The following is a 144,179-nucleotide window of genomic DNA, read 5'->3' on the forward strand; positions in this document are numbered from 1 at the left end:
CAAGAGGTGGTATAAAGTTTTGTAACTGAAGTTGTGCACAGCGGCAGTGTCTACGTGACAAAAGTAGCTGTGGTCAGCAGTAGCCGTCCGGCCTCTCTGGTCACCTGACCTCTCGGGTCACCGGCCTGGCTCTGAGCTACTGGACTTCCCACCGGTGCTCTAAGACTTAGCATGAAATGACTTCGTTTTTTCAACAAAGCTCTTACCTCTTAAATTTTACTCTTTACATACATCTAACTACCTTTTAACATAACTACCTCAATACCACACAAGAATATGTTAATAGCTAACTATACCCGAACGACTTATAAGTTACTTTGTATGCATTGACAAGCTAATACTTGATTATTTTTATTCCCCAATTTACAAACAAATTACAAAAGCAATTACTTATTTCTTAACATTGGTTAGCATAACCATATACAACATTTGGTTTCGTATACAGTGTTACAATCTTAGAAACTAACTTGTCAACGCTTAATTCATAATTACGTTAATGACAACTGGAAGAACAACATAAATTATTATTAACTGTTTTACATCAGTGTTATAATACAATAGGCAATTATATTTTACTAACAAATTATTATGTCATTGCGACGTACCAATCCTCTTAAACATTAAGTCTTAACCAAGTCTAGGAATTCTAAAACTATTTCAAGGGTCCCCTGTATTTACAGAATAATTATGAGTTTACAATTTAATTATTATTAGTTAAAATCAACTTCTAACCATTCCACGCTGATATTGGCGTATGTATACGTACCGCTGAAAACAGAACATGTATTTCACCTAGTCAATCATAATAAACAGTTTTGAAATATAAACTCTTATATTAGCTAATACTCATATTCACTCACATTCACTCTGAGTGGCCACTCGGTTTTTTTTTCATTCAAACTTTCACACTCCCCACATTTTCATTCACACACTGGACTTATATGTTTACGAATTCATGATAACAATAATCTCCTGAAATAATATATTTTATACATTTTATTAATCATACACTATAACGTTCACAGTTATACAGTTTACCTCGAAGTTTACCTATGGTTACAACGATTACCTGGTATCCTTTATACCTGATCACGAACTTGGTCCCACCATTCAAGAGTGATTCTCAGCTCCTTCCCATCGACCTCCGTGATAGGTAAGTTCTTTGGCAAGCCATCGTCTCTGACGTCACGTTTGGCGGTCATCGCTATGTCGTCGCCTTTTCGTCTCGATACCTTGGATCTCCAGTTTACCCATAATCCCACGACGTACCGACAACCAATCAGAACCAATATTATTATAATGCCACAAAATAAATCCACAATAAATTGTTCCTGATTCGGGGAAAATATTTCATTTTCTGCTCTCACAAATGCTCCTATACCTAAGCCTACTAGATGGGGATTTCTCACAACAATTATGGTTAGTAAACAAAAATAAATGGAGTGCAGCACGGCTGACAGTGATGTATACATGTCCCTCTCCACTGACAAAACCTTAAGCGTCGGGCTCTCTAACTTTCTATGTTCTGAAAAAGATAAATTCCAGTGCGGCAGCTGACTAGGCCATTCGTTGTCTAAGCATTCGTCTAGTGTCTCGAAAGTGCTGGAAACATGATTAATTTTAGAGGTGATTTTCAAAGTTTTTAATTTTGACCACGAAGCTGGAAGTATGTGTGCCACAGCTAACTTATCCGCTTCCGGTCTACACGGATAGCTTTCTGAAACCAAAATGTGGGAGTCAGCGACTAAGCTACAATCACACGGCACTCTCACGTGTAGTGCACCCAGGCTCTTACGCTCTGTTATCTTAACTGTAGTGTTCGAAGTGTATCTGCACACAAACTCTAAATGCTCAACAATATGGGTTAGTACATAGGTGAATTCGTCTATCTGGGTGATAAGTGGCACGTCACCTGACACACATGAAAATACACATAGTGAGCTCAGCTCTTGTATGGTCGCACCCATAAATGTTTTTCTAGGGCAACGTGATCCGGACACAGCATCACCGGCGTATCTAGGGACATAGCATAGTGGATTAATATTCGGCTGACAGTGCTGCAAGGCTGCTCCCTGTATCACTACCATACTGTCTTCACTGTTAACCAAAAATGACGTTTCCTGCTTAATGGTACAAGTCTGGTTATTCCATGCAAAAGGTATTATTAAAGGGGTATACGATCTCCATTGGGACGTAAGTTTCTTGATTGGAATCTGCAAATTTATTAAGATTGAGTTACCAGAAATTACACAATCAGCTATTTCTAACTTAAGGTATTTAGACACTTCCTCCACTGGTATCGCTAGGTCATAGCTGTCCGCTTTTAATGCAACTGTCAATTTTGTTAAATCCTCTCTTAGCTTATCTACAGTTATTATAGAATTCGGGATCTTCCCCTCTCGACATTGACTCAATATCTCTAGGCGTGTAACAAGTTGTAACAATTGTAACTGACGTACTGTATGGTGCGCGCTCACCTGTAACAAACTAAAACTCTTGTGATCATTTCTCTGTTCGTTTGTGAATTCCTGCTTCTGAAATCGATCGATTAATTTGGTTATGTTAACGCCAACATCCACGACACGTGCGAAGGTCCTCTCTACTTCTGCACTGTAATTCTTCATACCTAAATTGACATTCTCTATTTCTGAAAAGGCTTCGGTTACTTGCTCACTTAAGCTATTTTCAAATTTTGACATTAAATATTGATTAGTGAATAAAGGTTTTAACTGTCGTTTAGTCGTTACTCCACAGCACCAATGGGCGAAATCTCCTATCACACTTAAACTCCTCTGGACTCTAGCAGACATACTATTAGACTTTACATATACATCGGATTTCCCACTGAGGCTCGAGTTCAGCCATTTCACTTGCTGTCCTATTCTTTTATTCCAGGCAAAGCGGTCTCTAAACTCTGTCAGCAGTTTAAGTAGGGCTTTTCTTTTCTCTGGGGATAATTGCGGATTAATATCTATGTTCGCCTCCTCAAGCTCGCTCTTTTCTTGTCTTGCTCCCTCGACTTCGCTGGTCGGTTCTTCTCGCAGTTCACAGATTTCATATACCTCCGCTAACACTTCGCCTCTTTGTAGGCACCTTTTATCATCTGCCAGATTCATCACCAATACTTGGTTAGGTGGCTCGGCGTGAGTCAATCCGTAGGGCACTAGAACAGATTTTTCTCTAAATATTCCTTCCTTTGGTTCCATAACTCCTAAAGTGGGCAACAAACCTTCGTACTTAATTTTCAGGAGTCTCTGACTTCTTGGAGGGAGTTCAGTAGAATCATCACATATTACTCTCGCCTGTATCTGTTGCCTTTCTTCAAACTGTATGTGCTTCAACCACGAGGGGTCTGGAGGTGGACGCAAATACTTGGCGTCTTTTTCCGCGCTGAGGAAATCTACTGAGATTTTTCTTCCGTTGGCGATTATAAATTGGGCTCTTCTCCTCGAGAAATCTATTGTTGTACCAAACTTCAGGTGGAAATCGTTACCCAGGATACAACAGTCACCCACTCCTTTGGCCACAAACACTGGGAACAATATCACACAGTGGCTAATTTCTAAGATAATTTCTATTCTACCCAAAATCTGTACCGGCTCATCGGTGGCTGTCTTAACATTCATTCCTTGTACTGCTTTAATCCTGTTTCTCACGTTGGCTACCAGATTCTCATCAACACAACTCACACAGGCCCCAGTATCTAATATTATTGGCATTGTCCTCTGATTTAATTTTCCTTTTATTTCCAATACTCCCACGGTTCTAACAGTACTGGCCTCGGGACGAGGGAATTCCTTGGGTATAGCGTGGGTAAAATCTCCACGGCGATACTCATGGCGTGGATTACGGTTGTATCTCCTCCATGTGTCATACCATTCTCGGCGCTCATGTTCTTGGCACAAGACGCTCATCCTCTGTTGTTGGGAGCTCATTCTAGCGGAACCACTCGCTCCCTGATTTAGTGGTTCCCTCTGTCGTTTCCCTGATTTCCTGAGCGACAGGCAACAGCATAATGACCGGGTCTATTGCACTGGTAGCATATCACTCGACCGTCACTAGTTCTTCCACGATTCGAGGTGGAGTAGGCTCCTCTTGCTCTCCCTCGGTTCCACCTTCCATACTGTTCACCATCTTGTGCTCTTCTTTCCCTCGGAACTTCGAACTGAACCCTTGGCTGTTGCTTATTGTTCTCAGTCATGCGGCCTCGTGTATCTCGATTCTTCTCCTGCTGTTCTAGAAGACGCATGCTTAACTTGGCAAATTCAGATGTTAAGTTTTCTAGTTTGCTTTCTAGCTCCTGTGTTCTTTCCGTCTTTGATGGCTGACTGGCGTTCCCTGTAGTTGTCGCCTTTGATGAGACTTCCCCCAGTAGGTGGTCTACCCGCTGTCCAGCCATGAAACGTGCGGTCTGGATCTTCCTTACGTTAGCCAGTAGGCTTCCTAGAGTGTCATTGGTCATCACCATCACTTTCTCCAATAGAGATGGCCTTAATCCTCTTAAAACATGTTTGATCTTAGTTCTCTCGTTCATTCCGGGGTCCACTTTTGAACATAAATTTAACACATCTTGTACATACGATTCTACGGGCTCCTCCTCCCCTTGCATCCGCATCCGCAGTCGGAACTCCATCTGTTCATCCCAAGCGATTGCTTGAAACGTATCCTTCATTCCATTCCTTACCCGCTCCCAGGTGATATTGGCTCCTAAAGATTGCTCTAGGTTCTCGTACCATTTCAGAGCTGCCCCTTCCAGGTAACAGGGGAGAATAACCAACATCTTATCCTCGTTCCAGCCATTGGCCTTTGCCACTCTTCCAAATTGGGCTAGATACTCCTCCACGTTGTCCTCCATTCCGCCCCTGAACTTTCCTGGAGTAATAACAGGCCCCCTGGCTTCAGCCATAGCTTCTACTTCCTCTTCACCGTCAGGACCACTACCAGGTAGGGGAATTAAATCGACTTCAGCTACGGTTCTTACTTCCTCAAGATGTCTTTGGGGTTGTCCTGGGTCTTCGGGAACCTCACTAACTGATGTCAGCCTTGACTGACTTCTTGTTTTTACACTAAACCTGATGTTTGGGGACGACATACGATTGCTCCACCCTATCACGAATTAAGATTTAAATAAAAACCAAATCAGAACAAAATTAAATCAAAACAAAATCAAAATCACAATCACAATCCAAATCAAATCAACAATTTAAATATACATATTCCCCTGAACACAAGGGTTATTCAAAACACCACAACATTTCAATGCCGCGACAGTCGTCGTACCAATTGGGTTTGACCTGGCCTACCCATGGACAAGCTCTCTTTTTTTTAACTACTTTATAAAAACAAAAACTATTTTTCAAAATTATTCTATTCACCAATAAAAAGAAACAGCTTTGTTTACATCACGGGTAGGTTGCCTCCCTTACCGGTACCTTGGTTCGACGCACTGTGGCTGCTAAGTAGGCTACTCTTACAACAACTACAAAATTATGTTCGGCTTACAAGCTACGAGAAAACAAATAAAATTATTTACTCCAAATTACACTTTGCTTTCAAAAGGTAACTACAATTATTTGGATCAAAAACTAACTTACTCTCTTGTTCTTTCAATCTACATTTTTATTTTTTTTCAACTTAATCAATTTACTTAAAAAACAATCCGAATTTTAAAAAGAAATATTCACTATTATATTATATTACTATTAAATATTATATTACTAACCTGGGATCGTTAATCCGTCTTTGGTTCTGGATCACCTCAGGATACCCGGCTGCCTCCACCAATTTGTCACGCCTCCTGCTCAGCTGGGGCGAAGGGGGTGTACTCAGGAATCAAACGCAGCTCAGATTACAGCAACTTTATTTAAACGACAACACTTCCGAACCCACGGACACCACGCGTCACGAGCATCACTAGGCTAAGCCCTACACTAGATCGGCCCTCAGGGAGCTCGGACGTCCGCTCGCGCCGGAGTCCTCTCACGTACACACCGCCTCGGGCGCTCACCTTGCTGACCTCCCCCCTCCAGTACTTCCAGACGGCGGGAACATGGGCCCCGACGTCACAATATGCAACTACAACATGAATAATGGATAATGTGTAACTTCAATACTGTGTTTGTATTTCTGTCACAGGAAAACACATAAAATGTCTGTCGGGCGAACTCACCAGTTGATATGCAACTACAACATGAATAATGGATAATGTGTAACTTAAATACTGTGTTTGTATTTCTGTCTCAGGAAAACAAATAAAATGTCTGTCGGGGGAACTCACCAGTTGATATGCAACTACAACATGAATAATGGATAATGTGTAACTTCAATACTGTGTTTGTATTTCTGTCTCAGGAAAACACATAAAATGTCTGTCGGGGGAACTCACCAGTTGATATGCAACTACAACATGAATAATGGATAATGTGTAACTTCAATACCGTGTTTGTATTTCTGTCTCAGGAAAACAGATAAAATGTCTGTCAGGGGAACTCACCAGTTGATATGCAACTACAACATGAATAATGGATAATGTGTAACTTCAATACTGTGTTTGTATTTCTGTCACAGGAAAACACATAAAATGTCTGTCGGGCGAACTCACCAGTTGATATGCAACTACAACATGAATAATGGATAATGTGTAACTTAAATACTGTGTTTGTATTTCTGTCTCAGGAAAACAAATAAAATGTCTGTCGGGGGAACTCACCAGTTGATATGCAACTACAACATGAATAATGGATAATGTGAAACTTCAATACTGTGTTTGTATTTCTGTCTCAGGAAAACACATAAAATGCCTGTCATGGAAACTCACCAGTTGATATGCAACTACAACATGAATAATGGATAATGTGTAACTTCAATACTGTGTTTGTATTTCTGTCTCAGGAAAACACATAAAATGTCTGTCGGGGGAACTCACCAGTTGATATGCAACTACAACATGAATAATGGATAATGTGTAACTTCAATACTGTGTTTGTATTTCTGTCTCAGGAAAACAGATAAAATGTCTGTCAGGGGAACTCACCAGTTGATATGCAACTACAACATGAATAATGGATAATGTGTAACTTAAATACTGTGTTTGTATTTCTGTCTCAGGAAAACACGTACCATGTCTGTTGGCGGGAACTCACCAGTTGATATGCAACTACAACATGAATAATGGATAATTTGTAACTTCAATACTGTGTTTGTATTTCTGTCTCAGGAAAACACATAAAATGTCTGTCGGGGGAACTCACCAGTTGATATGCAACTACAACATGAATAATGGATAATGTGTAACTTCAAATACTGTGTTTGTATTTCTGTCTCAGGAAAACAAATAAAATATCTGTCGGGGGAACTCACCAGTTGATATGCAACTACAACATGAATAATGGATAATGTGTAACTTCAATACTGTGTTTGTATTTCTGTCTCAGGAAAACACATAAAATGTCTGTCGGGGGAACTCACCAGTTGATATGCAACTACAACATGAATAATGGATAATGTGTAACTTCAATACTGTGTTTGTATTTCTGTCTCAGGAAAACACATAAAATGTCTGTCGGGGAACTCACCAGTTGATATGCAACTACAACATGAATAATGGATAATGTGAAACTTCAATACTGTGTTTGTATTTCTGTCTCAGGAAAACACATAAAATGCCTGTCATGGAAACTCACCAGTTGATATGCAACTACAACATGAATAATGGATAATGTGTAACTTCAATACTGTGTTTGTATTTCTGTCTCAGGAAAACACATAAAATGTCTGTCGGGGGAACTCACCAGTTGATATGCAACTACAACATGAATAATGGATAATGTGTAAATTCAATACTGTGTTTGTATTTCTGTCTCAGGAAAACACATAAAATGTCTGTCGGGGGAACTCACCAGTTGATATGCAACTGCAACATGAATAATGGATAATGTGTAACTTCAATACTGTGTTTGTATTTCTGTCTCAGGAAAACACATAAAATGTCTGTCGGGGGAACTCACCAGTTGATATGCAACTACAACATGAATAATGGATAATGTGTAACTTCAATACTGTGTTTGTATTTCTGTCTCAGGAAAACAGATAAAATGTCTGTCAGGGGAACTCACCAGTTGATATGCAACTACAACATGAATAATGGATAATGTGTAACTTAAATACTGTGTTTGTATTTCTGTCTCAGGAAAACACGTACCATGTCTGTTGGCGGGAACTCACCAGTTGATATGCAACTACAACATGAATAATGGATAATTTGTAACTTCAATACTGTGTTTGTATTTCTGTCTCAGGAAAACACATAAAATGTCTGTCGGGGGAACTCACCAGTTGATATGCAACTACAACATGAATAATGGATAATGTGTAAACTTCAAATACTGTGTTTGTATTTCTGTCTCAGGAAAACAAATAAAATATCTGTCGGGGGAACTCACCAGTTGATATGCAACTACAACATGAATAATGGATAATGTGTAACTTCAATACTGTGTTTGTATTTCTGTCTCAGGAAAACACATAAAATGTCTGTCGGGAGAACTCACCAGTTGATATGCCACTACAACATAAATAATGGATAATGTGTAACTTCAATACTGTGTTTGTATTTCTGTCTCAGGAAAACACATAAAATGTCTGTCGGGGGAACTCACCAGTTGATATGCAACTACAACATGAATAATGGATAATTTGTAACTTCAATACTGTGTTTGTATTTCTGTCTCAGGAAAACACATAAAATGTCTGTCAGGGGAACTCACCAGTTGATATGCAACTACATCATGAATAATGGATAATGTGTAACTTTATAACTGTGTTTGTATTTCTGTCTCAGGAAAACACATAAAATGTCTGTCGGGGGAAGTCACCAGTTTATATGCAACTACAACATGAATAATGGATAATGTGTAACTTCAATACTGTGTTTGTTCTGTCTCAGGAAAACACATAAAATGTCTGTCGGGGGAACTCACCAGTTGATATGCAACTACAACATGAATAATGGATAATGTGTAAATTCAATACTGTGTTTGTATTTCTGTCTCAGGAAAACACATAAAATGTCTGTCGGGGGAACTCACCAGTTGATATGCAACTGCAACATGAATAATGGATAATGTGTAACTTCAATACTGTGTTTGTATTTCTGTCTCAGGAAAACACATAAAATGTCTGTCGGGGGAACTCACCAGTTGATATGCAACTACAACATGAATAATGGATAATGTGTAACTTAAATACTGTGTTTGTATTTCTGTCTCAGGAAAACACATAAAATGTCTGTCGGGGGAACTTACCAGTTGATATGTTACTACAACATGAATAATGGAGGATGTGTACCTTCTATACTGTGTTTGTATTTCTGTCTCAGAAAAACACGTACCATGTCTGTCGGGGGAACTCACCAGTTGATATGCAACTACAACATGAATAATGGAGGATGTGTACCTTCTATACTGTGTTTGCATTTCCAGTGAATAATAGATTTATCTTCTTTCAGTTTCAGCAGCCAATTTCCTAGAGTAAAACGAGTCTTAGCACTTTATAAGAAACTGTTGTCTAGTACTTTGCAAAATCTATGAATATTATTTATGATGGAATATCTTATGAAAATATATCAAGTTCTCTATCTTTATTAAATTAATAAACTAGAAATTAGCCTACAACGTTCGATTATGAAACTAGTTTATAAAAAATATTTCGCTCTCTCATTGAGGTAAAAAGAAACTAAACGATCATTTAATTTTCTTGTAAATGAGCTAATCTCCTGGGACAAAACTGCAGATCAGATTACTGTAAAAGGTTCTTGCCTTTAATAATTTACATGCAAATGAATCTTTGAACCAGAGTTAAATGACGTTGCAAATGACATTGCTTGATTAAAAAGTTCAAAACACAAATGTTTATGAACTATTTCCATTTATGTATTGTTCTAGTAGTATGACGAGGTACATAATGTACAATCATATTGAGTGCTAAAATTAACATTCCGGTAATTAAATTATACAGGAATAGAGCTTGGGTTATTTTTTTGGCGTTCATTTCAGTATATTGACTGAATGTTTGAGATATACGAGTATCTAACAACAGCCCTTCTGAAGGTTTTGATTTATAATTTGATTGATTTGGCACTGATAAGCTCGCGGAGGTAACACGCACGATCTATTTTTTACGTCATGGCAACACCAGTTTGAATTTCGAGTTTATTACAATGTTACAATATTAAATTTAAGAAATAAGTTGAAATTCAGTTAAAATGTCAAAAACAATAATCTTATACAACTGTGTATCAAAGAATCCCACACAAATCAACGAATGGTCTATCACTAAGATAGACAGACGGATGGACGGCCCTTTCACCTTATGACCATAAAAATATTTAGTTCTTCATTGGATAAAGTTGAAAAATCTTCTAAATGGATTTGCCACAGACAAACAGACGGCTCTTTCACCTTAGGATCCGAAAACAATATAGTTCTTCGTTTGATCAAGTTTAAAAACCTTCTAAATGGATTTTTTCATAGACGGACGGACGGTTCTTCCACCTAAGGACCCGAAACACAATATAGTTCTTCAGTGGATCAAGTTTAAAAACCTTCTAAATGGATTTTTTCATACACGGACGGACGGTTCTTTCACTTTAGGACCCGAAACACAATATAGTTTTTTGTTGGATCCAGTTTAAACAGTTTCTAAATGGATTTTTTCACAGACAGATGGGCGGTTCTTTTACCTTAGGACCCGAAACATAATATAGTTCTTCAGTGGATTAAGTTTAAACAGTTTCTAAATGGATTTTTTCATACGCAGACGGACGGTTCTTCCACCTAAGGACCCGAAACACAATATAGTTCTTCGTTGGATCAAATTTAAAAATCTTCCAAATGGATTTTTTCATACATAGACGGACAGTTCTTTCACTTTAGGACCCGAAACAAAATATAGTTCTTCATTGGATCAAGTTTAAAAACCTTCTAAATGGATTTTTTCATACATATACGGACGGTTCTATTCTTTAGGACCCGAAACACAATATAGTTCTTCAGTGGATCAGGTTTAAACAGTTTCTAAATGGATTTTTTCATACACAGACTGACGGTTCTTTCACTTTAGAACCCGAAACACAATATAGTTCTTCGTTGGATCAAGTTTAAAAATCTTCTAAATGGATTTTTTCATACATAGACGGACGGTTCTTTCACTTTAGAACCCGAAACACAATATAGTTCTTCGTTGGATCAAGTTTAAACAGTTTCTAAATGGATTTTTTTATACACAGACGGACGGTTCATTCACTTTAGGACCCGAAACACAATATAGTTCTTCATTGGATCAAGTTAAAAAACCTTCTAAATAGATTTTTCATACACAGAAGGACGGTTCTTTCACTTTAGGCCCCGAAAACACAATATAGTTCTTTGTTGGATCCAGTTTAAAAACCTTCTAAATAGACTTTTTTATACACAGACAGACCTCTTTCACCTTAGGACCCGAAACACAATATAGTTCTTCGTTGGATGAAGTTTAAAAACTTTCTAAATTGATTTTTCCACAGACAGGTATACAGGCAGATGGACGGATCTTTTACCTCATGACTCCAAAAACAGTATTGTTATTTTTGGACCAAGTTTAAAGACTTCTAAAAAGAATTTTTCCACAGTCAGACATACAGAATGCGTCTCTTTCACCTTATGACGCCAAAATCAATATACTTGTTCATTTAAATAAGTGTCAAGTCTTTATGATCTTTCTGTAAAGAATTATTACACAAACGTGAGAAAACAACATTTGAAAAAGCTGAGTTGGATCGTTAATTAATGTTTATTATAAATAGTAGAATGTTGAATTATGATAAATAGTTAAACTATTTTACTGTGAAAAGCATACAATCAAAATTTTAATCAATTTAAATTTGAGAGTTAGCGAAGTTTGGTCAAGTAGGTAATGGTTACTATATCGCATACAGTTTGCTGCGTAATCATAGTCGGCGTGCGTTGCCGTAAAATGATTATCACGCTAGAAAAAGTGCAATCTGTAATTTCCTTACTAAACTGTATATATGTAAACACAAAACACTTGTATACAGGATTGTTTTACTATTCAAATAATATGATTTTACATGTAGAAATACGCATAAGTGTTAAATAATGTGTATCTTTCTATATTGCTCAAGTTTTTGTTGTCTGGCAATATGCTTAAAACATATTCCGTTTTAATATATATATATATATATATATATATATATATATAATCTTACATACATAAAATATATATATATATAAGATATTTGCAGATGCCCTTTTAGACTCTCGTTCATACTAGAACGTTGATATGAAAGATAATAAATAATTATAAGACATATAATACCGTTCTAAATTCAACTAACAACTAAGTTGTTTTTTTTAATCTCGTTGAGGAAATACTAAGATTTAATATGAATATTTATTTTTAAATTATCAACCTAATTTAAATTTCATGAATATTATTGCACAAAGATACTAAAAATACATGTCGTCCGTGACTTATATATATATATATATATATATATATATATATATATATATATATATATATATTATAGTATTCCACTTATTAAAATGAAAAACATAGACATAAAGCTTATATATATTTCGTGGACTTTGATACCCACATCTTCAAGAAGCAAAATATAAATATCAAGAGAACACGATACACAACAAATAAAAAGGAAATAACCAAAAATGTATATACGCACCTAAAACATTTAAAACCCCAGCTGTTATATCATTAATGGCACAAAAGGAAATTTGGAAAAGTTAATTTAATCTTAAATTTAAACTATTTGGGTATTTAGATTTTAAAAGTAACTGATGGGTATGTTCGAGTTTTTTTAAGTTTTAATCTATTTAGATTTTCTTCAGGACAAGGTCATAACACTATTCAGTTTTGTCTTTCTTGTGCTCAGCAGCATGTTTGTCCAATGGCTTCTCCTTGTCTTTATGAAAAATATCAAATCTGTGCCATGTTATTCTGACTAATATATATATATATATATATATATATATATATATATATATATATATATATATATATATACACACACACACACACACACACACACATATATATATATATATATATATTTAAAAAGCAAAAACCATATTATACAAATTTCCAATAGTTTAAAATTTTGAGAAATAAGATTTATTTATCTAAGTTTAACTTTTGTCTCTCTAGATTATCGGTCTACCTTTGATTGTATTAGTTACACACGAGATAATGAGATAAATTGAGGCATGAAAAATGTGATCGCTCAAGTAGGAAATATTTCAATGTTACATCGAACCTTAGAACTAACTGAAATAATCCCAGACCTCAGCAAACCAGGATGATTTACCTCCTTCATAAATAATACAATCAAAGATGATACTCAGTCCCAGCTTACTTGGCAAGTCAAGTTTGCCTACATTGTTTCAGAAAATTTAAAAATATTGTGGAAACAGTCACCGATGCCATTTAATTATCGAATCTCATACTTCAAAGAGTACGTGATGGAGCCATTAATACACATTCGCTATGGATGAGAGAATCGTGTGGAGCTGAAACGCGATTGGCTGGAACTCAAACAGTCAGCGATGAATATGACCAATAAGCAAAAAGAATTTTAGTTACAATCAGTTAGTCTTTTTATCGTGGAATTTCCAAAGCATTAGTAAACATGTCAAATCAAATATTAAAAATACATATTTTTCTTCCAAACTTTTACTCAAATTTCAGTTCCTCAGGAAATTCACTACAATCTATCCCATTTAATTAATCTCATTTATTGAGAATATTGTTATTTATCTTCTCCTCGGTTCTTAGCTCTTCAATTATGCATAGTATAAACAAGGTTAGTTTGCCAATTACGCAGAGCAAACTAATTAACCACGCTGCAATTAAGCTAAGCACGGCCCCACTATCGATTACATTAACAACCGAATGAATTATTGGCCGTTATGGTTCCTTTCTTTAAATATTATCTACAACAATGAAATAAATGTAGTGAGAGTCTTATTTAAAAGTCCCATTATGAATTAGCAGGGACGTTACAAATTGTAATTGATATTAGTAAGCGGGCACCTTTGAGATAACAATTGTTATGCCGATGTGTTCCATAATAATCAATTATTATGCAAACGAGTTATTCAACGAAGTTCTATAGCTCTCCTAGTCCTGTCTACTATAGCTCAAAATTATGACGACTTAATTAGCTAGCAGCAATTAAAACTGATATAATACTTCTATATTATTGAATGAATGTCTCAAATTTTTACGGTTATTTAAGAAATCTAAAACTTGGCAGAAGCCAAATACTGTTACACCCTGCCTTTTGTGCATTTGAACACATTATATTGTAGGGCATATGTATAAAAGGAAAAATAGGTGTAGGACTTTTTTCATGGACTTCCTAAGTTTTAATTTTATTCCTATGACAGTATTTCATAGTGATAATTCGCAATAAGCCAAATAGTAACATCCTCTAACCTAATATCGGCTTATTTTTTACGATCAGTTACATTCGTTATAACACTGATTGTTACATTTAAGACAAAATCTAAACCTTAACTTACCTAATATCGGCTTGTTGTTTATGATGGGATACGCTTGTTCTAATATTGTTGTAAGTTATATTTAAGAACAAAAATAAACAAAAACTAATATCGGCTTATTTTTGTGATGCGTTACACTCGTTGTAACATTTTTAAAGGTATAAGAACAAAATTTGTTCCAAAATAACAATATCTTCTTATTTTGTACGATGGGTCACACTTGTTATAATATTTTAAAGTTATATTTAAGAACAAAATTAGACTCAAATTCCTTAGCATAATTCCCTAAAAACAACGTATATTTGATATTGAGAATTTATTGACTATTTGTAAAAGAGGTGGGAACTGCAATATACTGCATTGGCATTAGTCTCTGGTATATAAGCGATATTCAGAGTTATGATGTAAGATTATCGTTTGAGGAGGTTGAGGTAGCAAAATCACCATAGAATTTCATACGGTTCGTACCTCTAGGATGACAGGCACCAAATAATTTAAAATAACTCAAATATTATAATAGGGAAAATTTATACAAATGTGTGAAATTTCAAAATTCCCTTAATGCCTTATTGCCTTTATTTCAGCATATCTTATAATGTTATTTCAACTAAAACGATTTTCTAAGGGAATTGAAAAAACAATTAATTATTAAGACTATTCCAGTATAAAGAACTAGCATAAAAACCCCTAGTGGATTAGGTATCTAACCAGGTATTGTTAATTTAACGTTATTTTACTAGTATCAAAAGCGGGAATGTAAACATTGCTGTTTTGGTATACCTACATGATAAAATCAACGTCTCGCTATACTCTAGACACTTGTTTTTACTACTGAAATTTTTAGTTTCATGAATTTTCACATGATTACATATCTACAGAGTTAGTCTTCTACTGTAACATTCTGTAGCCCATCTAAGAGTACGTAGTGTACCTAAGTTCTTTAAAAGAAGAGTGAGACAAATTATTTAGTCAGTTAAGGACGAGGATTGGGAGGAGCGCCTCTTAAGTTGCTGATTGAGTTAAGGCTCTGTTTGAGACAGTCTATAATGAAGCCAATTTCAGCTTCGGAACAACTGAGTTACGTCATCTTAAACATGATCGATTTTATTGGTTCGTGATTTATTTAAAACTATTCGATTACGTTCATTTTGTCGATTTACTTTGTACAAGTCTTTTTGCTCATATAATGTATTAATTTAAGGGAATTTTAAATATTTATCTCATAGCATACGCTCATCTTTAATTTAGTAAGAAAGATAATTAATTGAGCTTACTGCAGCTGTTTATTTGTTTTAAAATACTTCGGTGTTATTTCACATTGATGAGTTCACAAGGCTTTGTGATTAATCCAAAGTCTCAGATCAGTCCGAGTCTAAGACCCTGAAACACTCAGAATTCTACTTTTTAACCAGCCTTTCAAGTTCAGAGTATTATAAACTCAGGCTTTTATACCTTCCATGCAGAAAGAATTACAGGAAAGTGATCAAACCTGCGAAAGCATACGATGTCTCCAAATATATTCTTTATTCCAAAAATATTTTAAAAACAACTTGGTATATCATTAAAAATAAAAAACCTGGGAATTTAATTGTGGGGGATGGAACTGAGGTTGCCAAATTTTAACGAATTTTTCGCATCCGTTGCTGTTGGGCAAGGTCCTAGGCCATCTGAACCGCAAATATGACCCTCGCGAAGACAGAGTCCAGCAGCCTCAATGTTGTTGGCGCCTGTCACTGAGGATGGGCTTCGCAGAATTATTCAGCAGCTCCCAGGCAAAAAGTGAAACGATCTTAATCTAGTGTTCACATGGCTCATCAAACAATGCTGGAAGCACTTGGTTAGACCCTTACCTAAATTGGTAAATTCTTCATTCCAAACAGGAGTTTTCTCCTCCCTCCTGAAAATTCAAAAAATTGTTCTAATTAAAAAAGGACGATCACTTTTCAATCAATAACATTGGCCTGTCTCAATTTTGCCAGTATTGGCCAAGTATTTGAAAAGCTTTTCCTCATAGGAATGTTTCACTTTTTGGACAAATACAGTCAGCTATCAAAAGAAAACTTTGGATTCAGAAAGGGCAAATCGATGACATACGCAGTAGTGAGTCTTTTCGATATTATTGTAGAGGGAATAGAATGTCGGAACCACAAAGTGAGTATGTTATTATACTTGTCCAAAGCATTCGACTGCGTTTACCATAGCATACTGCTCGACAGACTTGGATCCCATGGCATCAGAGGCGTGCTCCGTAAATGGCTTAGCTCATTTCTAAGTCATAGATCCCAAGTTGTCCAAATATCAAATCAATCTTCAAAACTAATAGAAATGAGTTACGGTGTTCCCTAGGGATCCATTCTCAGTCCTATGCTTTTCCTCCTTCGTCAACGACATAGGATAATCATTTCTGCATGGAGGACTAGTGCAGTGTGCTTATGACACGACTCTCTGTTTTGGTGCAATATCAAGTGAAGTGTTGGAAAGGCAGGCCTTTTTTGACATCAATAACTGTGTACAATACTTCTAAAGCCTCAATCTCATAACAGACATCTCAAAATCCAACGTTTTAAATTTTGCTTTGCACGATGTAGGCAACCTTGTCTTGTTAGCCAATTCCCCAATCATGTTTGCGCAAAAGTTTCCTCAATTATTTATGTCTTGAGATCATTAGCAAAATACTGCCAAAATCAAGTGCTGATAACGGCGTATTATGGCTTAATTTACCCCATTTTTACTACGGAGGGTCCTGTGGGGAGCGTGCGCAAGCTCTCAGTTTCAGAGAGCACTCAAACTAAAAAAAATCTATTCGAATAATCGCAAAAATAAAATTCAGAGAGTTGTGCAGGCAAGCTTTTTAAGAATTGCAGCTGTTAACTCTTCCGAGTCTGTGCATTTTGGAAACCACTTTGTTTTGTCTGTATAAGTGTGCCTTAACCACAGGCCGGGACATACATATATGTATGAGACAAGAGGTAGAGAACCAATACCAACTGCGAAAACAGAACAGTGGTTTTTGAACACATGCCCTCGCAGGCAGGTGTTAATTTTATAAATAGACTGTCAAATTTAATTAAAAATTCCCCATCGCCCATGGCGTTCAAAATGCGCCTTAAAAACCTTTTGGTGTCACAAGCATTTTATAATGCAGGGGAGCTTTTAACATTTAACTTGGAGACCGCCTAACTACACGACTGAATCTGCTGTTTGAAGTTATATTGGCGAAGGATGAAAAGTGCATAAGTGTAAAATTGTATGTGTGAATGAGAATTTTGTGGTATGAATGTAAGAAATTTTAGATTAAAATCTGTGACGTTTGCTATGCTACGTACTATTATCGCTGTAATAAAACTGATTTGATTCTAAGTGACCTAACAATCAATTTTTGGTGTGAAACATTTCCTCATAAAATGTAACTCTTCCAGAGGTCATTTCCACTCAATACAATATCCCCTTTAAAGAGAGAAAATAATAGATTCAAGCGTTTTATTGTATTCTTCTGTTTAAAATAAGCACAGATAAAATCTTTAATTAAAATTTGCAATACTAGGTTATCTGATTTTAAATCAATAAAAATGAAATATAATAAATAAGGAGCATATATAATGAAAATAATAGCACTCTCATAAGATTAAAACTGGGGGTGGAAAATCGTGAGGAACAGATTATACTCAGGAACGTGTAATAGAGATATTTGAAATATTCAGTATTTGTAGAGTAAAAGTGCTTTAGATTGGCTCCAATTAGAAATATTAGTTTTAAATACCTAACTTTGTTACATTAAAATATAGAAATCTTATACATTAAATATATATATATATATATGCTATAATTTATGATGGCAGTGTTAGTTACGTCTACGTAAAAATTACTTACAGCAAAATTTATTTTAAAGTGGTAGTAGTTTTAAATGTATAAGTCTCAATTAAAACAGATATTCCTGTTGAGAATCTCAAGAAATATATAAGATACTCACGTACCGTTATGTACCATTTTGGCTACAATGTGAAAAAAATCACCGACGAAATGTATTTTTAGTGTACTTGTGCTATAATGTTTATAAAATTAACATTAGGATATGTTGATTTAAAAAATGTGTATGATAAATGTTGATATGTTCTCAACAAATTACAAAAAGACTTAGCTGTTATATATAAGAAATCACGTTATGAAATAAAATCTTCAGAAGACCTGTTGTTAGCTACTCTTGTATTTGAAACATTCCGTCCATATATTTCAATACACACCTACAAAATAACCTAAGATCTACTGCTGTATAATATAAGTACCGGAATATTATTTTAGCACTCAATACGTTTGAACTTTATGTAACACGTCATACTACTAGAACAATACATAAAATGAAATAGTTCATAAACATTTGTGTTTTGAACCTTTTAATCAAGCAACGTCATTTATAACGTCATTTAACACTGTTTCAAAGATTCATTTGCATGTAAATTAATCAATTCAAGAACCTTTTACAGTGTTCTGAACTGCAGTTTACCCGCGGGAGATTAGCTCATTTACAAGAAAATTAAAAGTTCTTTCGCTTTCTTTTAATTCGACACGAGAGAACGAAATATTTTTACAGTATTATTTATATAATGGAACGCTGGAGATTATTTTATATGTGTATTAACTTGATAAAGATATTCAATTTCATATATTAAATTTTCTTAGTCATCCATGTTATAACTATTCCTAGAAATATGAGACTCGTTTTACTCTGCTAAATTGGCTGCTGACACCCAAAGAAGAAAAATCTGTTTTTGTTGCTGGAAACACAAACACAGTATAGCAGGTACATCCTCCATTATTCATGTTTCAGATGCATATCAAATGGTGAGTTTCCCCGACAGACTGTTGTGTGTTTTCCTGAGACAGAAATACAAACAAAGCATAGAAGGTACACATCCTCCTTTATTCATGTTCTAGTTGGATATCAACTGGTGAGTTCCCCCGACAGACTGTTGTGTGTTTTCCTGAGACAGAAACACAAACACAGTATAGCAGGTACATCCTCCATTATTCATGTTTCAGATGCATATCAAATGGTGAGTTTCCCCGACAGACTGTTGTGTGTTTTCCTGAGACAGAAATACAAACAAAGCATAGAAGGTACACATCCTCCATTATCCATGTTCTAGTTGCATATCAACTGGGGAGTTCCCCCGACAGACTGTTGTGTGTTTTCCTGAGACAGAAATAAAAACACCGTATAGAAGGTACACGTACTCCATTGTTCATGTTGTAGTTGCATATCAACAGGTGAGTTCCCCCGACAGACTTTTGTGTGTTTTCCTGAGACAAAAATACAAACAAAGTATAGAAGGTACACATCCTCCATTATTCATGTTGCAGATGAATATCAAATGGTGAGTTTCCCCGACAGACTGTTGTGTGTTTTCCAGAGACAGAAATACAAACACCGTATAGAAGGTACACATCCTCCTTTATTCATGTTTCAGATGCATATCAAATGGTGAGTTTCCCCGACAGACTGTTGTGTGTTTTCCTGAGACAGAAATACAAACAAAGTATAGAAGGTACACATCCTCCATTATTCATGTTGCAGATGAATATCAAATGGTGAGTTTCCCCGACAGACTGTTGTGTGTTTTCCAGAGACAGAAATACAAACACCGTATAGAAGGTACACATCCTCCTTTATTCATGTTTCAGATGAATATCAAATGGTGAGTTTCCCCGACAGACTGTTGTGTGTTTTCCAGAGACAGAAATACAAACACCGTATAGAAGGTACACATCCTCCTTTATTCATGTTTCAGATGCATATCAAATGGTGAGTTTCCCCGACAGACTTTTGTGTGTTTTCCTGAGACAAAAATACAAACAAAGTATAGAAGGTACACATCCTCCATTATTCATGTTGCAGATGAATATCAAATGGTGAGTTTCCCCGACAGACTGTTGTGTGTTTTCCAGAGACAGAAATACAAACACCGTATAGAAGGTACACATTCTCCTTTATTCATGTTCTAGTTGGATATCAACTGGTGACTTCCCCCGACAGACTGTTGTGTGTTTTCCTGAGACAGAAATACAAACACAGTATAGCAGGTACACATATTCCATTATTCATGTTGTAGTTACTTATCAACTGGTGAGTTCCCCCGACAGACTGTTGTGTGGTTTCCTGTGACAGAAAAATAAACCAAGGAAAACACTTTTGTCACATTACATGCCATCTTCTTGTGTCGGATTAAGCACAGAATATATTGGATAAGATATTTCATCTAGCATGGTTCTTTATAAGCGTGTCTTTAAAGAGAAATTCTGATAATAGTTTTAAGACACTTTCTAGTGTAGATAACTTCTTACCAATTTGCTCTGATCTAAAAATGGCGTGGGCAATAATGGTTACTCATTAAAGAATGTACATACTATAAATGTAAAAAAATTAAAATAGTCGTCAAATTATTTAAAAATATGGTTGTACTGTCATAAAACGATGTGTACACAAAACACATATTATATTTGCCAATGCTCATATAATTAATATTTCACAGCTTTTAAGGCTAAGATGGAATTTATCACTGATTAAACACAAGTGAGGCATAAGCCTGAATGTATTTTCAATATAAGAATAGGCCTATATTTATCCTACGGGACCTAAGAATGTACATGTAAATTTGAGTACAATTAGTTGAGTATTTTACGCGTTGAAAAGAATTGTCACAGAGACACCAGATTACAATTAAAATTAATTACTGTAATAAAACATATATTATTTGTTAAAATGCTGAGTTAAAGAGGAGATAATTGACTTCATTCCATTCCTGGGGATGTTTCGTTGTTGAAGTATTGTTTTGAGATACTTAGATCTTCACTTGTTACAAGCTAAACAAACAGCGACCCTACCTGTAGTTAGTAATAAAATTTTCCTTTAGATCAAGGGTTTTAAAGTTATAAGATTTTTTCTACTTAAATCTAAGTTGATTGCAATGTTTATAAAATATCAAATAAAATATAAGCAGCAACTTATGGAATATTTACAATTTCCCTAACAACTTTTAATAACATGATTTTTCAATGAACTGTTTTTTTTAACTTTACCCAATTTATGACAGTTTTTACTTATAAAATAATATATAGCTATCTAAATAAAAGTTTTACAGGTAGGTGTCAACCTGTTATTAATTCCTTTATATTCAATCAATTCCTTCAATTATAAGTGCACTTTATTGTTTACGAGCACATTACTATCTATAATTACTGTAAAAAACATGAACCCCATCTTGGAAATCTGAGACAAATGATCTTCTATGTCACATTTTATCTTCAAATCACTGTAAAGTCTAATTATTTTAAACACAAGTTCACATTGCATATTTTTATTTAGGAAGAATCGTAGTAAGGGCTCTTAAATCAATTTGGCGTTTTAAATGATTATTATTTATGAATAAGGAGAATGTAATAAGATAAAGGTATGTACTGTATGTAGGTGTGTAGCGTGTATGTTACCATCGCACAGTAGTCAGGACACCTGCCGTCTCCCACAAACATGAATAATGTACATTAGGTGAAGCTATGTAGCTGTATGTAGGTGTGTAGCGTGTATGTTACCATCGCACAGTAGTCAGGACACCTGCCGTCTCCCACACACATGAATAATGTACATGAGGTGAAGCTATGTAGCTGTATGTAGGTGTGTAGCGTGTATGTTACCACCGCACCGTAGTCAGGACACCTGCCGTCTCCCACACACATGAATAATGTACATGAGGTGCTCGCTGCTATCTCACGCTCAGATGAATTGATGCTCTTAATCATCGCAAGGATAGATCCCACGGCAGTAAAACTAGTTAACACAAATGTGCCGTAAATCATTATAGTGAGCTTAGCAGTAGCTCGACACAGTGCTGTGAATCGGTGCATGGTATCTAAGGCAATCCTAGGCTATTATCAAGTAAATGGTCTCAAATGCGAACTCTGGAAATTTCACCTAACATACATCTCACCCCTAAATAGTATTTTTAAGAAATTCACTTATTTACTTGTTCAGTCCATAAATATTCAATACAGCTTATTTAAATATTTTACTAAGCATTCGTTTTAGCCATATACCTAAGATAAAACTGCAATAAAGAATACACAGTGGAGACATTATATCGCAATCTATCCTGTCTCATAGTACCTGTTGGCTTCAACATCCTTGTTCTTCACACTTTCAAGCTGGAGTGTTACTACACTTTAACACAATAGACAAAATCAAAATACTGAAATTCTTTGTCAGTCTTATAACACATATCAGCTTCCATACTCGTGAATAATTTAGAGGAGGTCTGAGTACTAACTCGACCATAAATGTTATTTCCTAAGACAATATCTTACGCGTTATAATACGTCAACATAGTAGGCTCAGTGGAGTTATTTTGTCTCATTAACTGTTGTTTAACATTTATTAAGTAAAATGTAAATATTAAGCCCAATGGTGGACGTATTTAATATTTACCGATAGTCTTCTAGCACTTGTCAGATCCACAACTATGAATCGTTTAGTAAAGCTTTACACCAGATTTACACTTCACGATTATCTTTGCTGAATGTTTAAGTCTAGCACACAGTAATATATAAGTTTCAGTGTAGATATTGTGTATAAATATCTCCAGTCTCATAGCACCTGTTGGCTCCCAGACCCGTGAATAATGTACAAGAGACCGATAACCTGACAAGGAGTCCGCCCTTGTTCTTCATACTCTAGTTGCGCTGAAATTCACTCGTGTTATAACACCTCACAACAGTTAACAATGAGGATGTAAATTATTTTACTATTTAACTGTTGTTTGTTTTTAGTTTTTTGAACCGTTCTCGATTTGAATTGTGGTATATTAACGTGAAAATTAATCATTGATCAGAGGGAACGATATATTCTAGTTTTATTTTGTAACCAAACAACTTAGTTCAAATTTTACTTTTTCTCATGGTATAACGATAATATATAGGCCGATAATTGTGATTGTCACCTTTACAATGCAGTAGTAGTGGCTCGGCTGGTAACAAAATTAGCAGTTCAAGTAAATCTTATACACGAGGATGGAGTGCTTTATATATATACAGTTAGTGAGAGGAAGCGAAGAATGGCGTTGGTCCAATGGATTGACAACTGAGGTTAACTTTATTTCTTTTACAGACAGAAGAAATTACATGTCCATTGCTTTGAAGTTCTGCATCACTAGTATCACTTTGTACAACTACCTATTAGTACAACACAGTTTGTATCTGTGGGGTATGGACATTGCCTCTACTAAGTTCTCTTAGAACTCTCCCTAGCAATTAGACCACATAACGCTGTTACTACATTCTTTTTCTTTTAATCTCTTGACTTCAGCATATTCTGTGCTCAAGCACAGACGCTGATCGTAGTCTGCTGGCTAGAAGACTTGTTGTAATTCCCACCTTCTGAAGAAGAACAGTGGAAATCGTGATCGTGTTCCCAATCACCATTACAACACTCTGAGTTTACTAACTTGCCATTCATGTGTGACGACCCCAGCATATAGTTCTGAGACCAGACCGGTAACATCGTATGCGGTCTTAATCAGCCAATTTAAAATATTAAATCATCAGTAATATATTTTATTTTTATTCAGCATAACATTTAATTGTAGTAACGAGTAATGAATATATGCAGCCAGACTTATTAGGTTAAGCAGTGCAGGTGGAGAAGATATATATTTTAATTCAGCACATGAATTGTAAGTCCAAGTCTGTCAGCAGTAAGCCTGGTAATTTTCCATACCCAGAGCAGCTGCGCAGTTACTGGGTGGTAAACAGGCAGGAATTTGCTGAGGTAGCGTCTGGAACAACGCTGCTCCCTGGAGTTCGTTGTTCTGAGTCGCAGTCGTGCCAGGGTTTTGAACGCGTCAAGCTCGCGTGAAATCGCTCTCTCGCTCTCTCTCCCGTTCTAAATTTGTAATTGTTCAACTGATTCTAAATTAAGCAATAAAATTCAAATTGTTTTCGCAATAAACTAAATTGTTTTATTTGGCCAACCGAGGAGAGAATTTTTATTACAGGAACCTGGGCTAGTTTCCATCACCGTGTCCGAATTAGAACCCGAGAACTTCTAAATTAAATTACGTGTGGTCGTCACGCCACATATTTGGTGTCAGGTGTGGGGTTGTGTCAGTTGGTTCTGTCGGTCGGTTCGTCTTTCTAAAAATAAATTAGTGTTTCTTTGTTTCGTTGAAGAAATCGAAAAGTTGGTGCAAGAAGCCGGGACAAGGATGATGGGTAAGTAATTTTTGTTCTGCCAATAGAATAATGCTAGCCCAGAAACTGTTTATAAAACCTAATATTTGAAATTGTTGAAATCACGAGGTGACTAAGTCAAAGATAATTTAATGTTTTAAATTTAAAACTAATTAAAAACTTGTTTTGATTAATTTTTATAATTTTTACTGAATTTTAAAGTAATACTTGTAATAGAGACGCCATATTGGCTGAGAACAATAGACGCTAATAGTCCGCCATACTTGTTGTAAGCTCCCACAATTCCATTCGACATTACTAACTAGTTATATTCTTTGTTAGGCATTCGGTTGTCGATTACTTGAATCTCGACAATCGTTATTTCGGTAGTTGTGAATAATTGAGTAGTTATTCGGTAGTACTTTGTTTTGATTGGACTAGTCCCTCAGTAATTTAATTTTTATACGTAATATTTATCAATAATAAACGTACACTCTAAGGTTTTAATGTACTGATTTAACTGGTAGTTAAAACCTGATTAACCTAAATTAACTGCTTCTAAAACTAACTTAATTATACAAATTAGTTGATAACCTAACCTTTCTGACTTGGTTAGGCTAACTCAAAGGTACCGGTACAGGGCAGGAGGCTAACCACGTTGTGAGAGAAGGAAGATAAGGGGTAGTAGTCATTAAAGGAAAGTGAAATAAATTATAAATTTAAATATTTTTGAAAAATTAACGTTGGACTTGGTTATATTTTATTGAAACTTTGGGAACTTGTTCATCTGATGATAGTTAAATTGTAATTAAACTTTAAACTTTTGGTTAACTTTAAAGTTTTGACTTTTGATTTTTTATTATGTTTTAAATTCTTCCTCTCGTCCGTGGTGGAACCAGCAAACCCTGATTGAGTTAGTTTGCTAAGTTTATTTACAGGCACGAAGAAAGAAGATTAAATTTTGTGGAATAGGTTTCGACATTCGTGATGAATTGTATGATGAATTGAGTGATAGTTAAAAGGTATTTTAAATATTTTTGGGTAATTTGAAGGAAAAGTAAATATTGAAATATTGGAATTATTCTTTGCTCAGACATAGTAGGTTGTCTTGACTTAGAATAAATCGTGGTGTAACTTCGTATTTGATTAGTGTTCAGGACTTAGACAAAAAGTGGATTGATTAGAGCTGAATTGAAAGTTGATTGATTAATTGCAAGTCGATAAATTAAAATTATTTCTTGATTTTAATTACTTTTCACAAACGGGAGAGAGCACATAATTATTTAATTGAAAATTTAATTGAGAAAAATCTTTTAAAATTATTTTTGGAAAACTAAGTTGGGACTTGTCCACTTTTTGAAAGTAAGTGTGCCTGAACTGATTGACAATGGCTGGTCGCGTTAGTATTGGAGGGCAAGAAATGGACCTCCAGGAAGCCATTGATGCGGTAACTGAACGGTTGGAGACTCTTGGTCATGCTAGGTTGGATCGAAGTGACCACCTGAACACCATGTTGGAGGAAACTTTGCGAGGTCATACAGAACGACCTACGTTCGACATGGTAGGCTCGATCACTCCCTTTGATGGAGGAAAGCCGGAGGCTGTTCTCCACTTCTTTGAGAGTATCGACAATGTCGGTGAACTAAGTCATTGGGGAAACGACGAAAAATTAAGGGTTGCTAAATTGAGATTGGCTGGAACCGCCTTGAGTTTTATTCGATCGGAGGATCAAGGCCGGTTGAGTACTTATGCGGGATTTAAAGAAGTTTTGACACAACGGTTTAGTGACAAAGCTCCGAAAGATTGTTACTTCCAGCAGTTGTCTGTAATACAGCAACGGAGGGGTGAAACGATTGAAGCTTTTGCTGATCGAGTGCGGACATTAAATGAAAAGACAGTGCGAGTCACTGCAAATCCAGAAGTTAATGCTGCACTAAGGGAAGAAGCCGATCGTAGAGCTTTGGATGCTTTTACCCGAGGTCTTATTGGACACGTTGGTGATCAGACGAGACTAAAATTCCCTACTAACATCCGAGAAGCCGTCACTACAGCGGTGGCAATTGATCACATTTTGAAGCAATCGAAAGATCCGTCTCGCGCTACAGATGAACGGAAGGTTTTTCAAACTGACCTTGTTTGTTATCGGTGCCATAATCCGGGGCACACGTCTCGTGAGTGTCGGGACAATAGGGGATTTAGTAGACCCAGTAATGACTTGAGGTGCTGGCGATGTAATAAGCCAGGGCACAGACAAAAGGATTGTCGCGTAAAACTTCCAAACAGCACTCCTAGTGCTAGTCAGTCGGGAAACGGGGCAGGGGCCAGTGGAGTCGCCGCCACCCGTCCCCGACAGTAACTGAGCCACAACCGCAGGCCAAGGCGACGAAAAGAAATGTAACAACTGGAAAGAACACTTGTGAACCTAGAGTAGGAGCCTTAGTTAAGAGTCGTGAAACCGCACGAGTAGATAAAGAAATACGAATAGTTCCGGTTGTGAAAGATTTAGCCGAGGAACTAGTTGCCATGGGGCGTGTGGATAATGCCGAGGGGAAGATATTAATTGATACCGGTGCTCAGGTGTCGCTCATTAAACGTGGAGCCGCTGTAGCTCCGATGACAAAGCCTGACTTGATTATCCGGGGAATTTCAGGACGAACTCTGAAGATTTACGGCAGACAAAAAGTGACTTTGATGTTAAAGCCGGGTGTGCCGGTGAAAGGGAACTTTGTTGTGAGTAACCTACCCCGTGGGTATTTAGCCGTGTTAGGTTGTGATATTCTGAAAGAGGGAAGTGCATCGATAGACATCACGGAAGGTGTTCTCCGTATGTCTGGAAATGACATTTGGTTAAATCGGTTGCACAGGGGTGAGAGTGTCCCCGATTCAGGTAGGCAAGTAGTTGCGCCGCGCCACAAAAAGGCACAGGCCCCTACTACGAAACCTGAGGTTGTCCGAGTGGCTGAACGCCAGGACAGTTGTATAGAGAATTACGTGTATAACGCAAAAGATGTCACAATACCCGCGCGGAGTGAGAAACTGGTTCAGTTGAAGTTAAGCAAATTTGGATCTACGACTAATGATAATCTGGAGGGTTCGGATGTAGTGGTCGAACCAGTGGGTCTTACCATACAGGGCGTGTATTTGGCACGAGTATTAACGAAAATAGTGAACAATAAATGTTGGGCGAAGGCTGTGAATGTAAGTGGAGAAGAAGTATCCCTTACGGTAAATTCTAAATTTGGAATAGTGGAATCAGTTAGTAACGATACGATAGATAAGGTCAAACGTAAGATAGTCTTGATAGCGGATAGTCACGGTCGCGGAATTCAGCAGTTATTGGAAGAGAGGTTGCCAGGGAACTTTGAGCTCAGTTCGTGGTTTGTACCTAATGGTAAGCTTAAAGATGCGATGAGTAATCTTAAAAGAGAGATTGCACAGCTGACTCAGGGTGATACGGTACTGGTGATGGCAGGAACCAACGACGTGGATAGAGGTGCTCCTTACTCGCGCACCCTACAACAAGCCTTTCAAGCAATACCTAATAAGTGGGATGCTCGCATTGTAGTTATGGGAATTCCTGATAGGTTCGACAAGAATGTAATAGGAGATCTGAAGAGAGCGAATGATCTACTTAGATCCTTCGTAAAAGGAACCAATTCGGAGGGACGGGGAAGGATGTCCTTCTGTGAGATGCGAGGAAGGTTTGCTAGGCGCTTGTATACCAAGCATGGGCTACACCTCAATGAAGAGGGAAATCTGAAACTCGCAGAGTTGATGCGGAAGACCATCTTGGATGATGTAGATGCGACAACGAAGCGAGTAGGACTAGCTATCAAAGAAGACGAATCGTTTGATAAATGTGTAGATGAAAAACTTAGCCATTTGAGACTACCCGAGCGACAAGAGGTTAAAAGAGTACTAGAGGAATACAGGGACGTGTTTGCGCATAGTGAGTCCCAGCCTCTGCAATGCACATCGGCCGTAAAACACGTTATCCATACGGGAAATGCTGCGCCCATTTATAAGAAAGCTTATCGGGTTCCATTTCATCAGAAACCCATAGTGGATGAGTTGATTAAAGACCAACTGGACAAGGGAATAATAACTCCTAGTCATAGCCCGTGGGCGTCGCCTGTAGTCATCGTCCCGAAGAAATCTGTGGATGGCAGTAAGAAATATCGTTTCTGCGTAGACTTTAGAGCAGTCAACGCTGTGACTGTACCTGATGTATATCCTCTACCCAACATCGCTGAGACACTTGACTCGCTGGGAGGTTGTACCATGTATACTACACTTGACTTGAGAAGTGGTTATCATCAGATTATGGTAGATGAGGAAAGTCGACCGAAAACTGCCTTTAATGTGCCAGGAGGTCACTATGAGTATCTACGTATGCCCTTTGGACTGTCTACGGCGCCTGCAACATTTCAGCGCCTGATGGATTCAGTTCTTATGGGATTAAAAGGGGAAAAGTGTTTAGTGTATCTGGACGATATTATCTTGTTCTTGAAAGATTTGGCTTCGCATTTGTCGCATTTGAGTGAAGTGTTGAGTAAGCTACGTGATGTGAATTTGAGCGTGCAACTCAGTAAATGTAAATTTGCAGTAGGTGAGGTTAACTACCTGGGTCATGTAATAACTGGCCATGGTGTAGAACCCGACCCAGGAAAGATTAAGGCTGTAGAGGGATTCCCTGTACCTAAGACTGTAAAAGATGTACGGTCCTTTTTAGGTTTGGCCGGATATTACCGCCGGTTCATAGAAGGCTTTGCTGCCATTGGGAAACCTCTTTTTGACTTGACCAAGCAAGGGAAGGAGTTCGATTGGGATCAAGCGTGCCAAACTGCGTTTGAGACACTTAAGCAGAAGCTAGTCTCATCACCAGTGTTGGTCTTCCCCGATTTCAGTAAGCCGTTCACCTTGGCTACTGATGCCAGTATCGACGCTCTAGGGGCTGTATTGTCCCAAGAAGTAGATGGAGAAGAACATCCAGTCGCGTACGCTTCTCGCACTCTTTTTCCTGCTGAAAGGAATTATTCTACGACCGAAAGAGAACTGCTAGGTTTAGTATGGGCTACAAAGTATTTTAGATGTTATTTGTTAGGCCGTGAATTTAAGGCTGTGACAGATCACGCAGCACTAAAGTGGATGTTATCTTTGAAAGATCCAAGTAGTAGACTAATGAGGTGGGCGTTGAGGCTTGCTGAGTTCACTTACACCGTGGAACACAAGCCGGGAAAGAGACATACCAACGCTGATGCTCTCAGTAGAGCTATGTGCGCAGCTACTCGCAGGGACGAGCTCCCTGTGGTTGACCTTGCCACACTGCGTGAGCATCAAAAGAATGATCCTCATTGTCAAGAGTTAAGGAAGGCCAAGTGTTTTAAGTTGAGCCCAGAAAAGATCCTGTACAGAGTGAGCGGAGGTGACAAGAAGATTGTGGTCCCCTCATCTCTTACTCGTGAGGTAATCAGGTTGAACCATGACCTGCCAACGACGGGACATGCAGCGGTGGCTAAGACGTTAGATCGTATTAAGGCAAAATTCTGGTGGAAGGGCATGGATAAGGACGTATTAGACTATGTGCGTTCGTGCCACAGTTGTAGTCAACGAACCAACTATGGAAAGGCAAAGGCCCCCCTTGGAACGTTGTTTAACGAGCCCAAGGTTCCTTTCGAAGTAGTGGCAGCCGACATAGTAGGGCCCTTGCCCATCAGTGAGTCGAGAAACGTGTACATCTTGAGTGTGATGGATCATTTCACACGGTATTGTGAATTTATACCACTGCCTGACCAAACAGCAGACCAGGTGGCTCGAGCCCTAGTGCAGAGAGTGATTACTAAGTTTGGTGTTCCCAAGGCTTTGATTACAGATCAAGGGGCGAACTTTACCTCTGACCTGATCAAACAGTTGTGCAAATTCTTGCACATCAGGAAAATCCAGACTACAGGGTTTCACCCACAGAGTAATGGTCGGCTAGAGTGAGTACACGCGACTATTGCCAAAATGCTTAGTCACTTTGTGAACCGTCATCAGACTGATTGGGATGAATATCTCCCATATATAACTATGGCTTATAACAGTCAAAGCCATGAGGCTACGGGATTTTCGCCGTACGAAATGTTGTTTGGGCGAAAAATGGAAGCTCCTATGGAGGGTGACTTGACTATCACGGAAGATAACGAGGTATTTGGTGATCATGTAGAGACTCTGCGCGCGAAGTTAAAGGAAACCCATGAAGTTGCTGCGCGACGTAAGGCATTGGCCAGGGCCAAGTATGAAAGGCAGTACAACAAGAAAGTGAAGGATTCGTTGTACGAGGAAGGCCAGTACGTTCTGTTGCACGTGCCGAGTATCGGACGTCACAGAGTGAAGAAACTGTCAAAACTATGGAAGGGTCCCTACAGGATAGTCAAGGTGTTATCGTCGTTGAATTTAGTTTTGAAAGTGATAAATAGAGAAATCGTGGTTCACGTGAATCGAGTAAAGCCGTACGTGAGTAGAACCAAGGTGAACCAGGTGCCGGAAGTGCACGTTGACGACAATGTTGGCGATATCGAGATTCCAGACTCGAATATCTGTATTGGTGAGGGAACACCATCAGCAGATGATGGTATCCCTGTACCAAGTGTTGGCACACCTCGTACGGGAAATAGGTTGCCACGTGTAAAAAGGAGGCCAGCACGCCTCGAAGACTATGTGCCATAGTTGGGAATTATATCGGTGGTGCTTTGACAAGTGGGAAGTGCTTGACATGCTTATGGGACTGGTGTTTCGTGTTGTAAAGGTAAAACTCGATATAAATTTGAAGTTCTGTTTTAGGATTGATTTTTCTAATCCTGGGAGTAGTAAGCTGCTTCCAGCAAGGGGTCATATTTGAAGGAGGCAGAGATGTGCTGCTGACGGACAGCCATTGGAGGGTCACGTTGCAGTACAACTTGACGCAGATTGAAGAGGAATCCCGAAATCTAAGTATCTTGGTAACTGAGGTAAAGAATCATTTTAATAAATTTTTCGAAGATCTACTTAATGAAAATATGAGTTCACACTCTCCATTAATTCAATTGGAAGCCGGATTTCGTTACGAATTTGTGCTATTACAGCAGTCAGTTAGTGAATACCTAAATGAAATTGATGATCTAATAAAACTGTTACCACAAAGACGTGGAAAACGAGGTTTAGTAGATGCAGGAGGTCATGTGTTAAAGTTTCTGTTTGGTACACTTGAGAATAGCGATTTAGAAATTATTGACGGAAAAATGGATTATTTGTACAACACCAACGAGAAAATAGTGCATCAAGCTAAGGAGCAGGTGACTGTTCTAGCAAATATGCAGGCGGAAATAGTATCACATGCAAAAACAATAAATAACGTAATTTCTATATTGAAAGAATATCATTCTAATATGCATGAACAAATGGTTAAAATTTTCACACAAGCAAATGCTGCTCATTATCAGTTAAAAGCTCTTTTTGAATATTTGAAGTTAAGTTCTGCGCTTTCGGATACTAAAGAAACAGTAAGTAGTGCAAGACAAAAGATAACTAAATTCCATCAAGCAATTGAGAGCTTAGCAGCTGGGAAGGTTGACAGTAACTTGCTAACACCTCATGAGTATCTGAGAATTTTGAAGGAAATTGAAAAGGTTATACCTCCAACGACTAAATTGTATTCACCTGTTAAATTAGAAAATATTCATCAATTTTATTCTGCTGTAGTTGTTCATAGTTATACAACGATTCACACCTTAAGGGTAGTGATGAGGTTGCCTCTTTCAAACGATAATAAGATGTTCCAATTATATGATATTATTACCTATCCGGTGTATGATGCCTCTCTCAAAGTATGGACCCAGTGGGAAGTTGGTACCCAGAAATTATTGATCAGTAAGGATCGGTTGATGTACTCGATGTACAATCAATTGGAGTTCGACCGAGAGTGTCGAGGGGAACAACTGATTGTTTGCCCGTTATCGAATGTCCTGTTAAGCGTAAGCAAGAGACCAAATTGTGCGGTTGAGATGTTTCATTACGAGCAAGTGAGGCTCTGTGGTAGAAAATTAATATCGGGATTAAGGTCCCCGGTACTTGTCAAAACTCCAAACCGATGGATATACAGTGCCTCAGAGGAGCACAGATTGACTTTGAACTGTCTAACTAGTGACGGGACCCTGAATATAACTTCCGCGGTAGTGAAGGGGGTCGGTGAATTTAGAGGAATTGATATGTGTGATGTTGTCTCTGAAGAATTCAAGGTGCCTGCCCGTATTCACGGCAGCTCTGTGTTCTCAGAACAGATAAGTGAAATTGTGTTTCCAAATGTGGAAGAAATTTATACAAGCGAGGAGAAGGAGCTGTTTAGCTCTGAGCAGGAGACGGCTGTGAAAGTCCTGCAGGGACTGAATGAACGGCTGGGCACATTAGGTGTTAAGGAGTACCGTCCGGAGGACGTAGTCCGCCATCTGAAGTCCCACATTCTGTTTGGTCGAAGGTTTTATGCTGCAAAAGTGGCAGCTGCTGGTAGTTTTGGGTTAGTGTCAATCCTGATGCTTGTGTACATGTGTTATAGATTTGTTATGTCTGTGATGGCATGGTGGTCGAGTCGCCGGAACCGTCGCCGACAGCGTCGCTCCGCCACTCTGACCGAGGTCTTCGCAAAAGTGAGAGGCCTGACGTCACTAGACAGTCCTGAAGGAGACCAAGAGAGTGTGAACCCTGGAGAGATAAACGATGTTGAACAGAACGTGGAGGCAGTCGAAGTTGTTAATCTCGAGCGACTGCGGGACGTGATACAAGCTTTGTAACTGTGAGTAATGACACTCTGAATAAGTGTGAGTCCCTCAACTCACTGTGGTATGGTGAGGAAGTTTTGCTTGGCAAACTCCATACCGATTGCTCCAGACATTCGTGTTAATGCTGTGACAGAATAATCTTTCAAAGAACTTGAGTAAGGAAGGATCAATTTGTGTTAATTGTGGTTGACTAGTCAAGTTGTGTTGAGAGATGTGTGCACACGGGACAGTTGTTAAAGGAGACACTGGAAGATGTATTAAGGAATATACTCGTAGTTATGTTAGATTGGTGATTGTTGATGTAACCATGTTTTTAGATGTAACATTTTAATTTGTTAAATTGTAGTGTTGTGGAATGTGTAACTGCTACTTATTGACTGTGCATATTATAATGGTTTTGTGTTATAGTCAACGTACAAGTGAACTAACTCAGGATAACTCCATTATAATCCATAGTAGGGGTGACTGAGGAAACCGGCCCCGAGTGAAAACCCACGAGGCTTAACCAGGAATGGGGGAGTAGCGTTCAAAATTCACAAAGAAGACTACCACTTTATAATTATTTTAAATTTAATTAGGCTCTGCAAAATGTGGTATGTTATCAACTAATATTTTTAATTATTAAAATTAAACCCATCAAACCATAGTTATCCTGGAGTGCTCAACCAGAATAATTAAATGTAGTTGTGTTGTAGTTCAACTTGAAATGTTTAAGTATTTTAGATTAAGTTTAGAAGCACTGGTTAGTTCCCTTGTACTACGTATTGTTTTAAATGTGTTACTGGTTAGGTAGTCGTATTTGGGTCATTAGAGATAATGGTTATCTGATGTTAATGACTGGTCTTGAATTAGTATTGTAGTATACCATGATATATGTGTTGTAAGCCTGGAATCTTTTGTGTTCAATCATTGAGAAGAGAGCGAGCGATCGGATCGAATTAAAGAATTACGTATCGCGTTTGCATACTTTTTTTTATTAAAAGAAATTTTGCCTTTTTAGGGAACTCAATTGTTTATTTAAATTTCATTTAGTTGAGGCTACTGAGTGACAGCTGGCATGGTAATTAATGAACATATACTAAGGGTTTCTTGCTAAAGGATAGGACAGAGATCCTCCCCTGCAGATTAGAGACTTTTCTTCTGGCTGCTGGCTGATGGTTCCTCATACTTGGGGACAAGTATGGTTTTAAGGTGGGGGGAGTGTGACGACCCCAGCATATAGTTCTGAGACCAGACCGGTAACATCGTATGCGGTCTTAATCAGCCAATTTAAAATATTAAATCATCAGTAATATATTTTATTTTTATTCAGCATAACATTTAATTGTAGTAACGAGTAATGAATATATGCAGCCAGACTTATTAGGTTAAGCAGTGCAGGTGGAGAAGATATATATTTTAATTCAGCACATGAATTGTAAGTCCAAGTCTGTCAGCAGTAAGCCTGGTAATTTTCCATACCCAGAGCAGCTGCGCAGTTACTGGGTGGTAAACAGGCAGGAATTTGCTGAGGTAGCGTCTGGAACAACGCTGCTCCCTGGAGTTCGTTGTTCTGAGTCGCAGTCGTGCCAGGGTTTTGAACGCGTCAAGCTCGCGTGAAATCGCTCTCTCGCTCTCTCTCCCGTTCTAAATTTGTAATTGTTCAACTGATTCTAAATTAAGCAATAAAATTCAAATTGTTTTCGCAATAAACTAAATTGTTTTATTTGGCCAACCGAGGAGAGAATTTTTATTACAGCAACCTGGGCTAGTTTCCATCACCGTGTCCGAATTAGAACCCGAGAACTTCTAAATTAAATTACGTGTGGTCGTCACGCCACACATGAACCGACTGTGAGAAATTACCCAGAGTCAATAAAAGTTACATCCCAATATTCCTATTCCACTCACGGTCGACAGATTTCTTGTTGACTTACATAAAAATTGGACGATTATGGAATGCCACCATCTTTATTTACAGCCCTAAATGTTTCATATTGCAGTCAGGGACGAGTCAGCACATCGGTGTCTTGAACGAACAGATCAATAGAAACCACCGAATAATCGCAAGGATAGATGCTGGGGTTCTCCTTGGTCTAAAACATATCCGGAAACCAACGCACACACATAATACCGACATTGTGTAGCGGTCGTGTCACATTTAAAACATCCATAGCCACAACATAATTAAAGCTCGCAGTGAGTAACAGAAATTACTTGATACCACTTTGCTTTTATACGCTCCTCCAATGTTTCCCAGACTCGGTGGTGATTCCCGCCACTTGTTTAGCCACACCGGAAATTAGCTTCCTTAAACCAAACCCTGACATATTTTCCAGTACTTTTTTCTTGATGTGTGGTTGGTATAAATATCTTCACGCTTATCAGAATTTTAATCGCTACAAGGTCTTTTAATCTAACTATCTTCTATTAGCTCTCATACAATTCCGTTACATAAATTCTGGAACAAGGAATCACACTTAGTTGCACTAAAATTTGTGAACTTGTTTAAACGTGTCAATAGTGCAAACACAGTCAATATATGATATATTGTCAATAGTTGTGTAGCACCTGTAGCTTCCTAGACCATTGAATAATAATTTTTAGTTCTAAATTGAGTATATAGGTTTCCAGATACTTTAATTATCCTTCGCAACCAATTCCACTAAAGTTTGCTCGTATTACAGTAAATTAACGCAGTAAACAAAATGAAAGATTTGTACTGCTAGCCCAGCACCCATGATTCAGTACAGAAGTCCTGAGGTCTTACTCGAATTTCAAATCTATTAAAAAAACGCTCAAGTGATATTGCGCGTTAATATAGAAGACACAGTGGAAGTATTGTATTGCTAACTCGTCAGTGTTCTATCACCTGTTAGTTCTCACACTCATGAATAATTTACAATGCCCCTGCAGCCTTACTTTCATATACACTAGAACTCGCTCACGTGTCATAACACAACACAGAGGAGAAACTTTAGCTATTGTGTTTGTGCTTCATTAGATTTTCAGTATCTGAAAGCTCTCACGAACAATGTTAAATAACACTGAATTCCACGTTTCCATTTTACTTAGCTGCAAACTTGTTCAATTGTAATTTGTCAGTACAGTGAAAGTAATGTACGTATACCTCTCCAATTTTATACCATCTGTTACCTCCAACATCCTTGAATTATATAAAATTGTCCGGAATATTTATTTCCTTCACTGTTTCACACACTGGAGTTCTATTAAGAATCGAATAACACATCAATTCCGTTAACACAGTAGAAGTATTGTATTTCTATCTGTCTTATAGTGAATCCAAACCATTGAACAATGTATTTTTCTCCACCTCCTTGTATTTTATGGAGATAAAGAGAATCCATGTGATTGGGGAAACATTATTCTTATGCAACTTGCAATACGGTTTAATAATAAAGTAGAAAAGTATCCTACACCACGTGTAGTTAGAGACTAAAGTAGAATGCAAATTTTCAAATCTATATCTGTGTCGAAATGAACTCATTCTAGAGATGTACAATAATGGACGGATAGACCAAAAGGCAATCACACAAAAAATTTGACAGGATATTACACACTACAGAACTCATTTTTAAAGTTTCATGCACAATTTAATGTATACATATATCTTTTTCAACATATCTTACCACATGATACATTCGTATTTTTATTAATTACATCTGTTTTTATATTAGTGTTAAAATAATAAAACAATACACACCAAGTCCTAATAAAATGATATTGTACGAGTTGGAATAGTTAGGCTACATGTGGTAATATGTCTTATGTTTAAAACTTATGGGTGAATTGAGTTTGCTTAAAAATTTACGTACTCTATTATTTCCTTGTTGCCATCATAGTTACCCATGAATAATTTTAAAATATTCACCAATGCTCAGCCAACACACTTTTACGGAGTGAAATTCACCATCATCAAACTCAGTGTTGTTTTCTTGAAAAAAGTCTGTAGGTTAAATCGTTTTCGAGATATCGTGTGGACAGGCAGAGATGAATGAATTATTTTCCAGCTATACGATTAATGGGTTTCGCTAAATACAATTTAAGGAACAACTGATTTATGTATCTACTGTTCCACCTTAGCCGGTTAGTGAGAATTATGTGTAATAATAACAGAGTTAATCAAACTAAACGATATCCGTACCACTGTGCCAAGTAAATAATGGATGCCTTTAAAAACAAATCTTGTCCTAGAATTTTCACATGATCAAAATTATTACATTAAAGAAGGTAGCTCTAATTGTATTCCTGAGATGTAATTATTATTACTGCTTGTTCTCTCCATATATCCCACGGTATGGCTGAGCATATCTCACATTTCTCTTCAAAACCTTTTCAGAAATTAAGAAATAACTCTTGGCATGGAGTATGGAGTATTGAGACGGTATAAGATGCCGATGCGACGCTTACGTTTCCCCATAGGTTCCCGGAAGTTTCATACCCATTCCGACCGACGTTCAAACTTAGGCTTATGGTTGGATGCTGGACGCTAATTGGTAACGCCGCTGTTGGACACCAATGCTTCCTGCATTCGGCATAAGAACTATGGTGCAGAAAATATGATTTGGCTTGAGGTAAAATACTATACTACTACTCTACGCTAGAGAAGAAAACAAATCTATCTTAATCATTCATTCAGGATAGTATATTGCAAGAATCACTTTTTTGTTAGTATTTAAATATACAATGGACATGTGATAAATTAGGATGAACTGCAAACAGGATATGAGTAAAACCAATAAAACATAAAATACCTATTTAACATACGCGGCTTGAGACCTATAACAAAGTATGATGGTTGTAGGGTAACAAGAAGAAAGAGAACACTCTTTATAATTCACTTGGAATGTGTGGTCAAGTGACATCTGCACGATATGAAGTAATTAATTATGAAGCAAGTACATACGTAGTAAAATAAGTAATGTGTTTTGGTCAGAGCAACAAGATATTACTATTCAAAGATGACAGCATCTCAGTAGATTCATTTCATGAGATATACTCTTGTATAGAACATTGAAATGACCGAACCTTCACCAACGGTTCTACTGGACAAATCTGTGGTTGCACGTATCTTATCTATGAAGTAGTGATAAAATTAGTATAGAAATTAATATCATTATAATTTTAATACTATAATATTGCAACTAACCTAAACTGTTTCCTTGTGTTGTAACGGAAATCAGTAGATGTATTAAAAAAATATAACAGAAGCACACAAAAAAATCTATTAATTAAGGAAATACTTAGCTGAAAATGTTCTTTCTGTTGTAACAAAAGATTTATGAGATTGGCCAAAATAATATTTTGCACCTAGCTAGTGTATATTCTATAATTTGAGAAAGATCAATGTTCTTTGCACTTCCTTTGACATCAATGAAATAATTAGGAAAGGCAATACAACAATTAATTAGCGAGTTGCAAAGCTCTTTTGTATTTAATTTTGAAGTTTTGGAACTTGCAAAGTTCGACAAAGTTGGCTGTTTGCGCAACACAGAACTTCTGTTACTGGAGAGCTTTAATCCCTCTCCGCCTTGTCGTGTTTCGTCCAGGTAATACCAGAGATTGGTATGAAATAATAAGCGCTTGAAAGCTATGTCAAGGTCAAATATAAGAAGTAACACATTATCAATTGAAATCTTATGAAGTATTTCTAGAGATTCATAGACTTAAACATGGAATCTTATACATAAAACAACAAAGTAGAAGTACGTCGCATCCCCGTAACAGGCTACGCTGAGGATGTGTAACAGAAAATAGTCTAGTTGCAAGCAGAATGACAGGCAGTGACACCGACAGTACATTTCATTTCTTTCTGTATGCCTGACCACAAGATAACTATAAGAGAATAATGACAAATAGAATATAAGATGAACGTTTCTAATAAGACCTTGAGACACTTGAAACCACTGCACACTTCTATGTCAACGTATGGTACGGATAGGCAGTAGAAGTAATGAATAATGAACTTGTCCAAGGCGTGTGTACCTTCTATCTCTATACTATGTTTGGTCTGAGTAGACTATAGATTATTTATGAGATAAGTCTTTGTTTAAGTTGATTGCTGCCAGCAGGTTTCCAATAAAAGTCAGTGAAAATTTGAATTAAATAATTTCTTACTTGATTGCATTTAAAAATTTTCAGGATCACTAATGTTAAAACCAGAATACTCTATAGTTCTTTGTCAAAATTATAGATTGATATGTCTGTAAAACTTTAATATTGCTCTAGCTACCTTATAGATTAGAAGACACTATAGGTCTATTAATTACCATTTTATGAATTTTTACAGAATTTTTTTAAATTTAGTAATGACGGAGTTAAGGGAAATAAATTTGATTAAAGATAATTAAAGAAATTTGTGCGTCATGAGCACAACACTGTTTACATAACAGTTCAGGGAAGACGTTGCCGCTGTGAAAGAGGGTTTGGAATAAATTGAATAGAATTTCTGTTAGAAATTATAAACATAATAGTAACAAATTAGTAATTCCAATTATGAGCATCAAAAACTAATTCAACCACAACCATTTCACTCCTTACTTTATTTCTCTCTTTAACTTGATTATTAAATGTATAAAAACACTAGTGTTCGGTTGAAAGTTCAGACCTGGGCTAAATGAAATCTGGACTATATGAAACCTTCCCATAAAATACACTACAGTACTTATTAACGACAAGCCATTAGTTGCTCATGACTTGAAGACAGTAGATCACCTATCTGTAGGATGCACTGTTGTTGGTGAAATATTTAATTAAGTACGATTGATTATTGTCAGTCAGTAACAATAGAAGTTTAACCACGACAACTTGGAAACTTGGGCCCGCTAACTTGGAGATGTCAGACTTTCTGATGGAACACAACATCCTGCTGGTGATCGTTAGTTAACTCTCTCTCTGCGTGGGCAATATGGATAAATATAACTACTTAACTACGGTTTAAACCGGTAATATTAATGTGTTACTGCAATCTAAAGACCAAATATTTCTTGTATTCACACATTTATCTTGAAACTTTATCGACAAACTCATGTAATTAATTTTAATCGAGTTGTATCACTTTTTCTATCAATTGAATCACTTAGTATCTCATTAGTTAGTCATTACTACAGACACAATCGATTCGACAGTTCTGTGTGTCGTTGTAATCGTTCACCTTGCTGTCCCGTAGCTAACCGTTTCAATATTGTTGGTTTTAGGTTGCTTTGCTTTGCTTATATGGAATGCGAATGTGTTCTTTTAACAAATACAAAGAAATTGTTCCATAAATACGTCTATAAGTCTAGAATTTCTAACGACTAAAAACTTTTCAGGTACAACTCGTCCTAACTATTTATTTTTCTTTATTTTTGGTGGTATACGAAGAGAAGTATGATGACAATAATCTTTGAAATAAATAGTAAAAGAAATACAATAAAAAGTATTAACAGTCATTTGTAAAATCCTTGAAATACGTATCAGGTAGCAGTCTTACTACTCTATTAAAACTAGTAAAAGAGGTGATTCTATTGTAGGTCAATTGTTTAACTGATAATCCTAATTCTTTTACTATATTAGGAAAAAATTGTGAAGTTTTCAATAAGTAAATAGAAAAATAAGGGTGAATAATCAAGAAAATCATATCATTTTGATTTAAAATTACTGGAAATATTTAGTTTCTTATAATTTTTGAAATACAGGCGACGTATCTCATTTTCAGGAATTCGAAACTTTCTTCCATACTTGACTGTAGCCGTCAAATAATAAGCAAATGCTAAATAATAATATAAATATTTAAAGAATTTTTTAATTTCTTAAAATGTTTTACAATCTCTTTTAAAACAATTACACAGCATTTGTGACTTTATAAAAAAAGTGGAAAACAAAATAACATTTTGGTGATTGATTAGTTCAATCGACCTAAGAAAACCTTTAAATACGTTGTAGCTTTGAATTCCAAACACTTCCCTAAAGACAATACAATTCTTTTTGGGGCAATAACATTACGAGAGTGAGAGAGAGGGAGAGAGGGTAGTGAGAGACGATAATCGCTACAGGAAATGAAAAGGCTTGGAGCCTCTCTTAATTATTTTTCCTCCACTCTCGGATTTATCATTCTCCTAGAACTAATTCACTTTGAACCAACATTCCTTAAATATTTATTTCTATTATCAGTTTATTATACTAATTCATTGTAGTATATCTGTATGCGCTCATTATTTCCGTAAAGCTATAAACGTTATATGGCAAGAATTCCGTAATGCAGTTGACAGATACCCGCCTACTATGTCTTCCTGAGCATAATTATACTATATACTGCTAGGCCATTCTATATAAAAAATATATATAGGACTACCACACTATCAGACTCTAAAAACTAGGTACAGATAATGGCAGTCGCCACTTTCATAATTTAATAATATTATCTTCAGAATTTCATAATTAAACTAATGTTTTATGCAAGATGTTACCGTTAATTGTAACTTTATCGATCTATTTTTCTTGACTTTGTATATAGTAGAAGGTCTACGATCACTCTTTAATTGAAAATATTGCGTCATAGTTTTAATGGGAGAATACTTATCCAGCAATGTTCACACATTTAATTGTTAAGCTTATAATGGCCTAACCAGTATCATAGCTACCATCTAAGTTTTCCGTAAGACATCTCTTCACTGTAAGGCTAAAATAATTCAATATTTTAATTCTGTTAGAAATTTTTAATTGAGTCGTGAAGCAGAAATGTTTTTTGATAATTTTCCACGAAAAACAAAGTAAATTAATACAACCGATAATAAATTACCTTATTATATGCTATAATAGAAAGTCTCATGGATACATTTCCGTAGTTCTAGATATTTGCATTTATGATTCAGTTCCAGAAACAACAATAGCCTCCTCAATTATAATAATATTTAACAATAGTTTAACAATCTGATAGTAAAAAATCACAACGACAGCGACTAGATCTGAAATAATTTTGTTATGTTGTGTTATGACTCGCTTCAGGCAACCGTAGAGCTCTCTGGTCGCAATGGAATGCTTTAGAATGTAAAGCACGGTAGGTTATCCCGCATGAGCCAACTCGGTTGTTTCATAGTTCCACCTCTTCTATCTTTATATCGTCTGTTGGAAACGCCGTATCCTTAGCTCGTATATTTTTTATATAAAATTCTCTATTTTGACATAAAGAACATAATAATTTTCATACCCTTTTTAAATTGCATCCGTTAAAGAGTACAAAAGAAAGAAATTTACTTATATTTACATAAATAATGTGCACAGCATATGATTATTATTGCAGTTTCTGCATAAATGGACCGTACCTAGCACTCAGAGCATAAACCATTCCTGTATCATAATTTAAAATGTACACGCTATATCAACTCGCCTGATAAAACGACAACTGTCCAAAAAACTTAAACAAGTTGAAATTTTATTCAATAATTTATCTTATAAATAGCTTGGCTAATAAGTTGACCATCTTGTTGCATTGTTTCGTTCCAACGTATTTGACGTTCAAACTTAAAAAAAACTTTAAATTGCGTTTTTTAAGAATCTATAGATAAAAAATTTTTATAAACTTTTTTTGTAATAAACTATATTTTTGTGTCTCAAGCGATTTTTGATATATTGAGAACTTAAACCCAACAACAGTTTTTCAATCACCTAGAACTGGCCAAAGAAATGCATGTCAAAACTTGGTACAAAAATTATTCTCATAAATAACTTGTCTTAGAATATAAATATGAATATCAAACTAAAAAAACTAACTTTGTCGTTCATAAAAATATATAAAATTGAAAATTATTGTTAAGTGCATATAAAGTTTAAAATAACTCCTTATAAAAAATATTTAGAACACCGAATGGTTATCGAGATATTTATACCGTGTAAATTCACAAGAAATATATTAATAATATTTCTCTTCTATAAACTCTTAATAATTCTTTCCACTAAGCCTAGCCAAAGTGGGCTTGAATAAAAACGTTAGTCACATAGTACATTACGATAGCCTTGATGGTAGCAGATTGCGAGGATTATAATCTGGGTTCTAGAATGTCCGAAAGACGTTCCCAGCTCATGTATTATCCTCATCATTCTATCAGTAGAAAACTCTGGTTGTTTACTTCACAAGATGGTAGATATCCTCGTCCACTGAAGTGATCTTTACAGTTTGATCGACTTCTGCAATCTTTTAGTGGGATTTACGCTTCCTTTCGAGGTATTTCTCTTCTAGTGATATTCATTGTTCTGAAGATCCAAACATTGTAGTAGGAGAACATAGCAACAGAATTTTAACGAACAAATAGGTAAGTCAGTTAGTTCAACTGCTGTTTATTAAAAATCCACATATTTTATATAACAATAAAACTGTAAAGAGAACAAAAAGAGTCAGTGATTGACATTTTAAATACCTGTGATGAACGCCAATGATTGGTTTTACTCTAATCTTAATTTGATGTGAATTGCAAATAAACTTCTGACGGATCCATTACCAATATCGGAATAAACGATATTTATTAATTCCAGTCTTCACTTGCAACATTTAAATTCATAACGGCCACGGTTCTTTTTGGAATTAAACTGTTTTACAGCTATTAAATATAGATCCAAATGTGTTACCTTTTCCAATATAAAGGTTTATGTAGGCCTCGTATTAGCGAAGAGATGAAATTAATTAATACCTTAAAGTGCTTAAAATAACCATTTGTCTCACGTTATGAATGGTTCTAACATATTCGATGTGAATAAATGTTAATAATCAATGTTATATAAAATATTGTTGAATTCAGATTTTAGTAAGTATAATTAATTGACCTTAGACATTTTTGAAGATTTATCCACGAGAGAAAATGCTTTCGAATCAGTTAGTGCCAAAGGACGAAGCAAGATGAAGAAGTAAGCCAAAGCTCCTAAATATCTATGAAGCCTTCTATGGCATTTGGCTGAGTATTTTCTAAGTTTTTAGTAGTTATTGCTGAATTAAGTAAGTTCATCGGGTAAGGGCCCTAAAGTTTCACAGTAGCGATTTCTTATAGGATTTTCTGAGATGAAATTGTGCGAAACGTTTTACGATTTCTATATAAATATTGTATGATAAGTAATTATTTTATGACTGTAAATGCCATTATAATGTAGCTTAACACAGTAAACACCAACCTTCTGTTGTTGGAGCACTACGATGGTTATAACTATAGCTACTAGCAATATGATGAAACATGAAATAAAGCAAAACACCATAGAATATAGTAGTATATTATTATGAGAAATTCAATGTATAAGTAGATGAAATTTTAAATTCGTAAATTGTAGCATCTTTTGCTAAATAGTTTATTAGCTGTGTTTTAACTAACTTAAATATACAAGTAGTGTCCAAAAATAATAATTATGCTCAGAAAGACAAGTTAAAATTAAAAATTCGACCCCGATAATACTAAGTTCTTTAAAAATTGTAAATAGTAACTAACAGCGGTTTGAAGTAATGTTCTCAAGTAGGTGTGGCAAAACTCCAATTTAGTATATGCAGATGTGACCATGTTTAATAATGTAATCTGATCATCTAGGATCACCCGAAGGGTATATACGAAGGAATTTTTCTCTTCCAGTTGAAGCATGACTTAGAGCCGGTCCATGTTGGCATCCACTTCTCGATCGACGCGCCGAATATATGTGATCGTTTTTAATCGTCCCAGTCAAAAATTCCAGTAAAATATTTGGGGCTTAGATTTTTGAAAATTTCTGATTCCTAATTGAATTTTTCCCTAATGCACGCGTCCACTACCGGTTTAAAGGTTGCAGTCACCCCCTCCCACAATGGGGGTTCTAACGCAAACGGCAGATATTGGAAAAGTCTACAAACTACTGATTGATCTACCATTTAGTAGACTGTGTTTCTAAATAGCCATTTTAATCCTTTAGAAGTTGAAATACCTTTATATTCCTAGCCTATCCCAGTTAACAAATATATTTCCTTCAGCTTGTCCTATACCAATTAGCGTTATAAATATTACATTGGTAGTTAGAAAAGATAGTAGGCTTTTGGACATTTTCCATCATTATGTTACTATAACTGAATACCATGTTGTAACGATTAAAGTTTATTCTCTTACCCATGTGTTAAAAATCCCATAAGGTCCAATAAACAGAAAATTAAAAGAGAATAGGTATTGTGGTGGACTTACCACAAACCAAACCTCATACAACGTAATTTGACAACAGAAAATGCTGCACATTACAAAATTAAGCATAAAAAACAAAAATATAACTTCCATGATAGTGAGTATGAACCAAAAGAGTCACAACACAACACATAGCGTATGCAGCAGGAAAGGGTGAAGACTGGGGAGAAAATCAATGTTGACACTTCCTGGGGTATCGCGGCGAGTCATCTAAATTCGAGAGAACAAGAAGGTGATTTTCGGGAGGGAAAGGGGTTAAATACATACGGTTTGACCTTAAATTTTTGTTACAGCACTCAAATTAATAGTTGGTGTACGAATTTTATTGGATAAGGGTTTTTTATAAAAATCTGTTGTTTCCTAGTTTTTTTTTTTTTTCTTAATATTCGTAGTCAAAGTTGGCAGACTACAACATATAACCATTGATTTCGTAGTAGATATGCTAACTTTATTGATTTATACGACTTAATATTTCCATGAGTTTCTAATTATAGAGCTTTGTTAACCTAATATGTAACGTTACATCCATTTGAAATTTCTCTGTAAGCCAAACACTTTGGTCCAAATCTATTTCATATTTTCCGTTTTAAATTGTAGAAAACTGTAAAGTATATGATTTTATGACATATAACGTATCTGAGGATATAAATTATTTGTAAAAACTTATTAAAAAGATTTTCATTACAAAAATAAGTCTAATAAAACAAATATGGATGTAATCTTTTTAATATAATATTACATTTTTTTTATCCAATCATTAAAATTTATGTTTGCAAGAAACGAGTAACTAAGGGATTAATTTAGTTCCAAGGAAAAATAATAGATTTAAATTAACGATAAAAATAAACTGAAATAGGAAATTGAACAAGGTTGTACAAAAGTAAGATTCTTCAAGATGTATTTGTGATAAGGAATAATGTACAAGAAAGGGAACCATTAGTTTAATCCATGAACTGAGAAGATTTTCTGAGTTGATTATCACGTGCATTTCTTTACTCGGTTTTATTTTAACTCTTCGGTTAAATATTCAATCACTGTACTTTCCAGAAAAGCAGTAATGACAGTCTATTTATACTGTCTTACATTTCTTCCACTTTCTCTATTTGATTTTGAACAATAGAGTATTAAATAAATTCGATATTAAAACACCTGATGTTTAAATGCATAACTATATGAAGAACCAAAAGAATATGTTTAACAGTTACTATTTTTGAACTTAGTTTATTGAGATAAAAATAAACGAAGTTAGCAATTACAATATTAAAACAGTTATTTAAATGGCTAGGTATCAGTAAAAGGGACTGTCTGTAGACTTACTAAACGACAGTTGCGCACCCAGAAATCTTCTGTGGGGAGTGTCTGGAACACCATATATTTGTGTTTTAAAACAACCACCCAGATTAGTAGGGGGTTCTGGGCCTCTCTCCTTGATATTTTTTGAACTATTAGAATCTAAAATTATTTTATAGTACTTCAGAACTAATAAAACAAAAACAAAAAGCAGGTCAGAGTTTATAAAGTTTACAGTAAATCCTCTCTGTCACCAATGATTAGGAAGCTTATACAACGATAATTCAAATCGTCTGCAACAATTATTACGGTTCATATGTAGTTATTGAGTATGTAGTTTTATAACAGTATGAAAATATATTTGTTATTAAATTATCATTTTCACTTTATTCTTGACTGGGTGGTCCACAAATTCGACATTGGTCACGTTATGCAACTCTCAGTCATTATCTTGTGTGTGTAATTATATAAAACAATTAGGATTCAATTCAGCGGGATTTTTAATTTAACTGAATCGGCGCCTGCTCGATTTAACGTGTAAATTGCCAGACTGCCCAGGGCCTCGTAGTGATAACGATTGACAACAAACACAGTACAGAACTGCTCAGAGCTCGGCAACTCACTACGTGACAACTGATCACGTCGGGACTACTGTAACAGATACTCTGTACCGAATAGTCGTCTGTCCGGAAACCGAGAGTACCCCGTACAGGTTAGCCTACTTTTACAGGTACAGTTACGGTACGTTTACCACCGCAGTTCCTGTTACGGAGTATCCAGGCTTGTTTAGGTTTAGAACTAAACTCACTTTAGTAGTTGCTGCGTGACGGTGAAATTCAAATATGTATAATTTTGAAAAATTTTTATATTTGTATTGCCGTGTATTTCGTAAATTAAACAAGTTATAACATTTGAATCTTTTTATTTGATTATGATTCATTTCACAGTTTCAACACTACTGTTATAATTATTCGAAAATAGACTATTTTAGGCGATTGATTATTTTAAAATAAAGTGCACTTGGGAAAAAGACAGGTATCTTTCGTCAACCCCCCCCCCTGTCAGTGCTTCCTTGCTAGACGATTCCTTTACTAATTATCGTCATATTTTATTAACTCTTAAACCAATTTTAAAAATTTTAGAACTCCTATTCTCCATAATAAAACTTCCTTACTTGCATTTATGTAATAACATATGAATAATTAGCCCTAGTTTTATAAATCAGTATTATAATATACATCTTAGACAATAAAACAAGTTATTTTACGAAATAACTCGATATTTTTTTGACTTATATGTATAGGACTTATGAACTAGTACAATAATTAATACTTAAGTAGAAACTAGTACAAGTAATAAAATATATATTTTGTGTTTTTCATTTATGATATATTGGACAGTAGACGAGGTCACACTATTGTACCACAAGGCACCGCCCACATAATGCCGCTGTGTGCAGCTGCATTAACTTATTAAGACACTTAACTAAACTAATTAGACACTAAGTACGGATATGCACTATCTAATTAGATCACATCCTTTTAAATTTAGATCACATGTCTTCTAAACAGAGCGTCGTTAGAAGTCTTGCCTAGCTGAAATATGTATTGGAGCCTGTATAGAATAATATGAACGTTATTGTCAATTTCTATTTTGATACCGTTACATACCAGTTACAAGTATCTATCACTGAGATCATCACCTATCCTGATACGTTACATACCAGTTACTATTATCTGTGTTCGGAGTAAATCCTATCCTGATACGTTACATACCAGTTACTATTATCTGTCTTCGGGAGTAAATCCTATCCTGATACGTTACATACCAGTTACTATTATCTGTCTTCGGGAGTAAATCCTATCCTGATACGTTACATACCAGTTACTATTATCTGTCTTCGGGAGTAAATCCTATCCTGATACGTTACATACCAGTTACTATTATCTGTCTTCGGGAGTAAATTCTATCCTGATACGTTACATACCAGTTACTATTATCTGTCTTCGGGAGTAAATCCTATTCCTGATACGTTACATACCAGTTACTATTATCTGTGTTCGGAGTAAATCCTATCCTGATACGTTACATACCAGTTACTATTATCTGTCTTCGGGAGTAAATCCTATTCCTGATACGTTACGTACCAGTTACTACTATCTGTATTCGGGAGTAAATCCTATCCTGATACGTTACATACCAGTTACTATTATCTGTCTTCGGGAGTAAATCCTATCCTGATACGTTACATACCAGTTACTATTATCTGCCATCGGGAGTAAATCATATCTTAATACAGTTACATACCAGTTACTACTATCCATCACCGGGAGTTTTACGTTCACAGAAAGAGCGACAAATAAAAATTCAGTGTAAACATTTCATCTGGAGATTGAAGGAAGGGTCAGTATAGATGACTATGCAACATGCTATGCTATAAGCACTGTGTAAACCTTCAGATTTATATCAAGTTCATAAATTATAACTGAGATTATTGTGGATTTTGTTTCTTTACGAATTATTATGTAACCACTGAGGAACCGATAACAGATTCATCTTTGTAATTTCAAACTAAGAAATACTGATTCACATTGATGTAAAAATCGTTGCAGAAATAAAATCAATGTATATTTATTAATTTAGTATACTGATTAGTAACTATTATATCGAGAAGGATTATTCTAATATCACTTAATTAACATAGGCACGCAAGCCGGAAACTAAGCACTATCCTTATTGTTCAGAACTTGAAATAAAAAAAATAAAAAGAATTAAAATTTGATAATATTTATAAGATTTTGTTATAATAGAGTTTAACCAGTTTCCAAATTGCTAGAATTATAGGATCGACCTTTTCGTAAAATGGTAACCGGTCTATATTTGTTAAAAAAACTCTCCATCCTGTATCGCTGCACCAGAATCGAGAGCTCCCAGGAGAATCGGCAGGCATTTTCTTCGATGTAGCACCGAAGTGAAACCAGTTTTAAAAGTTAATAATCATCTACTATATCTAGGCCATTTATATTCTCAGGTTTCTACGAACGACTGTAGATTTTGATTAAACTTCGATGATTATTTTCCATCATTATTAATTGGAAGTAGTTCCTTGTTTGTAGCTGGACTGAAGGCATTATTCTCCAGAATGGTTGCGTTATTTATAGATATATGTTCATAACACTGGCAGGATTAAAGATGCATGTGTACTAAATCTGATTACAGTAGTTCATCCAGTTCTAGACATATCGTGCTGAGAGACATGAAGTATTCGATCGCCTAGGTTGTTTACTTCCCTTACCCTCAACCAAGTTTATCTGGATAATTTTATTGTTTACTGATATATAATATTAAGTTAAGTATCTAAAATCACACCACTTTCACGAAATCTATCTGCAGGAACGTCACTGTCAAATGCAACCCAAATTAATTATCAGCCTGAACTCAGAGACTGCTAATACTGTTATGCGTGGGTTGTAAGCAGATTTAAGGCAGGAAAGCACGTAATGGACCTGTCTCGACAAGTAGCCAATGTTGAGGCGAAGCTCCGAACTTCGTGATAAACTTGGCTATTTATTAAACTCCGATTAGCCCTAAAGTTTAAAGCCTAAAAGTTGTGAAGCATTATCACAAACGTTTTGTTATTCCTTTTTAGATCATAGATGAACCGAGCAGTGAAATTCTTAGTCTAATGAGACAGTAAACCTATGACACATCGTGTCAATGATGTACACCTTCGACAAAGTTTTTATAAATGAGGGTATTGATCATTGGTATAAATTAACATTGTACTGTAATTAATTAGGATTACGTTTTGGTGCTAGATATATCCTATACACCATAAAACCTCATCACAAAATTATAAAATCAATTAGAGACTTTGTAAATTTCAATTTCACTGCGGACAACAATGTTCCGTAAACAAACGGTGTACAAAAGGCGGGACTTGTAATGGAAAACCACAGGTGATTAAAGACGGCGGAATTTATCGTGATTGGTCTCAGATTATTTATTGTAAACAATCACAGATTAATCTTCAGTCAGTGATAGTCAATAGTCTTCCTTATCAGAAGTTGCTACAATGTTGATAATATGACGTTATCTATTTTTGAAGTTATTTTCCTTCTTAATTATTACGAATGCTTGAAGAGCATAGCGATGGTCTGTGATTTGGAGTTGAAGGGGGAAGCCAGGATTTTCCATCTTGTTTATGATATTTCGTGAACTAAATAATCAATTTTAGATTACTCTAGTTTTGATTAGGCCTACACCAATCATCAAATTCTAAACAGCTATGCGATTCCTTCAGCAAATAAAATAAAATAAACAATAATTTATTAGAAAATTACATAATATCCAAATACCTAAGACTTAATTAACAAAATAATCATAATTTTATTTATACAGTAATAGGATCTTTTATTTACAGAAAAATAAATAACTCGAAAAATATAAATATTTTAAATTTCAATGTTTATTACGTTAATCTATTTGTTCAGTGCGTATTCGTGTTACACAAAATAGTTTTACATGTAGCCTCGCAGTAGCTAATGTTGCTCCACACTACAGAACTCCGGCATTCATATTGATAATGGAATCAAACTCGTCAGAACAACAATGTCGCTCACGTATACCTGACATGTCTCGTAGTTCCTATTGTTGTTCAGTGACATCTTGTGTACGACATGGTGTTATTGTATTTAGATCACAAGTACTCATGTCATTACTACTCTATCTAATATGTCAGAACAACAATGTCGCTCACGTATACCTGACATGTCTCGTAGTTCCTATTGTTGTTCAGTGACATCTTGTGTACGACATGGTGTTATTGTATTTAGATCACAAGTACTCATGTCATTACTACTCTATCTAATATGTCAGAACAACAATGTCGCTCACGTATACCTGACATGTCTCGTAGTTCCTATTGTTGTTCAGTGACATCTTGTGTACGACATGGTGTTATTGTATTTAGATCACAAGTACTCATGTCATTACTACTCTATCTAATATGTCAGAACAACAATGTCGCTCACGTATACCTGACATGTCTCGTAGTTCCTATTGTTGTTCAGTGACATCTTGTGTACGACATGGTGTTATTGTATTTAGATCACAAGTACTCATGTCATTACTACTCTATCTAATATGTCAGAACAACAATGTCGCTCACGTATACCTGACATGTCTCGTAGTTCCTATTGTTGTTCAGTGACATCTTGTGTACGACATGGTGTTATTGTGTGTAGATCACAAGTACCCATGTCTCTACAGCTCACTACAATATGACAGAACAATGTCATTAGCTCATACCTGGCATGTTTCGTAGTTCCGATTGTTTTTAATGACATCTTGTGTACGACATGCTATTATTGTGTGTAGATCACAAGTACCCATATCTCTAAAGCTCACTACAATATGTCAGAACAACAATGTTATTCGCTCATATCTGATATGTTTCGTATGTCCGATTGTTCTTCAGACTTTTACACATGATTTTATTGTGTTTAGATCACCATCAATCAATTCAATATGTCAGAATAGCAGCGACTTTTACATATAGATAGTATGTCAGTTTATTGTTCACAGGTACATTATTATACACATTATCCTCACAAAACGCAATTTAATGTACCACAACAACTTTGTTAACATATAATAATATCTCATAGCTGTTTGAAGTATTGGTAACTTAATGTAATTAAGTAATGTAATTAGTTCATATGATTATTTCCACCGAATGTAGCCGCAACACCAGGAAAACGCTTTATCAGATGCTGTTTGTACTGGTGTCTAAGGGCAGTTGCTAGACACCGACTAAGGATAACGTCTATAATAAATTAAAACACATAATCGTAGAATGAACCAATCGAAACCGGACGCTTACAATGTACTGTATTTGGGTGCTGAACACCTATTTCCTGTATAAGTGTAGTGAATTTTGTTAGACAAATAACAACATTTCACAAGCTCTGTCCTTAAGTATTAATTTTAGCGTCTCATAATAGTCCTTAAGCCGAGAATGTATAGTAAATATTAATTTTATATATTTTACACTAAATGCTCAAATATGTTTTGTTCTTACCATTTTATTTTGGATTGTTGAATCCAGTAGTGAAGGGTTGGCGGAGTTTAGGATTCGTAGTCATCAACACTCTTAAAGCTAAGATGGTGCTCTAATTAAGGGGAAGTATTGTAATTGGGAAAAAGTATTGGGGAAGTTTACGGTGTCGGAGAGGAAATGATCCGGACTAGGACTGCGTTTTCTATATAAGACTATTTATGTAAGTCTATTATATTCTATCCAAGCAAAGTATCAATAATACAGATCAGAGTGTTGTAATAAATAATTTTTTATCATTCGTAAATGGCTAAGAATAGCTAATCATAGTGAAAGTCTCTTTATAGTACAGAAGAAAATGGGTACTGTCAGAAAATGTGAAGACACGCAAAACGTTTATTATCGTTGATGGAGGATTTTATATTATAATAGTTTTTATATTTGCCATCGTTAAGGTTACAAAAATATAACAATACGATAATTTTTAATATTTAAAAACGTAAGGCGTAGATGATTACCAAATAAGATTTGATGTAGTATCTTAGTTCTTTCTCGAAACAATGTGCGGATAGATAGATAGAAACGGAATTAATTGTTCAGCTCCTCGAATGTGAGGTAACGATTAGCATATGAACAATGCAATTTTAAAAAACATTACCACCTTGAAAACATAAAAACATTACTACATAATTAGTTTTTAATATGGAGAAACGGAATATAAAAACTATAGCATCACTATAGGCGAGTTTAAGGAAAATACAATTACGACATGAAACTAATATTTATTACATTTCATTAAACTTGCCCGCTTTTATGTGCTTATAAAACCACTCGATTATTGTAATCCCTAAAGGTTAACGGACTGATAATAATAAGAGGGGTTTAATAAAAATAGGCTAAGATTTCAACAAAAACTGTTTATAAAACATAAGAATAGTTTAATACTTAACTTTTGTTAGAATTGTTAGAAATAATTGATTTTTTTACTAAAAATAAAAATTTTATCTAACTACATGCCCAGTTACGGTCCGCTGCTGGTACGTGACAATAATTATAATGGAGTACTCGTAGCAATAGTGTTATTTCGGTACTTAATCGAGTTGCTCTTGGCTTCGCCTAATACGTAAAACTTGACATCGAAATAGCCTAGTCTACGAGCATAGGTCTAACTAAGTGTACTTCTGTATGTTAGTAAACTTTTCAATGTTATAAAGGCCTTAGGTAACAATAAATTAAATTTAGTGGTGGGTGTTAATTTTACATAATGTTCTGGTTGATAACATTCGTGTCCAAATAAAGGCTGATGAGATGTAGTTCTTTAGTTTAATCTGACAAGTGAAAGGAAATGAAAGCAAAATAATCACAGTTTTAATCGTTTCTTTATTTTACGAATCTAGTGAAATAAATTTAAAAAATAGCATTTGTATTCGTTTGCCGATTTTCCAAGTCGCAACATTCCGAATTTAGGTGAACCTCAGAGTTTAGTAATGAGTCCTATATTTGTGGCTATTTGTTTATATTCAAACAATCTGTATGTGATTCAGGTTGATCACGATTTTTATGAACATTTTGAATCCATTGGGTTTATGAGAGTAATATCAAAGGTAATACTGCAATGACCAAATTAATGAAACTACTGTACAATAAATTAGAATAACTCTAGAGTCTGGAGAAATTTAATTTCTGTCTGACTGTCACCAAGATATCTCGAAAACGAACTCACTTATAGATTATAAATATTGCACGAAGCTTAACTTCTGTATAATAAACACTGAGTTTGATGGTGCATGCAACTCCATAGCAGTTGCCTGAGCGTTTGCGAACGTTTTTCATTAATATTGTGGGTAGAAATGATGGATACGAGAGAATACCGGAAGTCATTTAATTGCAAGAAATCTGAAAAGCTAATGGATATTAAAACCACTGGTTTCTACCAAAATACTTGGTGTTTTTATTCTTTTTCTAGAGAGTGAACGAGTATCGTTAAGGGAACAAGTATCGTATTCATAGAAATAGTTAGGCATATCTTTGTCGTCCTACTGACTGATTGACGTATGTGGAGGAACAGGATAGTGATATTCAACAATTATTTTAGGCAATTCAGGTTTAGGACATTTCATCTTTTTCAAACCAAACAATAAGTCTATGTCAGTTTTTTATGTGCATTTTGACTCCATGGGTTTTATGAGAGTGCTCTCAAAGGAAATACTGGAAAGGCTAAAATAATTAATATTACAGTACAATAAATTAGAATCACTCTAGGGTCTGGACAAGTATAATTTCTGTCTGTCAGTCTGTTACCAACATATTTGGAAAACGAAATCACCTACAGCATAGAAATATGCATAGAAGTCACTCTGCTGTATAAGAAACACTGAGTTTGATGATACTGCATGTCACTCCATAGCAGTTGGCTGAGCGTTAGCGAAAATTTTTACATTAGTCCTATGTGTAACAAAGATGGATACGAGAGAATCCCGGAATAAATTTATTTTTGTCATTTTTATGCAAGAAATCTGAAAAGTTTATGAATACTAAAACCATTGGTTTTTATCAAACTACTTGATGTTCTTAATCTGTTTCTAGAAAGAGAAGGAGTATCATTAAGTGAGTTTCAATTTGGGAATATTAAGATATAAAGTACTCCACGCTAAGTGTTGATCTCCATTCACATAGTATTCAAATAATCCTTTATTTATAGATATTGTTAGGCATATTTTATGTCATCCTACAGATTGATTGACGCTTGTCAATCTATGTGGACGAACAGGATAAATGAAGTCAGTTAAGAAGAGAGAGAGCGCGCGCGAATCAACCTCACTCCAATATCAAATACAAGTGGTATTATATGAAAGGAATCGCATCGCTTCAAGGTATTGATTGAATATACAAAAGCCCGGGAAAGGAACTTGTTGCGTTGAACACCGAGATCTCGGAATCCTTTCAGTCCAGCAAAATGAGTTCCGAGTGAAAGACAACGAGGGAAAATCCTTTTCACCCAGTAGTATTTACACACGAGTATTTTTTATTGTTCTTGAAATTATAATATTATCACACCCACTTGGTCGTTATCTCTTTTAGTAATGACATCACGAACCATTACTTAGTTAGTTGAGTTATTATAAACGGTCAAACAGTAAAGATTTTTCAAACTGTTAATAATGCATCAGTAATCTAAAATTATCTAAACTTAAGCATCGTTTACTAGTCAAATCATTAAACTTTATTTTGTTCGCAATATATTTCAAAAGTAATACTGTAGATGACGCATTGTTACATTACTATTAGGAGATTGATTAGATATTATATTGTCCCCGTTATTTATAACTAAAGAGTTGTGTATAAACAAGTAACTGATATTACAAAGTTGAGTTAATATTGAGTTAATAACCCCTTGATTTTTAAGGTTCATGAAATGATTGGATGCAGATATTTTTTGCACAGCACCGTCTCTTACCTAGGTTACCTCTCGATGAAATAAGAATGATCATATGAAAGTAATCACAGTACACAAAATATGAATAGTTCTTGAAACATTTTTAATTTTTAAAGACAATTTTAAATGTGAACTACACGTCTTATGGGTATTGCCCTCTAGGAAACGCTTACATACAATTTGTAGCAATTGTAAATTGCAAAGGTCGTCCGAGGATAATATATCGTATTAATATGAAACGTTAGTACAATGAGAGGCGGTTTAAAATAATAATTTCAGAGCCAAGAACAACAGATGGCGCTGCGTAAATGTTTCCCAATACAGAGGCGGCCACAATGCTCACAATATTATAGTTATGTAGCAAATATTTAATATATCCCTCAAACGTGCGAGCTATTCTAAACTCCCTTTCCCAGAAAACAGTCCATTTGTATTGAGTTATGTGTTTCCACATAGTGTAGCAGTATGTGAAAGTATGTAATATGTGTAGCAGTATGGGTTTACTGAGCTAATTTACAAACCACATTTTTTCAATTGCTTTAGTAGCGAAATAGTTCAATGGAGGAATCATAAAAAAGTGCCTGTGAAATACACAGGTTGGAGAAACCCACTTCAGTCATAAAGCGTCTACTTTATGCCACTGCAACTTTCCTCCGATCTGGTACCATCGTTGAGTTTATTTTTATGCTTGGTCAAGAAAATATGAAAACCCTAATTCTGTGAAAATACAGGAACTGAGGTGGGTTTTACAAGTTTTGAATCTGTAGCAAAAGTAAGGTAGTAACGTTGACTTTGATATGTGCATTACACTTTTCGTCAAGTACTAAAATCTGAATATTTGTAAACATTTACAATAAAAAATGTATTTTTCCTCAAACTTTTATTATTTTATAAATGCTAAATCTTTATTACAGAAAATTTTGAAATAACAAATGATTGTGTTGTCACATTATAATTTTTACACTGACCAGTTGATTACGATTTAAAAGCTCTTTCAATTTGTGAAATGTGTTTGCTGCAATGTATTTTTTTATGGAAATCGTCGTATCTATAGAGGCCAGTGGGGCGGAGCCTTGAGGGCGTGTATATGATAACATAAAATAATAAATATCTTTTACTTAGTGTGTCCAACTACTTATATGTAATAATTTTATCTAGTCAAATAATAATAATAGTTAAATAAATATTTCATTTAAATATATATTATACTCGTAATTAATTTTGTCCTAAAGCAACCACTCAAATAGATAACTCGTGTGATGATATACAAACAAAAGACAAAGACGAATTGTAACGTTATCTAGATCATTATGGATTAAACTGGAATTAATGGATAAAACAATACAATGTAACACAAAGACAAATAAAATTCGTTAATTTATAAGCAGTTTGTTGTAGTTGTAGACGATTATATTAAAAATGTAACTAATTTGCTTATTAATTATTATATTAAATGCGAAAGCGATCGCTTAATTAATTCGGTTGTAATAGTAGAACAGACAACATATAGACTAGTAGACAGCAATACCATGAGCATAATAGACTACTGGTACAGGTTAGCTTACAGACCACCAATGACAACAAGATACCACTATCCCTAAGATTGTGACTCTGTTAGCAAATTGTGTAATCGTAAGTGTTGTGTATAAGCTGAGTAAAAAGATTGCATTTACCTTGAATATTGCATAGATTTAGTCAAGATGCCTTATTCAAAATTATTGTTAATAAATAAATAGATCATATCCGGATGTAATCGTGGATATACAGATAAAAATAGCTACTGTAACATACTGGTACAGGTCACATTATCAATAAGGAACATTATAAGTAAAGGTCAGGTCAGTTGGCTTCATCTCCGGGACAGGTACGAGATGCTAAACGCTTAAAGAGACTTAGTCTACTAAGAGACATCTGTTTATTACGTTTATATATACTGATCGTAACATTTCGTGTATTACACTATGTTTAAGTGTATTTCTTTTAGTTTAAACATGTTTTCCGGCGGAAACCAAACACATTCTGATGCATTGGTAATCCTGTTTTTAAACAAAAAGAGAACAAGTAAATACTCGAAAAATAAAATTTTTGCCTGAAATAAGGAAGACAATATTAAAGCGGAGAAGAGCTGGAGATAGGAAACGGAGACGACAGCTGCACACTCATATTGAGAATGTCATTTGTGTGACTCCACCCAGCGGTTTACAGTGGCCTGGCTAAGTCAGTTATACGGGTTTGTGGCGGTTCGTAGGCTTTCTGTAACAGAGGAATGTGTTAGTATTTAAAGTATGTTTTTAAGTTTATATTAAATTATATAAAAAAAACTTATTTATAATCAGTTTCAAATGTGCCGTGAGGGGCAATTCTTTTTTACATAAGATCAATAAAATCAAGCAATATATGTAATCATGTTAAAAAAGGAATTTTTTTATATTTTATTTATTCAGACAGTCTTATTATCTTTTTCTTCAAGAAAACGGGGTCAAGTTATTTTTCAAATGGGAAATGGATAAAATGAGTGTGGACGACCTGTGTAGTACTGGTATACTCTATCTATAGTCTACTCTCCTTAAAAGAATCGGGATTGTATCAACCCTATGGACAGGAACAGTACGAAATATTCATAATCACCATTGAAGATGGTTCTCTGTAGCCTGTGATAGTGTGATGTGTGATTGTGATTCTCGTACTTGTGATTTGTGCTCGGGAATTGTATTCTGTGCGGTGACAACGCCAGGACTGCACTCCAAGCAGCGTTTGGATATGTTTGAAAACGTTTATTTACTTCTTTCTGTTCGTAATTTTTGTACGTATTATTACCCCCTCCCCCCGCCATATGTCGAAGAGGATAGATCCCAATCCTCTAAATGTTTTGTTATACCATTTATCCCCTATAACGATGGCAAATTTCCGAAGTTCTGTTACCCTTTCAAACCTTCCATCGTCAATAATAAACTTTAAACAGAGGTAATTTTACTGATAAAAAGATAATTTTACTCGACACTAAATAGTCTATAAATTTTATTGCCTAAAACAAATAAAGGAAACTACATTTGTGAAAGTCTGCATTGTATAGAGCTCTAAATCGCTATTTTAAAACGTTGCTACTTTTTAATATTTTCCTAAGACATGTGTTAGGGTGTTAGTAAGCCTTAATCTTGTACACAGCAAGAAAAATATTTATATAATTATGATGTTTTCAAGATACTAACCTGTGGAACTCAGTTTGTGGCATACGCGGTATTATTTTTACTGCATTCCTATGTGGTGGGAACAAATTTACCTCAACCTAAACAGACTGTATTATGTTTTACAATGTTTTATTCATCGATTGTAACTTAAATTCACACCATGTGACGATTACGGGAATATGTTTTATCTTTACATAACAATTAATGTATTTTCCGAGTACAGGAAAAGGGCATCTAATTAGAAGGTTGAAGTCGGATGAAGATCTTGCGGAATCTGGAGTATTTCCATAACCTATTAACAGCTTTGTAGGAATTCTAAGAATTCTAATAACACATTGACTCCTCTAGGATTCTTGTCTCTTATTGACTTGAGAGGTCATTGGAATTGGCATCGTACTACATAATTATATTCTCTCAGCTTGTTACTAAAGATTTTTCTTGTTTTTTTTTAGATTCGTATTAATACTTATGCATTTGCTGGATTTTACAGTACAATGTAATGAACATTTAAAACAGTAATACTTTCTAACTGTTTTAACGAAACTGTCACAGTTTATTCAGGTAAACAAATCTCACACGTTTATATATTTATAGCTTTAACATCAAATTATACAGTTATGTGATAATCATACGATACAATAATTGATAAAAATGTTGTAGATGTAGACATGAGAGTCAGGTTGGGAAGTGTTCACAAGTACAACTTGTCGAGGAGAACTGACAACTCTTCGCTCACGTACTTGTCAGAAACAAAGTCTAACTTAGATGATAGGGGCTTCCTCGAGACACTCGTACATGTGGGCTGCTTCTCTTCTTCATGTTTTAAATTCAAAATAAAATTATTTATAAGTACTGTAAGGACTCTTTTTTAATATTCTCTTGTATGTTTCTATGTGGCCTAAATAATGGTGCTCAATAATAAATGTGGTGCAATCATCTTGGGGTTGAAAATATTTAGTTCTATTAATTCATACCTCTTTAAGTTAATTAAAAAAAAAGAAACTGTTTTGATTAGCCACGAGAAGTTACATTAATGAAGAATAGGAAACAAAGGCAATTTTGTAATAAGGCCCAAATAAGAACGGCTGAACACAAAAAAGAGAAATTATTACTACGCAAAGTATATTTTAAGAGAGAGGCTTTATTTACAAAATAATGTTTCGTTAAAGGAAAATTAGTAAAATAAATTTATTTTTACTAAAATATAATTAATAAAAATAGAAATGTAACTCCCTGAAGCTGCAACTCGGTCACCCTGACGTACCGTTTGTCTGTCAACTGTTTATCTACTTAAAACATATGTTTGAAAATATACACGATTCAATAAAGGTATTACAAACAAAAGTTTTAAAATATTTAGTTTGAAACAAACCATGAGGTTAATGAGGTTGAAAACAATAACATCCCGGTATAAATATCACCCACCTGTTCATTACGCGGGTCTGTTCGCTGTTTTTCAACAGTCTGACTCTAATGGTGTGTAATTAGTGAAAAGAGCTTCATTATATTAAAGTACCTGTTATTTAATAAACCAACAATTCCGTTCCAAGCGCTGACTTTGTTTCAGTTACATCTACTTTATATCTCTGAGTAAAAGAGAGCGATATGGATTTTACTAAAACAGCTAAGTTTTCTAGTGGACCCACAATTACTGATGTCAATTACATTATTAGGGGTTGTTTCAGAACATATTTTGAACTCTATTTGTTATCAGAGCAAAGAGTTTGATACAGCAATGTTAGTGAAATAAATTGCATTTAAAAAACAAGTAACTTCAAAGAAAGTGCAAAAATATCGTTATTTTATATTTATATCTGTACAATCGAAACCGAGAGATGCTTGGGAATAGTTAGGCGTTCGATAAAATTGTGTAATTTTAAGAATATAATAAATAAGTTATAGATGCAGATAAAATTTAAAATCATTAGCGGGTTGATCGGTAAAAAGATGATGCAATGCATCGCAACGTATATTTAGACTACAGTGGTATTATATCTCTCAAGACGAGATATCGAGAATTATCTTTTAATCTCTACTAAATTTTAAAGTCAATTTTATCTTCCACAACATTTATTTCACTAAGATTTATATAACTTTCGGTTCAATGAATATCTTATATCCGAGTCACGCCACCTGTTGGAGTTTGTAATGTATAAGCGTCTAAGCTTTGAGGTTTCACTGTAAAATGACGGCTTGTGTACGACGGATGCCCGAGTAAAGTTCATTCCAAGTAGTTAAGACAATTGTCAAATGGGTTGCAATTGTTTACACTGCGGGTAGTGAAACACGAAGAGAAGAAAGTCAGATGACCTAGATATCGATCAACCCTCCCCTCCCATCATCATAGCCCTGGACTGTTCCTTATTACGAGCGACTACCTGTCGGGTCCGTTCATAGCCAGCTAAACAGTTTTACTGTGCGTCAGGAAAATCTAAGATAGCAAGATTATGCTATGTACACTCGTAGCAGGCGATAACAGGTCGTAGGGAGACTGGGAAATATAAGTGTTTAACACATGCAACAGTAATTCTTCACGACTCTAGTCAGTTATGGAGGAGTACGTAGAAAACTGAAATAGAAGCATATATGGAGCTGCATTTTATTCGAGGATAACAATTAAACCATAACGTAAAAATAAATTTTGATAATCTTGAAAAAATTGTAGCTGTTTTAAAACTGTAAGAATTTTAAAATGAAATAGGTTATATATTTTTGTAAATGAAATTTTTTTTTCTACTAAAAATTATATGTTATAATTTAAACAAGATAATTATATCACAAGAGTAAACATATAACACTAAAGTAGTTAAGTACTTCTGAGTATTAAAATTGTATAAAAACTTCTCTGTTCTTGTTCTGACACACACTCTTTTACCACCATTGATCAAGAATGAATTAAGTATTGAGTATGTTTTACCTAATGTGTAAAATCATAACGGCGGCAGTATTTTAAACGTTTACATACAGTATAACCTTGCTTGGAGACTAGCGTTGTCTTGCGTTAACAATATCCTTACTTTGCTTGGTCACTAGCATTTTCTTGCTTTAACACTATTTTTAACTTGCTTAGACACTAGCGTTGTCGTGGCTTTACATTCACCTTAACTTTTTTTGAAACAAGCGTTATCTTGCATGGACAACAATGTTCCATTGCTTCGATATTGAAACGTCGAAATGAATTGAGTTGACTTGAAACTAAAGATACCTTAATTCGACACTAACGATATCTTACTTGGACACTATCGTTGGCTCACTTCGAGGCTGACGTTTTATTATTTCGATATTAACGATATATTATTTCGGAGATTCAAATCCACTAAGACCGAAAAATTGATTTACACTTCATACTGTAATATACCCCATCTATATACGAACTATATACGATATTATAGTATATACTTGTCAGAAATTAACAAAGAAACGGCCAAATTCGGTTCTCTTTATTCACTTTTGCATTACCTTTGACGTCACAAAAAGTCATAAGACCTCATTTATGTGTAACAGGGCCTTTGCCTGTGTTCACAGCCTCAAGCGGCTCGTTTAATATGTGCTATATATGGATGTTAAAACAATGATGATATAAACTCTTTTACTGCCTCACTTAGTCAATAGTCATTGTTTTTGTTATATTCACCTAATTATTAATGACATGATTGTGGAGGTTTCTACTAATCTCCAGAACTCAGAACTTTTACGTTATATTTGTTTTAGTTTTTCAACTTCCGACGAGTTGATCACGGAAAGCTCTGCTTCCAACAATTATCCATCTTAAACCTAAAACATATTTAAGACTATCACTCAATCACTCTGTTTTGCACCCTTTTTTTTAAAAAAATTGTCCCAGTTAACTGTCAAACAGTTTAAATTTATACGTAAAATACGTACAAAAAGAGATAGGTAAATCATTTTCAGTTTCTACCTGTCGATTGTGGAATACTCTTTCAGCAAACAGAGCCATCGATAAGCACGCTCCCTTCAAGGCAAGGGACTTGATGCTAGAGGCTCAGGGAATATGGCGGTTGGCGGCTTGGAGTGTGGTTTTAAGGGCATTGGAAAGCAAGTTCAGTTCAAGGATGTTTCGTCATAATAGTGGGAGTGTGTAAAGTTAAACGATGTAGGGATACGCCACTCCACGTATCAGTCTTCGCTAAGGTTTAGTGCAAAATTCTAAGTCTATAGTCTTATTAAGTTATATGATTATTGACTTATACTTGTATGTCTATCTAGACAGACGGATACCCGCACAACAAAGAAAATTTCAGATCCACGGCAAACTAAAAAATAGTGTCAGTCTACCGAGTTAGGCTCCAATGACGCCCAGCCGAAATTTCATGGATGGGCATTTTTATCTATGTATAAATTAAGTTTTATGCAAAACTTTACGTCAACAAATAAAATCTTAATCAAGATATCTTGCCACATGATACTTTCACACTATTTTCTATTAAATTGGGTTTTATATCAGTGTTTAAATAATAAAATATTCAGTAAGGATTAGAGTATATACGCCAAGTTAACATAACAAGATGTTGGGATAATATTATGCTACATGTGTTGATATGTCACATGTTAAAAACTCTTTGGGTATACTTTATGTTTAAAAATAAATTTATTGTGATATTTTCTCGTTTCCATAGTAGTTACCTGTAAGAATGAAGTATAAATATTCACTAACGCTTAGCCAAATCCCTTGGATTGACATGCACCATAATCAAATTCAGTATTTTTTTCATATCAGGTCAGTTCAAGGTCACTTCTTTTTCAAGTTATCGTTTGGACAGACAGACAGAAATAGAAATTTGTCTAGCCTTGCGAGTGACGAGTCAGTCAATTAATGATGGTTGTTTGTTTAAGCTAACATTTATTGTATGCATATCTTTAATTACTCTAATTTGAATTTCTAATAATTGTTAAGGACACGAATTTATGTCAAGTTATTAGTTGAAGTATATTATAATTTGTATAAGGTTATATTTTTGCACGTTTATGAAATAATTTTTTTATTTTAAATGTTAAAACACTACACTGTTTTAACGATTTTAACGTTTTATTTTGTTATCAGTAAAGCACTTGAATCAAGCGGTCTTGCAATCAATAAAGCAAGCATATTGGACTGGTTTCGTGTATTAGTGTACGTCAATATGCTCCCTAACAGCTTAAACATTATTAGCTTCCAATATTCAAATTAGATAGCTTTAAGCAATTCTCATTAGTTCAAATTCAAAGGGCGAATTAATGACAAAATTCTATAATTAGCTATGCAAATAAGACGCTGCCGCAGTATTGCGATAACGTATTATTATCTTAATTTTTCATTTCGATTAGAAGCAATTTAAGTTTTAGGTTTATGAAACAACATTGTCAACAATATTACCATATAACTGTGCCATTTTCACAATTGATTCAGTGAAATTGTGGCAACAGCAAAAGCATTATAGTAGCGACCATCAAAGATAAATAGATAATTCATGTAGAACATTTTATAAGAATATAATGTAGAGTGTGAGGTAAGGATAGTGTAACATTATTGATTAGGGTAGTGTAATATACTGACACCAACCGAGCGACGGCAGGTTTATGTACAAACTTTACGTGCGTGACCTGTAAGGTGATATGCCACCTCTCACAAATCATAGAGATAAGTACATAAAGTACAAGGGGTTTCCACGTGTAAATTATTGCGCTGTGTCAGTTATGTCCGCATATAAAGCACTAATAACCACTGACAAATTGACTGATTGCCACCCACTGACTGATTGGCTTTAAGCTAACAAGCACTGATAGTACAAAAGAAAAATATCGAATCCTTTCTACATATTCAGTACTTTCTTTATGGTAACTTCGAATGAAATAATATAAATATTTGTAAAACTATAGTGCATAGAACTGTGGTTAAATATTAAACGTATTGGGACAAGTTTTTCGAACATCCGTTTTGCAAATATCAGGTATCTCAACTGAAAATACTATACCAGTATATTATCTTATAAAGTTAAATAGCAGTTAATCCATCCTTTAATTACGATAAATTTGTAAATGTAGGATGTAAACAATTGTTTTTAATACACAATTCCTGATTCATCACATACATATTTCATAATAGTTAGTATTTGATTTTAGCCTTCTGACTCTTGATTTTGGATTTTATAATATGCAATAGTTCCTTTGTTAAGATCATTACGTAGTAGGACACTCGTTGGCTGAGCGTTAGCGAATACTTATTTTATCTCTCTGTCGGTCTGTCTGTCCGCTCGATATATCGAGAAAAACTTATCTATGGACTTGAATGCAGTGGAGTAATGTGTTAAGTGGTTTGCACGCTATGGAAGCGGTACGCAAATAATGAAATGATTAGCTTTGTGCCTTGGATATCTCTCAGTAATGCTGAATGCAAATCATACATGCAAACTCGTACCAAAACTAACACAAATAAAATACACTTATTATCTGCGTGTTGTCATGAAATGTTATTAATATCATATTGTGCCATCCTAGAGGACTAAAAGAATAAAATTTAACTTTTTGTAAGATGAATAATATAGGATAGAAGTAAATTATTTTCAAATGTAAGATAAAACTCCCTTTTATATTACACGCTGTCAGGAAATTCGCCTTTTCATTTAGTTTAAAGTTATTTAATGCAATAGTGAAAGGAAATTTATTTCTTCAAGTAATAAATAATGAAATGAAACCCTATTGTAGGAAACTACAACTATAACAACAGTAACCGTTTGCTCGTTTGGTCGGTTACAAGGTTTAGTGTGGCAGCACAATGTTTACTGTCGTGTTTACACGGCTGGACTACGACATAAGGAATATGGCATGAGGAACAGCGGACGTTTTCATTTTACACTGGCGATACTGAATATAAGGGAATAAGTATTTTCCTCTACGATCGACTGAGGTTAATATGTCGTATTAAGATGAAACGTTACTGCAATGAGAGCCAGTTTAATATACTCACTGTAGAACCAAGAACAATTGGACATGTTGCCCGCTACAGAGGCGGCCACAATACTCTGTTATGTAGCAAATATTTAATACATCCCTCAAACGCGCGAGCTATTCTAAACTCTGTTTTCCAGAAAAAAGTCCATTTTTATTGAGTTATTTGTTTCCATACAGTGTAGCAGTATGTGTAACTCATGTGGGTTTACTCAGCTAATTTACAAAACAATTTTTTGTCAATTTCTTTAGTAGCTAAAAGTAGAAATCATCACAAATGTTAAAACATTTTATGTCCTAAGCTACCAAGCAACGTTAATATGAACTAATATATTCACAGCTTTCGAAACAGAATTACAACTATCACTACACTAATCTGTCGTGTTTTATATTACAGTTATAACTCGTAGATTAGCTGTTACCATTGGCTTCGCAAGCAACTTCAAACCGAAAAACAACGTCGTGTGCGTATTTCTTTTGACCGACATTCTTATCTTTCCTGGGATAACTGATAGTTACTGACTTCCAACCACCTTATCCATTTAAGAAATAAATTTAAAGTAAACTTTTTTGGACTAAATCCGAAAGTACCCTTGTTTGTTTTTCATTCACGCGTAAACTATTATACCGACTGTACTTAGGAAGTTTTCTTGTGTACATTACATTTTTGACAGCATAACCATTTGTTCAATTATTCTAACCACTATTTTCAGTTTGTTACAATTTTTATTGTGTAAATTCTCCAAGAAGCAACCATTAGTTTTAATGCAGTTTTTATATTTCAGCGATTAGATAAGTGCTCAACTACCCTCAAAAATAAGTATACATAAAATATTTTAGGTGGTATAAAATGTCTTAAAACATAACATTGTCAGATTTTTACAAACTAAATCACCTTTGAAGCAGTCTGCAAGACGTTTTCTACGTGAAATTTCGCTGGATTGTGCTTTTAAAATACTGTATTAATTCCAGCTCTAAATTTTCTAAAATATTAAACATATTTTTCAGTGTATAAAGAAAACCGATACGTAAATAGTGTCATTTTTAATGTACATGTAAGTGTAAATTTGTATCAAATATTAAATGTTAGATGTAAATGAAAAAGTTACTATCTAACTTTTACTATTTTTTAACAGGTGTTGTCTATTTAAACCCATTCTAATTGTCTTTCAACAAAAGTAAGCTTCTCAAAAATGTGATATATATTTTATCGGTCGGAAAACAATGCAAAACGAACTATGGAATGAAAATCTTAAGAATAAAGTAAATTACAATGGCAATAAATTAAAATTATTTTAATGTTGTCTTGATCGTAGCAAAAAAGTAAATACTAAAATTTGGCATCGGAAATATAATTCACTCGATCAGCAGTGGTCACACAGATTCAAAACCTACGAAATTGCTAGTAAACCTGCGGGTAACTACTAGTAGTTTTTATAAGTACCTGTGAATTTTACTCCAATAATTCTATTATTTTTATTTCTCCAACAATTTCAGTGAAAATTGAACTATTTTAACCCTAGTGTATAGGAATTCTTAAGTCGAAATCCTCAGCTTTTCAGTTAACATACTTACGTAAAACTGTACATAGAGCACGGTAGTATCTGCTACACTTATAGAATCTCCTTAGTACGTTTCTATATCCTTATTTTATCATTTTGTATCTTATGCTATTTTTAAGTTTATATCTTTTAAGTTTAAACATGCTTTCCCGAGCAAACCAATGCAATTATGATGCACTGGTAATCGTTTGCTTTCTTAAAAGAAAGTATAAAATAAAGCCTCTAAGAATTAAATACAGTTTAATAAATGTTTATAACAAAAAAGCAATATTAAAGCGGAGAAGAGCTAGAGATAGGAAACGGAGACGACAGCTGCACACTCATATTGAGAATGTCATTTTGTGTGACTCCATCCAGCGGTTTACAGTGGCCTGGCCAAGCCGGTTATACGGGTTTGTCACGGTTCGTAGGCTTTCTGCAACATGGAAATACGGTAGTATTTATAGCTCAAAACTGTATTATAATTATTTTTATTACTCAGTCATCAGTTTCATATATGCTGTGAAAATATGTAGAGAGGGTCAATTCATTTTCACACAAACCAACACAAAACACGCAATCTATTTTATCACGTTGATAGAAACAAAGGACTTCATTTATGTTTTACCTATTGAGATAGTATAATTAAATTGGACTTCAAGAAAACGGGTTTAAGTTTTATTTTAATTGAGAAAACTGAGATTGCTTATGATCTTATAACTAACAAGTCCACCAAGACCTTATAGTGGTGTGAAGCCTGATAAGAAAAACTGTGATTGGCTTAAACGATAAATGATGGAAATAAGAGAGGAAATGAATGTAATGAGGGGGTTGGTAGGAAACCGCTTCACATTCAGTTAAATGCCACACGTCATATTGTGGGGGATAACGTAGCTACTACAACTCGGGTAATCATTCTGTTTGTATGACGGTCATTGATAACTTAGTCTGATTGTACTAAGCGGCTATATTCAGCTGAAAGGGAAAAACAACTGAAGCTGATCCAAATTGGCTACAAGAATTTAATACTAAAAAGATTGAAATATTATAAGAGCACTAGCATGTTTCTTAAATATCTCGTAAGGTATATTCTATAATATGCGGTGTACTAGAAGATAGATTCCAAATAGTAACCACAAAAAATATCAGTCGATTACATTATAATCATGTATTTTCCTATTTGACATAAAAGCAATGGTAGAATACTTGTAACTTTAAAGCGAATGATAATAAAACATATTTAGTGCATAAAGTACTGATAATTTCCTTATTTTTACAGTTGTGATTTTGAATATGGTTTCAAAAATTTGGCTATTAAAAGGATAATTTTATTGTATATAAACAGAATTTATACACTTCTGTCCTTGATATAAATTATGGAAAATACAGGCCATTCATGAAAGTCTCCGTTTTGAAAACCTCTTAATCACTCTTTTGATAGTTGTAAGTACCTATATTACTTAGATATGTTATCTCCATATAACTATTCATGTTTTTGCCGAGTAAATGAAAAGGATATCTGATTAAAAGGTTGTAGTCTGATGAAGATCGCACTTAACGTGGACTATTTCCATAACATATTAACACCTTTGTCGGAATCCTAAGAATTCTAATAACGCATAGTCCTCTCCAGGATTCTTGTCTCTTATTGACTTGACAGGTCCATTGTTAAATTGGCATTTTAATACGTTATTATATTCTCTCAGCTTGTTACTAAAGATTTACATGTTATTTCTTAAAATTAAAAAAGCGCATTAATAAATATGTGCTCGCTGTATTATAACTGTATCGCTGAATAAAAATTTAAAACTTTCTACTTTTGAACTGTTTTAACGAACTATCACAATTTTTCAGGTAAATAAAATGTAACGTGCTCATATTATTTATAGCTTCAACATCATAGTATACAGTTATGTGATAATCATACGATACAATAATTGATACAAATGTTGTAGGTGTAGACACGAGAGTCAGGTTGGGAAGTGTTCACAACTTGTCGAGGAGAACTGACAACTCCTACTTGTCAGAAACAAAGTCAAATTTAGACGATAGGGGCTTACTCGAGACACTCGTGCATGTGGGCTGCTTCTCTTCTTCACCTTTAACAGTCAAAATAAAATTATTTATAATCAGAGTAAGGTCTCTTTTTAAAACATTCTCTTTTCTCTTTCTGTTTGGCCCAAATGATGTTGTGCAGAGATGAATGTGGAGCAATCATGTTGAGTTTGTAAATACTTACAGTAGTGATGTAAATTTATACTTATTTAAGTTTTATTTACAAATTAAATTTAAACATTTATTGTTAAATTTATCTAAAGACAAAAAAGTAGAAACTGTGTTTTGATTATCAACTTGAAATGTCAAAATTTAAAATAGGGACCTTAGGCAATTTTGTAATAAGACCCAAATAAAAACGGCTGAACATAAAAAAGAGATAGTGTTACAATATTACACGAAGTACAGTTTCAGAAAGTAACTTTGTTTTGTTTGTAAAATAATGTTTTGTTAATGGAAAACTAGTAAAATGAATTTATTTATTAAAATATATTTAATTAAAAATAGAAATGTCACTCCCTGACTATATGTAATATAAACAAAGGTATTAAATAGCCAGTTTCAAACAAACCGCGGTTAATGAGGTTTGAAACAATAACACTCTGGTAAATATATCACCCACCTGTTCATTACGCGGGTCTGTTCGCTGTTTTTCAACAGTCCGACTCTAATGGTCTGTAATTAGTGAAACAAGGTTCATTATATCAAAGTACCTGGTATTTAATAAACCAACAATTCCGTTCCAAGCGCTGACTTTGTCTCAGTTACATCTGCTTTATATCTCTGTACAAAATAGTGTGATATGATTGTTATTAAAACATTTTATATTGGACCCACAATTATTAATGTAAATTACTTTTTAGCGGGGGTTTCAGAGCCTATAGAAAGGTTTGTGTGTTGTGAAAGTTGTGTGTACTACAGATAATTTATTTATATATAATTGATACACAGCTTATAAAATTTTGAACTACGAATACTGGTACACTGACAGCTTTAAAATAAAACGTAAAGCTACTTATTTACGTTTGGTGACTGAACTTGACAATCACCGAATGTGGCGAAGAGTTCTTTTTTTATTATTCAACACATCAACATGTATTTTTGTTGTGAACTGTGTCTGATTTAAATTAATTAGTAGGGGAAGGTTTTTTAGACCTTACTTTTTTTATTTATATGATACAAAAATTATTATAGCTATTAGATTATTGTATAAAGTAATATATTAGTACGGTTTGTGCTTTGGGTTTAAAAGAATATTTTGCAAAATAATATCTTACCTATATTTTCAAAAGTATATAACTGCATAAGGCTTTGATTTTAGAATGGAGGGTGGTATCAGATGAATCTAAAAATGTATTACTCGTAACGTAGTTGTATTTACAATATGATATATTATTCTTATAATAAACTATTTAGGACGATTAGGAGAATATTAAATATCTATTAGTATGACAAAAATACATATGCTTTGAGTTTTACAACATCAACACTTTTACAGGAATCACACTACTAATACAGACTGTCCTCTAATTTGGCACAATTTTCATATGCCCATTCTTTATATTTATGACATTGAATGCAATCTTATTCAAAACATTCTCCAAAAATGTGTAAAATAAGAACTTGTAAAAGCCATGTTCCCTAGAAATTACGAACGTTTTTGACGTTTGTTTTGAATAGCTGTTTCGTCTTTTGAGTATGCTTATTTTTATTTGCATATTTAGTGACTCTATCTATTTTTACTTTATTTTATGTATCAACTTTCTTTCCTGATTCTTTTCCACTTTAGCTTTATTTTATGCAATTTACAATCTCTTCTCTTCGGCCTTGGCTTTGGTCTCTTCTTCAAGAGCTTTTTTTAAGTTGTTTTTTTAGTACAGTGTAAATGTTAATGTTTTTGCTACGGATGTCTCTAATTTTGTATTTGATACCCGAAGTAGTTTGTAATGGACAAATACCATGTAAGATGCTTTTGGTTACTGACGAATCCAGGTCCATTGTTGCGTTGTTCTCGTAAAATGATTGGGTTAAAGACGATGGAACAATGGTCAAAGGCCTAGGTTCTGTCGATTTGATAACAGGAGTAGAATTAATGGACAACCATGAAGAGTCTGCTGAGACTTGGAGCTCATTGAACAGACTAGTTGCAATCTGAGTGATAGCTGGAATACTTAAGCGTTCGAGAAATTTAGACGTATATTGAGAACCGAAGACGTAATGAACGTAATGACGTTATGTTAGATACACCTAACATTTTGGAAAATTAATGGTTTATTCTATAAAAAATGATGCAATGCATCAGGATGCGATGCGTATTACGAATACACTGGATATATATATATATATATATATATATATATATATATATATATATATATCCAAGATATATAAGATAAGCTATTGATAGTTATCTTTATATCTTGAGGTTAATTTAATGTTATCTTCTTTATCATTCATTTCAATAAGAGTTCTACAATTTTCAGGTAAATTAAAAACTTAACCGAGTCAAGCACCTGTTGAAGTTTATAATGAATAAGCATCTAAGCATTCAGTTTTCACTGTAAAATGACGGCTTGTGTACGACGGATGCCCGAGTAAAGTTCATTCCAAGTAGTTAAGACAATTGTCAAATGGGTTGCAATTGTTTACTCTGCGGGTAGTGAAACACGAAGAGAAGAAAGTCAGATGACCTAGATATCGATCAACCTCTCCCCCACCCCTACCCTCATTATAGCCCTGGACTGTTCCTTATTACGAGCGACCACCTGTCGGGTCCGTTCATAGCCAGCTATAACAGCTTTACTGTGCGCCAGGTGAATCTAAGATATCAAGATTATGCTATGCGCACTCGCAGCAGGCGATAAACAAGCCCTGGACTGTTCCTTATTACGAGCGACCACTTGTCGTGACCGTTCATAGCCAGCTATAACAGGCTATAACAGTGTTACTGTGCGCCAGGTGCATCTAAAGTAGCAAGATTATGCTATGCGCACTCGTAGCAGGCGATAAACAAGCCCTGGACTGTTCCTTATAACGAGCGACCACCTATCGGGTCCGTTCATAGCCAGCTATAACAGGCTATAACAGTGTTACTGTGCGCCAGGTGCATCTAAAGTAGCAAGATTATGCTATGCGCACTCGTAGCAGGCGATAAACAAGCCCTGGACTGTTCCTTATAACGAGCGACCACCTATCGGGTCCGTTCATAGCCAGTTATAACAGTTTTACTGTGTGCCAGGTGAATCTAAGATAGCAAGATTATGTTATGTACACTCGTAGCAGACGATAACAAGCATCTTATGCATATCCTTATTTTGCTTGTACACTAGCATTATCTTCCTTCACCACTATTCTTACCTTGCTTGGAAACTAGCATTGTCTTCTTTCAACACTATTCTTACCTTGCTTGGAAACTAGCATTGTCTTCTTTCAACACTGTTCTTACGTTGCTTGGAAACTAGCATTGTCTTCTTTCAACACTATTCCCACCTTGCTTGGACACTAGCATTGTCTTCTTTCAACACTATTCTTACCTTGCTTGGACACTAGATTTGTCTTCTTTCACCACTATTCTTACCTTGCTTGGAAACTAGCATTGTCTTCTTTCACCACTATTCTTACCTTGCTTGGACACTAGATTTGTCTTCTTTCACCACTATTCTTACCTTGCTTGGAAACTAGCATTGTCTTCTTTCAACACTATTCTTACCTTGCTTGGAAACTAGCTTTACCTTGATTTAACACTATCCTTACCTTTCTTGGACACTAGCGTTGTCTTGCTTTAGCACTATACTTATCTTGCTTAGATACAAGCATTGTCTTGTTTCAACACTTGCTTGAACTTTATCCTTAATTTGCTTCCAAACTAGGGTTATCTTGCTTGGACAGTAGCGTCCCAATGCTTTGACACTAACGTTATCTTACTTGGTCATTATCGTTGTCTTTATTGTTACGGTATTAACGGTATCTTAATCCATGGATTAAAATCCACTCGTCTGAGACCGAGAAATTGATTTACACTACACACAATAGATATGTCGCATCTATATACGAACTATGTATTCTAGTATATACTAGTCAGAAATAATAAAAAAACTGCCAAATCCGGGTCACTATACACGCTTTTTCATCACCTTTGACTTCAAAAAAAGGCATAAGGACCTAAAACATTTATTATAATAAATAATAAGTATCTATTTCATTACATTGGCTATAACAGAATTTTCTCGGTGAGAGTTCCAAATATTTTTGGTTAAGTAAAATATTTATTGACCGTTATTGAAATCCACTATTAATAATTGTCAGTAATTATCCACTATAGTACTCAGTTCTATGAACATTTGAGTCATAAGTTACAGGGAAACTGTTCAGGGACAAAATTATAAAATATCATGCAAGAATGAACATCACAGCTGCTTTTCCGTAGCAGAAACTGTTATGACTCTCATGTCTGCCGATATTGACGCTGTTACTCACTGGACTTGGAAACAACGATATAATTACACGTAGACAAAACTCAGTTTATTACTATAGGTCATCCAAATGTTGTCCGTAAAACTGACTTTAGTACGGGTATCAAATTAAAACTAAATGATCAGGAACTAGAATACTCTGAATAGACTGAACAGACCTCTTTAATGAGTAATAAAGCCTTTACCTGTGTCCACAGCCTCAAGCTGCTCGTTTTATATGTGCTATATATGGATGTTAAAACAATACTGTTATGAAGTATTGCACTGCCATTTAGTCAGTGTTCACTGTTTTTGTTATAGTCACTTAACTATAAATGACATGATTGTGGAGGTTTCTAATAAACACCAGAAGTCAGAACTTTTGCTTTAGATTTGTTATAGTTTTTCAACTTCAGACGAGAGGATAACGGAAAGCTCTGCTTCGAACAATTATCTATCCCAAAGTTAAAATATATTCGAGATTATCACTAACTCAACCTGTTGCACGATCTTTGTAATACAAATTGTCTCAGTTAATTCTCAAACAATTTCGCTTTATTTGCGAAATTAGTACAAAGGGAGGTAGATAAATCATTCTGAGTTTCTGGCTGTCGATTGTGGAATACCCTTCCAGAAAACATTAAAGCCATCGATTAGCGCTCTCGCTTCAAGGCGGAGTTCAGGCTTTGAGGCTGAGGACTCAGGGAACATAGTGGTTGGCGGCTTTGGAGTGTGCTACTAAGGGGACGGGAAAATAAGTTGAATTAAAGCTTGTTTGGTGATGATAGTTGAAATATAGTTAAACAAGGTAGCAGTAAGCCACACCATATCTTGCATACCAAGCTTCTCTAAGGTTACTGCAAAACTTTTAAGTGTATAATTTTAACAATTCCATTCAACAAAGAAATTTTCAGATCCCCGGCAAACAAAAGATAAATATTGGCAGCCTAATGAATGACAAACTTTATCGAAGAGCAGCCAAATTTCCACGTTTGGGACTTGTCTATTTAGAATTTTTACACGAAATTGCACGACTGGAAATGAGATATTTCTCAAGATATCTTCCCATATGGTAGTCTTACATCTTTTAAATTAAATTGGGTTTTATATCAGTCTTCAAATAATAAAAGATCCGGTGAAAAATTCTATACGCCAAGTCACCATTACGTTGTGTTGGGATAGGTAGGCTACATGTATTATATTTTACAAGTTAAAATCTCTTTCGGGTTTACAAATTTATTTATTGTGATAATTTCTCTTAACATATTAGTTAACCGTAAGATTAAAGAATAAATATTCACTAACGCTCAGCCAAATCCCTTGCATTGACATGCACCACAATCAAACTTAGCGTTCGTCATATCAGGTCAGTTCCAGGTCAGTTCCAGTTCAGTTCCAGGTCAGTTCGAGTTCAGTTCCAGGTCAGTTCCAGTTCAGTTCCAGTTCAGTTCCAGGTCAGTTCCAGTTCAGTTCCAGTTCAGTTCCAGGTCAGTTCCAGGTCAGTTCCAGTTCAGTTCCAGGTCAGTTCCAGGTCAGTTCCAGTTCAGTTCCAGGTCAGTTCCAGGTCAGTTCGTTTTGGACCAAGTCATCGTGCGGACAGAGGGGCATATAGAATGACAGACAGACTGAAATTGAAACTTGTCTAGCCCTAGGAATGACGATTTATAATTTTCTCAGTCAATTAATAATTAATTTATTTTATACATACTGTAAAATTATTCTAATTTCAATTTCTAATAATTTCTAAAGACGCAATTATGTATAGTTATTAAAGTTCATATTTTATTATGATTTTTACGAGGATAAGTTTTAGAGAGAATTTTATAGTTCTTCACCTTAAATAAAACGATTTTAAACGATATGTAAATTTAGGAACATCAAAGCCAAATTCAGAGAAGCTGTACTACGTGTTTATTTGTAATGAAGCAGCAAACACATTTTACAGATAAACAGACAAAATTAGAATTTTTAAAACACTGCCGAACTATTTGAACATTATATTTTATTAGCAGTGAAGCACTTTAATTAAGTGGTTATTACCAAAGGTAGGGAACCAAGTGGCCTTACAATCAATAAAGCAAGCATATTGGACTAGGTTCGTGCATATTGTATTAATGTATGTTAATATACTCCCGAACAGCTTACACGTTATTGGCTTCCAATATTCTCCAGTTAATATTAAAATTAGACAGCTTTAACCAATTCTCATTAGTTCACATTCAAAGGGCAAACTAATGAGAAAAATCTATAATTAGATATGTAAACAAAACGCTGCCGAAGTTATTGCCAGAACGCTTTGTCTTTTCGTCTTAATTTCGGAGTTTGAGATACTTTTGTTTCTTAAGGCCATTACGACAAGGGCTCCCAGGAGCAGCCATAAAGTTTCACAAAATAAAAATTGTTTATCAATGCTACAGGGGCTGCTCAGGATCACGCAAAGTCCCCATATTCCAAGCAAGAAGTGAACAAAAGAGTTAAGTTTGAGGATATTGAGGACTAAAGTTTGTCTCTTTTATCCTACTTATGTTGGGTGAAAAAAATTCTAGTATTAATGCTGATTGCTACTCATCCATGCGTACGAAATATAACTGAAAATAAATTAACTTATTTTCTGCGAGCACTCTTGAAATGTTAGTAATTTCAAAATAGGCCATCCAACTAGACGACTTAAAGAATATAATGTAATTTGTTTTAAAATGTATAATATAGGGCTGATATAAATTCTTTTAAAATGTAAGAGAGGGCTCCCTTTTATATTACATATTGTGAGGAAATTTGTCTTTTGATCTATTTTAAAATTATTGATTGCAATAGTGCAATTATATTTATTCCTCCCAAGTAATAAATAATGAAATGAAACCCTAAGGTGGAAACTACAACTGTACATACAGTAACCGTTTGCTCGTTTGCCGGTTACAAGGTTTAGTGTGGCGGCGCAATGTTTACTGTCGTGTTTACACGGCGGGACTGCGACAGAAGGAATATGACATGAGGAACAGCGGACGTTTTCATGTTTCACTGACAATATAAATGAATACCTCTACCACACAAATGACACTGACCTTTTGCTTATGAACGTTAACTTAAAAATGAACTATGATTCGAAAATCATGATAATTTTATTACCTGCTCACAGATACCGTCAGTTAGTAGCTGAGCGTTAGCCAAACCTATCAATCGTGGGGATGGAAAAAATTGTTTGACATTCCCCATGTTATCCCGAAACTAACAGCCCTGTAGACTTGACATTTGTATGAAGCTTCATTTCCATATAAGTAGCTCTGCGTCCGGGATGGTGTGCAATGTTTACTGGCGTATTTACGCGGCGGGAATACGGCAGAAGGAATATGGAATGAGGAACAGTGGACGTTTACATTTTTCACTTGCCTCCATGGGCTTTTACTGAGCATGAGGCAATATTTTTACATTGGTTTTATGGGTAAACATGATGGCAACTACAAAACAGCAGAATAAATATACACAAAACAAGCTGAGTACAATAATATGAGATTTATAAATGTCAAATTTTAGCACATATACCTTATTCTTACAGTAAAAACAAAGACTTCTTTTATTATTCAAAGACTATTTAGAAACCTAACTCAATAAACACACATGTGATTGTATAACATAGCAAGAATTTCACATATTATGACCGAACTTTTCTTTTATTCTGGGGATATAAACATGTTTTTCCATTAATATGTCTACGTGTTTGCCTGTAAGACCCCTCTAAAATGAAACGAGCTGTAGATTTGAAACTCTTCAACCTCAGCGAAGCCTGTTATGCGACACATTTTCTTAAATTATTCTCTCTACCACTTAGGTTTATTTTAATTCAAAAATTGTATTAGAAATAAAAATTGCATAAAAGGTTGTTGCTAGACACAACTGGCCATGGTGGAAAGGGTTGATTTAATTTGAATGTTGAGTTTAGCTCCAGTTCACCTCGCTCTTAATGCAGCGTCTGGAATCTGATTTTGTTACCGACTTGACTTCTTAATTGTGCACCTAATGAGACAATTATAATGTCAATTCACTTGGTTTACACTATGTTGTATATTTTGAAATACAGATGTATCTGATGTCAAAACTCTTTAAACTCTGTAACGCTTATTTTTCGTTTTAAGCTTTTGTAGACAACATTTTTTCAAACTCTTTATACGATCATGGCTTCAAATCCTTGTACAAAAAATTCATTTGTTAAACATAAAACCATACATTTTTAAATTTAGAAATTTTCTTTAAATTATTGTTATATTTGTATTTGTATATAAATTTGTTATGTTATATTGGTAAGTGAAAAAGTAAAGTTAAATAAATTACAAATGCACAACAATTTTCACGCTGTATTTATTACACGTCAGATATCCGATGGAGAAAACCAAGACTAACCAATAGATATCAATCCAGTTTAAACTGGACTTAACTAGATGATTACCTGGTGTGACCCAGTTACCGCAAGAACTGCAAGGTCTGTTGTTACTGCGAGCTGTAACACTGACCACGTGTACAGTACAATACCGAGAATTGTGATTTGTTTCCACCTCTGTACTGCACAGTGTTACAGTGCAATCACCATAAACTCGTGCCGACAATAGGCAGAATACAAACATCCAGTCTTTACGATTCATAAACCCTTTCATTTACTCTTGTTAGGTTTATGACTTATTAAACTAAACATAGAGTAAGGTTATATATTCCACAAGTGACTACGTAATAAACCAATGGCGGCAAATCACCGACTTTGCTGGCTAATGGTTTAATCACATGTCATCATCCTACTTTAGCGCTATGCTTTTTCTACTATAAAAATAAACGACTGGTTCTTTTCTGCCTTTTACTAACCTGTTAAAATCATTATGAGTTGCCATATTAACAGTAATCTTAATTTTATTCTCATAGGACCATATTTTTGTATTAGAATAGGAAATGGGACCATGGACATAGAAGCGTGTGTGCAATAACATGTCTAAAAATAGAAATCGATGTATGAATTACTTTCAATGTATTTAAACAGCATTACAATATATTCAGAGTTATGATGGTCTCAGACAAATGTGTTTACCAAGGGTTGGAGCAGTGACATGAGTTGTACCTTCGGGTATTTGCATTACAACGTAAAGTTTCATCATTAATGATTGTCTGAGTATGAATTGTTAGTTATAAAATATTACGTGAATACGTAATGTGTTACTGAAATATCCTGATTAACATACGTACATGATACGTTTACAATGATCGTAGTGTTTCTCAGTAATAATTAAAATAGGAATTATAGATTTAATATATACTTTTCAGTAAGACAAATTGGTTCAAAATACAATATTCTATCTACCGTACATAATGCGTGAATATTTGTGGAAAACAATCTACTGTTAACAAACATTATGAATGAAATCATTACAACGTTTATTTTTACTACAAATACTAAATTGGAGTAATAGTTGTAAGTACATATTTTAAAGTTTACAAACAAATCATAAAAATCCAGATTTTACTATATTATTTAATGGATAATATTTTGTAATTTAATTCACTTTAATGTGTATCATCAAACAAAGTAGTAAATTTTATATTATTCTTTGTTAACAGAGTACCCTAAACCATAGTGAATATACTTTATGGCTGAGCTTCTGGGAAGTTTACCTCTCAAGGAGCAATAATATTGTTCCTTATCTCTGTATGGCAGCTTGTCTCGAGAATAAATTGAACTATACACTAATACAGATTGAGCATGTTCCTCCATAGAGCGATGGCGAACTTATTATTCAGAAGATATCACGGAAAATTTTAAGTTATATGCCTAAAACATAAAGCTTCATTTCTAAACAGGAAAATTAGGTTAGATATCGGTTAATACACTACCATAGGATGTCCATCAAATCATCCTGCTACGCAATACGCGGTCTGGAGTAATGAAACCTTGCTATGAAATGGCACATGACATATGTTAATGAGTTAACGGGATTTACATTAAAGTTCCTCTGTCTCCAACAACGGGACCTGTAGATATACATAATTATAATATATAATTAGTTCGCTGAACTTAAGCGAAGCCTATCACTCGTGGGGATGAAAAAAAATTCTTTCTGTTTGTCTGTCTGATATTTCACACAACATACTTTAAGTTTTGCATTAAGCTTAATTTTTATATTACATCACTGAGTTCTATTGTGGTTTGTTTCACTCCATGTGCTTTGGCTGTGAGTTAGTTAATACTTTTACATTGGTGTTATGGGTAATAATTATGGCATTAAGAAAATAAGAAAATATAGATTAGTAAACAAACCGAATCCAGTCATTACAATTTGTAGTTTTCATTCTTAGATTAAAAATGAAAAGAATGGAAAGTAAAAGTTTAAAGTCGGTGGCAAGAATTGAGTTCAGCAAACTTTTTCTTTGTACCTTCTGTAGCTCACTGGCAAATTTTGTTATTTGAACACTGCTACAAAACTTAATTTTATGAACAATATTGGAAACTCATTATGAGGCAAGATATCTCGCGAAAGACTTGTAAGACTTGATATATATTGACTTTAATTTGTATATGGAACATTTCTCTATGACAGTGTGAGTCTAACAATGTAATTTGGTTAAGTGTCATTGCGGCTTTGGTTCAGTAAACTGACCGAGACCCCCTTTTGATTGCCGAAGGCGATGTAAAAATTTCTTTACGATTTTCCGCCTTTCTAACTGACTGCGAGACTGCTCGAGAATGAAATAAGCTGTAGATTTGAAAGTTTGCATCCTCAGCAAAGTCTGTTAGGTGTAACATGTGTGGTATTCTTCTAGATTGTTATCTTGTAGACTTACGCATATGTAACTTTTATTTTCGCATCTAATGGCTTGCTTACGTGTCAAAATAAAAATTAACACTTGTAAAGGGGAGTATAGATTAATAGTCTTATATTATATGAAAGGCTAACAGGATTTCGGACATTGCCATCGTTATAGGTTATAAAATGTATAATACAACGTTTCGTTGATTGGAATCTATCCTCTTCGTCAGGTGGGGGAGGTAGACACTTATTAAACCTATTTTCTTGTTGCTATCATTATTACCCATAAGATCAATAAATATTTGCTAGCGCTCAGCCAAATTCTACAGAATGACATGCATCATCATAAAGCTAAGTATTCACTGCATGTATTATGTATAAATTAAGCTTCACGTCAAAAACGACTTGAGCCAATAGTATATTTTTGTGATAAGGCAAGTAAATTGTTTATAATGTCATAGAAATATTCAAAACATGTGTTAGTGTCTGAGGTTGGTCTAAATGATACCTTCCTAGTCGTTAAATGTGTGAGTCCAGTCGATTATAAATAAGTTTTATAGGTTATCCTATATTATAAAATCAACTATTAATTTTGTTAGCATAAGTAAGAGAAGACCTTATTTAATTAGGTAGGTTATTATCTTAAAAGGACATGTTTTGTAATTAATTTAATTCATTATGATATTAACAATTTATATAAAGAAGCGTTCTAGATAGAGATTACCCAATTAAAAGTTAATTTAATCACGGTAAGGAACTATAAAATACATTCAAACCTCCGTTATAAAAGGAATTTTATTACTTTAGCAGAATTACTGCTCTGGGTTGCACCGCACTCGGAGGCTATTGTCCATTTGATGGAGTTTTTACCAGACCACTAAGTCAGTGATTTATCGTTCTTCTCAGCTGAACGCGTGGAGTAAGAATTTCGTACAACCTGAATCACACCCTTTTGATCCCGGGAGTTTTCGCATGGGCGTCTGCCCACGTCCCGTCGTCTGGCGCTCGGGTATCTGCCCCAGTCCCGGCCAAGATTTATTGAAAATGTAGTGCTTCGGCAAAAGTTACACAAACTTTTTATTAATCAATGGATTTTATTGATTCTTTTTTTAATATACTTCTCTAAGACTCTACTACAACATAAGCCCACCTAGAATTATAATACAAATGCACACACAATTTTTTGAAAAAAAAATTATACTTACCAAAAAATGTTTTTTCAAAATTTTCTGTTTCCATTTGATATAGAAGGCATAAAATGAAATTTCTGCTCAAAAATGAAAGCATTATGTCCTTGTACATATAAACATGAGTTGTATTCTAAATTTTGACTTAGTTATATTCACAAATAACTGAGATACAGGTTTACAACTAAATAATGCACATTTAGTTCCACAGGCACAACATTACGAAAAACACATGAAAAATGTATGTACAGATAAAATTAAGTATTGTCACTTGCTAAGTTACAAATTATAACAAAAGAACATGAATAGTTATATTTTAGCTTTCATCAATTGCTTTTATGATGATCTTATTGTTACAAAAAAAGTTTTTCTGGTGTGTTCACTAACACTTGTGCAGTGGAAAACACTTTGTGTGTAGTCCTTTCTTACATTTTTTACAAATGTAGCTCGATTTCTTCCTCTTGCCACCCAGTCTGGTGCTGGCTGCACTGCAAACACAGCAATTTCTTTCCTTTTTATTAGGAAGTTTTTCAAAAAAACGGGGTAGTATTCCAGCATCGCCTCCACCTTGATTTTCATCATCACTGACATCGGTGTCTGGAATCGGGTGTCTCTGTTCTTTGAAATCAAACCATTCAGCAGATAAACTGTCAACTAGAGTCACTAAAAATTTTAGTCTAGTCATAGGATTGGTGGTATTTTGTTTATACAAAATATATGAATTCAAAATCATCCTGGATAACAAATTGAAAGTTAATTTTTTCCAAAATTTGGCCGACCTGCGATCACCCATGTATTGGTGTAACATTTGGTCATGGCCATCCACACCGCCCATAAAGTTATTGTACTCTCTTATTATTTTAGGTTTAGTAGTAATGTATATTTTATTTCCTCGTTTTTTTGATTTTTGTTGTTCTCCAGCTTTATACACAGTTGATAACAACATTACAGGTTTTTTTGTGTTTTCCTTTGTCTAAAACCAAGTAACAGCATTGAATTTTTCCTTTTGTATTTTCTTTCCCCAATTGTGTAATTTGTTTTTATTTCTTGAGGCACACCCTTCCTGTTCATTCTAATTGTTCCAGTCAAATGGGTACACTTAGTGTACAAAGCTTTGGCCAATCTAACAGAAGTAAAACAATTATCAACAAATATATGAAAACCTTTGTATAAACATCCAGCTACATCAAGAAGTTTCATAACTACATTGTAGGCCAGGCCTGTTTCCCTTACATGTTGTCAATCGGTATTTTTTGCTCCTTTATAGACAAAAAAATGCACACAGTAGTGGGTTACTGCATCACACAGTACCCACAACTTGATTCCAAATCTATGGTGCTTTTTAGGGAGGTACTGCATCAAGGGGTTTTGGCATTTAGTCGGTATAATACTTTCATCAATAGAAAGGCACATATTGGGACTATAATGGTGCTTAGATATCCTATTCATATGATCTATTAGGGGTTGCACACGGGCACAAGGGTCATAATTTGGCTCCTTAGGTTTAGGAAGGTTCCGTGTATCAACCATATGGAAATATGCCAAAATTTCTTGAAATCTATTCCTACTCATCATTCTCCCGAACCAACTACAATTCTGACTGTTAGATTTCCACCAGTAACTTGCATAGGTAGGTTTGTGATTTAGACCCATATTTATTAGGATACAAATAAAAGCCTGAATTTCTGCAGTTGTAACTTTGACCCATGTTCTCAAACTATTATTCGGTCCCAAATTAGAATTGTACTTTCTGACAACTTCTTCAGCGTACATATTTGTATATTTTACAAACATTTCCATCAATGTAACTGTGAAAAACAGCCTAAAGTAAGCAATTGATGGTGTATTCATGGGAGGACAATGTTTCAAGCCGGGCAATTCTAAAAATGAAAATGAATGACTATAACCTGGATCATTTTCTGCAGTAACATCAATCCATCCTTCATTATTTTCTCCACTGGAATCATCAGTTGAATTACCATTAGTATGTCTAGGCCTAGGCCTAGAAGGTTGTCTAGGTTGCTGATGTATAGTAGTAAGCCTACTCCTTACATTTTCACCATCAATACTACTCTCAGATTCACTTTCCGATAAAATCCTAGGCCTACTTACAATTGGAAGAATGTTTGATGATGGTCCTGGTTGATCTGGATCATATGTGGGATCATTATCCGTGTCATCCACTTCAGAGAAACTACTGTCAACTTCACTGCCAAAATTATTCAAGAAACTCTCATCACTAGAAAAGTTTTCTTCTTCATTTATCACTTGACTAATCGTATTGTCACTAAGAGGTGAATTTGCCCGTTTCATTGTAAATAACTACAAAGAATCATAAACTCATTGTAAATAACGTAACCAATAAACTTCCAAACAATAAGGTTAACTACAGCTCTAACAAACAGACGATACACTCACGACTGACGACGATGAGAGCAGACAGCACACGGCACCGAGCAGCCACAGCCTTCTAGTTTGAACGAAAACATCGTTGCCAAATTGAACTAAAAGTTCCTTTACATACTATAACTTTGTAAAGGTGTTCATTACAAATGGTTTAATATAACATAAAAAGTATTCAACCGATTATATTGTATCAAAAAAAACATTTTTGTGAACGTCCGGAAAACCGGACGTTGGGATCGAACGTGATTTTTTAAAACGTCCGAAAATGCGGACGTTGGGATCGAACACGATCTTACAAAACGTCCGTAAAATCGGACGCTGGGATCAAAAGGGTTAAAACATTACTGGTGGAGTTGATTGTAATTATTTACTTTTCTGTATTGAATTCTTTGTTTTCCAACCTTAGGATAGTTTCTGCTTGTGTTTGGATATAATTCCATTTCAATAAAATAAAACGTATTATTCAGTTGGATGCTTGATACTTATCTCTAATCACAGAATTTCAAATTGGCTGACCTAAATCACTATAACGTAGTATTATATTGGTTTCCGTCTCTCAAATATGTTTCAACGGAGCAAATATGATTTATATTCTTACCTTACATCTTTATGAGTATAAGGACGAATTAGGGAGTTAAGAGTCTTCACTTGTTTTACAGAGCTCGTTCAGCAAGGAAGTATTGTGAGTCTCCACTATAATGTACAGAACTTAATTCTGAGAATGAGGTTGTTCTACTATCTACTACACCGACGGCCTGATTAAGTTAATCCGTTAGAATTTGATACTGACATTTACTTGATGGTTATATTATGATGCCTGTCACACATGGAAATGGACTTATTTCTATTGATTATATGTTGCATTGATATTATCTGTAGCTATGATTACAACGAGAACAATGAAGGATTAATTATTTGAAAGCAAACTCTTTACATATAACATTGTAACATGTGACACAATAATAATAATAATAATAATAATACAAATGCGAAAAAGGCTCTGTTTTTCTTCCACGTGTAAACTACTCAACCGATTGTATTTAAATTTTACATGGACATATTTAGGCTCCCAGGGATGAGCAAATGTTTATTCTTATTTCGTAACTATTCCTAAATCTTCCAGTCTACGCCCCACTGGTCTTTAAAGCAGCAAAAAATGCCATCTTGGTCTCTAAAGTTGTACAATACTAATTGAATGAGCCTGTCAAATGTAATCAACTGTCTTGTGTTAATATTTTCTGTTTATTTGTTTACATTTATAGTGAGTAAGTTGTCTAAAGAGTAGATTTTTTTATTAGATCACCGGTCACCGTAGCCTGGTAACATCAGTATCATAATACGTTCATCTTCACTGAAACACTGCATTTTATCGTAAAGTATCACAAAAACACGTCTTAACTTTGTTAATTCCAACGATAAATTGAAAATGATTCAGGGCTTCCTCATAACTCATAAGGGAGGCCTGCCCTGCAGCAAGCAATAACTGAAAAACAGGTTAGGGTTTGTAAGAAAGTGTTTCTCTATTGAAATATTCTTAATATAGTTATTTCCCTTCTGAATGAGGATGTTCAGTTTTGCCACACTTATCTGTTAATTAACTTAAATGAGCTGCCATTTGTACTGTTGAGATATAAAGCTCTCGTTTCCACCGTTCTTCTTTTATCAAAAAATTTTAAATGAGGTATCAATAATGGGCATTTACATTTAGAAATTTAAATCCGTCCTCCCAAAATCCCATTGCCTAAATGGTAAAGTTGTAACAGTTACTTAAAAGTTCACTTCTATTTCCTAGAAAAGTGTCCGTAATTCATCCCTGATATATTATCTTTATGCATCAAAAACTAAACAGAGTGTATCCATACTTTTAAATCACACTTTATATTTAATTCAACTAAAGTGAAACTGAAACGCCATCAGAAATAGACTCAGGACTATGCTGTTTGTACGGGTGTACTTAATTCGAGTGTCTGCCTTACAAAAGTAGATGTCGGCGTGGAGTGAGATCTTAAACATTACAAATAAAATATAGTAGTGTGCATAAATGTTTGGAAATTAATGCCTTTCCGATTGCTTATTGAGAATGTAACAGACTGTCAGATATTTGCAACGATGGAAAATTATAGAAATCGTGTCACTGTATTGTTTAAAGATATGCTTATTGTAGCAACGATGTACCAAAAGCATTTTGTTCACTATAAAATATATCAAACTTGGGAAATGCTACAGGGATCATTAACACGGACAACAGCATGTGATCAACCCGCTTTATTGGCTGGTGATACACGCGGGGTCTGCTTGTTATTACATACACTTGTTTATTGTTATCACATGGCAAAGACCCGTATTGAAAAGTACTACAAATTTTTGAGTATGCCAATAAATATAATAATTGTTGTAACATCTTATACTATAAAATTAAAATAACTTATACTCCATGCATACATGTTTACTAGGTGCTGACAAAGAAATTAAAAAGAAACAAGACAGGTCCAGTACATGCTTTTGTAGATTCTCAAATTTTTTCGTCTTCCCATTTGGTTTTTCTGTTATAAATTCATATCTCAAATACGGTTTACGCTGTAGGTTTGCAATTTCCTACGAAAATTTACATCTTAATAAAATCAAACTTTTGTATTCAGATAGGAAAAAGTCCTCGTTCCAAAATAATGGGTGTAATTTTTTAATAATTGTACCAAATTTTTCAAAACCTATGTAAAAACAAATTTGTAAAAGATACCACTTATTTTAGTGAATCTGATGGTACATAACTTACATGGGATTTTTCTCTAGCGTTTGGTACTTTTCACAAATCTTTATGAAACAATAATTATTTTCTTAATAAGCATTTTACGAGAAGAATTTACATTTTCTGAGTATGATATTCTGATTCTAGTAACACTTCAGTCATCAATAGCATATAGCAAATCCAGCGTTGTTAACATTTCATATAGAAATTATTGCAAATTATATATAAATTAAAATAATTCTGAACATTTTATAAGGAAAATGAACAACTGTGAGTAGTATTATGTTCTTTGAGAAGAGCTAAGAGCTAGAGTTGTATTGCCTTTGCGTTTATTTCAAAGATTACTTGTGTATAAAACATAGAAAAAGAGCATTTTGCTTTTCTTACAATACGGTTAACGTAACTTCGCTGTTTCAAAAATAATTTACTAAAGACGGAGTTTAAATTGCTCTGAATTACCAAGCAAAGAATAAAGTCCGGCAAAACATTTTACAATAAGTAATTAAATGTATAGATGGTTATTACATTTTGTTTTTCTTTTCTTTTCTCTCAAGAACAATCTTTCTGTCATTAATGACAGTTGTTTTTACAATTTTTTTTCCTTCGTTTTTTTTAATAGTATTCAGAAACATTTTATTATTTATAATCTGTTTTTCATGTCTGAAATTACATAACTTATTATCTACATATTAAGTTTGATTTGAGTAGTTGTTACAAAACACTTATTGTAGCAACCTTTTTTTAAAGTTTACATGTTGTTAGGTTTATAATCTTGTATATATTCGGTCATTATATAAATTATATTAAGGTGAGTGTTGTCAGAATATATGTGTAATTTATTGTCTAAATCTCATGACGCAGTTCTCCTACTTGTCAAAACTGACCAAAAATTAAGACAAGAGTTACAAACATAACGTAGCTATTATGGGAAGTGTTAGTTCAATATGAATGTTGAGTTTACCTTCAGTTAACTTTCCTTTAGTTCACTATAAGTGCAGCGACTAGAATCTGCACTAGTACAATATATGACAGCGTTAAATGCCATACGCTGCACTAAGAGGAAGGTGAACTGGTGCTAAACTAATCACTTATAAGACTTATAGGTTCACAATCCTGGTAATTGATTGTGTAAGAAACAAGATAGGTTATGTGATGTGAAGAACTGATTCTGTGGTAATGCTAAGTTTAACTGCATTCTAATTTCCACATAAATTAGAGCAGAATCTGTACTCTAGAAATAGAGGTGAGTTCCGGAATCTGGAGGGAACGTTCGTCTGAAGAAAATCAGCAAGGCTATTTTCTATAAACTAAATAACATGTTTATTTTGAAGCAAAATAAACCTTTTTTTTCAATTACTCCATCACTATAATAAAATAAAATTAAAGATTTGATCAACCACGAACCACGTGTAATAAACATTTTCAATTCATCCTATACCCCAAAATGCCAAATTAAAATATAAATTGGCTATTATATTTAATATAATATTATATAAGAACATAATATTGTATTCTTATTTATTCAGAACAAAAATAATCAACAAGATAAACTGCACATTTTGAAATCCACGTAAGGAGAATTTAACAAGATGCACGTTTAGAGAAACATCACAAGAATAAATATGTTTATACATTTTATTAATATATTTAAAAATAAGGTTTTATAATATCTGAAGAAAACGTTGATGATGATAAATAAGCTACAAAATAAACATTCAAGTATAAAAAGAAGCAATAAAGTAGTTAGGCATTACAGAATTTCCAAGGTAGAGCTGTCGAGGCATAATGGATCTTGTGTTGACCAACTCGATGGTATCACGTTACACGATAGCTTTAATGACTTGTCTCCGTAAAAAACCTTTCATAATTCTAAATTCACAGTCTTTTTTATGAGATGCTTTTTTCAAGCTACTTCGATAACAAAAAACTCTATTCCGCATCACATTTTATTATTATACATTTCCTTGTTATTCAAAATAAATAATTGTGCTACCATCACTGTTAGATCGTTGTACACATGTTTAGAATGGAGGCAAGGAAACACCTAATATATAAAACACTTAAACTTTTTAAATATTCACGTATCGGCAGTGAAATACATAGACTGCACATAGAAGTGTGTAATTATTCAGGCAATATTTTCTTCGGAAGATCCACATAATTAAAAATAAATTACACAGTTTGAAAAAAAAAGATATAGGTATACTTAAATTCGAACTATAATTAGAATAATAATATAATCGTCGTCGTTCATTCGCATATATTAGCTGGGTATGGTAATTGTTATAGTTTCCTGTCCCCAGCTTTTGCTATGCAATAAATGTCAAGCAGTCCAACAGGACCGAAAGTCCAAATTTTATCAAAGTGTCCCAATTCGTACTAACGGTGAGTAATGTTCCAGCCAGCAAAACATTAGAATTAATATTGCCGTAATATTTAACATATTAAGGGCAGTGCGAGATATTAAACATAGAGAGCTCTGGAGTCGGAGTGTAGCACTAGAGTACTACATTTCATTACAAGTCTCTTATGTGCGAGACGAGGCCGAGCGTGAAAAAGGACAGTGAGCCCCGCTTTTTCATAACGATGCAAAAGAACAATGGAACCTTTTAAATTTAATATTTTAGAAATTATTATTCTATAAGGGAACGTATGTCTGTTTCATAACTCATTTTGAACATATGAATATCAAAACAAATACCACAATCACGTTAACGTGTACAAAATAAAAAAAACAATACTTTAAAAGGCCTGCAATGTGTCAGGAACCTACTTCCTAATTAATTATTAAAAAATTAAATTCTTGGTCACAAAAATTCTTGATCATGTACCAACAAAAATCATTAGTGATCCTGATGTAAAATACGATTGCCGTTTCAACTTTTTTACAGGGTAACAATTTTTACATAGAGAAATATTTTTTAACATAGGAAAGATCAGCGGACTTAGCTCCGAGGTAAACCATGACTCTGGCAGATCTAAATTGTATTCGACAGTAGCCATAAAGAGAGTGTCTGAAAAAATGTGTCTGGGGTTAAAATAATTGTAATTGTTATAGACAATTGTGAAGCCCTGATAAAGCTGGATATAGAAACCGTTTCTTGGTAAACTACTAAAAGTTGTAGCATGAATGCACGTACAAACATTTGTTCTACTGCTGTCTAAAATCTTTCATTGCCTGCACAAAAACATAGCATAAGACGTCAGCCCCAACGCTCAATAGATAGGAGGATTTCGGAGATGAAAAGACTCAAGGTTTTAATAGCCTCAGTTACTAATACGGAGATTGTAAATATTATATTTTTTCACGGGTGTTCACAGTTGGATTGCAAATTCCTCAATCCCGTTTCCAGTGATCGTATAGATTGTAGGAAACCAAGAGTCAAAATTTGTGTCTCAGCTCTCAATAATTACAGCCTGCCTGGTGAGTCTTGAAACTTAAAGTATTTATAGCCTTAACATACACGGAAACCTTTACTGAGTTAACGTCATATTATTGTGTTTTTAAATGTTTGAAATTAAATCTATGTCAAAACACAGCCCATTTGTGAAATTTAATAATATAAGAATAATGGCTATAATATAATGAAAGGGGGTACATATAAAATTATAAGTGTATAGTATTTGAACCTACTTTTATTACTGCTATATTGAGATTAAGTATGTGTAAAATCAGCTAAATTAAATAAAAATTGACAAAACGGGTCAATGAACTTTGAAAATATAGAAGGAAAACAAAAGAAAGAGCAGCTCGGCAGTTGAGGCCGTAGTAAGTGGTCGTGCAAGAGCTTTTGGGTGGACAAGGGTCCTTATCTTTCTAAGGTCGACACACCCCTGGACAGAATAAGAAATTTTCATGATTGATGAAAAGCTTCGCAATTTATCAGGGCTAATCGTACAAAAAATTAAAATTTATAATTTTAATGAAAACCTTTAATGAATAATAACTTATGTGTGCAGTTCACCAAATAATTAGGTTAGGATTAGAAATGATTTTGTTTCCGTTAGTGGTATTTGGATTTTATTTATTATGAGAAAATCGATAAAGTAATGACGGTCCAGTCCATAGAGGGAGTATTGACATAGGAAAGGAAGTAGGAAGAGAGGAGGAAGGGTTCGCAAACAAGAGGCTGATATTAACTGTAAAACAAGTTCTTATAAAAATGCTCAGATTGAACAGTTGGATTATAATCACTGTTCTATATAACTTCACAGAACATTTTATTCTGCAAAGCGATTATCAACGTAGGAAGTGTACAAGAAAGGTTCGCAGACAAGAGGCCGAGATTATTCTAAGCCTTTTCCTGTAAATGGGCTTAGATTGAAATGCTGGTTTACATTTACTGTTTTATGTACCTTCACAAAAGAGTTCTATTTTCTTGTCTTATATAACGAATTTCATTAGTTTTAAAAACTCTAACGATTTTTAAAATCCAAAATTATTTAAAAAATATTGTTGTTAAAATATTACTTAATATTTGTTTATGCAAAATTTACAAAATGCACTCTTGGAACACATGTCTTCCTCAAATCTGGGCAACCCTATGGATGTTCACGAGTGGCACATTATAACTATAAATGTCGAGATGATGGGTTGGAAGGGTAGTCGATATTTCTAGTCTACAGCGGAAGATGTTAAAGCAGGTGCTAGCCTATACAAGGGCGTGCAAATCCTGCCTGCTTCGACTTGAGAGACTGGTACAGAGCTAGCCTCCCCTTCTTCTAAGGTGACATGACTTAGATATAAAACCCGTAATCATTCCTCACGGATCTCGAAAGGCAGCCCTACCCACAATCTTACCCAACCTGAATATCCTGTCACACCCGAAGAAGCGCAAATGTCCTTTCAGGACTAAGTGTGATATGAGGTGTCTGTTACTTCCTCTTAAAGAAAAAAGTATCACAGAGTGCCTCTGGAAATTGTAGCCTACTTACTTTATGTTGCTATTTACTTTAACAAAGGGCAAGTAAACATTAGTAAAATATTAGAAAAAAGAAATTAAGTAAACAAACTATTCTAGTTTAATTTATTGACTAATAAATAGGTATAGATTGCTTATCCGTTTCCGGAAATAGTCTCCAGGTTATTCGGTGTTAAACGTTAGTCGGTTATTATGCAGGTCACCCGTTTCTGCACAGAAAATTATTTATAATTGCCCTAATATTAGGTGGAGTTGTTCTTATGATATATAGAGCTAATTGGCGAGGACAAGGGATATACTACAGACCAGAATCAATTAAGAACACCGAAAATAGACATTAAAGTCCGCGGCTTTTGTTAACAACAAAACTGACATCCACCCTCTAATATGAATTATGGAACCAAGCTTTTGATAACCTGCATCAGAACAGAATTCAAATCATTAAAACCTATCAGTATCATTTTGTTCTGCTTTTTCTGTTGTGTACACAGTGCATTTCCAGCATTTTCATGTGGAAATACAGTATATTTACCATATGAACAACTTTGATTCATTTAGTTTACTTACGCCACATCACCTCTCGCCTAACAGACTTCGGAAAAGTTTCATGCAATCTTTATCTCATTGCATTGGGCAACATGTGCACATTGACAAAAAGTCAGATGCTAAAATGTAACGTTTTGCTCAGTCTCCTTAAAGATTATACTATTTTGCGATTTTCTTGTTACCATCATGATTACCCAGATAACCAATGCGTAGAAGTTCGATAACGCTGAGACAAATCCCACGAGGTGAAATGCACCATCATCGAACTCGATGTTGCTTTCATAGAGATGGAATTTAGTGAAAAATTAAAATTTCAAGAAATTTCGTCTCGATAAAAAGTACTGACAGACAGAAAAACATAAATTAATTGTTCACCATTTCATTAACGCTTAGCTAGAAGGTGAAATATATGCTTAAAAATTGCCTTTAGTTTTTTTTAATGATTAGAGCCTGCTGTAGGTTAATACTATTTATTTGTGATAATGTTGTTTTAAGCTACAGTTGGCTGCAGTAATTGTTTGGTCCCTATTGATGTACTACATTCGTACTATTTCGTTTTTTTTACTAACCACTAACTCTTTATGACCTTTATTAACAACACCTGGTGAACATGCTATGAAAGTCAAAAGAGTACAAAAGAGAAAGTCGAGAATGTTTAGCTTCTTTTCAGTGAAAAACTGATCAGCCTACTCATCTGTGGAAAGCTAACGACCACGAAAAGCTTGATTGACTGGACGGAAATAAAGGAGAAAATCCAGAATATTGAGCATGTTTTCCTCAGTTAGTTAGATACTAATTACAGTTATCATCTTCAAGGTCTTTAACGATAACTTTAACCGTGTAAACGAACACAATTATAATTCTATAAATTTATACTCCGCCTTTACACTGTAAAGAATATACTATATTTATTAAGTAATTCAATGAGCAATGGCAGTAGAGAAGGGTAAATGTATTTTTAGCCTAATGCTTTTATTATTTAAAAGGCAATTAAAGACCAACACCATAATGATTAAAATTAAAAACGAAATTTTGAGAATACGTTTAGGTCAATGGGACCTAATGTTTATATATAACAATTTTGAAGTCCCTTGATTTTTGTATCCCACCTTTGGTAATTAAAAGTTCATTTTTTATTTTACCACTACCATTTCTTTCATGATTGGGTTCTCATTTGATACCTCCAAAAATGTATAACTTCTATTTAAAAACTCAGAGAGAAGTATTAAGTGTTTGCAAGCATTTTTAATATATATAAGCAAAAGACAAGACAAAGAACTACTATAAGTGAATAAACATAAATCTTGATTTTCATTCTTTGTTGATTATTTTAGACTGCAAATGCGTAGTATTGCTTCGTCATATCTTGAGTGTTTAAACAAATTTATCAGAAATTATAAATATTTTACTGTTTTATTTTTTTAATTTCATATCTTTAATAATTTTAAGACAAATAAGAATCAAAAGCACTAATTTACACGAAAATCCCCAAATCAGTCATGAATGTTTTTGTCTACTCCCCAGTTATATATCATAAAAGGGCTGCAATCCTAGTAGGGATGCATCTTTCAGGAATTATACTCTCAACACCTTATATTAAATACCCTAAAAAGGAGTTAAAACCGACCTGAACAAACTTTTCAAATGATTTTTTTTTTATTTTTAAATAATTGGCAAGGATACCTTGCACTCTTAGTCATTCTTGTATTGCGTTTACAGTTTTATCTTGAGTATATTCGCAATATATCCTCAACATTACTTCGACAACTGCTTAGTAGTCTTTAATTGAAGTAACCAGGCACAATGTTTATGAAGCGTATATAAAGCACAAGTCTCGAGTAATTTTGCGCATTACTTCGAGATAAACTAATTTTGCCCGTGCAGAGGAATCAGTCCGTGAATTTAACTTGTGATAATTTAGATCTAACAGGGTCTTCTGCCCAAATATTTGGTTTATTTTATTCACCTAACTAAAATGTTCCGGAACTCTTTTAAGAAACGTTGTGGAGACTTGGAACTTGATGAAAGAATTCCTCTTGGTCCAGGGATGAATACTATTGAAATTGGAGTAAAAAGGTCAAAGAGCAGTCTATCTGACTACCAATCCGTGTACCCGTCTATAAGCCAGTTCTTGAAACAAAGGTTTTAGAGACTTAAAGATTCTTACATAGATTTTTCTTGATCCAAGTAAACCATGATGTGTTCAAAACATCAAATTCTAGTCCATCTGTCAGTCTCTCTGCCTGTGTGATAACCCTTCCGTTACATTCTGTCGAGTCCTTAGATATTTAAGTTTAGTATATTTAACTAACAAAAATGTTCCGGGACTATAGTTAGTTACATTTTCACGGATTTCCAAAAGTTACAAACATTCATTATATAGAACTAGCTAAACACAGGCTAAACGCTCTTGGCTTTGGTTAAAATTCTAATCAAGTTTCCAAAGCGTTTAAATAAGTGTGTAAATTACGAGCGTTAATAATTATAGAATATAATAAAGAATAAAACAGTGACATACATTAACAACTCCTCCTGTAAAATATAATATTTAAAGCGACCATTGATGGAAGTAAATCCCTTCTTCTGGGGCTCAGGTGGACCGGTCACGTGGTCAGGGGAGACGATGAATGGCTCAATATTTCAAAACTGTCCTTTCGAAATAAAATCCACTGTCATATTTTTTACGCGTTTTATAAGTGAATATTGTGAATAGGTATTTCGTTTTATAACTGTGACACAAAGGTTGTACTTCAATTTTACTTTGCTTTAATAATTAATAATTTTATATTCAAGAGGGGCATGAGAATTCTTTGGAATTATAAATAACTTGTTTAATTCAATATTAACTAAACTACATCTGGAAATTTCTGTAAAACTGATGTGTAAATAGAAAATGAAAATTTACTAAATTAAACGCATTTCTTGAGATGTATAACCCATTCTGCACTTTAAAAAATTAAACTAAACATTGACAGCCCGTTCTTTATTCTGGACGGCAGTCCTTGCTTAGTGTCAAAACTGAACTTTGCTAACGCTCAGTCTAATTCCGTGAGTCGTTTACTATCGTCTAATTCGAGGATGTCTAAATTCAGGAGTTTAAAGCTGAATTAATTCTTGAGATATTCAATGAAATGTAGATAAGTTTATAACCCAGTCCGATCTATAGATATACTGAGGAGAGTCAAGCTTTGCTAACGCTCAGCTAAATCACGTAAAAGAACATTCTACGTTACTTACGTAAATTAAGGCTTCATTAATTATTTAAAGTTTAGAGCTTTGATTCGTTCTCAGTATAACTGGGCCATACACACATAGGCAGACAAAAAGGAAACCAGCAGTTCCTAAGGGACATGGGGCCCTAGTGATGGTCTCCTAAGTTAGTTATTAAATTAACGGTAAAATATTCAAAATGAATAAGATACACATTCAACTCATATTTTATTTTATTATCACACCGTTTTCAAATAAATACTCAAATAATAGCTGCCATACAATGAAAGTAATAAAAATTGCAATGTAACCATAACTAGTAATCATATTAGTTGACAAGTCATAAATAGACGAAATTAAAATCAAATAGAAATCTGACACTGAAGTTCCAGTGTAGAAGTAATAAAACCTTCCCAGCGATATAACGAAGTAGTTACTTAAACAGGAAGTGGTGCACTCAAGAGAACAACGTTATGAATAAACCTTCCGTATTTTTCAGATATAAACTTCCTTTTTCACTGTCATCTTTGGGGAAAACTTTTTTATTTTACTACATTTTTAATACTAAGACTGGTACTACTCCGGTAATAATGCAAATAACTTTTATAATAGTGTTCAGAGACTGGCAGAACTACAACTTTGAAGATTAAAAATAGATACAAATTTTGCTGCTTTTGATGTTACGAAATCTCCATTTTCTGCAAGTTTCAAATCCGTAACAAAAACTTACCTGGCACAATTCTGTGTGATTGTTTTAAAAAACTTTAAATACTTATAAGTATTTTTTCTGAATCTTCATCCTTTGCTAATCTTCCGCAATGTCACCATCTCTATCCTAGTGGAACAATGTCTGTTAAATATCTTACCCCATATAAACTGTGAGGTAAACATCAGACACAAATAATTATTGTACTTAAGATACCTTAGCTCATGCCAATTTTATCTTGTTTTATAATCTATCCAAGGAATGAGTGCACTTTTGAAATCAATTTCATCCATGGGGCGGCTTAGAAGCGTGAAAGCAAAGAAACACGTGTGCATATTCTGTAACGAGGTATGACTATGCACGTCGTGTTCTGACAACCGCATCAGTCTTACGGCATTGTCAGTGACAGACGATATACTCTTTCTAACATCCGGTCCGTTAAAATGAAAGAATCAATGTTCTAATTTAAATTTCTAGTCTTGAAATTGTAATTATTAAGATAGATCTGAATTTATCCTCTCTTTTACAATTTGGACAATAAGCTTACATATAAATGTACTTTAACATAACGTAGCGTAGTCTTGTAACCGTTTAAAGAGGGTAGGAATGTACATAAAGAACTCTATATTAAATTTCACAGTTGTAGTACTCGCTATTGTCAACACATGCTCTAACCTACCCTGATCGTGATATAGAAGACAAATTGTTTTTCTATAATGTTGAAACTTAGAAAAGAAAACATTGGAAAGGAGAGGCCACGCCATAACATTAAAAGTCTGGAAAAGGTACTGAAGTATTTGTTTTTAAATGGCAAGAATGAAAGCGGTCTAACATTTACTTCTTATTATTATTTATTATTTTCTACTTAATAATTTAATAATGTTTTAATTAATTTTGTATCATAGCTGTGTTTATTATAAAGACTTCTCATGTTTTAATATATGATACACACCAAATTACCAAACCATTATATTGCACGTTTTTGATTTGTTAGGCTACATGTGTGATATGTCATATGTATTATCTAGTACGCTTATATTAAATTCGTTTGGACATATATTTATTCTACTATTTTCTCATTGCCATTATGAATAAATGAATGTAAAACAAACTAAATATAAGCAACTGAGATCTTATCATGTGACATTAACGCATTTAGCTTAACAACTTCAAATAAGATATTTATTTAGTAAAAATTCTTTTTGGAAAACACTGTTTTGTAACTTTTAGGACACCTGCTTACTACAATTGCGTTTCATAGTATCCTGTACAACTTTTAAGTTCATACGATAACTACAAACCAAGGAAATAAATAAATCAATATCTTTGCTTCACTGTTTAATATTATTTGATATATTATTCCTTAAAATAATAAAAACAAAATACTTAGCTTGATATTGAATACAGATGAACAAATATATCTAAATAAATTATCCAAGTACACATTCTTGTAGTCACAGGTCGCTGAAAGAAATATAACGTAAAGGGATGTAACAAGGAAAGTACGAAAGCCACTACACGTTATCACGTGAAAGGTGATATTTTTGGCCGGACAACAATACGCCTGCTACACGGTTGTTGGGGCAACGTTTCTTTCGTCTTTGTGTCTCAAAATACCCTACTCTTAGGCCTTTGTTGTGAGAGCTAATGTTATCTTCATGAGTCTATAAAGTTTCCAGCTCTAAAAATAATTAAATGTTTCATATTTTAGAGGTTTTACCTTCCTTTAAAGTAAATACAACGATATAAAATATTTGTTTTGTATATCTTCACGTACAATAAATAACCACGAATTTAAGGGATGCAATGTTTGATTTCTATATGTTTCGATAGGAGCTTAAATTAAAATGTAAACATTAAATGTTCTGTTGTTTTCTTACAGGCCACTCATATACAGGGTGATTCATGAAGTTCTCCCCCCACTTCTACAGCACATTGTACTAGTAAAAATAATGAAAAAATGTTATATAAACATAGGTCCGAAAACGCTTCGTTAGCGAGTTACAGCTAGCGAAAGATTTCGCCTGAATTCCTGGGTAAAGAGTAAAATAAAGCCATACTGAACTTTTGGAAAGGTTAATTAAGTAAGAAATATCGTGGATTCTTATGTAATTTTACCTGATAAAGCTAATAAAATAGGTTTCAGAACTGTACCTGTAGTAGTTTTTGAGGGATTCCGGGTTAAATGCAAAAAATTGGGGCACGAAACAATGTTTTTTTAAGTTTGATGTACAATAACTTTGTTAAATTGGTAATAAATACATAAAATCAACAAACATTAATTGTAGAGAATTTAATTCTGAGAAAATTGATATAATCAAAGTCTAAAATAAAACAGAAATAAGTACCAAAAAATCGATTTTATTCAGTATAATACATTACTAGCTGTAATAATGGGGAAATGTTTGCTTCATTTATTTTCGAACATTTGATGTAAATTTTTATAAAAAAAAATACAACGTAATAAAACATAATATTTTTATTTACAAACAAATTTATTTAACAGTTAATCATGTTTTCTCAATTTATCTCATCATTAAGGAACAAACATTTTGTGTTTGTTTTATTTTAACTAAATACCGTACGGTATTTCTTTACAGCTAGTAATGTATTATACTGAATAAAATTGATTTTTTGGTACTTATTTCTGTTTTATTTTAGACTTTGATTATATCAATTTTCTCAGAATTAAATTCTCTACAATTAATGTTTGTTGATTTTATGTATTTATTACCAATTTAACAAAGTTATTGTACATCAAACTTAAAAAAACATTGTTTCGTGCCCCAATTTTTTGCATTTAACCCTGAATCCCTCAAAAACTACTACAGGTACAGTTCTGAAACCTATTTTATTAGCTTTATCAGGTAAAATTACATAAGAATCCACGATATTTCTTACTTAATTAACCTTTCCAAAAGTTCAGTATGGCTTTATTTTACTCTTTACCCAGGAATTCAGGCGAAATCTTTCGCTAGCTGTAACTCGCTAACGAAGCGTTTTCGGACCTATGTTTATATAACATTTTTTCATTATTTTTACTAGTACAATGTGCTGTAGAAGTGGGGGGAGAACTTCATGAATCACCCTGTATATTAAAAGATAAATTAAAATTCAAACATTTCGAAAATGTTAAAGAAGTTATAATTTTGGAGCTGTTTGCTGTTAATTTGTACAATTCAAAACAATTTTGAACCTGTAAATTTGACTAACGTTTCCACTGACCTCAAAAATATATACAAACAAGCTTACTTTGAACTTTAAATTCCAGCTATTCCTGAACTATAAGAACTTAAAATTTTGACTCCGAATTATCAATTATATACCTTTTATATTCCTGTAACAGGCATCAGAACGTCTAACTAAACATTATGAGTTAAATAAGGATTGCCAATTGCCATTATGACTGTTTGGAACAGAACTCCAAGCCTATACACTCCTTATCTGAAGTTTTTGTACAGTTTAAGACTTACACGTCAACCGTACTAACCGAGATTTATGGCATTCTGCTGCACCAACTTTGGACAAGAGAATAAATTGTTGTAGAGATGGTTGTACACATGTGCAGCTAAGGCCTTAAATCTGTTGTTCTATTATTTATATGAGAAATACATCAACTGACCTTTTTCATCCATAATGACGTGTGCTGAGGTCAAGAAGATCATCTAAGTTAGTTGTGAAGTGTGACATTTGGGCTACGCCTGGCAACTTTGATTGTTACCCATTTTTGCCGTGTTTTAATTTATATCATTGGGTGACCTATCTCTTTTGTAACTAATACGAACGTAGATACTGTAACATATACCGAGAACTGTTTTCTAGTCCAATTGAGAGCCAATTAAACATACAAACATTTAATTTACAACATTCAAAATTGTTAATGCAAAATTGATGCGTGTTAAAATAATTTATTTCGTAGTATCTATTTTTGATAGTATCCCATTATTATTTATTAGAAACCTACCAATCAAAAAACTGTACTTTTATTTAAGGAACCGTGTTATACACGTTACTACGTGAAGTGTATGAAGAAGTAAAACACGTTTATATAAAATTTGAGCATTAACTTAGATTATTGTATCAATAAAGTTGTTAATTTTAATAACCAACGTACAACTTGTAAAGTAAGAGATTGTTTTTCAAAGACCAAAGTGAATCGACTGGGCCTGAGATTTAAGAGGACATTTTCAGCACGAAGAGTTTGTAATGAAACTAGAAATTACTCCCAGGGTGTCCTGTTAACCTGCCTTAGAGTGTCACATTACCGTTATTAGTACGTCGTTGCCCTCTAAACGTTTCCTGTACTTGGGCTATGTCTACCTATTATTATTACTTATTACAGACATGTTCTCAATCTTCCCTAACTGGTACAGAGAGCTCTTATACGTACAATCTGAAAAGAATTGCTTAAACCCATATACAAGGTCACTCTTATTTATAGCAGTAACACATTACATAATTATTATTATTTAATGAAAAGCTCGAATAAACCGCATCACAAATTAGAAGCCTTTAAGTGATTGGAGTGAATTCTCAAACAGAAGCTTTAACAATTTTGTACAATATTAAAATAAAGTAAAGATATCTTATTTTATCAGGCAAAGTTGGAGCTAAAAAGCCCTCACTAACACTTAACTTGGATACCAACGGTTTACAGTTGACTTCCGGACCATCACCGGCAGGAGGGCTGCTTGCAAGGACAGGATCGCTCAGCGGTCACCCATCCAAGCAGCAGACACGCTCGACGTTGCTTGATCCGGTTATTGCGATAACCGCTGTACCCGCCACGTCTGTTATGGAGTGCTCCCAGGTTGTCAGATTTGACTCTAATCAGGATTATATATGCCTCCAAGTCAGTAATGATTACTATTGGATGGTATTACTATATTATTATTCCATTCAGTAATGCTGCCCAAGGCGCGGAGGCTGAAGTCTCCTTTTTTTCGTGGTACTCATTAAATTCAAGATGTATCAGAATAAATTAACAGTTCACAAATAAATTTCTCTCAACCAATTCATTCAAAACGTGGATATCTCACTAAGACTAGAATTTGTGAACAGAAATCATAGTGATTTGTTATCCTGGTAATAGTAATACTAAGCCTGGCCGTCGGATAGTGCTGAGAAAATGTTTTCAATAAGAGTATAATAAATAGTATCAATTCCGACCATTTATTTCTGTGGTATGAACGGTCAAACTTTAGAAAAAAGTGCATTTTACAAATTTGGTGAGTTTTTACATGAACTAAAATCTTAACAGCAAAAACGTTTTTCAATTCCTACAAAACACTGTGTATCAATATTACGCCTTACGGTTATTTTTCCTTTTTGGAAAGAAAATGAGGGATTATCTTATTTCACACCTAAGTCAGTTTTAAGTTTAAATTGGCTATTATCCTACGTAGTTCTAAATTGTATATTTCCTGTAAACAGTTATTTATAAGTTGTGGACTTCAAAGATCGCAAATACTGATCGTCTTTTATTTCTTAGGAAATGAAATGAAAAATGTTTTTATTAAAGATACAGAAAACCTCAACTACAAAAAAGGCCAATTGTAGTAAAGAAGTATTTCCGTCTTATAAATATTAAAGAATACAAAGTTATCTAACAAAGGGTTTCTGCTGAAGCTGTATTATTTTCCCTCGTGTATCTCGTTATAGAATCACTTCATGCTAACGAACAATTCAAACTTCTCTCACATTTACCAGTTTCCCTCACAAAGGTACTTATATAATTTACATGGGTGTTCTTATATTGAGAAATTCATATACAATTTTATACCATTTTCAAACTTTCTTATAATTTTTTCCTGTTTGAAAAGCATTGAAATCTAGTGTTTCATATGGTAGTAGTATATTATCTGGCGAACAAAGGCGTATTACGTAAAAGACACGACGAATATTGACGTGTCCTTTTGACGTTGAGAACACAGGATAATAACGGTAGAAATATATAGGAAAATAAATCAATGTAATACATTCTTACTGAGATACGTGAATCTGATCGATGCAGCAAAGTACAAATGCATAAAATATGAATGATAAAGTCTTAAACCTACAATATGAATAAACGTAAAACATGTTTATCATCCACTCAGTTTCACTTTTCAAAGGGAATGCTCCATAACTCTAGAAAACCCTTATTACCTCATAAAGGTTTCCTTCTCAACAAAACTCTCTCATATATCATTGTCACTCTATAGAGGTTTATCATGCCTTCATATCTGGTCAACGTGAATGCTGTAAAATTCCCCTCAACTGTGCCGTTACCATGCGAAGGTTCTCTATAATTTTGCTATAAATCTGCCCTAGTTATTCTTACGTAAGATTTTAACAAGTTACATGTGTCGTCTTTCGGTTTGATTCCTTGAATTGAAGCAATTGTCTGCAGTTATTTCTAGAATTCTTCAAGGCTCGTAACTGAGTACTCTTCTTTTTTTCCCGGGTAAACTCCGAGTTAAACTCCAATGTTGTTTGCAACGTTGATGACAATCACCAGTATCCTTTGCTTACGGCCTAAAAAAACTGAAAACTGCTATTGTTGCAAAATATTTAAGTTCTTGAGAAATGGTCTTCTTTCTGTTTTTACAACGTTATATTTATAAGCTTTATAACTATTTTAAATTTCATATACTAACTCCTTCAGATTCTGCTCATATTCTTACAGTTCTTCTCAATATTAAAATCTGAGTTTATCTAATTATACATAGAAATCATACGTAATGAATGTTTTTTCTAATTGCTTTATTAAAAAAAGTAGCCTATATGAAAAAATATAGAAAAATTAGTTTTAAAGGTATTTTAAAAATTATTTTAGGAAAATTTATAATTATAATGCAGTCTAACACGACGATTAGTTAATATATAAAGTTAATTTAAAACACATTAATATTTTGATACACTTATAAACAATAAGTAATACTAATAACTGATTTCAGGTTTACAGGCCAAGTTATTTTCTCTGAATAAACAAAGCGAGTGATAGACTTATATATGGGATGTATGGAAATATATGCATATTGGAATCTCCACATTTTCATTGCAATCAGAGTTATTGTTCTATTGGAAACAATAGAGGGAAGGAAGAAGGGAAAATCTGTTTCCCACTTCTGCGTTTTTGTCCTAGTTGTAAACACTATAATGTTTTCAATATAAAAAACATTTTTAAATGTATACAAATAACAGGAATACAGTAAAGCCCGCGCTTTTATTTTAAATAACGAAAATATATTAAAAGCTTTGAGATATCATTTGACTGGAAAGTTGGAAATATTTCTTAGATGCCTATACCTTTCTCGTAACTTTATTCATAATAAAACGCAAAAGATCAAAATTCACTATTTTCAGTTTCTTTAACCTTCTTACTTCTTATTAACTTTTAGATAAATGAAAATTAATAAAATCTTTCATGTATCTTCAAATCAGAATGTTTCTTATGTAAATCGTATTCAAATATTATTGAGATGGAGGGCAAACTTAAAATTTCGAAATAGTAACTCCTATTTTGTTAAGGATAGCGTTCAAAATTTTGCTCTCACACAAATTATAGAAAATATAAAAGTGGTTAGTCCTACAGGAAGTTCAAGTCTGTATCGTGAACCCAGGGGTGAATGTGAGGTTAGAATTATTGTGATATCCTGTGTAGTCCTGTTACTATATTAAGATATTATATCTGGAGGAGGGCCAGTGTTAAGTTACCTAGTATTTATTTAGTTTAGTGACATGATCTGTAGGGGAGGATTTCATCTTTAATTCGGATTCGTGGAGGCAACTAAGCCCCCGCCTCCTTCGAAAATCGGCTTTAAATATTTTATTTTATTTTTTTTTTATACAAACTTGAAACAAATCTACTTTTTAAAAATAGTGGGCCTAGAAATTCTACAACCTTTTCCCTCCCCTCAGTTCATAATAACTACCAGTTCAAAATTTTATATTTACTACATGCCGTACCTGAAACTATGTTATTTATATGTCAAATTTCTATTTATTATGTTATTGTCAATATTGGAATTCTATTTTTTTTTTTTTTTTTTTTGTTATTTAGTTTGTAAGTTACTCGGTGCACCGTGGTGCTGCAGTTAATTGTATTTTGTGTGAAAATGTTTGCCACCTAATTAATTATATTATGTACTGGAAATTTTGTCTCTCTTCGTCGTTCTTCCCACTAGTGGCATGTTGTTGTTTTTTTATGCTTTGCTCCGAGTTTGGAAGTGGCGCGCTTCCGAGACCTCCTGTTGCGGTTGAGGAGACTTCCGGTGAAGTTTAGTTTCGCTAACTTGGGACAAAACTATGATAAGTCCTTAGTAATATAAATTACTGGGTAGTAATTAAATATATAAGAGCAAAATTATGTACATTTTAAGATTTCTCCCAAATTTTACTGGAAAACAAAAAAATTTTTAATGGACATAGGATACCATTGTGTGCGTTTTAACAGTAAATACTGTGTGTAATATGTTATTTAAAAACTTATTTACTCGTATTTTTAGTAAATGTTGGCTGATAGCCTGATTTGTTTATATGCTAAGAACGCAACCATAGATTATAGAATGCGGCTATGGGGTGTTGTATTTCCTATACACTAGTTTAAACTTGTGTTATATTATGTATAATAATAAACCTTTGAACACTTTTGATATTTTTTTTTATTTCGTACGATGTACATTTAAAATTCTGTGAATTCTTCTTCAGGTACATGTTTAGGTTAAGATTAATTGTGTTAATAAATAACTGAAACCAGATTATCATATGTTTTGAACTACCTTGGTGGCTAAATTTGTTGTATTTAATTTAATATGTGATCAATGTATATTGTTTAAAAGGCTATCGAATAGTAAATTTGTTGTTACAAAATCTTTGTCACTTAATATAATAATACATTATGATTAATTTTGGCACTTTTATAAATTTCAAAATGTTCTAAATTTGAGGAATAAGAGGAATTAAAAAGGTTTTACTGAATGTTTTGAAACTTGAATACTGTGTGAAAGACTTCTATAATATGACATCGGTTTCTTATTATAATTTAAAAAACGAGCAATAAAGACCAAAGAGGACGTGTATTTTTATGGATTCGTTAATTTAATAAAATTTTTTATTCACCTCTACACAAATGCTTTTAAACTTAAATTGACAAATCGTTATTTCCTTTAATTATTTTATGTTCTTCTAAAATCCAATCATCCAAAATGTGTTATAAATATTTATTTAAAAATTATGAACTTTCTTACCGAATTATTTTATTGTAATACAGCATATGTAGTAGAATATTCTGTTCCACTTTAATATCACAAGTTATATGGAATAAGAATTAAAGTAGTTGCAACTGTAACTTTGTGACAAAGCATATTTCAAGTGTAATGCTGATCAACAGTAGTTAAGTTAAATGGTCTGAAAAAATGAATTTGCGGTTATCTTCTAGAAAATCTATTATAGCAGTCGTCATGTAGGCATAATATATATGTAGGCTAAAATGCGTCTCTAATTAACACTAAATTTATGAAAGGCCTCTTTGTATAATATCATTTTGCAAGTGTTGATCGAGTATTATAAACAGTAATTTTGTAGATGTTAGTCAAACCAGGATACAAAGAGTAAGGTATCCGGTCTTTACATAGGTACAAATAATATTAAATCTATCAATTCCCAAGCAAAACGTCTCAAGATATAATGAGAGTACTCAATATCATTGACAGAACGATTCCCTTGACTATTTCTTTTTGAAAGAGTATTTTTAAACTAAAAGTCTGCCATGAAAAATACTACACACACACTTATATTGATATATTTATACATATATTTGCATATTTATATAGTTTTACATACATCATATAACAATACATAATGTTATATATTTGTTCAATTTGATCTACTCAATAAACTATTTTTGATTAGAATTTAAACAGAAAACAGTGACACATAAACCGTTAGAAATATACAGTATTGAGAAAGTTTTGTGTTTTAAATTAAAAACAATATTTATTAAAACATTTGGCTGCCTTTATCAAGATATCAAGAGTGGATCTAACATTTGGTTAATATTAACACGCTTTTATTAGCTTCGGTTGTATCTATGTAACGGAATCTTTGAGCATAATTTTCACCAATTTCCAGAAGTCTGATTAATTTGAAACTTTGCATACGTATCAAGGACCGATGACAATGCAATAATTTGATCATAGTTTTCCATTATCCTTATAAGGACCGCCAGGATTAATAAATTCTTTTATAGATCCTCTGTGATAGAGCTAGCGCGCGATCTGCGCTAACCCAGCGTTCAAGTCTCCATTGTCTCGGTATTCACGGATATGCTTGACTCTCTTAATATAGTAATATTATAGTATTCATCCAGTCTCTGCCATTTCCAGTGGTTTCCTTGATAGAGTACACGATCCATGCATGTTCTTTGTTTAGTATACATTACATAATACTAATTTGAGTTGTTGCTTTACAGAAACATACGTAGTATTTTTATCAGACAAAGCCTTTAGTGTTTTTTTAACCAATTCCATTTCAACAATATTCCAAATTTTTCTCGCATTTTCAATTTTATTTACTATGAAATAAAGTTGAACAAATACAGTATTACCGAAGATGTAAAGCTAATAAATGAAATAATAAATGTACCAAAATATGGATATATTCAAGTCTGAACTACAATAATCATTAGTTTTATTGTGTATGCGTATGTTTGATATATATATATCAAACATACATTTGTATATATACTGTATATACAAATGTATATATATATACAATTATATATATATATATACATATCAAAGAAAAAGTGAGGGCTCTGTGGTGTAATGGTAGCACATTCACCCGGCAAGTGAGAGATCCGGGTTCGAGTCCCGGCGGAGCAAGTACTTTTTGCGATTCAATGTTTATTGAAATTATATATATATATATATATATATATATATATATATATATATCAGAATATAGCAATTATATGATAAAAATATAAAATGATATACGATAAATTCGATTTAGTTAAGGTGTAACATTTTATAATAGTATATCTCGAATAAGTAATAGCTTTAATACACCTCAGTAAGAATGATAAATAATATATACTAGCCAACATTACGTTTATTAAATACTTCACATACCTAACCCTCAAGTCCGGCAAAGGTGTTTCAAACAGCCACAGTTTCTTGGTAGCTTAGATGCCAGCCTTCGATTTTTACGATAATAATTAATCTAAAGAGAACTGCGAAGCTCCGAGTCTCCAGGGATCAGAGCCGACATCTTAATTGCAAGCTCGAGGAGTCATATTGAGGCGATGCAGGTTGCTATTTCCCCGTTGGTAGCTATTAATAGGACAGAACCTTTAATGGGGCACCGATGACAGAAACGCACCAAGCGGGCAAAAACCTGTCCAACCTGACATCCTTGATCTAGGCTCGCGATTGTTTGCTGCTGGACAAGCCTATGTAGCACTTAGTCGTGTAAGATCTTTAGACGGTATTCGGATTGAAGAACTTAATTGCTCTAAGTTAACAGGAAATACCCCATGCAATAGTGAAGCTTTAAATGAAATGATGAGATTGCTGAATGATTCGTAAGAAATACCACATTTCCACAAGAAACTAATTGATACATCGAAATAAAAAATTAAAAATAAATAATAGTTTAAAAAACTAAAAAACACGCTTTTATAGGTAACCAAACTAAAAAATAGAAAATAATTTTTAATTACAAAGAGTTTATATTATGGTAGTAGAGGGCAAAACAATCATTCATAGTCAATCACCTCAAAATAAAATTATAATAAAATTTAAGTTATTAACATAATAAATTAATTCAGAGTAAAAAGCGTGGGGTGCATTGTACTAAATTTCAAAGATAAAAGTTTCAATGTCTCCCTCAAAAATAATTACCGATAGAATGATTGTAATATTCCAGTAATATATCAAGCATCCCACGCTTTTTACTCTGAATTAATTTATTATGTTAACTATTATTTATTAGTTAACAGTATGTAGTTCACTATATTACAACTAGGTACTGGAGTTGATTACATTACTGCATGCAACTGTTCATAACGATGCATACACAATCGACATCCTCACATAATTAAACATATATATTTAGGGTTTTCACAAACTAATGCCACAGACTTCTATGACTGATAGTACCTATGATTTAAAAAGCAAACTATTCTGTCAAAATAGGTCGAGAAATGTGTTATTTAGCAGCTAGGCGCCATTTTTCATTTGTATAAAAAAACTATTAGTTCTAGAACAAGTAAAGCTACAGAGACCAAACTTGGCATATAGTATACAGGGTGTACATAAAGTCCTGCACGGGTATAATATTTTCTAAACGATAACAGATAAATAAACAAGATTTGGTACATCAATACTACACCTAAAAATCTACTTTTTGAAGGAACTATCAGTTTTCTGTAATATCATGGGGACGTCCCACAAGGAGTCAGAAGGAAATCTTAAATAGGAGCATACCCAGTCAATGTCAATATGGACATCATTTTAAAGGGCTTATCTAGCAGAGTTTAATGCTGCAAACCGCACTCAAAAAGATTGATCCAGTAAAAAATGGCGGCTGTTCAAAGATTTTACTTGGTTACATTTTATTAGTAGCCATAACCCCAGTAAAGGAAAACTGCAACCAAACGAATACTGCAGCTAACTACTACATTATGCTTGTCAGTTGTACAGAAGTGAATTATGACATTAGTTATCCTCAAGGGTTACAAATTTGGTCCTAATATATTGATAACGGGGAAAACCTGATAACAGTAACAATTAGAAATCTCAGCGACCTATGACGATCGGAAACACTTCCTGTTTTCATAAAGTGTTGAACAGTTCTCCCTACAGTTGTTCTAGAAATTGGCTGCCTCTCGTGAAAGTAGTCATTAAATAAATGGCATGCTTCCTCGTGTGATCGTCTATACGTTCACGTTCGTCAAGCGACATAGTGTAGTTGAAGAACTACAAGCAATACGACAAACTCTTTTGTACTAAAGCGCACTGATAAAATGGATGGACAGCACTACTAAAACAAGAAAACTAGAATAGCCTACTATGAATAGACTGGCTAATAGGAAAGTCCTAACTGCGACCCAAAGATAAGAGATTTCTAATTGTTACTGTTATCAGGTTTTCCCCGTTATCAATATATTAGGACCAAATTTGTAACCCTTGAGGATAACTCACATAATTCACTTCTGTACAACTGACAAGCATAATGTAGTAGTTAGCTGCAGTATTCGTTTGGTTGCAGTTTTCCTTTACTGGGGTTATGGCTACTAATAAAATGTAACCAAGTAAAATCTTTGAACAGCCGCCATTTTTTACTGGATCAATCTTTTTGAGTGCGGTTTGCGGCATTAAACTCTGCTAGATAAGCCCTTTAAAATGATGTCCATATTGACCTATGCTGCTATTTAAGATTTCCTTCTGACTCCTTGCGGGACGTCCCCATGATATTACAGAAAACTGATAGTTCCTTCAAAAAGTAGATTTTTAGGTGTAGTATTGATGTACCAAATCTTGTTTATTTATCTGTTATCGTTCAGAAAATATTATACCCGTGCAGGACTTTATGTACACCCTGTATGACAAATAATGTGGAAACTAACAAATAACTGTGTTACTTTATTTAATATTAAGAAAATGAAACTTTTCAAATTTTTAAAGTCCATTAAAAACCAGTGTAATTATATAATTTAAAAAAGTACATACTTTTATAAATTTCTTTAATATTTCCAACGGTTCTTCGTCCAACGAAATCCGTCAACGCATAAGCAAGCAATGACGTAAGTGACGATCATTTTATCAGTTGAAAGGCATCAGCTGTTTTGCATCATGATAAAAAATTTACAAGGTATCAACTATTTTGCAACTGATAAAATGTTTATTACGCCTTGTGGGAGCATACGTCTGAAATGATCGTGCTCGCTTATGCGTGAAATGATTTCGTTGGACAAATTAAATTGGAACCTTTATAAAATTTTCAAAAACGTTGGTATAATGTAAATTTTAAATAAATATACAGTCTTTTTGTTATTTGACTTTCAAATTGTAAACATAAACCATTTTGTTATTGTTAAGGCAAAGAACAAAAAACTTCATTTTTCTCATATTTTTCATAACCTACATTCCAAGTTTTGTAATAGTCCTAGAGGTAATATTTTTATTGCAAGCACAAAACAACACATTTCTTGACCTGTTTTTAAATAACATACTTTTTTAATTATGGGTTCTATCAGCGATTTTGTGAAGACCCTATTTATACGAACTGTTTTGAACACTTTTTGCATTTGAAATAAAACAAAAATTTAACAAAAATAAGCACATCAGAAAAAATGTTATTTCTAACACTCTGAAGTATATACATACCAATTAAATAAATTGATAAATGGTTTAAAAGTAAGTGTTATACAAAAATATAAACAAACATGATATAAACACACAAAGTGAGTAAGTAGTGTAAAGGGTTACAGCACCGTCTTTAAGATGGAATATGTTATCTTCATTGAAGGATGTGTTTTTTGTTCGGTGAAAGCGGTTGGTTATATATAAGTCGGTCGCCCCCCCCCCTACTCTGTGATAGAGACCATTAACTAATCAACATGTCTACTGATTATCAATATAGTTTTGGTTAGGTTTCTTAAACCCCTTCTTCGTTCGATGTGCGTATTACTGTTTTTAATACATTTTTGTGATACATGATTTTTCTATTGTAAAACAGTGTCTTGTTCAGTGTTATTGTGTATTACATACGTTAAAAGTTTATAAATGTGGAATGGTTAACAAGTAATATTTCAAAACTCGTAACATCATCTTTGTATCAATCTCTAGTTGCTCGAAGTAATTCATGTTTTTTCCAATGTCACAAATCAAGTTTCTTCCTCGAAACCCATTCTTTCAATGGCGATACCATTCACACATTCTTGAGACCTAAGATAATTCTTTAAAATCTCCATTCATACAACATATTTTACAATCGGGATTCTAATATCGATAATGAGCTACTCCAAGCGTCCCTGAGAGTTGAAATAGATCGGACAGTATCTCCACAACCTATTCAGTATTCCATGAAGATCATTCAAGTATTCATGAGGTATTGAATACCTTAATCTCCACAACTCATTTTGTCTCAAAACCTTTTAGTGTCCTAAGGACCAGTCACGTGTTCCTGGGATATTACATTATGACAGGATTCACTTTGTCTAAAAATGTTTAATTTCCATGAAGATCATTCACGTGTTCATGAGATATTGCATAATGACAGGAACCTCTTTATGTCTAAAACTAACTTTTTTTTAAAACCTATTATTTCCCTGAAGATCAGTCACATGTTCCTGAGGTACTGCACAATGACAGGAATTCTTTTATCACCATTACTTATTGTAACTCAAAACGTTTTATTTCCATGAATATCACTCAAGAGTACCTAAGTTATTGCATAATGGCAAGTAATCATTCATTCCCACAGCGCGCACCGTCTCAAAACCCTTTATTTCCAAGAATATGATTCATATGTTCTTGAGGTATAGCGTAATTCCTTCATCTCCGTACCTCACAATGTCTCAAAACATTTTATTGTCCTGAGGATCAATCACGTGATCCTGGGATATTGCATAGTGTCAGGAACTCTAGTATCTTCACTACTCATTCTTTCTCAAAACCTATCATTTCCATGAATATCATTCACGTGTAACTGAGTTATTGCATAATGAAAGGAATTCCTTCATCTACACAACTCACACTGTCTTAAAAACTTGTAATCCCCTGAAGATAATTCATGTTTTCCTTTACATATGCATAATGACAGGAACTCATTTATCTCCATAAGCCATACTGTTTCCAAACATTTTATTTCCATGAAGATAATTCACATGTAGTAATTTATTGTTTAATTGGAAGAATTCCCTTATCTCCACAACTACGTTTTAGCTCAAAACCTTGCTGTTTGAACTTATTTGGCGTAGTTCCTGATCGAAGGGTATTAAAAGGGTTTCTAAACTACGAGGGGAAAACCACCTTTTCTCATGCTATATTTTTCCAGCTTAATTCACCTAAAACCGACTTCCAGACAAAACACAAGGTTATAAAATAGTCAGAGAACTAAATAGAACTGATACAGAAAAGGATTATACGTTTTCTATGTGGACACCAATATAAATATAAAACAAAGGCTTGTTCAGTGATGTGCTTTTTAAGCTATTAAAATAAAGGATTTCTTACGTTTATTTATGTATTAAATTGCTTTATTCAACCTTTTATTAAATGTTACAGTATATTCTCCTGCACCATATTAAACAAACTTATTAAGCGCTCCGTACCCAGCTTGCAGCAATTTGCAGCGTGCTTGGCTCTTGTTGGCTATCATTAATCAGCTCACCTGCAAGTCTGGCCGGCGTCAATTAGTAACGTCGGACAACAAAAGTGGCATTAATCAGAGACACTTTCATTACGATAAGTACCGTAAACCATTTTGTCTACAATATACTGCAGTTTTACTGCTCTATCGTGATTATTTTGCTGCTGTGGGTTCACACCTGAGAAGCTCTGCATTGCAATTAAGTAGAGTCATGAAACTTGCTTATTAATTACTTCCTAATGAATGGATAACTGAACTTCTACTAATGAACATTTATATTGAATTCCTTCATTTAGCTTAGAGAATGGCACTGATTAAAGTGCTTCCTTAGCAATTACCGCTATGCAAAGGTAAGAGGAAAGTGCTTAATGTTCGAGACAATCTAACCTTCATTACTATAAGCATGTTTTAGAGCAATCACGCATAGTTTAGGAGCGGGTGTCTATTTGCACTACATAAACACACAACTAAATTTTCGTGATTTTTTTATGGAATTTTCTTTTTGAAAAATTGATTCTCCGCTGCGCTGTTTTTGTAATATGAAAGCATTTGAAAACAATGAAAATAATTATTTCATCAGATATTATTGTTTCATGTTGACACACGTAAAAACCAACTGTCATATACGTCAATATTAATTATGTGTGATGAACAAACAAATATTATACGTCACCTCCGTGCAACTTAGAACCATACCAGGAAGTATCAAAATTAACGAAACTAAAGTCCTAACCCAAACGTACATTCATTATTGAGATTTTGTTATAAAGGTGCAAAATAATGTCCACCTGATGTTTTGCAACGCTTCCAGTCATTTCCCTTTCTGAAATTCTATTATAAACCCGAAAGAGCATGGTTCAACTCTCTGTACGATTGAAAGTTGGGTCCCCGAAACCCCTCACAAGGTGCCAGATCTGGTGAATACGGTGGATGGGGCATGACATAAATGCTTAGATCCTTGGAGTCTTGGGTGAACTTCGCTCGATGAAAAAGGGTATTACTATAATGCAAAATTCATTTAACCAATGCGGATGTTCTTTTAATAATCTTTTAATATATTATACATGTAGATATCCAGCTTAGAGAGTGTAACTACACTCCTGCAGACCCTGAGGACAGAGGATTACTAGCAAAACTTGCCACGTATGACACACGTAACAAAAACTGTGCAACTCTGCAATATTTAAAGGCACAAGTTCAAAATAGTACTGTAAAAATTCTATAAATCTAGACTACTTGCCTTAGAAATAGTTTTACTAAATATTATTTTAGTTTGATATTTATTAATTCAGGATCTCTTCAACGTTAAAAAGTTACAAAATATGTATCCAATTATTTGTTGTAAAATAAATTTGGTTTGTTTTATAAACCAAAATTTCCTAGGGATACAATAAAATCCTGTAACTACAATGAACAGCCAAGTTTATCCACTCAACAAAGAGTTATCTTTGTGCCGAGATCCAGCAGAGAAGATTTAAGGACTTGCCACTAATAAAGTGCGAGAGAGATTTAGGTCTTTAAGAGGATTGTCAGGTGATTTGAAGAGACACGATGTGAATCGCAATAACAACGGGCTCAATTCAATCGCTGGATCTCTTCAGAACGTTTACTTACTGGGTATCTTCAGAGGTATATAAAACTCCAGTATTTCATTAAGAGACGGGCTTTGAATAAAACCTGTAATTGTTCAATCTGTGTAATATTCCATGTCACTTAATATTCTAGTTTTGAATGCGATTTATTAATATTTCTTACATTAGTTGCAAATAATTACCATTTAGATATACTATTTTTGGTCAGGAAATTATTAATCAATGGTTTATTGGCTGAGCGTTAGCGAAGCCTATCCCTCTAGGGGACGGAAAGCGTTCATTCTGTCTGCCTGTCTAGATAGTATCTCAAGAACAAACTAAACCCATAGGCTTGAAGTTTGGCAAAAAGCTCCATTTCTATATAAGCAACATCATGTTTGATGATGGTTCATGTCACTTCATGGGATTTGGCTGACTGTTAGCAAAAACTGTTATAATGGTCTTGTTAGGAACCTTGACACCAGTGAAAAATCAGAGGATTAATAAATTTGCAAAGAATCTTAGTACAGTCGTGTGACATAGTAACACAAAAAGCACTATATAAGCTATAGACTTGAAATTTGGCATGCAATCTCATTCAAGCCTGTTATGCAACACGTGGTGTGGCATACGCCTATAATTATATGAATTGCAATATAACATTTGCTTGGCACAAAAATATTGATGAATGTTTTATATTAACTAGCACTAGACCTCATACATGTTCTCTCTCTTATTCTCCCAATAGTATGGTTACGAATATTTGTAGAAAACAACTTTAGAATACATATCAACACTTCAAGAGTAGTAGCCAAGAGTTTCTTGAATGTAGCTATTGAATTTTACGATATGTCTAGTTTAAACAATGTAGTATATGTATTCTACGTAAATGTGTAAAATCTTATTTTTATGTACTTACAAAGGAAGAAATAAGTAATTTTGAATATGAAATTAATAGCAAGAAAGCAAAAAATAATTATAGGTTTTTTTTATTATCTTATACCAATAGATACATATAATCCACCTCTTGTGGGCCAGTTAGCTTTCAGCACGGGAATCAGTTTAGTTCAAAAGTAAAATTATATTTGAAGTGGGGAAGTTTTAGTTGTTTAAAAATTAAAAATGTGTACGTATCACAGACTTTATCTCCTGCTACGCTTGTATTGACTACAGTAGAACAGAGATCATATACTACCCTTTCTTAGTCTGCATCCCTGCGATCTTTGATATATGAATGTTAAGTTTAACTGCAGTTTAGTGCAGTGTCTTAAATCTTATGCTGATACTAACAATAAGAATAACTCTTTACCTATATTACACTATAACTTATAGTCTGGGTGTCTCTGATATTGAAATCTCTGTTTTCCATCTGCTGTTTTCTGGATCTCTTCAGGCGAACATGACCTCAGATTCCAGAAGTAAAGTCTGTGAAGCAACATTCGTGTAGCATTTCATGTGCATGTACTTGCTATAAAACTTACGTTAATCGTTAAAAAAAAAAAAAAAATCTTTCACATTAATAATTACCTAAACTGTAATTTTAAAATATATTAATCACTCATCAGCGAAACAGTAGGTTAAAAATTTAAGATTTTAGAGGGAAGGGCAAACACGGAGCGACGCGTTACGTTCGAGTACCGGCGATCAACTCACTCCACGCACATACTTTTTCGCTACAAATTTTTGTTAAAATGGCGGACTAGACTCCGTACGGTGCTGCTCCCAAACGATTTACTTGAACGTAACAGAGTCTAGAAACGACACAACTTGGCCAGACACAGGCTGGAATCAGCAGAATCAGCAAATTCCTAAGCCAGCTGCAGCTAAAGCTGCCACGGGTATCGGGCTACTTCCGCTTAACAACTCAGTTGAGATCAACTAGAATATTCCGAGCAACCATTACTTGGACTTATATCTTACGAAATAAATATATAATAATCACTGTTCCTTATTTCCTTTTAATAATTTAGGTGACGGTAGATATTTTGTAAGTAATAGTACATACATTTTACTGTTAGCAACAATGAAGAATCGTCGGTTGGTAATACTACAGTATAAATACTGTAGTACTTCACTGGTCAATAATAATATTAACCTCACAGTGTCAAATGGTCAGGGGCTTTCTTAATGGGCCGTCACATTTACGAAATATTAATTATTTAAATACTTATACAACATTTTTATTTAAGTAATTGTAGTAAAACATTTTCTGTTACAACTATTTTACAAGCTATCCTACAACTAGAAGATGTGAAATTGGCATCATCAGCAAACAAGAAATGACTTGTTACTCTAAAAAGTAACAAGTTACAGTTATACCAGACTTTATCATCACAATACTACTGGGTTCATCAATCTGGGTATAATTATAGAAATGTAATTATTTTAAAAAATGCATTCTAAGTATGTTTATATTTATACTTTTTGCATAAACTTCTAATAAATACTAGACATGAATAAGATATTAACACAGTTATAGTGATTTAAGTTCAACCCACCAGAGAGCTGTGCTAATAATAACTCAATGTGAACTATTGGTTCCATGGTTTCCGGGTCACTGACGTCACTTCCGGTCGTATATCACATAACTTGCAGTCACAAATTGCTCTCTACCTTGCATCCCAGTAGTTAGAACAGAGTATTGTCGTGATAATGTCTGGTTAACTATATATAAATAAAACTTGGTTTTTTACAATAGTCTTCTCTTTTGGTGATCATATACATTTTTAATCTTCTAGTTGGAGCATTGCTTGAAAACTCGCTTTTGCAAATAATATGTAATTATAATGGTCCTGCTAAATAAAAATATAGTAGAAGTATTTATTTAATTAGGATATGGATAAACATAAGTTGCTTAGCTTAAAGTACATGCACATGAAATAAGTTACTACGTGTGAACTATAGTTAAGTAGTAGGTGATTTTACTATAGAAATAATAAAAATATACATTAAAAAATAAGATTACTTTTTGGTTTTGAATAACCTCCGACTATCTTGTAACATTGCAGCTATTAACAACCATAGGATAGTTTATTTAAAAGTCATAAAATGCTAACTGTGTATAAGGTTGCATATACAAGAATACTTAAAAATTATTTTTGTTTGGAGTATAAAAGCAACTTATATATTATAAAACCTAAATACTGTTAAATTTAATTTATTATTGTGTTTTAAAACATAATTTTGTTATATAGACAATATTTTTTTTAATATTTGTCACTTTTCTTACTTTAAAATGAGTGTAAGCCATTTAAATCTTTTATATACTAAAATAGTAAAAAAGAAGCCCAATTGAAATTTTTGAAGCTGTGCTGCTGTTCCTACACTTTCCAAAATTCCATACTTCTATATAGTTTAGTTTCAACCAGAAACATACTATGATATTTATGGATCACAAATACATATTTTCGTAAACATATTTTCTTTTCATTAATAGTTTTGAAGAAGTGCATTACTCCCTACCTATTAGATACGAAAAGAAATCCATAAATCTCATTTTCAAGAAAACTGAATACACAAATTTTAAACCACATCAAATTTGAATAAGCATAATTAATATTATTCTGTACATCAAATATACATTACATATAACATAAACGCCAGCATGTATAAATACTGACAAAGAGGGTAAGATTAAACCCTAACAAACCCAGTCCCTCCTTGGCGATTATTGTAAGTTTTGTTATAGCTGGCGTATTTCCAATAATACTTTGCAATTTAGCTAATGAAATCACCATAATAGTTAACATAGCATTGTGCAGTATTAATTGTCATTAAATTTGATTAAACCCAACTCATAAAACTGGCAACCTGATTGCACATGAATTTTAATGACCGCTCTATGTTAGCAAAGTGAGAACCTATATTTTCCAACAAAAGGCTACACTGTTATTCAATGTTTTAAATTTCTAAGATTACATTATTGATACAAAACACGTCCACTTATTTGAACGATACTAATTTAAGATGTCCAATATAAAAATAATCTGGTTAGGAAGGAGCACGAGGGTACTGGTCACTAATGTAAATAACAGAAGAACAACGTTGTTATTGGACTTTTGATTATCAAAGATATTTAAGCAAAATTATTGTAACCGCGAAGAAAAGGCGTAGCTTACAGTGTCAGGTGAGGAAAAGATTGATTTTTTTCGCGAAGTTAAGAGGCTAATAGTGACAGATGAGGAGACAATTACACAGTTCTGCCCAGGATTGTGCTAGTAATCTGATGAAACTCATCCATTACTCTGACGTTTAAGATTGCTTCACTATTTGACCTTCCTTTCCCTGTAACTCTATCATATTAGGTGTCCAATAGGAAGGAACTCAATGTGCAATAATCTAAACGGTGTACCAATGCCCTTAGAATCTCATCTGGTTCTGGCCTGACCTCAGAAGAAACACTGTTCATATTTAAATATATTTTAGATGGAGCTGCGTAGCTTTCTAGAGTAAACAAAAGATACACACATCATCATTCAAGATCAGTTTGAGAGGAGCTAACGCTGAAGATTTAATCTTCGTCTTTCTCCTACTCTTCTTTGATGATTCTGTATAGTGATCAAGCATTCCTTTAATATATAAATTGAATAGAGGATACCATGCTGACAGTTGGAAAGTGTAACTGACCTCCAAAATGATGGAGCTGCGTAGCTTTCTAGAGTAAACAAAAGATACACACATCATCATTCAAGATCAGTTTGAGAGGAGCTAACGCTGAAGATTTAATCTTCGTCTTTCTCCTACTCTTCTTTGATGATTCTGTATAGTGATCAAGCATTTCTTTAATATATAAATTGAATAGAGGATACCATGCTGACAGTTGGAAAGTGTAACGTGTCTATAGTAAGGTTATCTACTATAAACCAATTACAACTATTTTTGGTTTAGTATAAGAGCGATCAATTGTGTTCTGAACTAATAATCCTTTATTTTAAGAATGCACAAGTTCCAATGGAATTCAATAATCAAACTCAGTATAAATTAATATTAATTTTAATGAAATTTTAAAATCAATAATACAGCAACGCCAAGCTATCTTTTTTACTTTTTAATTTATTCTCAATTATTTCTTTTTTTTAACACATCAAAGGTTCACAAGTCCAGTCTTAAAATTAACAATCAATCATTCAGTAATTGTGTCCTTCAAGTTCTCAGTGCTAATGTATTCAACACAAACTCAAAATAAAAATCTTCATTAAACTTCAAAATAAAATAATCTTCTTCAAATATAAAAAGGAACAAATAATAAAATAAGACTTCTTCTCTAAATAAAAATCAAACAAATTAAGGTAATATTAATATTTAATTTATGAACAAACACAATGCCCAACCAGTTAAACTCAAAACTGTATCAATTTCAAACTACTTATTTTCTGTAAATTTCCAATTTGCAAATTATTGAATTATCTAGAATTATCCGCTTGGCTTTGAATGTTAAATTTAGGAACTTCTTAAAAAATATATATAATCTCAGAAGATTAAATAAATTTTCTTTTTCAGTAGATTATTCCTGATTAAACCAAATTGAACAGGAAAATATCATCAAGTAATTTTCTATTTCAATATTAAATTCTAACTTTCACAGTACCTCGCACTTCTCCTGAAGACTTCACCAAGTAACCAAAATGACTATTATAGATTAATTAATTCAAACTTGAGACTTTAAATTTTGAAAAGAAATTTTAATCTTACAACTCAACCTTCTTCCCGAAAAATCAATACGGCAAGAGTAGGCTATCACTTCTACACGTACTACTCTCTCTGAGCACACAGCAAAGAATCCCCCTGAAAACGTGGTTGAAGCCACCGGAAGGATCTAGAAGTCCCTCCCACCATCTAATCAAGCTAACATTGGCCAATCAAAATTGAGCAACACAATGTCTGAGTTGAATGGTACCTATCTAACCCAGACCTGTAACCTATGCTCAATACCTAGATACAAAAGGAAGCTTCTAGCATTCCTCTAACCCGAATTGACAAGAAATTCAGCACTGCTGGAAGGCTCACAATCTTACAATTCAATTATTATGTTAATTCACAATTCTCATAATAAAAATATAAAGATTCCTATAAATAATTAAATAATATAGGAAGCATCCTATAGAAAGGCAAATCTCAGACGATCGCAGTAGAATATGAAAGCCTATATGACATTGAAAAGGTGTCTAGAACTGCTGGTGGAGTCTTTTTTCATGGACGCCTGGAGTTGATGGCCCATTGACTTGCTGATTTGCACAAATCTCACCTTCCTCATTATAATATTAAATTTGCTTTTTGCCTCAAGTAAAGTCAGTGTTTATTGTTGACCAGTCCATTTAGATAATACAACTTATATTCTCTGTAAGAGTCCTTATTTACAGGCTTACTTATTGGGTAATTCTGAGACTTATAATCATATAAATAGACTTCTCAGCCCTGCTAAATGAAATAGTGTAGACCCTCCCTAACAATATAATAATTTATTTTAATAGCATATACAAAAAAAATAAAGTTTACTTCAAAATTTGTTTTTGTTCGGCTTATTATCTAATAACTATGTAGAAGAATTTCACGTTAACACAACATTAAGTACAAAATATTTTATACGCTATTAGCATAAAAATGTTTGGTTTTTCAAAGTTCTATTATTTTCAGCTGTTGCTTTGTACGAATACTTCTTATACGATCTTCAATGTGAACTGACGTCTATGGAGAAATATTAGCATTTAATAAAAATAATTCTATTCTAAACTCGCAATCTTATGAACGACAAACATAGCACTAACGAAATGGTAAGATGTGGTTTTAAGTGATATAATGTTGGAATATTTTGAATATTCAGATGTCTATCCAATTTCCTCGCAATATAGGAAGGGAATTTTCGGAAAGAGGAGTTACGTGTATCACAGTCTCTGAAACTGATTTTAGATGAATATTTAAAATTGTTTAAAAATAACCAAAAAAGCTGGTAGTAACATTGGTAGATTAATAGGAATACCATTTAACTTCTTTAAACATTTACTCAAAAAATTTGGTGTTCCTTGTGAATCCTTCATTAAAACTATGTTATGAATCTCTAAATAATATATGAGACACAATATACTAATATTTAACACTAATCTTGCATTTCAATATTTAAGTTGAGTTTTTTACAGTAAGACTTAGTTTTACGATCTAATATTAGGCGAAGAGAGGGTCTGGAATATAAAAATAAGTAATATTAAAAAATCTAAATTAACATAGTAAAGTAAATATTTGTAAATTCAAACTTTTATACCTGATTTTAACGCGTGATAATTACTAAAATATATAAGTCCAAAAAGAGAAAATGATTATATTTCTTGTACATTAACTTTTATTTTCATATTTCTAAAAAAGTTTCATAGTACCTACATAGAGTAAAACTTGCATAATTCCAAAATTTTTCATTCAAAGTCTATATTAACAAGGCATGAATACTCAATACCACGTATTAGAATTCGCTGAGCTTGCATAATAAATGACAACTCAGTAGCTCATTTTATTCTTATGACCTATGGACAGACATACAGAAACTAATCATCCCCCAGCAGACAAAAGTGAAATTATGACCGACTAGTAAGTGATGGGCTTCAATGGTGCTCAGCCAAATTCAATGGTTGGTCATATCTATGTAATTACGAAATTGGAAGCAAAATTAAAAGTCTACGGTGATAAAGAGAGAGGGGGGAGAGATGGAGGGGGTGAAGTGAGAAGGAGAGGAGAGAGAGAGAGAGAGTTTCTTTAAAAGGCATTGCGTATTCTAGAAAATATCAAAGATTCAAACGGAGATACGACACATGTCACTTGATAAAACCTTACGTAAGAATAACTAGGACAGGTTTATAGCTAAATAATAGAGATCCTTCGCACTTTTGTGCATTTATTTTGAGCAGAAATGAATACACGATAAAACCTCTATAGAGTAACCAGAGATACACGGGAAGTTTGTACTAAAGGACAACTTTATCAGGTGATGAGGCTTTTCTGGGGTTATAGAGCGTTCCCTTTAAAAGTGAAGCTGAGTGGATGATACACGTTTATGTTTTACGTTTATCAATGTTTTATGTTCAAGACCTTGTCATCCGGTTTATGATATTGATTTCTTTCGATGTCTGCCGTAATTATCCTGTGTTCTCCATTTCTAAATCTCTTTATCTTGTAGCTAGCCTATGAACTTAAAATAATTGTTCAATACTTTTCACCGACAATATGACTATGCCCCACACTTTTTTCATCTTCTTTAGTACAAAATCAGCACAGTACACTTCAATATGCATCGTATCTTTTACATAATACGCCTTTGTTTAAAGATAATAATATATTACTACGATATGACCGAAGATTTCATTTCTTTTCTAACAGGTAAAAATTATAAGAAATTTGAAAGTGGTCTAAAATTCTGTACTACTTTTACAAAGTAAGAAGACCCTTATGTAAATTATGTAAGAAATTGTGTGAGGAAAACTGGTAAATATGAGATGCGTTCGACTTATTTGTCAGCAAAAGTGTTTCTATAACGAGATACGCTAAGGAAAATAATACAGCTTCAGTAGAAACCCTTTCTTAGGTAACTTTGTATTTTTACGAGAAACTGTTGTTATAAATCCATTAATTCAAGTTGCTTACCTTTGATAAGTAACAATCGTATTTTCTATAGCTACATACAATTGAGGATAACAAAATAATAGTCTTAGCGAACTTATTTTTCTACCCAGCAGACCATAGACAATGAGGGACACTAAGTAACATTCACAAATTACGTTGATTTTGTACAGAAAATCTATGCGCAATCACACATAGAGAAGAAATTAGCAGTCACAGTACCTTAATTAAATAACTTTTTGCAAACAAAAGCTATGTAGTTCTATGCTTTGCTATCGTGCATTGTTCCGTTCGCTGTTGCTTATTTTGGTATTATTTTGTAATCGTCTGTATCCAGGACTATTCTTTAATTAAGCACATAATTAACTGTTCTATAATCTACAACCAAAGTAAACCTTCTCATTTGCATTTTACCTATACCTTACTGTTCACTAGGTGTATGTGGTGGTCCATAGAAAATATTAACAAATTTAAACTTTTTGTGTATTTAGGAAATGCTTATTTACTTACAATCCAGTTACTCGAAATCGAGCAATTAAACAACAGAAATGGAAACATTAGTTTTCAGGGTTACTTGGTTTACAAAACAACTGTTGTCACAGTATTATTAAATCTGTTGAATTAATGCGCATATGTAAGAAAAGTGCTTTATATTTACTAACGTCTGATGGTTAGTGTACGATAGGTTCAGTCATCGCTTCCCGGTATCACAGACAGTTAATTTTTGAACATAAAATTATTGTATAGTATTAATTAATTAATTAAAATATATATTGACCACTGTAGTTTGATTCAGAATATCAAAGTGTTTACTGCAGAAAATAAATTTATATTTTTTTCTATACCAACATTAAAATGAATGGTCAAAGTTACTTAGTCAGATGTCTAGACTCCTACTCTCATAACCATTGGCTGACGTAAGAAACGTTAGTCGGTAATGTCGTACTGTAGGTCTGGTAAACTTACAGGCTGCTGTACAATATGGAAGAATTAGTATTAGGCTAGTAAATGTAGTTGTTGGCTGAGCATTAGCGAAACCTATCACTGGAGGGGCTGGAACAATTTTACTTCACGATATCTCGAGAAAGAACTGACAGACCTGTAAAACTGTCCAAAATATATCCGAGAACGACAATCACTCTGATTAATACACGAACTTTAGCTAAAGGATCGTTTCTATACAAGCAATATCAAGCTTCATAATGCTACATGCACGGAATTTACCTGAGCGTTACTGAACATTTTTAAATTATTCTTATAGTAATCTTGATGAAAACTAGAAAATTGTAGAATAAAGTAACTGTTTATCTCAGTTAACACACTGAGAAGAATCGTATGAGATTTTAAAATTAGACAGTTACACGTTTAGCCTAAGCATCAGAAAGAAATGAGCTATAAATTCATGTTAAATTGTAAATGCAACCTAAGTTAAACCTGTTATGTGAGACGATCTATCTTTTGCTCATTAATTTATAGGTTGCTTTCAATATCACTCTACTTTAACTATTAATTCCTTTACTAAATACTTGATTTGATAACACCATCCCAAATCCAAATTGCCTATATTGCCCTATTCAATTGATGAATTTATAAGCTAATGGGTATAAGGTTTGTACTTATTATCTTTTAAAGTTACAGTAATCCTATTCTTTTGTTAATAACCCTCTCACCACATCATTGCCAGTTTAATTATTTCTGAAATCATTAAAAAGGTATTTTTATTATTTATATAGATTTACATAATATCTTATTCAAATCCTTGCCACATTTTCTTATCACATTTTCCGTTCCATGCTTTTTGCACTTGTCACAAACTCTTGTAATATTCAACTCCAAAACTCCTTTTTCCAGCATCATTGAATGCCTTGATCACTTCAAGTCATTCAATAAAACTAAAATTCGATATAAAAAAATTACTAACTTCAGTTAACAGTTAGAGAGGGCTTCTTAGCACTAACTTTGCCTGGTAAAATAAGACATTCTTTACTTATCTTTTGTAACTTTGAACACAGATCAAAACATTATCAAATGACAAACGAAATTCAAACTCATACTCGAATAATTAAAAGTGTGTAACCTTTATGAGATGGTAATAGAATCTTCTCTAATGACGTCAAATCTGTAGCCCTATGCTGCAGTAAAATGATTTTGAATGCGAAGCTAAAAGACTGACGAGACATAACTCACAGTACAGATAGCAGAGGCGATGGCATGTTACAGTGGCATGTTAGCTTTGTCCGCAGCTGTGTGGCATGTCTAGCGGCCTAACACATTCTCTTGTCTGCGGCAACTTCATAGCAGCAAACCGATAATGTTCAGACTCAGAAACATAGCAGTACTTATTTTAAAATTTAATGTTTCATTAATTAAAACATTTTGTGTGGAATAGTTATGTCACTAAATTGTCTATTCCCGACACATATATTGCTTAAAGTGAATTTTTATAGTATGAAACATACTCAATTTCTGTTAATAAGATTATGAAACTATTCTCACACCGTTCAAGTATCTTTCAGATAACTTTAGGCCCCTGTAATGTTGTAGAACCACGTTCACTTATTGTAAACAAAAAGGGTCTTAATTTGATTCCAATAGCATTCCGCAAAAGCTTATAACAGATTCAAACCACTTATATACTGTGAGAGTATATACAACAAGATTAATTTTGGTGGAGTGATGGATGTAGTTTTTCCAACAATTAACAGTCCGTGATACAGGAAAGAGATGAATTAACTATCCTACACTTGCCATCAGAGGTGCGAATGTAAATAAAGCACTTTGGACATTCGTGCATTTATTCAACATGTGTAATATGTATTACAGTGTCAGTACTATTTACTCTATCAGAGAAATTTGTAAATAATAACAAACACATGTTTTAATGCAGACAAATAAAGCGTGATTGGTACTGAAGATACTACAAGTAAGAAGATTTTTCACTTCTCAATACATTTTTTAGTAGCAACAATGGTCACGACAAACTAAAAATATATCACTGTAATATTAGGAGCTATTCAAAAAACATAGATGAACTGATGATTTATTTAAGCAATTTGAACTTTAATCTGGATATATTAGTTATGACTGAGTGTTGGCTGAGTGATGGGGTGGAGGGGGTGAGCATTGATGGCTTTGACATTTACTTGACAGATAAGCAACGGAACCGGAATGACGGGACAATACTTTATGTAAACAAGCGATTGACTGCCACTGCCACGCAGATTACGTTGGGGGAGGTGTTTGGAATTAGTTTAGATTTTATTTATTTAGGAGAACAGTTCAACATACTTGCACTTTACAGAACTTTTGATAGCAATTTACACTTATTTATAGATGAGTTAGAAAATTATTATTCGAGAACATTTAGAAACAAAATGTGTGTATTGATAGGAGACATAAACATAGACTTGCTTAAGAACGAAGCGCTGACGGATAAATACATGAATTGTTTACTTGGAACGGGACTTGTGAAATGTGTAGACAAACCTACTAGAGTAACTGAAAACACTCAGTCTTGTCTCGATCACATTTTTGTACGATATAGAGATATGAGTAGAGTTAGAGCAGCTGTGGTCGAGACAAGCCTCACAGATCATTACAGCACTGTTTTGACAATAACCGGACCTACTGCCACTAACAAGACACAGACTGATACAGCTACGTACGTAGACCGAATGTTACTTGCTGACAACCTGACGCGCCCACTGGGAACCCGTACTTGAGTCCTTGGAGGCCAATACTTGTTCCACACTATTTAACGATATAGTACAGAAATCAATCGAGAATGCAACAAAGTTAAGTAATAAAATATCTACTAGATCTAAGAAACTTAAGCCTTGGATATCTGAGGGATTGATTTGTTCAATAAGAGCGAGGGATAAGTTAAGTAAAAGAATTAAAAAACAACCTTTTAATATGTCATTAAAACATTATTACCACAACTATAGACAAACTCTAAGCACATCATTAAAACACGCTAAGAGAGAATATTATCGTTCTAAAATTACTGAAAACAGAAAAGACCCTAAAATGTTTTGGGGAATAGTAAACGAATTGGCGGGTAGGGTACAAACCAGGGATACATTTCCAATACAAAAGTTTCTGCCGACAAATTCAAACATCACTAACGATAAAATTACTCAAGTAGCAAATAATTTCAATAATTATTTTGCGTCTGTTGGGAAAACGTTAGCCGATACAATTAACCCGGTAGGGGACCCAGTGATGAGCGATAGCGACTACAGACCGGATGCGACATTTACGTTACGTACGGTGACAGAACTGGACATAATACGGCACGTGACAAATTTACGTGGAGGCTCTGCCCCGGGTCATGATGGCGTTTCTGCACGGGTCCTCAAGGACAATTTAAGCACTTTTATGAAACCACTGCTATACTTGATCAATTTAAGTATAACCCAGGGAATATTCCCTGACAATTTTAAGTTGGCTAAAGTGTACCCTTTGCACAAGTCAAACAGCTTTACTGACAAAAACAACTTCCGTCCGATATCCCTCTTGAGTGTCTTTGCTAAGGTACTGGAGAAGGTAGTTAAGGAACAGCTCGTACACTTTCTCCAGGTAAATAATGTACTTTCTCAGTGTCAGTATGGGTTTAGGGACGACAGAAGTATTTCGGATGCATTGTTTGATTTAAATAAAGAATTAAATAATGCAATCTCAGAAAACAAAAAATCAATGCTAATCTTTTTAGACCTCAAAAAAGCCTTTGACTCTATTGATAGAAATAAGTTAATGAATAAATTAGAACAATTAGGGGTTAGGGGCATGGCCCTTACTTGGTTTCAAAGTTATTTTACCAATAGAAAACAATATGTCTCAATTTGTAATGTTAGTAGCGATGCAATTAATGTAGACTACGGCGTAGTTCAAGGGAGTACACTTGGGCCAATTCTGTTCTTATTATATATAAATAATATTGCCAAGCTAAATTTAAACGGAAAAATAACATTATTTGCCGACGACACACTTATTTTTCTGAAAGGAAATATATGGGCGGATGTGAGACGAGAAGCATTAAGTGATTTAATGTTATTGAAAAAGTGGTTTGATCAGAATGTCCTTTCCCTAAATATAACTAAAACAAAATTTATGCCAATTTCTTTGAATCCTCAGTCGGATTATGTCTTAGGAAATCTGATCATACATAATTGTGGAAATCACAGTAACAGTACCTGTATTTGCGAAGCAATCGAAAAAATAAACTCGTATAAATATCTTGGCGATATTTTAGATTTCCGTTTGAAATGGTCAGATCATATTGAATATCTCAAACAAAAGACCCGAAAGTATATCTTTGCCTTTAAGAACCTTAGGGATATTCTTGCTGTTCAAGAAATGAAAATGGTATATTATGCATACGTGCAATCTCTTTTTGCATTTGGGATAATTTCTTGGGGGGCAGCTTATAAATCAAATCTTGATCCTCTTTTTACGGTTCAGAAATCAATTTTGAAAGTAGCTTTTAAAAAATGTCATAGGTTTTCAACATCCATTTTATTTCAAGAAACTAAAATGTTTACAATAAGACAACTTTTTATAAAATCTCTTTTAATACACATGTATAAAAATTTAGATGATTTATTTGTAAGAACTCAACACACCCATAACACACGTTATTCTAGATCAACAGGAATTCTACCAGTGCAATTAACTAAATCTTATTCTAACACCAACTCATACTATCTTGCTCACGTGCTTTTTATAAATATGAGTAAACAGTTTCCAAATTTTAGTTTTTTCAGTGAAATTTCTACAATTATTTGTAAAAGGAAAGTTAACCGGTGGTTATTATCATTGTCTATTGAGGAGGCCGAGGCAGTGCTGTCTACGAACTACGGACGGACAGTTTGACATGTAAACAGCCACCACTCATATCCCATCATCATTCATTATCACTAACCTATTATAATCTGCGGTGACCCTGCTTAATTATCATTGTTGCTAATATGTATATGTTTTAAAATTAATAATATTTAATGCTTTAAAACAGGTACAAATCAAAATTACGCGGTTTTTTTCCTTTTAATATATTCATTGCATATTCGCATGTGTATGTGCATGCATATATATATGTATATATGTATGTGTGTGTGTATGTATGTGTGTGGTGTGTAATGGTGTATTATTTTGTACTATATTTATAATCTTTTTTTTTATTAATCCAGTCCGTTATTTCTTCAGGCGTGAGCAACTCCAGACTGCGCACAGGCATCATAGCCCATGCAGGCTCATTTCCCGAGGACAATGTTTTTATACATGATGCTATTTTTATGATGTTTATTTTATGTTGTTTATTCTATGATGATTATTTCTTATTCTTTCTTCACATTTCAAACTTTGTTCGGTATGGTAACAATTTAGAAATTAATTGTACAGATTATATATTGTACATATATTTGGGAAATAAATCAATTCATTCATTCATTCAATTCATTCATTCATTCAAGTAAGGTAGTCACTAACGTAAGAGTGTGTGGTTATTATATCTTGACTTTATATTTTACGTGGAATTGCATTTATTCAATTTAACTGAACATTATTTCTCTTACACACACCATTACTTATCTTATTATTTTACTCAGAATATTAATTAGGATAGATAAAGTCTATTTAACACGATATTCAACGTCTTTAAGTATTATCTATCGTGATAACCAGATATATAATTATTAGAACTTTTCGCAGGTCATTACTTTATGTATTATTGTATAGGAAACAAAATACACCTGTGTAGACATTACGATTTTTAGAGTGTTATTAATGTACTTAATGTTTTTGAGTCATTTGAAACCAACAAATGGGTATTTTTACATTTTTCTCAAATTTAATTTTTGTAATACAACTGTTCTAAATACAAAGCTGTGGTATCCTAGTTCTGTCTGTTTATTAGGAGGCATAGAGTTGCCTCCTAGATTGACAAGATGTCACAAGGACATCAGTTTTTTTATTTTTTGAGTATAAATCTAAAACTTTAATATCAATTAAAACAATCCTTTTGGCTAAGTCGAACGAATTGCGTTGTTTTGTGAAAAATTAAATATTATTAATTTATTCTCATGATAGTATATATATATATATATATATATATATATATATATATATATATATATCTTCGAAACCATTTGAGATTCAAAAAAAGTCTAGGGATTTTAATAAGAATTCCGTAAATCTTTCTGTTTAGATTTATTATGATGGAGTCCTTCATTCTACAGATTAGTAAAACTAATTTTTGTACTAAGCCTCAGTTTGTTTAGAAAATTTGGGGTCAGTTATCGTTTCCACATAATGTAGCACATATTTATATACTTTTTAAGGAAGTAGGTTTTTGGCTCTTTAGAAATTTTTGATGAAGTTGTGCAGAAATGTTCGGTAAATGCTACATATTCAATGGGCTTATTTTGTATAAAAAACTCTACCCAAAAGAAAAGGCGTGGATTTATCATAAATCGACGTAAATGTACAAATACTGTGTACTACTTACCCACAAAATAGGTTACATACAACTGTGTACACCAAGGGACTAAAGTTCACAAAACCACCGCACCAGACTCCGCCCACAGTTACGGACGAGAGGGTTACATACAACTGTGTACAACAAGGGACTAAAGTTCACAAAACCACCGCACCAGAGTCCGCCCACAGTTACGGACGAGAGGGTTACATACAACTGTGTACACCAAGGGACTAAAGTTCACAAAACCACCGCACCAGACTCCGCCCACAGTTACGGACGAGAGGGTTACATACAACTGTGTACACCAAGGGACTAAAGTTCACAAAACCACCGCACCAGACTCCGCCCACAGTTACGGACGAGAGGGTTACATACAACTGTGTACACCAAGGGACTAAAGTTCACAAAACCACCGCACCAGACTCCGCCCACAGTTACGGACGAGAGGGTTACATACAACTGTGTACACCAAGGGACTAAAGTTCACAAAACCACCGCACCAGAGTCCGCCCACAGTTACGGACGAGAGGGTTACATACAACTGTGTACACCAAGGGACTAAAGTTCACAAAACCACCGCACCAGAGTCCGCCCACAGTTACGGACGAGATTTTAATTGCTTAGTTTCCCTTGTACCGTGGCCTCTGCGCTCTAAACTTGGGAGTCCCCAGGGCTGTCCCCCCGCAATTGGGGTTCTGAATGTTTACTTAACAGAACCTTATTATTGTTACATTTGTAATTACTATTCCATTTCAAACTTTGCCACGTATCAATTTTAGATCCAATAAAGTTAAAAAATAATGGGTTGATTGCAACATAAGTTAAATTAACATTTCAGTTTATAATACACCTTCACCGTAGCGTAAGGGTGCTTGCTGCTGCTGCTCTCAAACCGAGTGGTTACGATTTCGATTCTCGTGTAGGTCATGGAAATTTGCGAATTGATTTTCCCGTTTAATTTTAGGATAAGTTATTAAAATAGCATTGCCGTAAACATATGACATGGAAGTATTTTTCTTTAACCCTCCGAGTGGTGAAAGACGCTGCAGCATCTATTTATGTAAGCCTTTTTTGTTAAGCGGTGTATAAAAACATTCCGTAACGTATTCGCGCCGAAATGGTATGGATAGAAAGAACATAATCTAAACTTTAATTTCATATAGACTTTTATTGTACTGGCTGTACGTTTTGTTTACTGTATGTCGATTTTAAGCGCCCTTGGCGAGTCGCGTCAATAGAACAGTCGCGGCTGGACGCAAACAAAGACTATGTGTTGTACTCCTCCGTAGACTAACGGATATAGTCTCGGCTCACTAACTGAGAGATCACGGGTTCAAATCCCGGGGAGGGCCCATCAGGAATAAACATGAAATAACCAATGTTCAATGAAGCCGCCATAGCTTAAAGCTGAGGCTTAAAAAAGAGGGGAAAAAATAAAAAAAGACTATGTGCTGTATGTGGACCCACAAAAAAAGAGGTAAAAGCCACTTTTGGTGACCAACCTGCAATTGTGGAGATCACAGAGAGTGCTTTCCCTACTTGGAACATTATTGGAGACCTCTAAGGCCTGGAAGAAAGAGGAGGAAAGAAGATGGCTCAGATACAGACTAAAAGTCATAAAAACTGGTGCACATAGTTGTTTTTATGTAATTTGTGTTAGTGAATTTTTTATTACTTCATTCAAACTGTGTGTTTTTCAAATTAAAATTAAATTTGTAACAAAATTGCTATCAAGAATAGTTTATTTTAGCTATTTTTTAATTTCATAATTAAAGCCAAACATAAAAATTAAAATTTTCAAAAGAATTTTGGTTTTTCAACTCATATACTTCTCAACTAAACCAAGGTAAGTAAATTAATTTAAAACTTTTACATTGCGTGTTTTGTGCAGTTTAATTTGATATATAATATGGCATGTTTATATAATTTTAGAGCTAAAAAAATATGTATATATTGATACAATACAAAATGTGAGAAAAAGTCCCGCCACTTGGAGAAAAAGTAGTTAATATTTGGTTGACTATGTATAGTTCAATATTTAATACCTGCATTTGAATATAACTAATTTTTATTGTATTTGTTAAGGGTTTGGCGCATTATCTGGCGCATAGTCATTTCACACAATAATATTCAATTTGCAATTTAAGTTTTCTTAATATAATATTATGATATATCAATAGGCTATTTCTTTTTATTAAAATACTGTAATTCCTATGTAACTACTAATGTGTTTGCAATATTATTTATTTAACGTACTGGTTGATATATTATTAAATGAGTAGTACTGAAATTGTCAGAAGAGTGTGTAAGAGGTAACGTAATAAACGCCTCAGATTGCTTCCTTTGTAAACATAGCTTCTGTCAACTTCTTTACTGCAGCTCCACAGTAGGTATGCAGCTCCCTCATGAAGAAATATGAATTAACCTAGACATGTTATTACACTCGGATTTTCGTAAGATGTTGGCGTAACTACTTGAAATGATAGTAAATACAATGTGTTGACAGTACCGTTTATATAAACACGCTATCCCTCTCTAGTTTAATTAGTCGGATTATTCTTTCATACGGATGGAAATGGTAATTACACCAATATGTTTTAAGTTTTACAATTATTCAAAACTATTCGAACATGACTTTTTATTAAAAATAGTATTGTAAGGGTGGTCCAACCAAAACTTTTGATGTTATTGGAAGTTATATTTGAGTAGTATTTATTATAGCAACAACTAAAATAGCCTCCTTTTATTTTTTATCCAATATAAAAAATATAATGCCATTGATTCATTCATTAAACTTGCAACAAAACATCACTTCTTTAGTAACGATATAGGTATAACAGTGTTGATATATTTGGTTTTGGAATATTTTCGTGCTATTGTTTTGATTCGAAAACTGATCTATTTAATGTTATCGTTGACGTTTCTTTGTTTAGCTTCAAATAAATGAAAGGCATGAAGTTGTTCACTTTAACCTTTTTAGAGATGAAAATAACCTTTAACCTTTTTAAGACTTTGGAAATAAAAAACGCACATTAACAGACATACATTTAAAGAAGCTAGGTTTTTGAAGTTTTTTTTAATTTGTCTACTACCATTTCCCGAACATTTAGGAAATGTTAGTAGAATTGTTCTATCTACTCTCGAAGCACATGATATGTTGATCACAGTATACTGCTACACAAACTGTAATCTCATGCCATTCGAGAAGTGGCTAGGATCATTTATCAGTCACAGAACGCAAAAGGTCCAAATTTCAATCTTTCAGATTCAATTAATCTCAGTTACGGAGTCCCACAGGGATTTATTCTCAGTCAAGTCCTTTTTTAGGTTTATGTCAATGACATAGGATCATCACTACAGTACAGGAGAAACGTACAGTATGCTGATGATAAGACTCTCTGTTACAGCACAAAAACAAAGTCAAATTTATAACTTCAAAACTTTTTAGAACTTAACAATTGCGTAAACATTTTTTTAATATCAAATTCATAATAAATCTTTTAAATTCAATTGTTGTGACAGGTTGACATGAATGATCACATTAATTCTGCATGTAGCAAATTATCCCCAGGCAGATGCCTGATGTTTTGAGGTTTTTAGCCAGATACTACCCGACTCCAGTCCTGTTAATAGCATATTTTGATTTAATTTAACCATACTCTCTTTCTGTCTTATGAATTTTAAATGTTTAGTGTTTATCTTGTTATTATATGGATAAGGTTTTGCTCTTATATTTATAATAACTCTTTAATAGTTTGAAGCTTTTACCTCATTGGTCTTTAAAGAACTATATCAGAACCAGAGAATACCATGAAATATTCCTGGGAATCTGAATATATCATACTAAGCTTTACATTACATGAAAAACGTAAAACCAATATTTAAAACTTTTATTGTTTTGTGAGGCCTTTCGATAGTAAGGCTATCTTCTTCACACACATCACAAAACAAAATCGCTATCGAAAGGCCTCACAAAACAATAAAAGTTTTAAATATTGGTTTTATGTTTTTCATGTAATTTAACAGTGACCAATATAAGCTCCATCTACAGCATACTAAGCTTTGTCATCGTCATATAAAGGATAAATAATAAATATATAATTTTTAATCAAATAATACACATAAATTCATCATAACTTTGGAGCACTTTTATTCTGATGATAGGTTAGGAATGTGTGACGATGTGGATACATGATTGAGGTATAAAACAATAAATGATATATTACAAATTTTAAATTATATTTATAACAGAAATGCAATAATGAAACAAAATAATCAAATTAAAATTAGTAACATGACAAATTAACCATTGATTATAGACTGAGCTTAATGGATCATATAAATGCAATGCGAGCTGAAACCAAACTGAAGTGGTCTGAATATTGCAACTGGTGGGACAGAGGGACCACCTGTTACAAAGTAATTGTGCAGCAACAGGTGGACTCGATAGAACAATAGTGGCCTTGTTTTATTCTGCATGTGTGCTCTGATGATATTCTAAATGGATACGGCTTTAACTAACACACAAAAATAATACATTATACATATATATCTCGCCAGGCTACAAAATTTTAATTGCTGTTTAGTTATTGTAGGAATATGTAAACACTACATTTAGGTTTTAAAATATGTCTCTATGTCTTTAAAATTTACCTCATGTACAACAACATACATCTTTTGGTTGATAAATTAGTTAGAAACAAATAGTATTTATTCAACGTAGTTTACTTATAATCAGGAATTCTAATTTTTACTAACAAAATGAGCTTGTGGGGTGTGAAAAAGGTAACACAATTATGCGATGAAAGTAAAACTTTACAAAAAACAGATACAGAAGAAATAGTTTTATTGGTAAGCAACACATAACACGTCATCTAATATTAAATGTCAATATATCAAATTTTAATTGTTAAATATTTTTGGATAACGGCCGCATAAACCTTAGCTTAAATTATGCTTTATTTAATTATTTACAGCTTTCTACTGTTGTACAATTCAGTTTTGAAACGCTTGAGTAATTAAGCCGCTTTACAAAATAAAATCTTTACTCAGCTGCATCGTCAAATCAACCATTCGACTACAAGCATTGTGATGCTTAAAATTTGCATTTTATATGTATTTATAGGTAAACAATCTGAATTGTAAAACTATTTCAATCGAAACTGATACCTCTATCTATAACTCCAATGATGCGTTGATATAATTTTTCCAAGATAGCTGTGAACTATACCTATTTCACAAATCCGATATAACGAGTTTTTATAAAAATCCTAAATAAGTTAACTGTGTAACTTATTTTACACGCTATAAACATTTTACACAAAGGCGGAATTTTCTTGTTAGTTTTAGAGGTAAGAACTGATTTGCACTGTACGAGCAAACAACCTGGTTTTTATTGAAATCGAGACTGAAATTTTACCTAAGATATAAATCAATCGTCATTGACTATTTTTGGTCAAAATTTCAAAATGGGAATTTATCAAAAGGGTTTGAAAATCGCAATCAGACAACTCGTATAAATAACTAAAAATCGCCGCTTTGAAGATTCATATATGTCACTTGGAGCTGATTTAATAATTATTTAACTATCAGATGGTTGGTTTTAAATGCGTAAAGATTAAAACAATATCCGAGAAAACATTTTATATTTTTAACCATTTTAATACCCCTTTACTTCGATCTCCACCTTATTAAAGAAGCTGATGATCGACTACTTTTAAGGAAATATCCCTTCATCGATTTCAAAGAAGAACTGGTTTTGTACTTATTACGTGCAAAACTGATCTCGTTTCATACATTATACGTTTATAATATATTGTTATAGTGTTATTGCATTGTACACGTACAGAAAAGACAAAACCTAGTTTCGAATATGCTAATAACATTGCAAATGTTAATTAACACTCTTTCGCTGATTGAATCTCTGACCAATGTTAAATAATACTATTGTTTTAACATCTTTTGTTTTGTAAAAGAGCATTATTATATTGTGCATGTATTCGTTTCTCAAAAGCTCAGCTCACCCAACAAACTTCGTTAGAGAATCACAGGCAGAGAGAAACACATAGGAGGGAATAGTAATAAACCAATCCCAATCCCATGTTATTCATACGTAAAAAAAATATTTCTAAGAAATACTTAGAAAAAATTTTTTTTACTTGCGTAAGGATTTTTACATGTTTTCTATAGAATAAAGCTATAATAAACGGACTGTGTGGATTTACGTCGTATAGCATAAATAGCCCTATAAACGTTTTTAAGATACTTACTTTTCAACGTAGCCTGCTGGGGTTTTTTCTCATGCAGATTTTAAATAATTTAAGGACAAATATTTTTTCTAACTTATATTGTTTTTATTTTTCTTAACTATGTTACAGTTATCATCTGGGAATATGAGATATAATGCACAAAGTTTTTATTTGTTTGGAAAAAAGAAGTAGGCGCTACACATTTGCTGTAAACATTTCTCAATCAGTATTTTACATTTAATTAAATATATTATTTTTAAAATTTTTGTTAGAAAATTAAATAGTAGCCCAGTGTTTGTACTGCACCTAAAATATATCCTTGGAATATTAATAAAGTAAAATAATTAAAGAAAATAATGAACAAATACCAAACCTTTTGGTATTTTCATTCAAAGTATACTTCTATTATACTTCTATCTATTAATGAAGATAAAGATTTGCTATTCCATCAATTTTTTGCTATTCCTAGATAAAATTATTGCGAATGTATGATTTTTGTAAAAATGTGATGATTCATTTAAAAACTAGTTAACCCAGTTGTTTCATACCAATAAATATATTTTATTATGAAATTCCCTAATTATTTTTATGTAATCTAGTTAATAAGTGAAGTTAAACCCCTTTGTTAAGGTAAAGGCAAGTTTGTTTGGTTTTTAATAGGCCGTTTAGGTTGTGTTTCAATAGAAAGTTTATCACCGTTAATGAGCATAATGTACGGTAGCTCATATTTATATCATTGGTCAATATTTTCAATTATGCATAGTATATTGAGATACGTTATGCAACATTCTGGTAAAAAGGGGGGGGAGAAAGGTCTTGATTGTTGGAAGAATTGAGGCTGATAAACCTTGATGTCTCAGTGAAGTGTACTTAACGAGTAATGAATGCCTGTGTTACCAGAAGTAATAAACCAGACTTGGCGAGATCCTGGCTTACGTTATCTCCGCCACCTCCAGTTGCAGTAACACAACTTTATTGGAGTGGCGGTGCTCATGTCTTGTTAGACGGCTGGTTAAACGTCTTTAGCCCCGAGAGTTGTAACATCTACGAGGCAAGTTAATACGGGTTTGTCCTGTTAAAGGGCAATATTACATTCTCAAACAAATAGTTCTAAAACTATCGCAGCCTATGTGAGAGTTACAACAAATTTCAATATGCTCTTCATATAACCCTAATAATATTATAAATGAGAAATTGCCTTTGTTTGTTACGGTTTTACGAGTAAACTATTCGACCGAATGTTCTGAAATTTTTCACATACATTTTTGGCATCCCTATTATGAATATAGGACTATTTTTGAAAATACCCGGGCTACTTCCCACTGGTCTCTGAAGTAGTGAAAATCTCAACGTGGTCTCTAAAGTTGTATTACAGCAAATAAATTATATTAGTTGAAATTAATACCCTGTAAAATATAATAAACTATTTTGTGTAAACATTGTTTGGTGACAGCATAGTTTAAATAATTTAAGCACTATTTTCAATTTATTTGTAGAGTTTCAAAATTATAAATGTTACTTGATAGTAACAAAACTTATTTCAACCATCTCTTCAACCGCTGTTGAGCACAGAGGAAGAAATATTGATATAAGAAAGTTAAAAATGTTAGTAAAATATACGTTTGGCTGTAGATTTTAGCAAATATCATGTAAGCAACTTTTACTGTTAATTTATATAGAGACCTATATAAAACCTATCTTAGTTCTCTGTTTACAGATGTAGGCTATTCCGACCTGTGTATGTATATATATTTTCTTCAATGTGGCATCAAGGCAATCTCAAAATGGCGTCGGAAAATATAATTCACTCGAAACAGGATTGCTCCATACACGTACAAATCCATCAAACTCTGGTGCTAAACCACGGGTAACTGCTAGTGTATGTATAAGCAAGAAGTAAAGACTGTGAAACTATACCTTACACCGTTTACCATATTTTAACATAGGGAAATTTATATTTTTAGTTTAAGGTGCTCAAACAAATAGTTAGGAAATATTTTAAAATGAAAAACCTAACTATACTTTTGCAACATGATGTTAAGTAAATATTAATTTCTTTTAGGGCAAGTAGTAATTTGTGAGCAAACTATTCGTGATATTTTAACACCGAAATAAATTTCATAAATTTCTATAGGGAAAACATGTAAGATTTATCTTAAATAATGAAACATAACCTACGACTGAACAATTGTTTTTATTAAAAGTAAAAGCAATTCTAATTGTTCATTAAGGACCCAAAAGGGTCTCCTTAAAATTGTATCGCTACCCGTCTGTCTGTATTCACGATAACTCGATAGAAAGATCCTATAGAATTAAAACTTGGTACATGGAAACTCATTTTTCCAAGAAAGAACTCCGTTGATTAAGGGGTCAAAAGGTAAAAGGGCAAATTGTTCATCTTTCTGTTCTCTTAGTGCAATAAATATTTCGTTACATTCTGTCGTGCGATAATATTTTGCATCGGTGTGTAGTTCTAAACTCTAAGCTCCCGCTCTTATCTATTGTTGACGACTAGACAAATTCACTTTACTGATTAAATTAAAATATGAAATTTCAGTGTCACTCGTGTAGCCATAAATAATAAACTTTATTAACAAAATCATCGTTGTTTATCACAAAATAAAAAGTCAAATTATTCTTTAAAAGTTTTAACCCTTAAACTTTGTCGATTATGATTTTATTCGTTAGGTTTATTTTTAAGTTGCAAACCTTGAACTCCAAATCCGGTAGTTGCATTAAAGAATAGGTCATTAGAAGCTACAACTGAAGTACTCAAAGCATTATACGTTTAAATAAAGAGTACTAAAATGATAAACATGATTCCTAATTCATGTATAACACAAAACTGATAAATACAATTTTGACAATACACTTGACACAACATGGGTGAAACAATCAGTGATAACATGGGTATCAAGTTCACTAGTCTGGGTCACGTGACATCAAAACAATTTAACTAAAGCTTTTCGTGTAATGCACGATTTACTGGTATCTGATAATGTTACTTGTAACATCACATTAAATCAAAGCACACGCAAAGGTCAGGAAACATAAGGTTCTTATTTATAATGTGTGTGTGTGTTTTGTGAAATACTACTTTCTATTAATCAAAAACATAAAATGTAGTGTCTGTTATCCTTACACTTTTATCAGTACCATCAACCCTTTACTGTATCGACCCTCCCCCTTATTCGGTTTGATAAAATCCTTGCACAGGCCAATGGCCCATGAGTACGTAGACAGTCGACTTTTTTGTACGGGCGGAATAAGTCGTAAAAGTAGTCGGTTTCTCCTGACGAAATTCCTTTCAAGCTAACGGAAATCATAAATATACAAAATCCTTACGAAAGTAATACGTATGTTACGTGAATCTAGAATCCGATAACAATACTATACCGTCAGTGCCTTACTACACAAGGTAAGAGTAGTCTCGTATCACACCACACACGTTGTGTGTCACGTAACAATCTGTGCTGACGTATGCTAAACTTCAATCTACAGCTACGTGTGTCACTACGGTACATCTTAGAATGTTTTACGGCTGCTACTTCAGTTTTTTTATAAGTTTATTTATCCTACACTTTTCTCGTTAACATTATGGTTACCCTTAAGGTCATTGTAAAAATTTTCACCAATGATCAGCGAACTTACATAGAGTGATCTTGTAAATATCTTCAAACTCGATTTTGTCCTCACAGAAACGAAGCTTCATGCAACATTTCAAGCCTATCTCGTATCAGTTCATTCTCGAGTATCGTACGGCCAGACAGACAGAAATGAAAATTTCCAAATCCCTCAAGTGATTGGGGTTGCCGCGCTAAAGCAATGAGGTTCAGAAAGGGAATGAGGCATGAGGAAATACCTGCAAATCATTATCTTGACTGTTATGTAACTATTACCAGAAGAGATTCGGTATAAAGTGACAATAACTTATTTAAAAATCAAAAGAATGTTATCTGTGGGTTACAGTTTTCAAAATTTTGAATAAAAAAAAACTATAGCTATTCTTACTGAATACTTTAAAGGAAAAAACAATGTACTGAAATAATTACTTCTTCTATGTTCCTTAACGTATTTTACTATTTGATTTGAATCGATTTAGAATCATAAGCATCTGAATAATATTTACAAAAAGCAAGTAATAGAATACATCTAGAAATACTTTTTAGATTTTTTTCCACGTCTATAAGGCTTATTTAATATAATTCCTGAAGGTTTTAAATGCGATATAAAACTTATGTACATTTCCCACTTTCTAACCTCATATACTTAATAACTATCTAAAAGCACTGAAAAAAATTATAATATGATCATATTTAAAGTCAAAAAGATTGTGTTACAAAATGAACAGCTCATTTTCCCATTCCGATTTAATAAAAGCGATATGTAAAAGTGTTTATAGATATCAGGCTAATATGTTTTATGTGGCTGTAAAAATGTGAGAAAAACACCATATGCCCATCATATAACTCCTATATTAGGAACCATATGGTATTAGGAAGTAAAATATACCTGTAAAAGATAACCACGAAATATAAGTAGTTACTACGGGCAGAATGTTTAATTGTGCAGTGAGAGTCTGTATGAAGCTGCTGTTAAGGCATGGGTTGTTTAATTAGTGCTGTAAATAATTATCGTAAATACTAGATCCCCAGTTTCCTTGCTACTTTTCAAGGCATTCTTTTACTAAAACAATGAAGTGTTTACGGGTATTTAATATAGTTATATTACTTATTAAAATCAGAAGCTTTTTCTTGTTAAATATTATAGAGCCTTAGACTATTTAGTAGTACAAGGTCTTAATCATTAGTAGAAGGTGTCGCGATACAGGCTTCACTGGGGTTGCAAGAAACTTATCAGTGATATAGCTCATTTTATGCTCGAGATGTCCTGTAAGCAGATAGACAGGCAATCATTCAGAGAAATGATGACGCTTAGCCATAACCATGTATGTACATGATAAATTCATATTTTTTCGATAAGTTGGGTTTCAATCAGTGCGTAAGTAATTACGATTTGGTTTGGTACTAGAACGCTTCAGCGTGTTGAAATCAAATCTAGTCAACGACTTTTAATATAGACTTTCCACTGCGTTGCTTTTCATTTTTACTCTATGAATAAAAGTGTAGGCACAAAGTCACCGAAACTTGTTGGGGCAGGTGAGCTGCAACTGCCACATGCATGACATGTTACTATATGACATGTTAAAATCTTACATCATTACATTAAACATGTTTAAACATGTATTTATGTTCTCCTTGCCGTCAAGATTACCCGTGTTCCCTATAAATATATTCAATAACGCTTAGTAAGTTTGTTCTCAAGATATCTTGCGGGCAGGAAGGCAGATATAGACACAGAAAGACAGAAATTACATTTTTCAGCCTCTCAACTGATAGGCTTTGTTAACGCTTTGCCTGTAAACTATAATTATTGATCCAAGATGACAGGAAAGCAAAATAAAAATATAATTTATTAACCCAGCGACGCTATACAAATTTACTTATTGTTTCAATACTTTCTCAGAACCATTTATGGTATGATTGATGTTATAACATGATGTGTGTAGCTTTAAGAGCTAGATTTTTCTTTATTTATACGTACGGTCTATAAAATCTCCCATCATACACTTATTTCTCGCTTTTGCCCTTGCCTCCCTAAAAAATTTTAATTTGGGGTCTTATGCATTATGTTTCATTTTCATATCTACAGAAAAATATTGGATTTTGATAATTAAGGTTTTGTTACATAATTTATTTTTTGACAATGTATTAATATCAACTTATATTAAGGAAAGGTGTAAAGTGTGCATGTGAGTATACATACTATAGGGGGGCTAGACATTCAAGTTTTAGTATTTTATACTAAAATTGTTATTTTAGTGTATGTACTCAAATTACGTTACACAATGTTTTGATTGCCATGTTTTCAATACACTTAAGGTCTACATAAATTAAACCTGCTACTCAATGGCTAACACATAAAATCATCATAAAGTTGTATGATCAAAAGGTACGTGGTACTCTCAGGAAGTGGTGTAGATAAAAATTATTTCAGGGGACTGGCATACTGAGTATTTTAATAACTACAAAATTAATCTCCAAAGATAGTCTCTAAAATCTTCTTCCGGCACATTGTTGAGTTGTAAGAGCTCATAAATGTGTTCTAGCTTAAAACAAACTATTGGGTGCAATTGTAATGTTTGTCTTTTAAATTTCGGGAGAGGGGTGTTATATAACCCTTTATATACGTCCATGCTCACAGGATCCTATTTTTGCCTAAGCTCGGAGATAGTACAGTTTCACTCTGAAAGAATAAATCAGGCTCTTACGGATCGGTTAGTTCCTTTGGTTGATCTCGTAAATGTTCGGCCAGGTTCGGCTATCTCCGCGTCTTGAAGATTCTCAAGTATTAAGAGGGAGGCATGTCCAAATGATTTATCTCCCTGCTGTTGCTTAGCAACTCCTCTTTAAGCAAAGTTAAAACGTAACTTCAAACCTACAATTGTGTAAGTTAAATTTATCATGTTTGAACTGTTTTTATTACTAGTTATTGTTAATGTTGGGAATGATACGATTAGTTTTTTACATTCGTGGGGAATAATATAAAAAATATTCTTGATATCAGCTGTAAGAAACTTCATAATATTGATGTAATTAACTTTATATAACTTACTTAATAGTGAGAAATTCCGCTTCCAGAATTACTTCAGATAA

Source organism: Homalodisca vitripennis, chromosome 2 (assembly GCF_021130785.1).
Source record: "Homalodisca vitripennis isolate AUS2020 chromosome 2, UT_GWSS_2.1, whole genome shotgun sequence".
Lineage (NCBI taxonomy): Eukaryota > Metazoa > Arthropoda > Insecta > Hemiptera > Cicadellidae > Homalodisca > Homalodisca vitripennis.